At 43.5% G+C, this 144,179-nt stretch overlaps 1 protein-coding gene across 1 annotated transcript; it reads left to right on the top strand.

The window, feature by feature from the left end:
• Positions 1 to 32,942: 32,942 nt before the first annotated feature.
• Stk33 (serine/threonine kinase 33) lies at positions 32,943 to 98,029 on the top strand. Its single transcript, XM_051149371.1, has 14 exons — positions 32,943 to 33,310; positions 34,247 to 34,360; positions 36,842 to 36,955; positions 39,313 to 39,417; positions 45,426 to 45,564; positions 47,487 to 47,575; positions 49,273 to 49,360; positions 51,823 to 51,898; positions 56,007 to 56,119; positions 56,738 to 56,823; positions 69,917 to 70,152; positions 89,807 to 89,908; positions 96,454 to 96,532; positions 96,798 to 98,029. Exons 1-14 carry the CDS (start codon positions 33,098 to 33,100, stop codon positions 96,987 to 96,989), a joined length of 1,746 nt encoding a protein of 581 aa, XP_051005328.1. The 5' UTR covers positions 32,943 to 33,097; the 3' UTR covers positions 96,990 to 98,029.
• The last annotated feature ends 46,150 nt before the right edge of the window (positions 98,030 to 144,179 follow it).

The raw sequence follows: 144,179 nt of genomic DNA, 5'->3' as shown, positions 1-144,179 counted from the left end.
CTTAATGTGCTAGGGTGGATTGGTACCCATGGAGGCCTTTCCCCTTTTCTGAGGATGGGAGAGGAGAATGGGGAGGTGTGCAAGGTTAGGGGGCTAGGAGGAGATGGGAGCTCTGAAACCAGGGTGTAAAGTGAATAAGTAAATTTTTAAAAAGAGGAGCGTGTTTACCCAAATACATTCTGATTTGGCCTATAGCTAGATTTTCAGTATGGATATCGTGTGTATGTGTGGGGTGTGTGTGTGTGTGTGTGTGTGTGTGTGTGTGTGTTGTGTTTTCAGGTGTTATTAGAAGGTAAAAGAGAGAGTCATCTGCCCTGCAGCTGGAGTTACAGGTAGTTATGAGCGTCTTCCAAACCTGGCTGCTGGGAGCCATACTCAAATCATTTGAAAGAGTAGCAAGCTTTTTTAACTGCTAAGCTACCTGTCCGCGTCTGAATTGGGGTCCATTTAAGACTACTCCACTGGAACTAGTTATTCCTAAATTTAAGGGATTGACATTGAACCTGCACACCCCACCCTTTCTTCTCTGTCTTTACCACATGACTCATAAAGAATCTTTGCTGGGGCATTTTTTGAGGAGTCTGATTATGGTTTAGTCCTGTACCTGCCTCAATTTAAAAAAATAAAATAATGGATCTAGGGTAAATTATGTTGACAGATGTAAGAACATGCTGCAGTAAAGGTCCCAAGGGAGCCTGTGGTTGTCAGAATATTGGTTCTTCAAAGATGTTCAGGCTGAAATTCCTGGAACCTGTTTATGTTGTAGAACAAAGGGGATATAGAGCTGATCAAATGGGATGGGGAGAACTTCCTAGATTGTTTAGGTGGGTCCAATCTACTCACACACGTTCTTAAAACTGGAGTGCCTTTTCTATTGGTGGAGAATCTGGCAAAGAAACAGATGCTTGCCTAAAGCCTACAGAAAGTAACTTAGCCCTGCCAATGGCTTTAGTTTATCTCAGTGAGACTTTAGGTTTCCAGCCCACAGACCTGCAAAGTCACACTTGCACCATCCAATGGTTTAGTACAGCAGGAACAGAAAATGTGAAGATGTGTATATATATATATATATATATATATATATGAATTTTATTCAGCCACAAAGAAAAAAATGGAATTATAGGCCAGTGAGATGGCTCAGCAGGTAAAGAAAGACACTGGCTACTAACCCTGACTACCTGAGTTTGATGCTCAAGACTCATGTGGTGGCACATGCCTGTAATGCCAGCACTCAGGGAGGCAGAGGCAGGCAGATCTCTGTGAGTTTGAGTTCAAGGCCAGCCTGGTCTACAAAGCAAGTCCAGGACAACTAAGGCTACATAGAAAAATAAACTCTGTCTCCAAAAACCAACACCAAGCAAACAAAAAAGACTCACATCTTGAGAACAACCTCTGATAAGTTATCCTCTGATCTCCATATTTGCCTGTAGCACCATCCTCACTGAATAAAAATAAATAAATTTAATATAAATTTAAAGACAAATAAAAATGAAATCACGATAATTTCAGGAAGATGGATTGGAAATTATTATTTTAGGTAAAATGTGCCAGATGGAAACACACACTGCTTGCTCTCTCTCATATGTGGATCCCAGATTGCAGTGGGATTGGAGCATAAAACTAGAGTAAAGACTATGGCAGGGGAAGAAAGGGATGTGTGAGAGGAGGGTGGAAGGAGGGCCTTTTAGGGAGGGGTAAGGGATCAGCAAGAGTAGGTCAGCTCGAGGGGAGGGGAGGGGAGGGGGGGAGGGGAAGGGGGAAGGGAGATGAGTAAGAACAAGGTATCCAAGAAACTGCCATAGTGAAATTCATTATATTGCATGCTAACTTAAAAAAACTAATACTAAGATAAAACTAATTTCTTAGCTGGGAGGTGATAGAATGTGCCTTTAATCTCAGCACTTAGGAAGGCAGAGGCAAGTGAATTTCTGTGAGTTCGAGGCTGGCCTAGTCTACAGAATGAGTTTCAAAACAGCCAAGGCTACACAGAGAACCCTGTCTTGAACCACCCTCCAAAAAGAGAACTACTTTTTTTAGAGATCTTTTGATAGGCCTACAATTTAAATAATTTTATTCCTGTCCCTTAGGGACATACAGGCAACTACAAAGCATTGCTTGAGTTTTCACTGAAATTAATGTTGCATTTGGTTGCCAGTTGCACATGTACATCTTTCTTTGCATTAGCATATTTCATTATTGATTAAAGCTTTGTTAAATAGAGAGAATTTAAGAGAGAAGCCCTTTGTTCCCCTTGCTTTGTTTGAATAAACAGTATATCTTTTTTGCATTATATTTTTTAACTAATTCATTCATATTACATCTCAATTGTTATCCCATCCCCATGTATCCTCCGATTCCTCCCTCCCTCCTCTTGCTTTCATCTTGTTCCCTCCCCTATGACTGTGACTGAGGGGGACCTCTTCCCCCTGAATATGATCCTAGGGTATCAAGACTCTTTTTGATAGTCTGTTATCCTTCCTCTGAGTGCCACCAGGCCTCCCCATCCAGGGAATGTAGTCAAATATGGGGCACCAGAGTTCGTGTGACCCTCAGTCCTCACTCTCCACTCAACTGTGGAGAATGTCCTGTCCCTTGGCTAGATCTGGGTAGGGATTTGATGCTCACTGCACATATTGTCCTTGGTTGGTGCCATAGTTTGAGCAGAACCCCTGGGCCCAGATCCGCCCATCATAGTGTTCTTCTTGTAGGTTTCTAGGACCCTCTGGATCTTTCTATTTCCCCATTCTCCCATGCTTCTCTTACCTAGAGTCCCAATAGGATGTCCTCACCTCTATCCCACTTTCCTGGTAAGTGAGGGTTTTCATGGGACATGCCTCTTGGGCTAGTGTCTAGTTATAAGTTATGAGTCTCTCTGCTTCTGGGTTAACTCACTCATTATGATCGTTTCTAATTCAATCCATTTGTCCACAAATTTTGGAAATTCCTTGTTTTTAATAGCTGAGTAGTATTCCATAGTGAAAATATACCACAGTTTCTTTATCCATTCTTCTACTGAGGGACACTTAGGCTGTTTCCAGGTTCTGGCTATTATGAATAAGGCTGCTATGAACATGGTTAAGCATATGCCCTTGATGTGTGCTGGAGCATCTTTATAAACAGTATATCTTTAAAAATGCTTTATTCCACAGATTGAAAAAATTACTAAAATAAACTTAACCACTTCCTATAGGTAGAAATTTAATTAGTTCCTACTCTCAGGTGTTACAATTTGAAACAATAGTTCAGTAAATGTCTGCGTTTGAGTATTTCTGTAGTCCTACCAGTGGAAGTACTGGCTATAGGAGATGAACACATATAATCTATACAGAACTTTCCATTTTTTTCTTCACAAATATAACTTTCCTTCTACAAGTAGTGAAATGTCATCATCATTTTAATACAGGCAGAAACTGAGACTACATTTATTGTTTACCCTGCCTAGAATTGATTTCCCTTTCACTGTTAGTAGTTTCTGATTTCCTTTAGGGGATCCACCTTTCCCTGTGTAAGACTCTCCTTGGAAGTAGAACATGTAGTTCAACATTGAATACTGGATCTTACTTATCAAAGTGATCAGTTGGGAGCTAGGAAATGACAAAGTCTTGACAAATTGGGTATTTCCTTCATTTTGCTTGAGTGACAGTTTCAGGAAAGCTTGGAAACCCAACTTGATTCCATTAAGATGAATCCAGAGACTTCTCAGTTACACTAGAAAGTGAACATAGGAGGAGGTGGATCCAAGGAATACCCTGGCCTTAAGTGAAATGTTTGTTTCCATCTTTTCTTCCACTTGTATTCATACTCCCCTTACTTCCTTCTTTGTGTCTTGACAAGTCACCGTTTCTGCTAACCAGTGCTCACTTTATGGATGGGCACAATTCCTTAAGCAAAAAGCTTTCCATCAGTGTGCTGCATGGCTCTTGTTCTGTTCCTTCCTTTAATGCCAGTCTGCTCGAGAGGTATCTCCCACTGTATCCCTGTCCCATCCCAACCCTCACCACTTTGCTTATGTTAATCTTGGTGGATTTTTAGAAACACCTTAATTTAAAAAATTTAGGTAGAACTTATACATCATATACTTTACCATTTTGAGCATGCAATTGTGTGGTTGTGTTGATACAGATATCACTATGTTCTAACAAATGACGTTTCTGTCCGCCTCCAAAGCAGCCTTGAACCCATTAACAGTCACTTCCCTTCTGTCAAGCCCTGACATCTACTACTCCCCTTATACCTTGCAGGAGTAGCTTCAGGGAGCAGAGTGGGGATGCCACAGTGTTATGTTATAGCCCTTTATCAACTTTATGTCCTTGTGGATTCGCCTACTTATGCATGTAGACTCATATTGTATGTGGCTGTTTGGAAGTTTAGTTCATGTTGGACCTGGCTAAATAATATTGTTATATTGACTTATATTGCATTAATCTATTCATCAGTTGGTAGACACTGGAGATCTGCCCAACTTTTCTGGAAGTTACAAACACTGCTACTATAAACATTCCTGTTTAAGTATTTGTGTGAATAAGGTTTTCCATGTCATTATTAGGCACGGAACTGCTGAGCCATATGCAAGTCTAGACCCTAATTCACTGTATGATTTATGAATATCTCTTCCAATTCTGTGAGTTTGTTTCTCACTTTCTGGATAGTGCTTTTTAGAGCGCAGATTTTTAAAATTTTGATAAAATCCATTTATCTATTTCCCCCTCTGATTGCTTATGTTTTAAGTGTCATATCTAAAAACGGTTGACTAGTAAAGTTATAAAGATTTACCTGTGAGGCTGGGACTATGGCTCTGTTGGTAAAGAGCTTGCTCGCAAGAACCTGAGTTTAATCCCCAGCACCTGTGTGTAGTTACGCATGCCTATAAACCCACCCCTGGGGAAGTTGAGGCTTGAGGATCCCTAGCGTTCAGTGGCCAGACAGTCTAGCTGAATTAGAAAGTTCCAGTTTCAAAGTAAGATCATATCTTAAATTTAAAAGGTGGAGAGCAATTGTGGAAGACATCCAGTGTCAGCCTCTGGCCTCCATATTTATACACATACACACACGTGTGCACATGCACACATGACACAAAAATACATGCACACACATGTGCACATGCAGATATGCATACACACAGACAAGATTTGTCTCCACAGTTCTTCTAAAGTTGTGGTTATTACACTAGGTTTTTGACATGTTTGTCATTGTAAGTGTGGCTTAAGATTGAGATCCATATCTTCATGGAATTGGTACTGAGTTGAAAGTTAATTCACTATGGATGTGTAGGTGCATTCCTGGAACTTTAGTTCTATTCTTTCGCTTACATGTCTGCCTGTGCCAGGATGAGTACCACACCACTGTTTGAATTACTAGGCTACTCTTTTTTTTTTTTTTTTGAAGAAGTGAGCACTATTGATTCTTTGACCTTAGCCTCGCAGTAAGTGGGATTGTAGGTGTGTATCACTGTGTCCAGTTTAATTATTGTAGTTATGACATCATAAAGCATGGGTCCACAAATTCATTTTTAGAAGAACATCTCATTATGTAGCCCAGGTTAGTGCTAAACTTACCCTGCCATTTTATCCTGTTTATTTTTAAGATTTGTGTGGCTATTCTGTTTTTTTAAAAAAATATTTTCTATGATTTTATGATAATTTCATCAATTTCTGCAAAAAGCAAGTTGAATATTTGGGGTGGATCACATTTAATTGATAGGTCAATTTGGGAAATACCAAAAATTTCGATATACGAGAAAAAAACCCCATTTTTTTTTTCTTCAAAATTTTTGGCAAAGTTTATAGTTTTCAGCATTCAAGAGTTAGATTTATTTGGTCATTCTTGCTTTTTAATAGTGTTGGATTAAGTTGTGTTTCTAACTTCATTTTCTTGTTTATTGCCAGTATATAGAAATATGAGTGTTTTTTATATTGACCTTCTGACCTGTAACCTAATGCCGTTCATTAGCTTGTGTATGTGTCTTCCTTGGGTACTTCTACATATCATGTCATTTTAAAAAATAGGGATGACCCTTTGCTTATTTCTTTGTAATCTAGATGATTTTTATTTTGTTGGTGAGTTGCCCCATGCTATAGATCTTAGCACAATGCAAATAGAAGTGGTGAGGGCAGATAGGCTTGTCTCATTCCTTCCTGTAAGGGAAGAGGCTGGCGTTTTAGCACTGAGCTCATTAGCAGTGAGGTGTACAGCTGCCTCTGTCAGTCTGAGGAAGTACCCTTCTGTTACTAGTTTGTTGAGTGTTTTTGCCATGAGAGGATATTGGTTTATCAAGTGTTTTCCTGCATGTGTCATGGTGGCCATGTTCATTTTACATGTTTATTTAATATCGTTGTTACATTGAATTTTAGTGTTGAATCAGCTCTGTACCCCCAAATAAACCTCACTCATCACAGCATACAATCACTTTAAACCCTTGCTCCATTCACTTGATATTATTTCCTTGAGTTTTTTTTGTTATGGAAGATGTGTGCACATGGGTGCATGAACATGTGCGATGTGTTGACTGCTGCTGGTAGACTAGCAATGCTTCATTTTTGAGTGAGAATTGCATTTAGAATTCTTTGTTGACAAATTTCTTTGTTTTTTCCTTTCAGAACTTTTAATATGTCACCTCATTTCCTTTTGACCTTTGTGATTTCTATTGAGAATCTTAACAGGATATTGAGAAGCCCTGGCATATGACAAGTTGCTTCTCTCCTGCTGCTTTAAATTTTCTTCTTCGTTTTTGACAGTTTGCTTTATATGTTTGTAGAAGTGATCTATTTTTCTTTTAATGTTTATAGTTTAAATAGAATTATATCACTCTCCGCCCCTTTCCTCCCTTAAGGTCCTCCCAGCAACTTTCCCTCAAATCCTTCCCATGCCTCCCTACTCTCAAGTTGATAACCTCTTTTTCTTTGATTATGTTTGTCACACACACACACACACACACACACACACACACACACGCACACGCACACGCACACACACACACACGCGCACACACACACGTACATACATAGGTAAATACAGCTTGCTGAGTCAATTTTGTTGTTTGTGTGTACATAGTTTAAAGGCTATCCACTCTGCATTAGACTGCCTGTAAGGGGGCTCATCCCCGGGAGATGCTAATTTTTCTTCTTTAGGCAGTCAATAGTTGCCTGTAGTCATCCAGGGATGGGACTCCAGCACATGAGACCCATGTTACCTGTCCATTGATATTTCTATTGTTCTGGTTTTGTTTAAACAGCCATTTCTAGGGGAGACTGTCTCACAGTAGACTTCTTAGTATTCTGTCTGGCTCTTAGCCTTGGGAAGTGTTTTTGTTTGTTTGGTTGCTTTTATTATTGTTTGTTTTTTAACTTATGCTACTTAGAGTTAGGAGTTAAGTACAGTTTAATTCTTTCATTAAATTAGAAAGTTTTGCATATTTCTTGTTTTGTTCCCCCTTATTTCTCTTTCCTCTTTTAGGACCCCTCCCCGTGGTGCATATATTCGGGTACTTTATTGTATCTGCTAGTTACTTTTCTCATTACTGTGACAAAATAACCTGACAGAGACAACACCAGGGAGGAGGCTGGCTTAGGCTCATGGTTCCAGAGAGATTTCTACTGAGGTTGGGGAAGATGAAGCGAGTGTCTCGGTGGCCATGCTCCTCCCATGGCAGCAGGGAAGGCTCTTTACCATCTCATGATGCTAGGTGTGTTCAGTTCAACTCTCAGAGTCTGCATAGCCCAAAAGTTCCAGACACTGAACCTAAATGTACAAAGCCCAAAGTTTTTTCTGAGACTCGAGGCTGGTGAACCCTTGTAAAAACAAACAGAAAATGGTTTACTTCCAACAAACAACTGCAGAGAGTAAACATTCTCATTCTAAAATGGAGAAATGGACTTAGCAAGAAAATATTGGACCAAAGCAGGACGTAATCCCTCAGGGCAGTCATTAAATTCTGCAACTCTGTGTCATGTGTAGGGCATATCTCACAGGCTCCTCCAGGCCCTGTTAAGGAATTTGGCTTAGTATTGGTGGGTCCACCCAAGTGGTTTTGGTGGGAGTAAAGGAACTATCAGCTTTGCATTTCAGCAAGAGTTTCCTAGTTAGAACATGAGAAGCTCTTTGATATGAGGCCTGAGCCAGAGTCAAGATGACTTGTTAGACAGCTCTTGCCAAGAGCTACCAGATGGCAGTGATATGGCCCAGGACATAACATTCAGAATAGAAACAACAAAACAAAACAAAACAAAAAAAACACAAACAACCAACTAGTAGGTTTGAGAAGCATTTGAAAATAGAATGGATCTATCTTGAATGTGGAGACTGAATGAGAGAGAAATTATTTGCCTTATTCTATATATTAAGCTATATTGGCAGCTATCTATTTAGTTCTGTATATATCAGTGACAAGAAAGTAGATGATATTTTGTAGTTTTGTCTTTGGGTGTTTTTTTTTTTTTTTTTTTTTTTTTTTTTTTTTTTTGTCGTTTGTTTTGGTTTTTTTGAGACAGTTTTGTTATGCAGTCCTGGCCTAGATTTGCCATGTAGAACAGGCTGGAACTGGACTCACAGTGATCCACTTGTCTGCCTCTGCCGCCTGATGATTGGGATCAAAGGTGTGCTCTACTATGCCCAGCCCTGCAGTTTCCTTTTTAAAAAGAATCTATGCCAAAGCTCCACCTAAGCTTCCTTAAACAACACTGTTCTTTGGGAAAAGCTACAGATGTAGGCCTACTGCTCCCTCAAGATCCTTTGAGTCTGAAGAGCTGGTTCAAAGCTTAGCATTACATCATCAACATGTGAGGAGCATATGGCTGGACATTTAAAAAAATTTTTTTTATTAATTTATTCTTGTTACATCTCAATGTTTATCCCATCCCTTGTATCCTCCCATTCCTCCCTCCCTCCCATTTTCCCATTATTCCCCTCCCCTATGACTGTTTCTGAGGGGGATTACCTCCCCTGTATATGCTCATAGGGTATCAAGTCTCTTCTTGGCAACCTGCTGTCCTTCCTCTGAGTGCCACCAGGTCTCCCCCTCCAGGGGACATGGTCACATGTGAGGCACCAGAGTACGTGAGGAAGTCATATCCCACTCTCCACTCAACTGTGGAGAATGTTCTGACCATTGCCTAGATCTGGGTAGGGTTTAAAGTTTACCGCCTGTATTGTCCTTGGCTGGTGCCTTAGTTTGAGCGTGACACCTGGGCCCAAATCTGCCTATCATATTGTTCTACTTGTAGGTTTCTAGGACCCTCTGTATCCTTTTATTTTGCTATTCTCCCATGCGTCTCTCATTTAGAGTCCCAATAGGATACCCTCCCCTCTGTCCCAGTTTCCTGGTAAGTGAAGGCTTTCATGGGACATGCCCCTTGGGCTAGCATGCAGATATAAGTGAGTACATACCATTTGATTCTTTCTGCTTCTGGGTTAACTCATTCATTATGATAATTTCTAGCTCAATCCATTTATCCACAAATTTCGGGAATTCCTTGTTTTTAATAGCTGAGTAGTATTCCATAGTGTATATGTACCACAGTTTCTTTATCCACTCTTCTACTGAGGGACACTTAGGCTGTTTCCATGTTCTGGCTATTATGAATAAGGCTGCTATGAACATGGTTGAGCAAATTTTCTTGTGTGCTGGAGCATCTTCTGGGTATATTCCAAGGAGTGGAATAGCTGGGTCTTGAGGAAGCCCTATTCCCATTTTTCTGAGATAGCACCAGATAGATTTCCAAAGTGGCTGTACTAGTTTGCATTCCCACCAGCAATGAAGGAGTGTTCCTCTCTCCCCACATCCTCGCCAGCATGTGGTGTCACTTGAGTTTTTGATCTTAGCCATTCTGATGGGTGTAAGGTGGAATCTCAGAGTTGTTTTGATTTGCATTTCCCTGATGACTAAGGAGGTTGAGCATTTCTTTAAGTGTTTCTCAAAGATTTATTTATTTATATATTATGTATACAGTACTCAGGCCACAAGAGGGCACCAGATCACATTATAGATGGGTGTGAGCCACCATGTGGTTGCTGGGAATTGAACTCAGGACCTCTGGAAGAGCAGACGGTGCTCGTAACCTCTGAGCCATCTCTCCAGCTCCCCTGGCTGGACATTTTTTGAGGAGAGATTTGGGAGCTCAGATTTTTGGATTTTGTATTAATTTGCATGAGCTTTTGAAAATAAATCTATAATCATTCTTCCCTAAACAATTATTATATTTGTTGAAAAGGATATAAAATTAGATAAAGATCTGTCAAACGAAAGGGGCTTTCAGCTTTACTTTTAATCAGGATTCTCTTTTCTTTCTCTTTGTTTTTCTTTTCTCTTTTTTTCTTTGAGATAGGGTCTTGTTGTGTTGATACCTTCCTCAAACTCCTGGCTCAAATGATCCTCCTGATTCAGCCTCCTAGACAGCAGGGACTACAGACAGTTGTCAGGTTGCTTGATAATTATCTTAGGAAGTAAAACAAAGTTTAATATAAATATTAGTCTCCAAGTGTTACAGAAGATATTTGAATCACTACAATAAAAAGGATAATAATTATTTTCATTTAACTGAAGGGAAAAATTCTTTGTCTCCAAAAGAGAAAACCTCTCTATTTTCAGTTGCCTTTAAAAATTGTGAAGCTCTGGAAGCCCTAGAAAAAAAAGAAGCAGAAACACCCAAGAGGAGTAGACGCCTGGAAATAATCAAACTCAGGGCTGAAATTAACAAATTAGAAACTAAGAAAACAGTCCAAAGAATCAACAAAACCAAAAGCTGGTTCTTTGAGAAAATCAACAAGATAGACAGACTGTTAGCCAAACTAACTAAAAGGCAGAGAGACAGTATTGAAATCAACAAAATCAGAAATGAAAAGGGAGACATAACAACAGACACTGAAGAAATTCAAAGAATCATAAGATCCTACTTTGAAGGCATATACGCCACAAAATTTGAAAATCTAAGGGAAATGGACGATTTTCTTGATCAATTTCACTTGCCAAAGTTGAATGAAGAACAGATAAACAAGCTAAATAGTCCCATTTCCCCTACAGAAATAGAAGCAATCATCGATAGTCTCCCAACCAAAAAAAAGCCCAGGGCCAGATGGTTTCAGTGCAGAATTCTACCAGACCTTCAAGGGCGAGCTAATACCGATACTCTTCAAGCTACTCCAAAAGATAGAAATGGATGGAAAATTACCAAATTCATTCTATGAGGCCATAGTCTCATTGATACCTAAACCTCACAAAGACTCAACAAAGAAAGAGAATTTCAGACCAATTTCTCTTATGAACATAGAGGCAAAAATACTAAATAAAATACTTGCAAAACGAATACAGGAACACATCAAAGATATCATTCATCATGACCAAGTAGGCTTCATTCCAGGCATGCAGGGATGGTTTAAGATACGGAAATCCATCAATGTAATCCACCATATAAACAAACTGAAAATAAAAAACCACATGATCATCTCCTTGGATGCAGAGAAAGCATTTGATAAAATTCAACACCCATTCATGTTTAAAGTTTTAGAGAGATCGGGGATACAAGGCACTTTCCTCAACATAATAAAGGCTATATACAGCAAGCCAATAGCCAAAATCAAAGTAAATGGTGAGATACTCAAGGAAATTCCTCTAAAATCGGGAACAAGGCAAGGCTGCCCACTCTCTCCATATCTCTTCAATATAGTACTCGAAGTTCTAGCCAGAGCAATAAGACAACAAAAGGAGATCAAGGGGATCCAAATGGGAAAGGAGGAAGTCAAATTATCCCTCTTTGCAGATGATATGATAGTGTACATAAGTGACCCTCAAAACTCCACCAGAGAACTCCTAAAGCTGATAAACACCTTCAGCAAATTGGCTGGATACAAAATTAACTCAAAAAAGTCAGTAGCCTTCCTATACACAAATGACAAGCTTGCAGAGGAAGAAATTAGGAAAACCACACCCTTCACATTAGCCGCAAGCAATATAAAATATCTAGGAGTTACCCTAACTAAGCAAGTGAAGGACTTGTATGAAAAAAATTTCAAAACTCTGAAGAAAGAGATTGAAGATGACCTGATGGTCATGATCTTCCTTGCTCATGGATTGGGAGAATTAACATAGTAAAAATGGCCATCCTACCAAAAGTAATCTACAGATTCAATGCAATCCCTATCAAAATACCTATACAGTTTTTTAAAGACATTGAAAGTTCAATTCTGAACTTCATATGGAAAAACAAAAAACCCAGAATAGCTAAAACAATCTTGTACAATAAAAGGTGCACCGGAGGAATCTCCATACCTGATCTCAAACTGTACTATAAAGCAATAGTAATTAAAACAGCATGGTACTGGCACAGCAACAGGCTGGTTGATCAGTGGAATCGAATCGAAGACCCAGATATGAATCCACACACATATGGTCACTTGATTTTTGACAAAGAAGCCAAATCCATTCAATGGAAAAAGGATAGCATCTTCAACAAATGGTGCTGGTGTAACTGGAGGTCTATATGTAAAAAAATGAAACTGGACCCATATTTGTCACCTTGCACAAAACTCAAATCCAAGTGGATTAAAGACCTCAACATAAAACCAGAGACACTAAGTCACTTAGAAGAAAAAGTGGGGAAGAGCCTGGAACATATTGGCACAGGACACAACTTCCTGAACAGAACACCAACGGCCCAGGCCTTAATGTCAACCATTAATAAATGGGACCTCATGAGGCTGAGAAGCTTCTGTAAGGCAGGAGACACTGTCAAGAGAACAAAGCGACAGCCTACAGACTGGGAAAAAATCTTCACCAACCCTACATCTGACAAAGGTCTAATATCCAAAATATATAAAGAACTCAAGAAATTAAACACCACCAAACCGAATAACCCAATTGAGAAATGGGGCTTGGAACTAAACAGAGAATTCTCAACCGAGGAGTATCAAATGGCTGAGAAACACTTAAAGAAATGCTCAACCTCCTTAGTCATCAGGGAAATGCAAATCAAAACAACTCTGAGATTCCATCTTACACCCATCAGAATGGCTAAGATCAAAAACTCAAGTGACACCACATGCTGGCGAGGATGTGGGGAGAGAGGAACACTCCTTCATTGCTGGTGGGAATGCAAACTAGTACAGCCACTTTGGAAATCTATCTGGTGCTATCTCAGAAAAATGGGAATAGGGCTTCCTCAAGACCCAGCTATTCCACTCCTTGGAATATACCCAGAAGATGCTCCAGCACACAAGAAAATTTGCTCAACCATGTTCATAGCAGCCTTATTCATAATAGCCAGAACATGGAAACAGCCTAAGTGTCCCTCAGTAGAAGAGTGGATAAAGAAACTGTGGTACATATACACTATGGAATACTACTCAGCTATTAAAAACAAGGAATTCCCGAAATTTGTGGATAAATGGATTGAGCTAGAAATTATCATAATGAATGAGTTAACCCAGAAGCAGAAAGAATCAAATGGTATGTACTCACTTATATCTGCATGCTAGCCCAAGGGGCATGTCCCATGAAAGCCTTCACTTACCAGGAAACTGGGACAGAGGGGAGGGTATCCTATTGGGACTCTAAATGAGAGACGCATGGGAGAATAGCAAAATAAAAGGATACAGAGGGTCCTAGAAACCTACAAGTAGAACAATATGATAGGCAGATTTGGGCCCAGGGGTCCCGCTCAAACTAAGGCACCAGCCAAGGACAATACAGGCGGTAAACTTTAAACCCTACCCAGATCTAGGCAATGGTCAGAATATTCTCCACAGTTGAGTGGAGAGTGTGATACGACTTCCTCACGTACTCTGGTGCCTCACATTTGACCATGTCCCCTGGAGGGGGAGACCTGGTGGCACTCAGAGGAAGGACAGCAGGTTACCAAGAAGAGACTTGATACCCTATGAGAATATACAGGGGGAGGAAATCCCCCTCAGGAACAGTCATAGGGGAGGGGAATAATGGGAAAATGGGGGGGGGGGAGGAATGGGAGGATACAAGGGATGGGATGAACATTGAGATGTAACAAGAATAAATTAATTTTTAAAAAAAGTAAAAAAAAAATTGTGAAGCTGTCAGTAAAATCATATACTCTATTAACAGAGTGCCCAAGGCTTATTGCCTTTCTTTGGGCAACAGTGTCTGCAAATGGTGTGCTCTATGGATTTCAACCACATGCTTTTCAGTACCATTGCAGGGCTTCAGAAACTCATCAGATGAATAAATCTGTAGAATGTTGGCTTCTGCCCTCCAAGCCCATCCATTTGCATCGTACTCCTCAACTAGTGGCTAAGTTACAATATATACTAGCAACATTTTTATTTAATAATCTGTGGTTTTAGCTAAGCTAAAATGTTACCCTTCCTATTGAACATTTACATATTTAAAAATTAAAATTCTTATACATGTGATGTTTGAGTGCCTTGTACATTTTTAATTTAGGATAAGAGAAGTTGCTTGTGGGTTAATTCATCAAACCATTTCCTCTGCAGCTTAGCTGCACACAGCCAGATCAGACTCCCCTAAGGTGGTATTCTAAACTTGCAATGAGCTCATTACATGCTGGTTTGTATCCCAGAATCTGTGCAGTGCGGAGCATAGACTTAGAGATTAAAGATGGTACAATGTTTTTCTGCTGCTAGTATCTGTTGGGTTTTGGTAGAGATACATGATAATACTAAATACCTCCATTTATTGAGAGTGCAAACCGTGTCAGGATCTTACCTGCATTATGCTTTTTGACAGTTCTGCCATGCAGGTACACAGGCCCTACCTGGATATGTGGCATGTGAGAGCTGACAGCAAGAGGCTTAGGGCCCATGAGCAGTCTGAGTCTTGGTCAGGCTAGTGTTGAAGCTTGGTTTCTTCTTCCTTTAACAGCAGCAAACGCTCTTCAGATTCTGTGCATGTGACATGGTGTTATTGTCTCTGACAACTTCTGGTATTTAGTGCTCAGATTTTGTGTAAGAATTGGGGGGTTTCCACTCCCAAATGACAGCACATTGCTAAGGACTGATATGTCTTTATTGACGATGGTGCTGAATTGAACTAGGGGTGTGTATAAAACGAGTAAATATTTTACCATGCAGGTTACGGTGGAATTCTTCCTTTGGTATTTTTTTTTTGTTGTTGTTATTTTGACACAAATCAGAAATAAGCCATATATTTTATGGAACTGAAACATAGGCTTCAGTGAACTTGTCACGGAATAATAATGTGTTCATATGACAACAGATCTGAAGTGATGGTGCTAGCTGCAGCCTAGTCTCAACACTTTTGAATGCCTGTATTTTCAGCAGGCACTCTACTGCTGAGCTTCTGTTTGCTGAAAGTTACTGTAGGCAATTTGCAGCCACTCTCTTCACTCAAGTCTGACTGATTAGTGTCAGGGCTGGACATGCTGCCTAAAGATTAGGCTCTTGCAGCCATTTTTTCATGGCAGTTCTCTCAGAACAAGAGCCTTACATGCAGTACTGCTGTTAACAGTGGTTGGCATCTGGGCTGAGTGTTTGCAAGTTCTTGGCATCTAATTCAAAGAATTAAAATAAAAGTGCACACAAACTACAAAGTAGCAAGGAAACTTTTTTCAAAAGCAAAGAGATGGTACTGATCAGATATGTTGTCAAGAGTGATATCTGGCCAGTTGAACAAGAGATTATGCAAAGCCTGGAGATTATTGCACAAGTCTTTTAAAGGGTCTAAAAGAAGGATACATTTGGTTGTTAAGAGGTATTTTGGTTGACAGTTCTGTGTTTTTGTTGACAGATTTGGGTGACATACACTTTTGCTTTCTGTTTATGTCCTTTCCATATGTGCCTGATTTTAGTCATATGCATAGCCAAATATGCATAGGCTTATGATGATAAATAGGGGATTGTCTTTAAAATTTATTCAGAGGACATAGATTACCTTATTGTGCATGCATCCAAAACTAGTATAGGTTGGATTGGACTCCTTACGCTTATGCCCAGACATATCTAGAATGCATTTGAATAGAAACTGTCCACAAAAGGGGCCATTTTTTGGCAGTTGTTAGGGGAAAGAGGATTTTATTCCATTATTCAGAGTTGAGATCCTATATTGGTAGATGCATTGTTAGGAGATGGGTGTGTGCATAGCCCAAGTCAAGTGGAGTCCCAGGCGGCTAAGCTATTCCCTATACTTGCCTGCCTCACCATCATATCCTCCTTTTGTGCCTGGTAGAGTTTTTCTCAGTGAAGACATCATTGTTTAACCTTTCCTAGAAATGCTTCTTGCTTTTTATTTCAACCAAGACATAGATTTTTCTCTTCTTTTGATCTTGCTTTCAAATGAGAACTGTTTTCTTTTAACTCTGGGGGCACAGGCCCTGCGCTTGTTTGCTCTGGTGTCTCACTGGGGAGCCTCTCCTTGATTTGTTCACCATGTGAACTCTAACCCATGCTTTGAAGATGTGCCTCATGGGAATTGGGATATCAACCCAGTCACAAAACTCCTGACAAAACATCTTGGCATGCCTGTAAGATATGCCAGGACTGGAGCCTAGAATAATTGTTGTCAGAGAGACTTCAAGTCAGACATTAGGTGGAGCTTGAGGAGTCCTGTGGAGGATGGAGAAGAAGGGTTAGAGGAACCAGTGAGATCAAGGACAGCACAAGATCAGGGCCCATAGAATCAATGGACTGAACCCAGACCCAGAAAGGGGCACATGGCATATACTCACTTATAATCGGACACTAGACCAACAGTGATATCCCATGAAAGTCTTCACTTAGCCAGCAATTGAGATGGATACTGGGACTTCCTATTGGGACTCTAGATGAGAGAGGTAAGGAAGAATGGGGAAATAGAAGGATCCAGAGGGTCCTAGAAACCTACAAGAAGACCATTAAGGCTAGCGGATCTGGACCTAGGTGGGTCAGCTCAAACTACAGTACCAACCAAGGACAATGCGTGCAGTAAACCTAGAACCCCTATCCAGATCTAGCAATGGACAGCACATTCTCTACAGTTGTGTGGAGAGCAGGGACTGACTCAGACATGAATTCTGGTGCTCCCTAATAGACTACTTCCCCTTGGTGGGGAGACCTGGTGACACTCAGAGGAAGAAGAAGCCGGCTACCAGGAAGAGACCTGACAGGCTGTGATCTTATAGTGGGGCACAAGGTCCCCTTCTGTCACAGACCTAGGGGAGAGGAGTAGGATGAAAGAGAGAGGGAGGGGGAATGGGAAGATACAAGTGAGGGAATAACAAATAAGATGTAATCTTAATAAATTACTTAAATTTTAAAAAAGAATCTACCGACTGTGGCACAAGTGGACTCACAAAGATCAGTGAGACGATATGGGTCCTCTGCATATATGTTATAGTTGTGTAGCTCGGTGTTCTTTTGGGATTCCTAATAGTGGAGGAAGAGGTCATCTCTGACTCTTTTGCCTGCCTCTGGGACCCTTTTCCTCCTACTGGTTGCCTCATTCAGCCTTGACGTGAGAATATGTGCTTGTCTTATTGTGGCTTGTTATGCTGTATTTGATTGATGTCCCCGTAAGGGCTGCTCTTTTTTGAGGGGGAGGTGAAGGGGGGTTGGACCTGGAGGGGGCGAGGAAGGGAAGGTAGGGGAAGACACTATGGTGAAGGGAGGGAGGGGAAATACAGTCACGATGTAATATATGGGAGAAGAATAAATAAAAGGAAAAATGTTCTAAAAAAAAAGATTTGCCTCTTGAAACCTCCTGTGGGCAGAGTGGTGGTGATGCATACCTTTAATCCCAGAACTCAGGAGGCAGAGGCAGGCGGATCTCTATGAGCTTGAGGCCAGCCTGGTCTACAGAGTGAGTTCCAGGACAGCCAGGGCTACACAGAGAAATCCTGTCTCAAAACACAAACAACACAAAACAAGAAGAAACAACCTGTGGCAGTGCAATAAGTAATAATGATCTTTAAAACAGTAAAATGGTCAAAATATGAGGCATTTGCAGGCATTACTTAGTTAATCCTTACAGAAATTGCATAAACTGGTTCAGATTATTGTCCTCACTGTAAACAGTGACCTGAGCTGATGACAGAGGTTGAATTCAAAGCCCTGTCTCTCCTATTCTAGCAATTGATTCTTAGTCACTTTCTATCTTTTTTGTGTGCTTTGCAACACTTATGCTTATTATGTAAGTCATTCTTGGTAAGGCACATTTGAAATATTTTTATTCATTTTTATAGTTTTATATGTATATGCAATGTATCTTGATTATATCCAACCCCCTACTTCCTCCTCCCATCCTCTTGATCCCAAAAATTTGTCCCTCACACCTTCATGTCCTCATTTTTAAAAATAACCCACTGAGTCCAATTAGTGCTGCCTGTCTGAGCATGGATAATCCACTAGTGACTACATCGCTGAGGAAGAAGGACCCCCTCTCTCTCAGCAGCCATTAACTGCCAATCGCACCTCAGCTAGGGGCGGACCCTCATGAATTCCCCACGAATCCATGCTGGAATTATTAGCTAGCCTGATCTTGTGCATATCTTGAACAGATAACCATAGCTTCCGTGAGTTCATGAGTGCCACAACCTAGTCATGCCCAGGAGCATTTCACAGCAGTGCCCCGTCCTCTGCTTCTTGCGTGCTTTGCTTCTGTGATACTCCTGGGGACTTGTGGGGTCACTACAGATGTCTCCTTTGGGGATGAACACTTAATAATCACTTATTTTCAGTGCACACTCTGACCAGTTATAAGTCTTTATTGACTGCTAAAAACTGCAAAAACATTTTTCTTTGGTCAAGACTTAGAGAAGAACTAATCTAAAGTCAGAGAAAGACAGATGTAGAAGCCAGTTGATAACATGTCTGCTTAGCAAAAACAACAGTAGGCTCTATGCCTAAGGCTTATGACCTCTGTATCTGTATTCCTTGCTTTTATGTTGCTGTAACAAAATACTCTGACAAAAAGCAACTTTAGGAAGCAAAGGTTTTATTTGGCTTACAATTCAGAGGGGGTGTAGCCCATCATGGTGGAAAAAGCATGGCAGCAGGAGCATGAAGCCAGCTGGTGGTCAGGCAGCAGATTGGTCACATTTCATGATCACACAGGAAAAAGAGAACAGGAAGTGGGACCAGGCTATAAAACCTCAGACTCTTCCCCAAGGGACACAATTCCTCCAGCAAGGCTCTCCTCAAACAGCACCATCAACAGGGGACCAAGCATTCAAATATCTGAGCTCATGAAGATATTTCTCCTACAAGAAGAACCTCATAACAGGCGGATCAGGTCCCAGGGGGTCTGTTCAAACTATTCCACTAACCAAGGACATTACAAGTAGTAAACATTGAATCCCTACTCAGATCTAGCCAATGGACAGGACAGTCTTCACAGTTGGGTGGAGAGCAGGGACTGACTCCGAAATGAACTCTGGTGCCCCATATTTGATGACCTCCCCTTGGTGGGGAGGTCTGGTGGCACTCAAAGAAAGAATAAGCAGGTTACCAAGATGAGACTTGATAGCCTATGACCATATAGTGGGGGAGGAGGTCCCCCTTGATCTTAGACCTCGGGGAGGGGAATAGGGTGAAAGTGGGAGGGAGGGAGGAATGGGAGGATACAAGTGATGGGATAACAGTTGAGTTGTAATCTGAATAAATTAATTAAAATAAAAGATATTTCTCATTCAGATCATACCATCATCCATGAGCTTTGACAGGTTTAATATCAAGCTTGAATTGCTTCCTGTGGAGCAGACCTAAAATCCAATCAGAAGAAGTTGGACACCCCAACAGCCGTGCCGCTGTTGTGCCTGTGGACACACATATAAGCTCTACTTTTTTAGGTTTTATTCTTTTTGGTTGAATTTTTTCATTCACTATATTTTGATCATTTTCTCCTCTGCCAGTTCTTCCTAGATTCTCATCTTCTTACCTAACATTGTTTTCTCTCTTTCGTTCCAACAAACAAACAAACACACAAACAAAATATAAAAAGAGAACGATAAAAACAGGAAACATCACTGTCATGTTCTTCTAGATGCCTGAGCTTAACATAACTGTAAAAGTGTAGTGTGAGAGGAAACCTCAGAATCAGGTGGGAATTCAGCCTGATTGCAGCCTGGCTTCAGTAGGATTTGGGTTTTTTCCCTGGAATACTACCACAAAGTGAAGCAGAGGCTGGATTATGGTGCAGGGGTTTTGGTGAGGGCATTTCACAGGTTCTGACTTTGCCTGTTGTAAGGCAGTGTTATGTATATCATAATGTGTGCTGTGTTTGCCAGCTCTGAGCACGATTTCTACCAGTAAATCTCTGTCAATCATCTTTATTTAATGGGAAGCATCTTGCTGACCATAAGAAAAGCTCAAGAGGAAATGATTTCTGTCTTGGAGGGGCTGATAGTTCAGAGAAGCAGTGTCTTAGGGTTTCCATTGCTGTGAAGAGACACCATGACCACAGCAGCTCTTGTAAAGGGCATTTACTTGGCGCTGCCTTACAGTTTCAGAGGTTTAGTCCATTATCATCATGGTGGGAAGCATGGCAGCGTGCAGGCAGACATGGGGCTAGAGGAGCGGAGAGGTCTACATCTTGATCCACAGGTAGGAGGAGACTGGATTTTGTTTCACACTGAGTGTAGCTTGAGCATTTAAGACCTCAAAGCCCCACCTCCACAGTGACACCCTTCCTTTAACAAAGCCACACCTCCTCCAATAAGGCCACACTTCCTAATAGTGCTACTTTCTATAGGCCAAGCATTCAAACACATGAATAATATGGGAGCCAAACCTATTCAAACACCATTAGTAGGATTTTTTTTTCTTTCTCTAAAACTGGTTGCAGCATCTGTTGATATTTAGAAGGCAGTTAGGTGTTGCCAGGTTTGTGGAGTCTGACCCCTCTGACTACAGTTCTCATATTTGACCATGATATTGATCAAATGTATTTCTTACATCTGAGTTTGAGCCTTAATCACATATTTTCTTAGGCAACAAAGTAATTTCATCAAAAGTTGCTGCCTTTTGGAAGTTCCTCTCTTGTAGTGCTCCTGAGAGCAATCAAGATACAGATGATAGACAGCACAAAATTTTATATTGTATAAAATTGTATATTTATATTAATAGCCATCTATTTATTTATTTAACAGTCATATTTGGGCCTACTTTTTCACTTTTTATATTTTAAAATTATATTTATTGTATCTATATATACATGTATGTGTGGGTAGATGTGGGCATACCATAGCATGTATGTGGAGGTCAGGAGAAAACTTTCAGGAGTGGGTTCTTGTCTTCCACCATGTAGGTCCTGGGTTCAAACTCAGGTCGTCACTTGGCAGCAAGTGCTTTCACTCACTGAGCTACTGTTTTACTTTCAAACCTATTGTTCTTTGATTGAGAAGGAAAAATGGGTTTATTTGCTTTTCCTTACAGTTTCTTCACTCTTTCACCCGTTCGTTTCTAGCACCGTCACTTGTCAGCACATCCAGCTTTCAGTTCATCTCCTTTCTCCTTTTTACCTCCCAGTCCACACGGGAATTGTAAAGCTACTGCTTTCTTACAAGTGAGTTCAGACTGGCTGAGGTAAACTTTAGGGCTCGTAACTGGCTTTGGCTGTGGTAGGATAGTCAGATCTCCACTGTAGTGGAGTTGTGCAGTAGAGGCGAGCTTCGCTGCTATCCAGTCTTTTACACTGCTTGCTACATTGCAGTGACTCACAGAAGAAATAGCTCATTTCCACAGATTTTAGGAATAGAAGGAGCCTCAAGATGTTCTAGTCTTGATCCCCTTTATAGCCTCCCAACCAGTTGGCCTTCCTCCCTCTGTTCTACATTTCCATTGATTGAGACATGCTACTTGGCATGGCTGACAGCTATGAATGTTAGGGAGCCCTTTGTAGGAAGTGGATGCTGCTCATATGTTCTCCCTAATAAACCGAGAGCCCTAGTCCTCTTTACCCAATCTTCTTCAAGCCCAAGAGGAAGCCCTCAACATTTGCTTTGAGAAGCTTTGACCCTATACAGCCCTCTGTTTTTCTTGAGGGCTTTTGCTGTATTTTTTTTTTTTTTTTTTTTTTTTTACAAAGATGATTTTCACATGAAATTCACACTTAGGTTTTCACTGAGTGTGTGCAAGGAAGGGCCTGTGTGCATATGAAGTTTCCCAATATTGGTGATAAAGGTTGAAAAGACACTAGATAATGGGGCACACAGAGAGACAGAAACAGAGACAGAGAGACAGAGGGACAGACAGACAGACAGGTTTATGATTTTATTCAACGTCAAGCCAAGCTTTCTTTTTTTAAAAAAAAATATAAAAGCTTTAAGATTTATTTCTTTTTAACTGTGTCTGTATATATAAAGTCCATGTCTGAACTCAGGCTCTCACAGAGTCTAGAGGAAGGTGTCGAACCCTCGAAGCTCGAGTTGGAGGTGCTTGCGGACTGTCTGACAGAGATGCTGTAAATTGACCTTGGAGTCTCTGAAAAAAACAGCATGAGCCATCGCTCTAGCCCCACTAAGCTACCTCTAACAACACTTGTGTTCTTTACCTGTCCACCAGGGACCACATTTGAGACTGTCTGTCATTTCTCAGCTTAATCAGTGAGGTATGTTGTGTTGCTCAAATACAAGACACAACAATAGCCCACACCACCTATTTAAAATTTAAAAATGATTTATGTGTATCTGTGTGTGCCTCAGTGCAGGTGTGTGTACCATGTACATACAGATGCCTGCAGTGTTCAGAAGAGGGCCTTGGATCTCCTCAAACTAGAGTTACAGGTATGTGTGCTGCCTGATGTGGGTGCTGGGAACTGAACCAGGTCCTCTGGAAGAACAGCAAGTGCTCCTACCTGTAGCACCATCGCTCCAGCCCTCCATTAAGTATTTTTTTTAATCACTGAAATAATGCAAACTTTAAATATACTATCAAGGGATGGGATAACCATTGAGATGTAACAAGGATAAATTAATAAAAAATTAAAAAAATAAATAAATATACTATAAATAACTTGTAGGACGATATAATTTTTGTAGCTATGTCCTCAGTCAGGTGGTGGCCAAGCTGGTATCTGCAGATATGAGAACGTGTTCTGGAAAGCTCATCTGATTCCTTCCTTGGTGTGAGAACATGCTGGAAGGCACAGAGCCAACAGCTGGTGTCCAGTCAGCTGCTCTGCATAAGGTCGGGTAGCCTAGAAGTCTTCCTGACTGGAAGAGGACATATTTTTGACTGAATTGACTGACTGTTTAGATTTCTTGTAGACACAGTCTTAGCAAAGAAAACTGAAAAATTGCTTTAGGCAAAGAAAATTGCAGCTAGTTATATCTCATAAAACCATTCTTGTGTTCATTTTCTTGAGGAAATTGCAGTAAGTGTATTTTTTAGGGCCAATATGTAAGAAACCTTTTTATGATTAAATAAAAACTCAGAGAATTTTAGTATCAGAAATGTTTCATTGACTTGGCTTGGTTCTGAAAATGAAGGGAAAATCTTTAGCAAAAGCAAAGCTCTTACATTACTTAAATGTTGACAAGATTTGAACTTATTTTCTTTTCTTTATTTTGTTCTTGCATATGTCCAGTCTTTGAGGACACAAACAAACATTATCTCAGAAGCATCTTTGACTTCTAATATGTCTTTTGATATTTATCTTCATTTGACCATAATTTCATGAATCTGTAGGAAAGATATATTAGTCTTCCTGTTTACATAAAGAAAGGTTTGTAATGTTTAATTTTATGCTGCTAAAATGTGAATGACATCTGACTGACCAGACTATAGATTCACTGTGTTAATAAATCTGTTAGATCAGTTTATAAATGAGAAAGAAATGCATGTGAGGAAATGTTTGTCCTATGTGGACTTTAGTTAAGCTAATACATTTAGAATTAAACACCCTTCCAAGTTAACTTTGAAACCTAGTTCTTGTCCACGACTTCTGCTTGTTGCTCTTCAGTCTATTGTTGCAGAATTACTGTGGTAAGAAGTCGAATATTACTTTGGCTGTTAGGTTGAACAGCAGAAACAATGCTCCTGCGCGACTTACAGAAACTCCTCTGCTTCCTGGATGCAGCCACTGGATACCTCTATGCAACATGGAAATAGACCCAGGGGAAGGGAATAGGGTGAAAGCGGGAGGGAAGGAGGAATGGGAGGATACAAGAGATGGGATAACAATCGAGTTGTAATCTGAATAAATTAATAAAATTTTAAAAAAAGAAGCTGAAAGTACTCCGAAGCTGACATCAGTGTGTGTGACACTGTGATGCTGACTTACTGAGGACTGGGGACATGTAAAAGAAATGCTGTCTGAACAAAACTAGAAGAACAACTGCTGTTAGATACTCCACACCCATCCTAAAATGGGAAATTATTCACTTACTTATTTAACATATTATTGTGTATATTTGAGGATAACAACATAATGATAGGGAATATGTATATATTTATATAAAAGCTTACTTTTATATAACATATATTTACCGTAGTGAAGTATATTCACATACTTATCATCTTATGTTGTTTTTGTGAAAGGAGCAACTAAAAGTGACTTATTTTTAACAGAATTCCCTAATACAACACAGTTTTATTACCTTTGGATCCCATTGTGTATTAGATCTATAGACTTGTTTATTCTGCACATCTGCTTCGTATCCTTTAACTTTATTTGCTCATTTTCTCTCTCCTGGCACTGTGTTGATCAACACTTTAGTCTGTCTGTATATTTTTGCTTTTCTCTCCATGTACACAGGGAGTATTTGTGTTTGGCTTATTTCATCTAGTATACCATCTTCTAGATCCATCCATGTTGTGGCAAATTGGGGGATTTCCTTCTTTTTCTTTTAATTTAAAACTTATTTGTTTATTTACTTTATATCCCAGCGGAAGTTCCCCTCCTCTTTCTCCTCCTAGGCCTTCCCCTATCTCTCCTCTCCCCATGCGCTCTCCCTCCCTTTCTCTTTAGGAAAGAGAAGACCTCCTGTGGATATCAACCAGCCTTAGCATATCAAGTTGCAGTAAGACTAGGAGCATCTTTTCCTCTTGAGGCTAGAGGAGGCAGCCCAGTTAGGGGAAAGGGCCTCAGAGGCAGGCAATGAAGTCAGAGACAGCCCCTGCTTCTGCTGTTAGGACCATATGAAGACCAAGCTATACAACTGTTGGGTATGTACAGAGGCCAGTCCCATCCTGTTGGTTGGTGGTTCAGTCTCTGTGAGCCCCTATTGGCCCAGATTTGTTGATTCTGTAGGTTTTCTTGTAGTGTCCTGTAGTCCTTCCTCTCTCATTTCTGCAGGATTCCTCAAGCTCTACCTAATGTTTGCCTGTGGGTTTCCATCAGTTGCTGGGTGAAGTCTCTCTGATGATAGTTATTCTAGGTTCCTGTCTGCAAGTATAGCAGAATATCATCACTGTGTCAGGGGTGTCTCCTTCTCATGGCATGGGTCTCAAGTGGGAGCAATCATTAGTTGGCTATTCCCTCAATTTCTGCTCCATCTTTACCCTTGCACATCTTGTAGGCAGGACAAATTGTAGGTCAAAAGTTTTGTGCTTGAGTTGGTGTCCCATTCCCGCTATTGGAAGTCTGGCCTGGTCACAGGAGATGGCCAGTTCAGGCTCTATATTCCCCATTGCTAGGAGTCTTATCTAGGATCACCCTCATAGATTCCTGGGATTTTCCATTTCCCTAGGTTTCTAGCTTGTCCCAGAGATGCCCCCTTCCATTCTAGTTGTCTCTACCAAGTACTTTTTTCTCTGTCTTCCCTCCAACACTCTTCACAATAGCCACAAATAATATAATATATCTTGATGTAACTCTAAAAAAGCAAGTAAAAGACCTATATGACAAGAACTTCAGTTCTTTGAAGAAAGAAATTGATAAAGATATCAGAAGATGGAAAGATCATGCATGGTTATGGATCGGTAGGATTGACATAGTAAAAATGGCCATCTTACCAAAGCAATCTGTATTTGACAAAGAAGCCAAAACCATACAATGGAAAAAAGATAGCATCTTCAGCAAATGGTGCTGTTCTAACTGGTGTCTGCATGTAGAAGAATGCAAATAGATCTACATCTACCACCGGGCATAACACTAAAGTCCAAATGGGTCAAAGACCTCAACATAAAACCAGGTACACTAACCCTGCTAGGAGGATTTCCTTCTGAAAAGCTAAATTATATCCATATGTCACATTTCCTTATTCTCTTGTCTATCAACAGGCATTTAGGCTTTGTCACTTGTTGGCGATTGTGAACACTGCAAGTCAGTAGGAATCATCAGGAGCTGATGACCTCCCCTCCTGTGTGTTTCTGCCCAGAGGGGAGATTGCTGGCTTGTGTGGTGTAGTTTTAATTTCTTTAGAAACTTCATACCACATTCCTTGTCATACAGTGTGTATCAGCCTACATCTCCACCTATGGTACACTAGCCTTCACTCCTCTGTTCATCCTCAGCAGAATTTCTTACTGCTTGCCTTACAGAAATACACATAGGTATACGCATGTGTACATTTTTCTATATGTGGGTGTACATTTATATGTGTATTTATATAAATGCAGAGGCCAGAAGACAATATCAGCTGCGATTCTTGGGAACACCATCCCTTTTCTTTTAGATAGGTCTTTCAATGGCCTGGACCTCACCCAGTTAGTCTAGACTGGCTGGCCAGTGAGCCCTAGGGGGTCCTCTTGTCTCTGCCTCCCCAGCACTGTGATTACAAGCCTGCACTATGTCTAGCATTTTTACTTGGATTCTGTGGACTGAACTCTAGTGCCTAATTCATGTTTACCAACTGAGACATTTCCTTATCCAGCCTTTTGAAGTTTTTGTTTGTTTTAAGTAATGGTTTTCTTTATGGATTGTATTAGTTAGCTTTGTATTGCTATGACCAACATATCTGGCAGAACAACTTTGAAAAAGAAACATCTCAGTTCGTGGTTTCAGAGGGATTGTTCCATATTTTTTGTCTCCATGTGTTTGGGCAAAACCATCATGTTATGGAAGACAGCTGTGTACATCATAGCAGACAGACAGCCAAGAATGAGGCAGGAAGCAACCAGGACCCATTCTCTTATGACCTTCTTCTCTCAGTTCCTTCTTATACATTTTCTCAACTACCCAAATGGTACCACTTGGAGACCATGTATGAGAAAACTGTAGGAGACATTACGTGTTCAAACTATTGTATTTCACATAGGTGTAGAATGATAGCTTGTTGCGTTTTTATTTCTATTTCTCTTTCAATTACTGGCATTGAATATCTTTTCATATTCTTGTTGACAATTTTTATGTCTTTTTAAAAGTCTTTTACTCATTTTTAAATTGGGTTAAAATAAAGGGAGTCAACATAATTAAAAACCTTTCTAAAATATAAGCCCAAAATAAGAAACCTTCATACCTAAATTCTACTGAACACTGAAAAAAATCATTGCCAATGGTTTTTTATATAAACATTTATATATATTTTGATGTTTCCCTCACCCAGCTTCTCTCCTTTTCAAAAGATCCCACAATCCTACAAAAATAAAAAGCAAAGCAAACAAGCAAAAGGACCAACATGACAAAACAAAGCAGCGTGGGGCGTCCCCTAGAATGCACTTTATATACCCAGCGGCGCTCCGTTGAAGAAAACTGATTTGCCTTTTGTCAGCGGGTATCAGTTGCAGAAAGCTTCTTGCTTATGGGTGGGCTCCATGCCTACCTCCCCACCTCAGTGCTGGAACCCATTTGATTTCTAGTGTTTCTTAAACTCTTAAAAAAATCAATACATTTAAGTACATATATTTTTCTCTTAATTTTTATTTTTATACTTTATTTACATTACATCCCTTTTGTAAGCCCCTCCCTCGTCTCCTCCTGTTCCCACCCTTCCTCTCTCTTCCCCCATCCCCTTCCCCAACCTTTAAGTATACAAGACTAAGATCACCTTCATACCTAAGCTCAACAAAAATACTATAAGAAAACTATAAGCCACTGTCTATGACGCAAAATTGATACTGATGCAAAAATTCCCACTAAAACATTAGCAACTGAATTTAACAAAACATGCACATGATGACCAAGTGAGAGTCCCTTCGGCATAAAAGGGTGGCTCACCATTTTCCAGCCAGTCACTATGACAGACGAAAGTTAAAAACCACGTCATCTTCTCCATTGAAATAGAAAACGCATTAGGCAAAACTTCACCATTCTTTCAGGTCAGGCGGGAAGGAAGGCTTTTCAATATAGGAAAGGCGTGAAAACGCGCAGCTACTGTAGTCAACGTGAAGCCACAGTGCATTCCCATTACAGTGAAGTACAAGGTAGCCATGTTTATTCTTACTGTATTTTTAAATTAAGTTTATTTTATTAGTCTCTCTCTCTCTCTCTCTCTCTTTCTCTCTCTCTCTCTCTGTGTGTGTGTGTGTGTGTGTGTGAGAGAGAGAGAGAAAGAGAGGTGTAAATATTTGGGGTACACATGTTCTTTCACCTTCACATGGATCCTGGGAAGCAAACTCCAGTCACCAGGATTTACTGCTGAGCCATCTCTCACCATTTCTGTTCAACACAGTACTGGAAGTACTCATAAGCGCCAAATGTTTAAAAAAGCAGAAGCCCCCCATCTGTATGTGCATGTGTGTGTTACACATGGTATATTTCTGACTATGTGAGTATGTTCACCTGTGCTGCACACGTGGAGGCCAGAGGCCAGAGGTTGATTTGGAGTATTTTCCTCAGTTGTCTTGCACTTTTATGCTTTGAGAACCCAAGTAAGCTATTACTCCCTGGGCTAGACTGTGGGGCCAATGAGCTCTGGGATGCACCAGTCTCTTCCCCCCACAGCACAGCATTACAGATGCATGGCACTGAACCTGGCCTTGGGTGCTGAGGACCTGAGCTCACGTCCTCATGCCTGCACAACAAGCACTTTACCCACGAAGCCATCTCAGCATCCTTTGTAAACATGTGTTTAGGAGGAGTGTTTGTAGAGAAGAAACCCAGCCACTAGGCCTTTACATTATGAATACATCTTACAGATTTTTATAAAAAACCCTGCTTTTCACTATTAAAAGCAAAAAATCCACTATAGCATCATTATTATTAACCATCCTTAGAGTGATGCCTTATGTATTTGACATGGGACATTTCTATACCTACCAGGAAGAAGCACCAATTGCCCTGAACATAAAGGTGTCATTTGGGGTTACGGGATTTATATTTATCATGTAATGCAAAGCCTGAAGTTAACTCATTTCATAACTGTGTATGGGAACATTCCAAAGTGTCTTTGTCTTGCTTCAAGTCAAACATTTGTAGCCCTCCCCACAATGTGTTGAGGACAGGGGCGCACTGGGGCACAAGTGAACCTGTGTGGAGGCTTGTGGTTAACCATGGGTGTTTGCTCTTGGGAGCCATCTAGTTTTTGTTTAGCTTTTTTGAGACATCGTCCCTCCCTGGGCCTTGGGTCCCTCTGATTAGCCTAGACTATCTGCCTCCTCAGAGCTGGGACTATGATCCTGCACCAGCTCCCATGGGTTTTTATCTGAGTGCTGGGATTGGGCTCTGGCCCTCATGCTTGTGCAATAGCTCGCCTGAGGGTGCTCTTTATGTTCCTCACACTTGCCATTAGGAGTGTAAACAACAAAAGTTGATTCCTCACTGCTTTGATGAAAGGCCACACTTACTGGACCGAGTGCTTATTATTCTAAATAATTTTAGAATATGTAGTACATATTACACGGTGTGAAACCAAGTATAGCACTTAAAGTTATGTTGCTTTCATTCACAAATGATATTGACCAATAGAATCCCTTCCCCCTTCTGGGGGATATTGCCATGGTAAGAGTTTGGTTGTGTAAACTGAACAGAATGGCGCAAAATGGCTAAACCTTGCTCTGAAAGTTGGTAGGAATGAACTCTACTGTGACAGTCCCTGAAGGGGATGATTGGTGCTTTGAAGAAGTTAAAGTGAGGTGAGGGGCTGAGGGGACAGGCCTCTGTCTCAGTGAGGTGAGGGGCTGAGGGAACAGGCCTCTGTCTCAGTGAGGTGAGGGGCTGAGGGGACAGGCCTCTGTCTCAGTGAGGTGAGGGGCTGAGGGGACAGGCCTCTGTCTCAGTGAGGTGAGGGGCTGAGGGGACAGGCCTCTGTCTCAGTGAGGTGAGGGGCTGAGGGGACAGGCCTCTGTTTCAGTGAGGTGAGGGGGCCCGAGAGGACAGGCCTCTGTCTCAGTGAGGTGAGGGGCTGAGGGGACAGGCCTCTGTTTCAGTGAGGTGAGGGGGCCCGAGGGGACAGGCCTCTGTCTCAGTGAGGTGAGGGGCTGAGGGGACAGGCCTCTGTTTCAGTGAGGTGAGGGGCTGAGGGGACAGGCCTCTGTTTCAGTGAGGTGAGGGGCTGAGGGGACAGGCCTCTGTTTCAGTGAGGTGAGGGGCTGAGGGGACAGGCCTCTGTTTCAGTGAGGTGGATAGGAAGGTCCCTCAAATGAACAGAAGCCACAGTGAAGCAGGTGACAGTTTGAAAAAGGAGCATACTCTCCCAGGAAGCAGCAGGAAGTCCTGAGTGTAGTCAGGAGCAGCAAAGTGCTACAAGTAGCCAGCCTGAGAGCTGCTAATGGGGCTGTTTATTTGATTCGACGGATCTTAAATTTTGCTCTTTTGATCAAGGTTTTCTGTCTTTTAAAGAATTTGACTGCTTGCTTAGTACATTCTTTTTCTGGTTTTCATGAAGCTTTAGAACATAGCTTCTTTTCTTTTTAAATGCTTGTGTGTCTGTGTACCCGTTTTGTGTGTTAGTGCAGGCACACATGCCTACAGTGCGTGTGTGGAAGTCAGCAGCTTTCCGTCTTAGTTATGATGGTTGCTTGTTCACTGTGACCTATGCTAGACTAGCTGGCCCTTGTGGCTGCTCAGCATCTCCTGCCTCCACTTCCCATGTTGCTGTAACGACTGGGGTTATAGGTGGGCATTGCCATGTCTGGATTTATGTGGGTTCTTGAGATCTAAATGCCGATATTTATACCTGCACAGCAAGTGCTTTACCTACTAAGCCGTCTCTTCCATCTGCAGAACATGCATCTCTTCTTGAGAGCAGTGGTGACTGTATTGTACAAGTTACATGACTATCCCTAAGGCCAAGAAATGTATATAAGATGTGACGGAGCACACTGCTACCTCCAACAAAAGCAGACTTCTGTTAGTAAGGAAGAATGGGAGACTAGATATTGAATAAAGAGCTAGCAGTACCTTTCCTACAATCCTGTGGGTCCTATGACGCCAATGCTACACAGAGTGTTGTCAAGCACAGCAAAATGGAAAATTTCACAATATATTTTATGAAGTGAGCCAGCATGTTGTCTTAAAAACTAATAGACATATGTGAAGGGGGAAAAAAAAAACAAGTTAACTCATGAATGCAACTGAAAACTCAAAATATAGACCATGTCATCTTTCAAGTACCCTAAAAGAATAATTCATCAGGATCACACTAGGGTCCATAGTATAAAAAACAGAAATGCTTTAATATTGGGAAGATTTAAATATAAATATAAATATAATACGACACATCAAAGGCCCAGTAAGAAAAAAATATGGCAAGCAAAATAGAAGAGTTGATGAAAGTCAGCACTTAGTTCTCTAAACCTCTGTTCATGCCCATAGACAAAAGCTCCCATCAACGTAACCCAAGTCCAAGGTACTGCAGATAAGTGACAGTTGGGGGCCCAGCCTTAAATAATGTTCATGGAACATTGCAGAGGGGACTGTGTAAATAGGATGTAAGAGCTGAAAGACAGGACCAAGGAGTCGTGAGTGCTCCTCTAGACTCCGTGCAACCATTGCAACCTTCCGGTCACAACTGCAGTTAACCTGCAGGTGACCAGAGCTAACACACACTCCAAACTCATGGCCATCCAGACAACCTTGGTTAAACTCAGCAATGGAGAGGGCCATAGAGCAAAGCGAATAGGTGTGAACATGAAAAAGAACTCTGTAGGGAGGGAGGGGCAGGTTGTAGGAAGAGGGAGAGGTAGGGGTTAGCATGTTCATGTATTTTGTACATGTATGAAATTGTCAAAGAACAAATATAATTAATAAAAATAAACAACTAGTCCTAGGCATCAAAGACTAGAAATACAGTTCTTTAGTAAAATCAGAATATTTAATTTCCTATGCTAGCAAGTTTATACCACTTCAAAGGATAAAACTATATTCTCTTCCTCCAAAGCCAGGTCTATGAAATATACTTTAAAAGAATATCTAGGGCCTGGAGGGATGGCTCAGTGGTTAAGAACACTGATTGTTCTTCCAGAGGATCTGGGTTCAAATCCAAGCACCCACATGATAGCTGACAACTGTGTGTAACTTCAAGATGTCACACACACACACACACACACACACACACACACACACACGTAGGCAAAACACCAGTGTACATAAAAATAAATTAATTTAAAAAAGAGTATCTGAGCTAGGATGACACAGAGCCACAGCCACATGGCCCTTGTTGCTCTGCACGCTTCCCAGGGCATTCTCTAGGGGGTATCATGGAGCACACTCTTCCCCGTCAGCTCATATCTTTCCAGCTCGCTTCCATGCAAGTAGTGAACCCAGTTTGGTATAATTCTGTACATACCAATACTAAACTCAAAAAAAGAAACTTGTACCCATTTATTCACCTCTAAAAGTAAGGCTACTTTTAATATCGCCTTTGAACTTTTACAATTAGAGAGCTTTATAAAATAAAATTAATCTTTTTTTTAGTGAAGTGTATAAGAGATATTTGCTCTAAGGCCAGTAGCTAGGAGGATAAAACTTTAAATTATGAAAACAATGTGTTCTACACTAATATTTTTGGAGTTTTAGAAATAGTTCACATTAGAAATACTAAGCTAGGCCTGTTGTTGCTGGGTAACCATGTTATGGTCTAGTTTGGTTTAAAGTAGGAACTTTTCTTAGTGGAATATTTTGCTTATAGTTGCTGGGTTTCCTATGATTGTCAGGAGGGTGACAGGGTAGGGGTTTGCTAAATGGTGCTTCCTTTTCTTCTCACAGGTCTTATGCATGAAGCATGGTGCCTCATTAACCCAAGGACCTCACTAACCGGAAGCTGCAGTTTTCACCAGCAATCCATCACATCCCTTTTGATCTGGTTTTCTTTTTTAAAAAGTGAAAACATCTCTTTCAAATTATTTTTTTTACACATTTAAGCAAATGGCTGACCATGGCTTGGATGAAATACCTACAAAGTGCCCCCACTGTGCATCTTCTCAGGCCGGGCTACTTTGCCTGTGTTCAGCAGGCAACCCTTCAGTTTTGGTGGTGGAAATGTCACAGACATCAAGTATTGGTAGTATAGAAAACTGTACTCCACAAGAGAGAAAAAAAGAAAGAAATGTCAGCAGAGAATCTTCTATAAAGGATTTGGTAAATATTGAAGATTATACAGCACAAATTGACAGCCCATTTGCTATTCCCATCCCTAAGTTCTCCTATGAACCCTTGTAAGCTCATTCATGGCCTTCTTTATGTTCTTATTTATTTTTGTTTTTTTTTTTTCAAGATAGGGTTTCTCTTTGTAGTCTGGACTCACTTTGTAGACAAGGCTAGAATTCACAGAGATCCACCTGCCTCTCTGCCTCTGTGAGTGCTAGGAATTCAGGTGTGCGCCACTGCGCCAGGCTCTTCTTAAAGTTCTTAAAGAACTATTTGTTTTCCACAGCAGAGATGAGCAAAGCTGGCTAGTTAACATGTTTTGTGATATTTTCAGCCACTATTCAAAATTATTTCTTATGATCCCAAACAGTTCACATTATTATACCAGCTCTTAAAAGCTGTTTATACAGGAAAAACGTCTTTTCCAAGTTTAACTGAATAGGACTTTTTGATCATTTTCTTCAACTGATACAGAGTGAGTCATGACAAAGGTTAAAGCAAGGCTGTAGCTTCATCATCTAAGAGGAAGTTGTAGTTGTTTATCTAGAATATAACATACACTTTACTTGGTTCGCATGATTTTTAAGTCATGTGTGGCTTCCCAATCAAACTGATTTGGCTGTGGTCATCTGTGTGAAGAGCACAGTGGAAGACTAGTTAACACAGTACAATTTTGATGACAAGGAACAGTGAGTTTAGGAAAAGTCAGGCCCTTGCTCTTCACCGGAACCTTTTGACACTTGTACATTCACCTGAAGATCTTCCGTAGCCAATGACTTGTACTGTATTCTAGAATGAAAAAGATAGTAAACTACTTTGTATACAGTAAATACTGTGGCACCCATTAAAGCCTATCACACTTTGAATCATCATTAAAAGAATATTACATCTTAAGAGTTATTTTTCAAAAATCTCTTTTGGTCCTAGTCCACAAAAACTTCAAATGTGGAGAGAAAAAGTTCTCAGCCACAGTGGAGTCGGAGCAATGTCACAGAAGGAAAAATCCCACATATAAGAATGGAGAATGGAACTGATATCGAGGTATGCAGGAAGCAAGCTAAAGCTACTAAAGAGGTTCAGATTTCTTCTTCTTAACATTTTGTTTCTTCTTTTAAATAAAAATTTTAATTAAAAAATTCACAGTATATTTTGATCGTATTTCCCCTCTCCCAGCTCCTCCTCACCTCTTACTCACCCAACTTTATCTTCTCTCTCCCTCTCCCAACAAAACCAAACTCCCACAAAACACAAAAACCAAAAATATATAAGCAAAGGCCAAAAAGGCAAAAATGCCAAAAACAAAACTCAAACTAAGGAGTCCATTTTGTGTTGGTCAAGTGCTCCTGGGCATGGGACCTGCCCTGGAGTGTGGCTGATAAACTCAGTGACACTCCATTGGAGAAAACGGATTTTCCCCTTGCCAGCAGATATCAAGGGCAAATAGCTTCTTGGTAGGGGTGGACTATATGTCCACTTACCCCTCTAGTGCTGGGACCTGTCTGGCTTGAGCCTGTGAAGGAAGGTCTTATGAGTGGTGCCACAGACTTAAGACTAGATAGGTCATGGGCCGTATGGAAAAGCCGAATACCGCTATTGTGCCAAAGGAACATAGCAATAAAATGATGTGATACCCACAAACGAGTGTCTTGCTCAACCCTCGTCAGGGAAGCTTCTTGCAGTAGATGGGAATTAACAGAGACCCGTGACTGGACAGTGTGTTGAGATACTTTGGAGCACGTAGTTCTAATGTGATGTCTTCATTAAATCCATCCCCTTTAAGGCTCAACGAGCTATGTGAGGAAGAGGAAGCCGAAGGATTGTAAGAGCCAGAGGTGATGGATAGCTTCAAGGAGAAAGATACCCCAGACATGAACTTGCAGGTTTCCTCTAAGACAATGGTTTGTGACAGAGACAATTGAGAAGTCAGCCTCTGAGGAAAGGAAGTAAAAACCACAGCAAAAACTTCAAGCACATTAAAGTTTTTACTGAAGGCAATGCACACTATTTCCAGCTCATGGAGGGCCAAGGGTCTTATAAAGTGGGGGTGTTTGGACTAAGAATATTCTCCTAAAAGCACTAGTATACTCTTTGTTCAGACTTTCGATGATTCAGCGGCTAGATAATTTTTACATAGCTCATCTGCTCACTGCTTTGGTGACCTCTCCACTTCTCCAGTTTAGATAAGTATCCTTACCACTTTTAAGGGTTCTAATTAATATAAAAACATGAATTAATGGCTGCAGAGATGCCCATTCAGTAAAGTGCTTGCAGGAGAAGCATGAGGATCCCAGCACCCATGTAGGAAGTGGGGTGCAGTGGACCTGTAACCCCAGCGCTGTGGAAGGGGAAGACCAGGGCTAACAGCAGGGAATGTGAGCAGTGCAGCCAGCTGTCTCACTGTGAAGGGGACCACTACAGCAGAGCTGGCGTGGGGGCTGTTGTCTCATGTGTTAGTGCCTGTTCATGGCGGGTTTAGAAACTCACCTGCCCTCTGCTGATGGTATCCGCATCACAGAAACAGACTGCTTCTGCCAATCCTCAGGGAGTGAAAACAGTGAGGCATGTGGGTTTTATTTTGCACTGTGAACCAGAACACTGCTTTGGCCAAACCAGTTCATTCTCTCTTTGTAAACAAAAGTTAAATGATAAATCAGAAAGAGTCTTGTTTTAGATAAGTGGTTGTCAACCTGTGGGTTGCAACCCTTTTTGGGGTCACATATCAGATATTTATATTACAGTTCATAATAGTAGTAAAATTATAGTTATGAAAAATAGCAATGAAAATTTTATGGCTGGGGGCCACCAAAACATGAGGAATTTTATTAAAGAGTCACAGCATTAGGAAAATTGAAAGCTACTGGTTTAGACAGTGGTATTATGGATAGTGTATATTTTATTCTTGCTTCTGATTTTTATCAAATTTTCTTTTCTAAAATAAAGTGAATAAGGTAAGAAAACTAACACAGAGATAAAGGAAATAAACATCACTTGTAGTTAAAGAAGGAGACATTGTTTTAGGATCAAACCAGGGCCCTGTGCAAGACAGACAAGTGTTCAACCATCAAGCTACCTCCCCAACCTGTCTGGTAGTAATTAGTGTTGATTTCATAACGTGAGTCTCAGAGTTTTGGGGTGAAAATTTTATGAATGTATTGTTTATGCATCAAGCTCATATGTATATTAATATTTCACATCTTTTCCTTATAAAATATTTCATTTTTATGAAATTCTATGTTAGTATTACTTTATAATGTATAGATTGAAAGAAATCAATTTCTATCATTTTGAACTTGTCCACATTTTGCCATTAGAAAATCAGACAATTAACAAAAGTCATTGAAACTTGACTGTGGCTAGTTAAGATGTATTTGTTACTGCTGAAGCAAATGCACAGTGTCTCCATTTGATCTTACCCTAGAACAGAGCTCCTCCTCCCCTGGCGGATATCTTTCAATGTTGTGTGTTCATTCCTAATACCTGATGAATGCCACAGAGACAGAGGAACTCTTGTTTTGTCTCCAGGAATTCTATACCTTCAGAAGAATCCTGGGACAGGGGAGCTTTGGAATGGTCAGTGAAGCTATAGACAGAGAAACAGGAGCTAAGTGGGCAATTAAGAAAGTGAATAAAGAAAAGGTAAGGCTTCCCAGTGCGGCATTTCCAGGGTACAGGTCAGGGTGGGGTAGGGTGGGCAGTGCAGCTTTCCACACTAACCCGAGCTGTGTCTTCCCTTGAGGGCCAGGGCTGGACTAACTGATGGAGAGGTGTGGGAACTACTCTAGTCTCCTGTGAAGGGACTAGTTCCTACTCAGGCAGACAGGTGCTGTCTGGAAAATTCAAAAGCATCAACATCACTAATATTACCAAATATGTAAACTTTATGAGCGAAGTCATATTTACTGTATGCATAGGGCTGTAAGCATCGATGTCTTAGCTGGAAATAAATCCTCTTGCCCTCCTGGTTGTTTGGTATACTTTTCTTCTATTTTCTCATTTAATCCTATTTTCTTACTGTTGACCAATCCCCCTTCCAATCTAGTCTACTGTCCCTTGAATCTGCTGACTCTCTGCGTTACTTGTTGGCAGAGCACTTGGCTTCTCCTTAAGGTAAAATCAGCTCATTACAAACTGTTAACATTTCTCTGTCTGGATAAAGAAGCAAAAATAACACCATTGTGATGTTTTCTTCTTGGGTTTGTAATAATATGTATTGGAGCTATAAAACTGAGTAGTAACTATTTTTTAATTGTAGCAAATTCTTGGGTATAATGAGATGACATATCAACTTTAATAAAGCAGTTAAGAGCCTTTTTAGCATCTTCGCAAAAAGATGGCATACCAAAGTTGGCATCCTGAAAGGGCCCCTTGGCATGCTGTTTCTTTGCTTTTTTTGTTGTCAGTTAGGGCTAAAGGTTCAGTTTGGGGATTATATTTGCAACTTGAAGAATTACTTTCTCACCCATGTACTGATATTATTGGGAGGACAGTACACTTGAGCAACGAGATAAAGCGACACTGTCAACACAGGAACTGGACATACACATCATTGCAGCACAGACAGGCCAAGCCATTTGGGGAAAGAGGTGGGAGCAGAATTGAGATGAGCAGCAGGAGAAAATTGTGCTAACTTTTCAGATCTGTTCTTCACAGGAACTCATCCTCATGGTCACTATTTCTCTGAGCCTTTAGGCTAAGCTTTAAAATATGCTTCATCTTACATGGCTGGATGTAGCAGAGTGGTCATGATCAGCATCCTCTCCCCCACCCCCAAAGACGGCGAAAGTTGAACAGGAAATGAAATTGCAATCAAGAATGCCCCTAAGTAAAATATGTAGAATATGTTTTCTTTATCATCAGTCCACTTCCTAAACTCAGGCTAAAAGTGTGTGCGGAAATAGGTCCTTTGTTACCTCCTTTAAGAATAGTTTTATGTCAGAAAAAGATCCATAAAGGAGGAGAATATTTATTCCCAGATAATGGCAATTTTAGTATCAGGGAGACAATGATCTGGGCTAGAATTGGAGAAAGTAGAGAGAGCACGCTTGAATTTTCTTTTCCTTTTTTCTTTTTCTTTCTTTCTTTTCTTTTCTTTTTTCTTTTCTTTTTCTTGTGAGACAGGGTTTCTCTGTGTAGCCTTGACTATCCTGGACTTGCTTTGTAGACCAGGCTGGCCTCAAACTCACAGAGATCTGCCTGCTTCTGCCTCCCGAGTGCTGGGATTAAAGGCATGGGCCACCACCACCTGGCACCCTGGAATTTTCTAGATGATTTAGACAGTCTTGCCTACACCTGAAGGACATCCATGTATGCTCCCTGGAGATCCCTTCATTTTATCTTTTGACCCAGGCATGGTAAGGCTTAGATATTAGCAGACACAGCTGAATTGGTTTAGTTTGAAGGCAAGATCTCTAGCTCTCTTTTTCTGCTCAGTTAATCAGAGACACCAAGAGGTGACATAAATAAAAAATTAATTGTATATATAATATAATGTATATTATATTATTTATCACATATGTATTATACATATCAACTAAATCAAAACAAAACAACAACAAAGGAAAATTTTTCTGTTGTTAAGCCATCTCTGATTGATAACCCTAGAAGCAATTTTTATGTTAATGCAAAAGGATCACTGTGATTGAAGGAAATATCAAAAAGATATGCTAAAATGGGAATAAAGGGTCAGAAGCTATGTTCAGCTAGTTTATGGAAACAGTTCAAGAGATTGATTGAAGCCAAATGAAATACAACTAGAAAATGGACAAAGAAATGAAGGGCATAATTTGATTTGGTTATGGAGCAAGAGACCCACTGCTCCTCCATTTCCCTTCAGAAAAGAGCAGCCAAGTGCATGTGCCACAGCAAGTTCTCGTCTTGTCTCTCCAGTGCGTTTTAAGAAAAGTACCACTCAAAACTGTAGGAAAAGGTATGAAATAGCTAACTTTCATATTGAGTGGCATTCCCACTAGCCATCTGTCTCTTCATTGATTAAGGCTGGAAGCTCAGCGATGAAGTTACTTGAACGGGAGGTGAACATCCTAAAGATCGTCAAACATAAACACATCATCCACCTGGAGCAAGTGTTCGAGACACCGCAGGTAACGCTCGGCCAGGTGCTGCAGTCTGGAGGTTGCTATTATTACAAAATGAATATAGTTCCATTCCGAAGTAGCCCTCTGGACCACAGTTGCTCACGTCCTTGGCAAAAGTCTGTCACTAGAGATTGATAAGAGCACTCTGAAGGACTTTTATTATTGGTTGTATAATTAGGTGTATAGTGATTACACTGATGTCTTACATTGCAGGTTCTGGCTGGTCCATTAGAAACAAATGTTTAAGATTAGAATAACAAGTAGAGCTTCCTCAGAGATGGCATCTGTTTGCATTTGCTCTTTGTCTTCTACTAGAAACCATTTGATTTGCCATGATCTTTGCAAGGTTAGCATCATGAATGAATTGACAAGGCTTACTTGGCATGGTATAGAAATATGTTTTTCTTCTTTTCTTCTTTTTTATACAACAGATCCTGACTGCAGTTTCCCCGCCCTCCACTCCTCCCTGTTTCCCACCTTCCCTTTTCCCCAGATTTGCTGCTGCTCAGTTTCCCTTCAGAAAAGAGCAGCTTCCCAGGAATATCAACTGAATATGGCATAACAAGTTCTTTTCTCGGTCTTTCCAATGTGTTTTGTGTTTCTTCTTTCCTAGATATTGTTATTCTCTCACCTCAGCTGCCTGAAGGTTTTTGTTTTGTTTGTTTTGTTTTAGTGCGTGAACTTGGGCATCACTTCCACTGCCTGGAAGCAATATACTGTGTGGCTAGGCATGTGGACAGATGACCTGTTTCTTTAAATCCTGATTCCGTTACTTGTTAGCCATGAGAACATGGCCAAGTTATTCAACTTCTCTCTGTGTAACTGTCTCACCTGTGAAGTGCTGACTCAACTGGTTATTGAAGGAATACAGATGAATGGGACTGTAGCTATGATGTACTCATCTCATCAGATCTGGCTATTGTTTTTCATGCTCTTTGCCAGACTAAGAAGTAGCTACTAATAGTCAATTTGGGTTATGCATTACATTTTATTAACTACAAGCACTTGGCAACAGAACCACAGTTGCCCTTTTTTCGGTGATCGTGAAAGTCAACCCCCTGGCCTTGTACATGTCAGTAATGCTCTACTCCTGCCACTGAGCTAGACCTCCATCCCTGAATTGTGATTTCTTTCATATCCAAATATTCTTTCTATAAATTTGTTCTCTATTATCACTTTTAAAAATTTATTTATGAGCACGAATGTTTTATCTGTGTATGTCTGTGTTCTTGTGCATGCCTTGTACTCATGGAGGTCAGAAGAGAGCCGCAGAGTGCCTGGATCTAGGGAAGACCCTTAGGAGCCACTACATGGGAGCTAGTAATTAAAGCCAGGCCGCCTGCCACACGAACAAGTGCTCTTACCCATGCAGCCATCTTCCTAGCCTCTTTGTCATCAGTTTTACACAGTTGGATTTTGATGAATCTTGATAAAGTTCTTTTCATGTTTCTTGAACTTGGGGTTCATAGAATTTCTTGGGTCTGTGAGTTTGATTTTCATCTCATTTAGGAATATTTTTTGTAATTATTCCAAGTATTGTTTTTCTGTTTTCTTTCCCCACTCTGGAGGACTCAGTACATAGGCTAGATAAGTTTATATGCTCACTGTTATCTGCTCATTTCCCAGTATTTTTCTGTGTTCACTTTGTATAATTTGTATTTTACTGTGACTTCAGATTCACTAATTTTTAAAATCACATTTAATGTTTTACCATCTTGTCTAGTTGGAAATTCAATTTCCTTCATGTGTATATTCAACATATGACATTAACATACTCAATGTTCCCCTGCTTCATGAATACAGTGATAAGAGCTAATTATGTAAAGTCCTTTTCCTACTAACGGTATTGTGTATGCCACTGCTAGTTCAGTTTTAATGGGCCTTCTCTTCTTCATTCTGGGCTTTAGTCTCCTGCTTTGTATATGTTACTTACATCTTTTCTTTCTTTCTTTCTTTCTTTCTTTCTTTCTTTCTTTCTTTCTGTCTGTCTGTCTGTCTGTCTGTCTTTTAATACAAGGTCTTACCATATAAACCAGGAGGGTCTGGAAGTTCCTACATAGCCAAGGCTAGCTTGGAACTTCTGAAACCTCCTACCCATCTCTCAAATGTTTTGTTTTGTTGGTTTTTTTTGTTTTGTTTTGTTTGTTTCTTTGGTGGTCCTTTTGGTTTTTCAAGACAGCGTTTCTCTGTGTAGCCTTGGCTTTCCTAGACTCGCTTTGTAGGCCAGGCTGGTCCTTAACTCCCAGCGATCTGCCTGCCTCTGCCTCCCCAAGTACTAGAATTACAGGTGTACTCCACCACGCCCGGTGCCAATTAATTTTTAATTGGCTGCCAGATATAAATACATAAATTTTTTAAAAATTACCATTTTGGGTGCTACATGTTATATATTATTATAACTATTTTGAGGAGAGATGATAATGGTCTCACTAGCTAGCCCTGAACTTAGTGAACCTTCTGCTCAGCTTCCAGAGGCTGAGATGACAGGCATGTGCCACCATACCTGTGATGAGTCTTGAACTTTATTTTATGATGTAGTAAGTAATTTGAAAGCAGTTCAGTGCCTTTAGTGCTTGGTTTATTCTTTGAGAGAGGCAACAGAGTATCCTCTCTAGGACTAGGTTTCCCTTTCTACTGAGGGGCTGCCTTCTGAATGCTCACATTGTCTGTCTCCTGTGCAACATGAATTATGAGATGTCTCACTCTGGCTAACGGAAACACAAAGCATGTATGCCCTCCAGTGACTGTCTCTCAAGCCTTTCACATGGATACTTCCCTAGCTTTAGACAAAGCACATGCTATTACTCTGCTGTCTCTCTCTCACTCTGCTGAAGATTTGAGGAAGAGTCTCTCTCTCTGTCTCTGTCTTTGTCTCTCTCTTCTCTCTCTCTCTCTCTCTCTCTCTCTCTCTCTCTCTCTCTCTCTCTCTCTCTCTCTCTCTGTGTGTGTGTGTGTGTGTGTACGTACAGATTTTCCCTCTTTGATATTCTTTCCTGGAGACTTTAGTTATCTTGACCTTTCTGGACTCGCATTTCCTGAGTTCATGGAGGCTAGTGGGTCTGCAAGTTCTCCAGCATGTACTCCAGTAGGCCTCACACTTGGCCTTTGCAGTTCTGAGCGCTTTCTCTCCTCCTACCACTGCTGCTGTGCTCTTCAGGCCTATGATGCCATCTAATCCCACAGACACCCTTCGCGTGCCATCATTTCTGATTGATACCTCTTCTTGCCCTGGGATGTGGCAAATGGTCAGTGGCTAGGATAGTCAGGGGCTTGCTGCATGGGCTGCTGCTCTCTCTTAGAAAATACAACTTGGTATTGACTAATGTCTAATGTCTGGAAATTTGTAAAATTTTCCAGTTCTTATCTTATTTAAGCAGGGAGCAAAGTAATCTGTTGCTCTGCCTTGTATACAAGTAGGAGCCCAAATATACGAGAGTTTGAAAGCAAAGGAAAGGTCATCTGTGGTTGTCTTTTTCTGTATTGCTTGAGTTTCATTCACATGAGCTAGATCTGCCCATAAACACACATATGTCTAGACTTTGCACTGGAGCTATTCTGAGGAACTGGCTATCTAATTGATAGCACGCTGCTGATGAACCACTCAAACTGCAATGGTTTCCTATAAGTCTAACTGTGCTCTAGATCTGTACAGTTGTTTCTAATAACTGTTAAAAAAACTCGAGTAATATACTTTATTACTATAACTTGGATCAACATGCATTTAACATTTAAAAAATATTTATTTTTATTTTATGTATCTGTGTACTTACTACATGTGTGTAGCACCCTCAGAGGCCAGAAGAGGGCAATGGATTAATCTAGAACTGGAGTTACAGGTGCCTGTGAGCTGTCACATGGGTGTTGGGAATGGAACCCTGTCTTCTGGAAGAGCAGCCAGTGCTCTTAAGAACTGAGCCATCTGGTCAGCCCCTCATCATTTTAAAAATTGGTGCCAATTTATATTATAACTACTGCTAATGCGACTTTCCCTTCTAAATGGCTCACTCACCCTTTCACATTCCGAGCCACCCTGTAGCGCCATCAGTGGAAGAATATGACCAAGTTCAAAAGCTTATTTGTCAGATGTTTCAGACACTTTAAAATCCTAAACCAGCCTGAAATTCAGTGAATCAGAATTGCGGCTTGAAGAAGAAAGATATTTACCCTTTTTCCTGCTTTAATGCATACTGACTGAACACAGAAGTTGGATTAGCAGCTGTTACAAGAATAGAATCAGACCCCCAAATCTTCAGAGCAGCAAAACTCTAGACTCTATGTTAGACTGGAAACATGGAGGGTAATTGTGTCTGATGGCAGTGCCTATGGAAAAGGCTTGCTTCTTAGTTGAACAGAAATCTTTGACTCAGTAAGTGGCTTTGCTGTGGGATCTCTAAAGACATCTTTATATGCCTCAAAAAGTGACAGACACAAAAGAGGCATTTCCTCCTTGCTTCCTTGTCACTTGTACCCACTTAGTCACTGAGTCGCACTGTCTCTTTTTTGGTACATCTTATATATTTTTCTTTACCCTGTGATGGTTAATGTTATAAGCTAGCATCATCTAGGAGACAAATCTCTAGGCACACTTGTGAGGGTTTATCTAGGTTAAATGAGCCTTTTAATTGAAGTGGGAAGACTCATCCACTATGGGCAACACTATTCTATGGGCTGGGGTCCCAGACCAAATAGAAAGGAAAAAGTGGGGCTATCGGGAAGGCTTGGCGGGCAAAGGTGCTTGCTTCCAAGTCTAATGACATGAGTTGAATCTATATGGCCGAAGAGAACCAACAAGTTGTCCTTTGATATACATAGGTGTGCTGGTAATACAAGAATTCACATGAATGCACACATGACACGAAAATGTCAATTTTAAGCTTTTAAAATCATTTTAAAAAGGAGAAAGCAAGCTGAGTGCTAGCTTTCATTTACTCTGCTTCTTGACTATGGATGCAATGTGGTCGGCCATGTCAAGCTTCTGATATGGTGGCTTTTCCATCATAATAGACTGTGCCTGAACTGTGAGCTAGAATACACCCTTTCTCCCCTAAGTTACCTTTGCCAGGTTAGTTTGCCACAACAGGAAAAGCAGGTAAGAACTTATCCTTTCTTGTGTCCAGCCTGTGCCTCATAGATGCCTCTGTTAACACATGCAAACTCTGAGCTCAGTCTGGCCTACTTACTGTTTCTATAGGGCTCATAAGATAATATTTTTACACTTCCAAATAAATGACAAAATTTATAAGACTAATATTTCATAACATTACAATTACAGCAAACTCAGATTTCTGAGTACAGCATTGTGTTGTTTATGGCTGATGCCAAGACAGCTGCTGAGCTGTACGGCTGTAAAGAGACTATGTCACCCACAGAGAGTGTAAATGTTGACTCTTGGGCTGTTGTAGTATTCACCTAGAAATGTACAATTCACATTATACAGCTTCCACCTCGAGATTCTGACTTAAACGCCTCCAATGCCTTGTTTCATAAGGGGCTTGGGGAGTCCATAGTTGTGAGCGTGCTCTCCGAGCTCTCTACAGACTTGTTCCAACTTTCCCTGTTAGCTTTGCCCTTCACCATCTCCCTGTTCTCCATCCCAGAGCTTCCAGTACTGTTAGCATAGATCTACCTGTTATTTTGACTGCCTTCTTACAGGCCTTAGGGGCTTCGCGCACTGGCCGCCAGCCTCCTGGTGTTCCTCCACCTTCCCTGCCCAGAAGTTACTGTTCACACATCCAGTCTGTTCTTGGTGAACATTCTTTATGCAGAGGCTACCTGTCTTCTACAGCCGGATGTGGCTGTTAGTACATCTTACATGCTATTGTAACGCTGCTGAGCTTCCTGAGGTCAGCACTATGTCCCCTGCCCCTTTGCTCCTTTTGTATTCAGTACATAGCAGTATATAGTAGATAAGGCATTTTCACGTGAATAAGTTAATACTGTGATCATACTTGTGATGTATAACACATATAACTTCATAACTCTCTTGTTCTGCCTTTTAAATCTGTAAATGTCAGAAAATGTACCTTGTGATGGAGCTTTGTGAGGATGGAGAACTCAAAGAAGTTCTGGAAAGAAAAGGGTACTTCTCGGAGAATGAGACAAGGCTGATAATTCAAAGTCTTGCATCAGCTATTGCGTATCTTCATAACAAGGGTAAGACAAGGACTACACACCTCACCACCTCCATAAACAAGTGTAGCGCTGCTGTTTAAGTGGGGCGGTCCTTAGGACTCACAATCACATTGGTAGAACTTGACAATGTAAGCAGACAGCAAGTACATTTTCCATTTGAATTGTATTTGTAGACATTTTAATTAGCAACAATGCAGGCATATAATTACTGTCCATGAAAAGCAAACAGTCATGATTATTCTTATTTTAGAAGTTTAAAACTGGCTAATATGATAAAAACTAAAGTAGATAAATAAAAATGAATTTTCTTAAAATATCTGAATACTAATATCATTAAAATGTATATGTTCTATCCTTGTAAAATAATAGGCTTCAGTTTTAGACCAGCTTGGGCTCAAAGCAGAAGGAACAGAAGCTTCCAGTGGACACCCTGGTGCCACATGGGGCACATTATGGTCCCCTGAACTGTGTAGTTTTCATTAGGATTTGTTGTTGGTATTTTTCATTCTATACATATTTCACACTATACATATTGACAAACATATAATAATATTATCTACTAAGGTATCATATAGAGTAATTTGCCAATACTTAAAAAAAACTCATTTAAAAAGAATTCTTCTCATTCTAACAGCTTTGCTGTCTCCAGTGTTAGGGCTGCACTTGTCCTCAGCTTCTCTTTTCTTTGAGGTTTTTAGGTGTGACTGTAGAGTGTTCTCATGTTACAGATGAGAAAATACTTGTTCCACAAAGGTCATTGGCAGGCTTTGGGATCTCAGTGTCCTCACCACCTACTGTAGTGTGTTCAGCCCCAGAGTTACAAAGATGAAGAATTAAGGTTCCTGCACCTCCGGTGGCTTAGGCTAGTGGGAGATGGAGAATGGAAAACAGCTTGCAATCCGGTGAGGCAGTTTCTTAATGGAGAGCTGTGCAAAGAGCAGGGAGCACAAAAGTGTGTCAGTATTAGAGTTGAGGAATACAGAATCAAACAAGAGAATGATTTCAGGTGAGGAAAGGCTTTCAGAGACTGACTGCCTCCTTTGTCAGTTTTCCTTTGTCAAGTGATACTTTTGTCTCCCAGTATATTTCTATAAAACTCTAACAATATTTTGCGCATGAGATCTTAAAGATTATTGTTAAAAGGGTGAGAAAAATGCCCCATTAAAGATAAAACATATCATAAAAATACATTAATTAAAATGTTGTGGTATTTATGTAAGTAGAAACTTGTAGAGTAAACAGAATCAGTAAGACTTCCAAAGCCAACGCCGGGGCTTATATATAAGATCTGCAAGTGATCAGCTGCACTTGCCCGTCCAGGTCTAGGCCACAGCTGCATTTCCTTAGATGTTATACACTTAACTTTCTACAACTTGAGAAATGGTGTGAACTCAGTCAGTTATTTCAGAGGAAGGTTTGATCTATGATTTTAATGCACGTAGAAATCTCACTTCAACCCTGACCTGTTTAACTAGAGATTTGTGTTTTTTATTTTAGCCTGTGAGCAGTAGGAAAAGGTATGCTGATATTTTAGAAAAATACACTGAAATACAGCTTAGGCACATGTAGTCACATTACAATGCATTAAAACGTTTATGCTGACAGTAACATTATACAAGGCATAATCCCATATTTAGAGTCCTGACGATACAGAAAGCCTTGCTGGGCCTGTGTTGTTACCCAGACTGTCTTCATTCTCCCAGGAGGACACAGCCTCGCACAGATCCCTTTCTGCACTCACCAGGCTGAGACACCAGGTTGGCACAATAGGGAACATGCCAAGATGAGAAAATGGCTTCTGATAGATGTGGAGAGGAGGGGCATAGGGAAAAACAGACCAGGGAAGCCTCATCCTCCGCCTTCCCTCACACTTTATTTATCTGTCCTGTTTGTGTCCTCTTGATCCTTCTGTTATTTACTTTGCTTGTCTGTTTTCTTGGTAGATATAGTGCACAGAGACCTAAAGCTGGAAAACATAATGGTTAAAAGCAGCTTTCTGGATGACAACAACGAAATGAACTTAAACATAAAAGTAAGAGCCTAGAGACACTGCTCAATATTTTCCTGCAAACAACCAGCAACAAAGTACTACAGACAGCTTAGGCATATTTTGGTGACTTTTGAATCCAAGCCGTTTATGCTAAGAAGTTAAAAATTTCACAAAAGAAGTTGTAACTGATGAAAATGATTTTTACAAGCTACGTGATGGTGCTGAACGTGTTTTCCAAAGTGCATATTCCTTTGGATAATTCTAAATCATTAGTTAATAGCAAGCAAACAGATGCTCTGAATTCTAATTAATTTCAAAATTATGTCTAGTAATTTGATGTAAATGTGTTACAGATTTAGAGAAAAACACACCTCTTGGCTGTGCTTTTGATACTAAATTAATGCTACAGTCTGTATTTCTCTTTGAAATTTTTTTCTGGGTATTAATATTTATGTCTTAACGACAATTAATGTGCCAAGTGTTTATTCTTGAAGATTTTATTCCAAGTAAGCGTTCCTTAATGTCAAATAAATGATAGAATACATTATTTATTACTTAGCACTTTAATAGTGGCTGCTTTCAAAATGTGTGCAAGCATTAACTTTAGAATCAAATGTGTCTGTAAGTTGCTGTTGCACAAGCTAAATCCGTATGCGGTATAAACAGACTCAGCAACACTGCCGGTGTCCCTCGGTGACGCAGACAGGAACTTCCGCCATTTTATTCCTTGCTGGATTGTGGAGGGGTGCCTGAGACAGAATAGCCCAGTTGACCTTTGGTAAACAAGAGACTCAGTGCTTTCCAAATAATGGAATTAGATCATGACGGCTTTAATATATTTTGTATCTGTAGAGATGTTGTGCTCCAGGTGGGATATTTATGTGCACCCGGAGTAATGGATTCAAGGCATGCTGATACACACTTGTAGTCTCATCACATGAGAGGCCGAACAGGAGCATTGCCATGAGTTTAGGGAAGCCTGGCTTAGGTCTTAGGTCTGCCTGGGCCCAGAGTGAGACCCTGTCTCAAAGAAGAATAGAGAGATGAATAGGTTGTGATTTCAAAATCTCACATATTAATTAAGAACATTTCCTTATACTTTGTAAGGTCCTGACAGCTTTGCATTTAGTGGGAACAAAGAAAGTGTGCTTTACCTGTTTAACCCATAAATATGCCTGTGTTTCTGCTTTAGGTCCAAGGGTTTTCCATTTTGAGGTATAACCAAGGGCACAGGCCAAATAGTAACTGAAGGTGCAGTTACCAAGATTTAGAGCGGAGCAGGAGACTCAAGTTGTAGCAAGAAGCTTTCAGCCCATCGCGGCCAGGCTGTGTGGGAGTGGACCTTTTTCTCCTTGCTAATTTGCTTCATTTTAAGTAGTGTAGTAATGCTTTAACATGCATACTTTATACCCACAAAAGAAATAATAGTAATGAAAACAAGTATCTACTAGTTACCAATATTAACAAGTCTTAGTGATTATTGATAAGGATGGCTATTTGCATTTAAACACTGCTTTCAATGGACCATAACTCCAGTATCAAAGAGTTAACAAAAGGCATGAATAGTTAACATCGTGGGTTCTCTCTGTTAAGCTTTCTCCGCACCTAGGGTGTGCAGAGGGGAAAAGTGAAGTCTTTATTGGTAATATAAGATAAAGCCCATCCCCAGGAAGTGAGGACTCATTGCAGTTATGGTGGGCGGAGTCACTAGGTGACTGAGCCTGTATATCTGCTCTTAGGTGACTGATTTTGGCTTGGCGGTGAAGAAGCATGGCTCTAGGAGCGAAGCCATGATGCAGACCACGTGTGGCACTCCTATATATATGGGTAAGTGAGGAGACTTGAAAAAGGTAGAACACCTGAAGGGTGTGGCAGCCAACACCGTTCAGGATGCTGAGGCAGGAGCATTGCCATAGACTACATGGAGGACTCTGAGTCCTATAACCACTATGCCAGTGAGTCCTTAGCACTTTTATTATCCTGTCTCTTTCCATCAATTCTCCTCTCACGTCCCAGTAATTACCAGTGCTTCCTGTCACCAAACTTAGTTGTGCTTGAATCATATACAGTGTGTACTCATTTGTGTCTTCTGTTCCACAGAACGATTTTGCTATTTTATGCATGCTGTTGTATCAGTAGTTTATCTGTTTTTATTGCTGAAAAGTATACTTCGTTCATTGCTTTTCTTGCCTACTTGATGCATAAAGTTTTTAAATTGTTTTATCTTACTTGAGAAAGGCTACTTTAGATTCTGTTCATATCCTCCCATTGGCAAAAGACATCTGGTCTGTAGTTACATGGGGAAAATATATCCAAGCACCCTGAGTTTTATGCCTGCTTATTAGTTGTCTACACTGATAACAAGTGAGAAAACAAGAGGGAAGACAGATGGTTTGTGGAGCTTTGCTGACTTCCTAAATGGCTCCTTGGCACAGATATTCTGGCTTCTGCCTCCCTGAGGGCTGGGATGACAGTGCAAGTAGAAATGCCCCTGATAATTAGGAAGACTCTGAAAGAGTGGAGGCCAGGAGTCCTCGGTCCCTGCTGCACTGTGCAGCAGTACAGCAGCCTTCATGGAATCTCACCTCAAAATTTGTCTTCATGATAGACACATGGCCATGGAACAACTTGCATTTTGCTGGTTCTGTATTTAAAGCTTTACTCTCAGTTAAAGACTGCAACACACACACACACACACACACACACACACACACACTGAATGCTAAAAGAGGAATACTGTAAATTTTCAATTTGAAGACAAGTTGTTTAACTTGTAAACAATTATAGTTTAGTCTTTTCTCGTTCTCTTGTGTATGGTTTGGCTTCTTTTTGCTGTTTTCTGTTCCTTTAATCATAGACAGGGGGAAGATTAAAATTCTATTAGTGTTTACTAGTTGTTATAAAAGTGTGTGTGTGTGTGTGTGTGTGTGTGTGTGTGTGTGTGTGTGATGGGCGGTGGTAGTGCATGCCTTTAATCCCAGCACTTGGGAGGCAGAAGCAGGTGGATCTCTGAGTTTGGGGCCAGCCTGATCTACAGAAAGAGAGAGAGAGAGAGAGAGAGAGAGAGAGAGAGAGAGGAGAGAGAGAGAGAGAGAGAGAGAGAGAGAGAGAGAGGAGAGAGAGAGAGAGAGAGAGAGAGAGAGAGTTCTAGGACAGCCAGGGCTATACAGAGAAACCCTGTCATGAGAAAAAAAAGGGAAGTGTGTGTGTGTGCGCGCATGTGCAGGCATGCAAGCACATGGCCAGAGTGTTAGTGGAGAAGACTAGGAGTGCTTTGTTAATAAGCACACAGCTTTCCAATAGGAAACACTCAGTAGCGTGCAAATGCAGTCAAATCTTAATGTTTTCCACCTCCACTGACAGAGGGCATCAAATGCCTGCACGGCTGGCTCAGGGAAACAATTATTATGTAAAACGCTTTATAAATTTTTATGTTCTTTTGTTATCTACACATTTGTGTCTGTTTTCTTTTTCTTTACAGAAAGATATCCATATGTAAAAGTAAAATAGACCTATTCCTCAGTATCATACTGACTTTTAAAAATGCTACCAATTATAAAGCAAAACCCTACAATCTCATCTCTAAAGCAAGTGCCATATTAAGGTTAAAGGTGCAGTTTTGAGAGGCTGTTTGAAGGGAGCCTGTTGTACAAACCTTGGTTAAGCAGAGAGCACAGAATTGAGTTACACATATTTAGAGCCTCATCCTGCACTGGCACTCAGTGGTGTTTTGCCCTAGTCTTATGTAAGCATACTTTCTATTTCAGTTATATTACTTAGAAAATGTGGGAAAGAATATATATATTCTATTGTTACAGTTCTGTGGTATTATAATCATTATCATAATTATTTTTGCTGAAGTGAATTATAACAATATTAACTTTTTCTTTGAGTTCAGATTTGTACATCTTGGCATTGATTTAAATAATATTTACTAAAGTTTTCTGTCTCCTTTTATTTAGGGAGAGTCTAGGATATTATTGTCTTTTATTATAACTACACAACCTTTGTAACACCACTTAATTATTTCACAGAAATAAAGAACTGCACATCTAGTAATTCAGTTTATGCCATTGTCTCATTAGGAGCTAATTGATAGGAGTGGTGATTTGGTGACATCAGTTGGAAGGCCTGTACATTATTCATTTAGCATCTGCTGTTGGCTTCTTTTTGTCCTCTCTGGAGGAATAAATTACAACACATCAGCACATTTTTCATGCTTTGTGTTTAAGCATTTAAGAGTAATTTATTGTATTATTAATATTATTTTATTTGTCCTTATTTGGCAGCACCAGAGGTTATCAATGCCCATGACTACAGCCAGCAGTGTGACATTTGGAGCATAGGTGTCATAATGTACATTTTGTAAGTAGTTTACTGAATGTCCAGTGTAAATAAAAGGGAAGTCTCTGTGTAGATTGACATAGATTTTTAAATTAAAACTAAGCAATATATTTTTAAAGGAGTCATTTAAAATCCACTCAAGATGCCATCCTAAGTGGTGCCCTCTCACTAGTTTGGAGGATCACCTCCTAAGTATTTGTTTAATGTTGTACTTTTACAATGTTTAGTTTTGCTTTGCACTGACCTGCAGATGCAGCAGTGTCCCACATGGTCCAAGCTAAGTGAAAATCTGTTCTCCCTGGTCCCTTGCTGCAGTTTAGCCCTTCACCTGCTGCCAGTCACAATGGGGAGGTTGGGCCACCTGGCCCTAGAGTTGCTGGCACAGTGGGGAGTGGGCACAGTTAGGGGGAGGTAGGGAGTGTTTTGAGTTCCTCAGTTCCCTTACACCAGGAAAGCCTCAGTGATTCTCACTCTTCCTTCCCTCTTCCTCTCATGATTCAGTCAATCCTAAGGCCTGAAGCGTTTGCCTGTGATGTGTTCTTACCTGTGCATGGTGAGGACATAAGCATCTCTCTTCGGCCCTATGATTTCATCTTTCTGGCTGCTGCCTTTCCTGCTTCTGTTTTATGCTCCCCTTCATCTCCTGCTTACACTGCTCTCAAGGTTGTCTGTCTGCATCATACTCTTTCTGGACTAAAGCCCTCTGATGGTTATTCCTTGCTCTAGGTATTTCACATGCTGTGACTTAGCAAATGGTTACAACTCAACTCTAGCTTGCTTTCCAGTCTTGGGTTGTGTGCGTGCTTTCATGTGCCTACCTTTTTCTGTGATGACCCTAGGCTTCTCTTTATTACCCGCACTCTGCATTCCATGGCGTGTGTGTGTGTGTGTGTGTGTGTGTGTGTGTGTGTGTGTGTGTGTGGGCGCACGCACGCACATGTGTGCGCCATGAGTGTTTATTCTTTCCTTCTTTTTGAACTTTCTCCTAGATGGACCAATCATTGAAATTTTCTATTTTCCTTACTCCTACCTTATCACAGCAGATATACATTTATTAGTGTATAAACTTTTCTATATTCCACAGAGGATTTAAGGCATCATTCAAAAATAATGTAAAATAGTTACACTAAAAAATATGGCTTGAATGCTAGTTCAGTTGGTGCAGAGCCTGCCCAGCATCCAGGAATTCCTGGTTTCATCCCAGCACTGTATATACCAAGTTTGGTGGTTCATGCCTGCAATTTCAGCACTAGGGAAATGGAGGCAGAAGGATTAGAAGTTCAGGGTCACCCTTGGCTACACAGCCTGCTCCAGGCTAGCCTTGACCACATGAGACCCTGTCTCTATGTAACAATAACAATACTAATATAGAAGTATTATAAAAAACATTTAAGCAGTAAGGTTTGTTTGCACGTGTTTATCTTTGATAGCACATTTTGAAACCAAATTACATGGTAATATCACAATTTTCTATCATATCTGTGTTCCTTGTTTCTGTGAAAGACAGTTCAAATTATTCATTTTTGCATCTCTAGCATCTGATACAATAGCCCATATTCAGTGTTAAATTGAATTAAGTGAGTTGTCTAAGAGGTGTTCTGAAAAGTTAGTGACCACTGTTCTGTCTTTCAGTGATTCTGAACACTTTAATGTTGATGCAACATTAGTTTTATGGTCATGTTGTAGATTTCGCTGTGCACCACCTCTTTCATGTCCTGTCTAAATACTAACATCACTGTAGCTGCATTTCCACAGTTGTGTGAAATGGAAGACACAGGCAGTAGAAGGCAGATGATGTGATTATAGTTGTGACTGGGTTGGTCCACATGCATCGCTGTGTAGACAGCGTGAAGTATGGATGGATTCATAAAGCTTTGATCGCTGTTCTGTGCTGATTAGAATCATGGTGCAAAAATTCAGAGTTTAACCCTTAATTAAAATGTAACTAAATAAAAATTTCAAACTCTTAAGACTGTCTGCACAACAAAAGTCCAAATTAATCTGTATAATGAGTCGTCACACAATCTGTATGGTGTTTGCTGCTTTTTGAACTTGCCGTTAGGAAAGCAAGTATATTACATACCTTTCATTTTCCCCTCTTTCTTAAATATCTAATTTGAATATTTCTGGCTGCACATCATAGTAATGACATCATATTTTCTTCACAGAAGATCCTCACTTAGTTCACCGGTGCCTACTCATTACTTTGTTTGAGCCTGATGGCACTGTAGATAATTCTTCACCCTGAGCACAGCACGTCACTGTCTCTACAAGGACCACGTCCTTGTTCATCAGTTAGCTTGGATTCATTTATACTTAATTGGACAATGATAACATACTTTTTCCAGGAGAAATTAACATAAATAAATAATCTTTATAGTTCCTATCCTCTGCTGACCTGATTCCTATGAATGCAACAGAAAATAATAGAAAGCTTTAAGAGGCATTCATTTTTCACGTCTTCGACTCTCTTTTCTGGATGTGCTAGGAAATTGCTGTCATAAAGTTCCATATGCTGCTGATTGACCAACCATTAGATACATTTTGCGTAAATAAAATTGCAAAGGATGGGGAAAAAGTAGAAAATTTAAAATGTAGCCCTTAAGCTATAGTTGCATGCCCAGGCCACTAAGAAATTGGGGGCCATGCATATCACTGCTTGATAACAGGCTCAATGAGCTGGGCCTTTGCTGGCCTGTGCTTGTTATAATAGATAGTAATTGTCCATACGGCCATTGCTCTGGTTATTTCCTTTTTGTGTTCTATGGCTTTTAAAATTCCATTTCAAAACTAAGCCACAATAAAGCAAGTTAGAAGGAAGAACTGTCAGAATGAGCTTGAGAAATAAAAAGTATTAAAGTAAGAATTTGTACTACAGCGTGACGTCTGCTGATCCCCTAACAGGAAGCTCCTGCAGGGAAAGCTCCCTGCTCCAGCCTGAGTCCCTCACTGCTTGCAAGGTTCATTGTCATGAAAAATACCAAAACTTAGCTTGCTCAGAAAATGTTCACAATTGGCTTTTTCGACTAAAGGTTGGAAAACACGACTAAAGAAAGTCAGTAAAGACAGGAAGTGTAAAAGACTCCGGCTTTATTAAACTGAGAATAGACCGCCTTAACAGATATAATGGAGTAATGCCGTTTTGTCTTTTAGTGAAGGTACAAGATCTGTGCCTGAGAGTTGAATCCTTGACATGCCAGGTGCCTTTGCTGTGTCACCTTTTGCCAGGGTGTCCCGGGGATACATGGTTGTCCTTAGATGATGACTATGATGGCATTTACTAAGAATATACTCTGAGGCACTGCACTCAGCTGGGAAGTATACTGTTAGAGTTCTGGCCTACATCAGCTAATGGAATCAGCTTGGTTGGCCTGCCCCAAGCTCTGTTAAAAAGAAGCTAACAAAATAGTCCCTGTGTTATAGATGTAAACAGGCCATGCTTGCTTCATCCGCAGTGGTTGGGCTGTCCTGGTGCTGGCTTGTGTTTACCCAGCATCCACCCTTTCTCTCTGGTGATTTTCATCCTGACTTTCTTTTTTTTAATACTATTGTTGAAGACTTGTGCCTGGTTTAATCGTTTTCAGCTTTGGCTCAGAATCTATAGGAATTTCCAAGGTTATCCTTTGATTTTATTTTATTGTTACCATTACTAACACTTGAGATAGTATTTACTGGACAAAGCTCTTGCCTAGGCATTAAACTCTGATGAGTTTTGGCAGTCTCTGATCCCACCCCCATTCTTCCATAGTTTGGTGTGCAGCATGGACGGTTAGTGACGGCCTCTCCTTGCTTGTGCCACTTTACTGTGCACTCGTCCTCACCCAGTTTCTTGCATCATAACCCTTTAATTCCACGTCTTCCCCACCTACAGAAGCCTCGGGCATGTGCAGATCTGAGGTGTCAGTGCATAGGCACATCGTCTCTCTATTGTGTCATTTCTCTCAGCACTGAGATGAGCCCAGACTGAGCTGGGATGGCCCCCTTGCTGGCACACTCCAGCCAGAGAGGCAGCCCTCTCTTCTCCGCTCTGTTGCTTACCTAAAGCATCACTGCTCCACCTCCTGCAAAAAGTTACTTGTTAATAGTCTTATGTTGAAATCATTTGAACAAAATGACTGCCTTTGTTTAGACTGTGTGGAGAGCCACCATTTTTGGCAAATTCAGAAGAAAAGCTCTTTGAATTAATAAGGAAGGGAGAGCTGCGATTTGAAAATCCAATCTGGGAGTCCATAAGTGATTCTGGTGAGTATTGTTACTATTTACCAAAGCAAACTGTTACTGTAAGGAAATTTGCCACCAATAAAACTGTTGTAAATCTGGGTAGTCTACTATTAAAATCTACGTTAGAATTAAACAATATTTGCTTGTGTGAATAATGATATCTTCGCTGTGATTGTTTATGGTCAAAACTTTAAGAAAACCAAAAGAAAAGAAAAATATCAATTACAAAATTAAAGCGGAAACTTGCTGCTGTGTGTTTTCACTACAGATCATTAATCCAGGTAGTCATTCAGCAATAAAAGACATTCAACCTTATTTATTAGGGCCTTTGTGTTAATGGTACTTGGCATCTTTTTCATTATGCAATCATAACCCAAGTAAATGGGAAGACATATAACATTTTTGCCTTATTTTTGTTAGTGGTGTTGGGGGTGTGTCTCTCTCTGAGTTGTCTCTTTTTGTTTGTTTGTTTGTTTGTTTTGGCTCACTTCAAAATTTTGGACTCAAAATAGTTCTTCTGTCTCAGCCTCTCAAGTAGATGGGCTTACCAGCCTGTGTCACCATGGCCAACTGATGTGTATGACATTTAACTGAGGTTAAGAAAAGTAAGATTTCAAGTTGTTTCCCCTTTATTTGCAGCAAAAAGTGTTTTGAAACAGCTTTTGAAAGTAGATCCTGCTCACAGAATCACAGCTAAGGAACTTCTAGATAACCAGTGGTTGACAGTAAGTTAAGACACTTCTTTTTAAAAAACTTTTTCTGACATCACTCATTTTACAGTCTTGTAGTCTTAAAACCGTCAATTAGTTCCATCTTCTGACAAGTTTAAAAGGAGTAGCGAGTCTTGACACATTTCTGAAATGGGCATTTCCAAATGGCTGTGACTGTCACCACAGTTGCTCGTGTGTATTTATAGACATTCAAATGAACTTTGTTTGTTCTTTGTCATGGAGGCGTCATGTCCAGTAGAACAGAACTGAGGAAGGTCCTATGATGCGGAGTGAGGCAGGAGGGACAGGTCCCATATGTCAAGCTCTAAGACCAGTTGTAGCTCACTCAACTCCGGGGACCTTAGAAAACATGTCTCCAAGTGGTCTTTGTTACCTGGACCGACATATCTAGTCTTCATTTATTTGCATGTTGCTCTCCACCATTATACTGCAAACCTTGGGTAAAAACCCTTTGGCCTCTACATTCCTGTACAGAACAGGGCCAGGCAGAGCCAGAGCTTGGGTGAGGCTGCGCGGCATCTTTAGCTGGAAACATTGCCATCCAATTGTGTTTCTCTGTTTCCCAGTTTGCTGTGTTAGTCACCACTGACACCCAATGAGATGTGAAGGAGTGTACAGTCTCCTCCTAAGTGGAGTAGGCACGGCGTTCTTCCTGCCTTTCCTCTTTCCTGGTAAACTAGGATGTGATGACTGGTGATTGAGTAGCCATGCTGGACAACAAAGTGGAGCTACAAACTGGGGTTGGTAAAGAACATTAAAATACAGGGTATCAGGCTCCTAGCTCACAGATCACCATGCCAACCATTCCAGACTGGTTCTATGTTAGCAGAGAGAAAACTTCTTTTATCTTTAGGACACTGAAATATGTAAGCTAGCATAATCCCAGTCATTACAACTATCAATAAATAATGAATTACTGAGAGATTTCTTTTCAGTGAACAATTCACTAAGTCATTATGTTCATAGAGATCTCAGGAAAAGTTTGAGACTTGATACTAGAAGTTACTAGAAGTTACTAGCTCTAAATGAGGTAGTTGTTGACAGTATTCACTAAAAACACTAAGTATATATTTAGCTAGACACTGTTTTAGGTCCCAAGGACACAAATACAATTATATTTGAAATGAAAATTATTGTGTAGTTATAGTCTTAAAAAGTCATTCCAGCCATTAGATAGGATAGATAATTTGGTAACTATTGAGGAACCATTCTGAGAGGTGGTGACAGTTTAGATAGTGTAGTAACAACAGAAACAGAGAAAAATACACGTGAGATACACGTTTTAGAATGTGAATGAAAGGTCTATGGCTCTAGCTCAGCAGTAGGGTACTTGAATAGTGTGCAAAGCCCGGGGTTTGATCTTGAGCTTGAAGAAAAAGAGAGAGATGGGGGGGGGGGGCAGTGAGAAAATGTGAACCATAGAATTTGATGACAGATTGCATGAATAAAGATATGAGAGGAATATTGAATGAAATCTAGATTTTGCTCTAACAGCTGGTTGAACAGTGATTCCATTTATTGAGATACAGACATCTATGGAAGAGTTTCTTCCTGTAGGCCATGGGTGGCGAGCCAAGAGCTCTGAATTAGGTATGATAAGTTTGAAACACTATGTGATAGGCAAGTTTATGTTAAGTAGATCAACAGATATAGGTCTAGAACTGGAGTTACAAACTGGAGAATCATGAGTATGTAGGTGCCATGTAAAAACCCCTGGGCTAAAGAGATATATTAGTTAGGAAACAAGCCATCACAGAAGAGGCCTCACAGTATGCTTTTAATGCTCACAACATCCAGAAGAGGTCCAGATATGCTTAGACATCATAAGTATATTGTGGTATCAGTTTTTATATTCTCTAATTTTCCGTTGACAATTTTGAATTATTTCTTTGAATAACAATTCTTTTTCTTTGAGGCAAAAACATAGTTTTTAACCAAGAATGTATTATATCTGCCCTCTTTTGTAACTATTTTCATCTCTTCTGGGATTCTGAGTTGTAATTATTTCTGGCCTAAAGTAATTGTGTAAATGAGTTAGCAGTGAGATCATTGTAAAAATGTATGGAGTAGATTTGTAGTACAGGAAAATAAAAAGTTGTAAAACAGATGGTATGCCTTTGAAATTTATCTCTTTTCAGCATCACACAACATTCGGGTTTGGCCGTTTAATTATTTGTTTTCTAATTAGTACAGCTTTATTTCTGGCTTTGGTCATTTTTCCAGAAGTCTCCATTTTCAAGCCTCTAACATTTGTCTCTCTGAAGTCTTTGCCAAATGGATAAAAAGTGACAGATATTGTGTACTATATTGGACTCTCCTAAGTTCAGTGTATGAAATTTAGAATGCTGGCATTTTACAAGCTTCTGAAAGGCATGACTCGTTTCTTCCGAACACTTGGAGTCTTCCCTGCTGTAATTCATGTCCTCTGCTTGAAACAGTCTAAAGCAAGACGGTTCCCTCAGAGCCTGACTGCTCCATATCAGAGCATGTTTTTCTCAGTACCTAATGCTTGGCAACATCTCTTTTTCAAAGAGCCTTCCTGGACAAAAAGGGTCTGTAGTTTAGCCTATGTATTGTGCATCTTGAAGCGTGGTTCATATCTTAAAAGTATTTCAAGAAAAAAGAATTATTTTTCTATATACATTTAAGTGAACAGAATTTCAAATAAATTCTAAGTGCCAGCCTGGTTTCAAAAGCTCAATGGTACATGTGAAGAAAAGCAGGCGAGATGACCATGCAGCAGGGGTGGGGCTTGAAGAGCCCTCCCCTGCCTGGGGGGTGCATGGTTATTTTCTGTGTCAGCTGCTTCTCCCTTCCTCTTTTCCATCCCCATCAGATCATGAGGTGGTTGCTTATTACTTGACCATTTTAGTGGCCTCTCATTTCAAGTCCCTAGGTCACAGGTTAACACCAAGAATTTAAAATTTAAAACCACTGATATAAATTAGTAGAATTATTTTTCTTCTGTGGCTTGTAAAAAGATAGCTCCCAGTTCTGGGCCATCTATCATGGTAAATCCTTCAACATGTTTTAATGTATGCTGTAGGCTGCAGACCCCTAGCAGCCTCTCTCTCCTCTAGAAGCTAAAAGTCCAGCTCCCCCTGTGTCTCTTGCTCTCTTGCTCCCTCTCTGGAATACAGAATGCTGTGCTATGGCCTTGCAGTCTCCCCCTCTGGCAGCTACAGGATAAGTTTGTGATCCTACCTGGTCCTACCTCTGTGCCTGCCCTTGACTTATAGGCCAGGCCGGTCTAGATCATGTGGTATGAAGCTTGCCTGCCTCCCTAACCCCTGAAAATAGATGGGCCGGAAGCTCTCTTTGTTCTTTGGAACTGAAGGATGTGCCTGTCCCTCCAGGAACCCTGTCACGTGACACATGGTATTGTTTCCCCTAATGTAGCTCCTCTAGGGATTTGAAGAGAAGACTCCATTTTCAGGCCGCATCATGCTGCCTGTAGCCTGGTGCTCTGTCTTGTCTGATGTTCTCCCACACAAAACTGGACCATGGGTGTCAATGGGTATGAGGCCCTCTCTCCTGCAAAAGTTTATCCTCATGGGTCATGCATTATGTGTCAGCTCCTTACTACAAATTTATTATTCTTTCTTTGCTGCTTAACACCCACCATATGCCAGGCCCTGTGCTATAATAAAATGTAGTAAATACATAGCAGGCATGTTCTCTGTCTAACATATGGACTTATAACGTAGTAAAGAAGAAAGGCCATATATAACATGCAATGCAAGAAAGAAGACACAGGGAATCTCTACATGACCAGAGGGGAAAGGACAGGTGTTCTGAACCCTGGAAGGTCAATCTGACATGCAGATAAGATGCTGAAGGGAATGAATGGGCAAGGAAACCAAGAAAGGAAAGATAGCCAGCTGTGAAGGGAGTAACTCCCAGGCCGAAAGGTTTTACCTGCATTCCACTGTGAAGAAAAATTGTGGGTGAGGCCAACGTGCAAGGTGGCTTATTTTAAATGAGGCAACATCCATTTAAATATTGACCCTGCCAAGGTGTTTAATTTCTTGAGTTCTTCATATATTTTAGATATTAGCCCTTTGTTGCATGCAGGGTTGATGGACATCTTTTCCCAGTCTGTAGGCTGTTGCTTTGTTTTGTTGACAGTGCGTGTCCTTTGCTTTACAGAAGTTTCTCGGCCTCATGAGGTCCCATTTATTAATTGTTGATCTTAGGTCCTGAGCTGTTGGTGTTCTGTTCAAGAAGTTGTCTCCTGTGCTAATGAGTTCTAGGCTCTTTCCCACTTTTCTTCTAACAGATTTAGTGTGTCTGGTTTTATGTTGAAGTCTTTAATCCACTTAGACTTTTCTTTGTACAGGCTGATAAATATAGTTCTATTTGCATTTTTCCTTACAAGTAGACATCCAAACTCTACCAAGACAGGGTAAGCAAGTTGTCAATAGTTTCTGCCTTACAAATATGTATGTCACATATTCTGGGCCAGAAGGCTGAAGATGATGCTACAACTTTTTCTTCTTTAAAATAAATTTTTTTTGTTAATTTATTCTTGTTACATCTGATTGGTTATCCCATCCCTTGTATCCTCCCATCCCTCCCTCCCTCCCATTTTCCCCTTATTCCCCTCCCCTATGACTGTTCCTGTGGGGGATTTCCTCCCCCTGTATATGCTCATAGGGTATCAAGTCTCTTCTTGGTAACCTGCTATCCTTCCTCTGAGTGCCACCAGGTCTCCCCCTCCAGGGGACATGGTCAAATATGAGGCACCAGAGTTCATGTGAAAGTCATATCCCACTCTCCACTCAACTGTGGAGAATGTCCTGTCCATTGGCTAGATCTGGGTAGGGGTTTAAAGTTTACTGCCTGTATTGTCCTTGGCTGGTGCCTTAGTTTGAGCAGGACTCCTGGGCCCAAATCTGCCTATCATAATGTTCTACTTGTAGGTTTCTAGGACCCTCTGGATCCTTCTCCTTTGCTATTCTCCTCTGCTTCTCGATGCTACAACTTTTATAGAGAATTTTGGGTGACTGTTCAGGCAGCAAACTGTCTGTCATTTTTTTTTTTTTCATTTTTGAAGCTCCTAACCTGCACTTCCTGTTTACTCGGGTAATTAATTTTATTCTTTCTCAATACTGTGATGGGGTTGAAGACCAAATAGTTTAGTTTCACAATTAAGCTTAGTTGTTTAGGGGTTAAGATGTTTTTAGGTCTAGATAGATGTTGTAAGTTGATAGAGATGAGATATGATAGATATTGATTTACATTCAGAATTTTAGACTACCAAGATAGGAAAATGTTTTCTTTAAGGTTGCCAAATACAAACAGCCAAAACACTATGAATGTAACATTAATATAATTCCTGATTGTTTTATGGTTCTTCTTGCTGTATGTAGTTTATTTTATGTATGTGTAATAATGTAAATGTATATGTAAAAATATTATTAAAAATAAATATTGACCCTGACCTCAACAAGTATCATTTTATTTTACATATTCAGGCACTGTCAGGATATAAAGATGAACAACATAATATCTTCTACAAGCCATTTCCCATGAGTTGAAGTGTGCACTTTGTTCTATGGCCACATTCTGCAGAGGCACTGGGGACCACAGTCCAGGGCCACATTCTGCAGAGGCGCTGGGGACCACAGTCCAGGCCCACATTCTGCAGAGGCGCTGGGGACCACAGTCCAGGCCCACATTCTGCAGAGGCGCTGGGGACCACAGTCCAGGCCCACATTCTGCAGAGGCGCTGGGGACCACAGTCCAGGCCCACATTCTGCAGAGGCGCTGTGGACCACAGTCCAGGACCCAGTTCAAGGATAGTCTCTCCCGCTGTGTAAACAAAGGCTTTACTCATTAATTTATAAATTTTTATTCAAGTTTTAGCCATTAGCTTTTGACCTTTAGCTTTGACAGACACACCCATACTAGAATGGAAATGTTATGATGCCTAACTAGTTGGGGGCTATTTTTTCCTCCTATATATTTTCATCCTACACACTTTAAAATTTCTTCTTCCATTCTACAACATAGTTTCTCATTTCTAATTATCTTATCTATATATATATACATATACACACATATAAGAATATGTCATTGCATCCCTAATTAATGAATCTTTCAATAAAATTATGTTTGGAAAAGACTCATGAACTAGGATTTAGTCAGTATTCAGTTATTGATATATACTAAAAAATGAAACATATTTGTTGAGTAACTGCTATGTACTGAAGGGGACCTGAGGACCAGTCTGGTATAGTCAGTCAGTCCTAAACAGTCTAGTAAGGCTTTAAAGCAAAGCACAGGTAGATCTTGTAAGAAAGACTCACATATCCTATAGTTCAGCAGTATGCAATTTGGGAATAACTGGAGTAATATTTTAAGTTTATCAAAAGAAAAATAACTTTAAACCTAAAATTTTATATCCATACAGGTAGTCATTAACATGAAAATAAAAAAATGAAAGTATTTTCAAATATGTGAGGCCTCAGAAAGTCCTGCATGGAGACCCATACTTAACTCACTTGGTGGAAATGTTAAGAGGAGCTAGGTGCACAGGAGTCTTTACATATCTGGTATAAGGGCTATTGGTTTCTTAAATGAAGCAAGAAACAATACCAAAGAAGAGAAAATAAGCTCATAATAATCCAGAAGTATACATTCAGATAATATTGATATTATTTCAACATTTGGAGTAAGGGAGTAAGGGAGTAAGAAAATGGACTCCTGAAAAGATAAAAAAGGAGACTAATAGATATCAGAGTTTGAAGTACTGAAAGATTAAAAAAAGATAGATATCTTATTTTAATCTTTTAATATGCATATTACTATAATGTCTTATGTATTATTGACTATTTTAATTGTTCTACCATATGTATATGCATTCTACTATCTTATCCATATATATGCATGCACGTGTTGTATCTTTAATGAATCTTGCAAAAATTATGAAAAGAAAAGGCTTATGAACTATGATACATGTATACACATATATGTACACAATTTAAATAGTCAATAATATATATTATATATGTTATATATATATTTGTAGTTTTCTATGTGCTCTGAATATGATCCCTTTGTCATTTATATATAAGCACATACATGAATGAATATATATGCAGATAATTTCCTCCTACTTTATAGTGTATCTTTTACATTTCTTAGCTCTGTCTTTGGTAAACATTTATAACTTTGGTAACCTTTCCATGTGTTATTTTTTCTTGTACACTTAATAGTCTTTGTGTCCTGCCTAATAATTTTTTTACCCAGTTCAGGTCCCTAAGATGATCTCCCAAGTTTCCTCCAGAAGCTTTTCTAGTTTTAGCCTTACGTTTGTATTTCGCTATATCGTGATGTTTTCATGTGTGTTGTGATATAGGAATCAAGGTCCACGATTCCCTAGAACAGGGTATTTAGTGGTCTTGGCAATGTAATTTTGAATGAAAAAAAAATCCTAAGGTCTGATGCTCATCTTATCAAGTTAAATCAGCCAAAGAAACATTTCACTTTGAATACACATAGGTATGATTAAAATATAAACAAGACAACAAGGAAATGACAATCCCCCTGGGAAGGCAGGGTAATGGAAAACCAAGTAGATAACGCAAGTTAGTGTCCATTTTCCACTTGTATAGTCACACCCCTAAAATGCGTCACATTATGACTGAGTGAGTAAATGAAAGTAAATCTTTGGATGGATTAATGATGAAAATACATTTTGAGCAGCAAAAATATAAATGCAGTTCCAGTGTACTCAAAGCCCAAGGAAAGGTATTTAGATCCATATAAAAATAATTTTGAGTTTAAATGCTCTACCTTCTAATAATTTAATTAGTTCTTCAATTTTCAATGGAAGCAAAGACACAAAGCATTTCATTTCTAAAAGATTTTCCACCAAGTCATTATGCTCATTTGTTTCCTGAACACAAAGGCAGAGATTTTGAATTGTCATTGGTACTACAGAGATTAAATATGTACATATGCATATTATATATGGTAAAATTGAAGATGGATGCAGACTATGCCTTCTTTTTCTTGTAAAGTAGAAGAGGCTGACGTAGGGGGAAAGCACAGAGAGGATTACTGCAAGTCCTTGCTCAAGCAGACTGAGGGTCCTGAAACTGATTCCTCATGCCATCTCTGCTGATATGTCCCCTGAAAGGTCCCCTGTACAGCCAGGTGTGTGCACACCCCAGTTGGAAGACTATTGGTTTGAAATCTATTGAGTTTAAAGGCTCAGCTTTACCCCTAACAAGAAATTCTCCACTGGCAGTTGGAGACGCACCTCTGTACAGTAGTTTCCTAGGCTCCTTCCTCCTGAGGACCAGGAGGACCAATACTAGCCTCATCCACTCAATCCCTGCTACACTTGTGAGAGATCAATGGGTTGACTGTTTTCAACATGAAGCGGCTGCTTATCTTAGTGGTTGCTGTTCCCATCCAGGCATCAGGGTGATTGATCAGTGTTTGTGTAGCTCTCTGCACATGCTTTTTCCTGATGCTTACATTGCTCATCAGTCATACGAAGTCCATGGGATTGCTGATGGTAAATTCTTTAAATGGTGAACAAAATAGGAAAAATAATATTCTACCCCTTCCCTCTCAATAAAGATAATTACCATTAAGTATCCTATGTGTGCTTTTATGTATACATTACACAAACAGATTCATATCTTATAAACTGCTCTTTTTCATTTAATAATTGGGAAAGTTTCCTTATTTTAAAAAAATCACAATATTAGACCTCAAACTATGGAAGTTTTATTATTTTATAAATTATTCTTATGAATATAGAACATGTAAATTGTTTTAGATCTTTCTTGTTATAATCAGTGGCTCAACAAATGTTCTCATAAGTAGCATATCTATAGAATAAATTCTGTATGATAAATTACTGGTCAGAGAGACTATACACTATACGTTTTGATAGGTTACTGATAATTTGCATGCTGAAGTAAGAAAGGGAGGGAGGAAGGGAGGAAGGAAGGGAGGGAGGAGGGAAGGAAGGAAGGGAGGAAGGAAGACTCCTTGAGTCTAGAGAGAGGACATTAGTTAAGAGCACTCATTCAGCTTCTGTAGAAGACATGGCTTGGCTCCCAGCACCCACAGTGGGCAGCTCACAACCACCTGCAATTCTAGCTCCAGGACCTCCACTACCCTCTCCTGGACACTGCTGGATTCTGGAAACCAGCACAAACACACACCCACACACACACATACACACCCCTAAAAATGAATCTTTAAAGAAAGAAATAAGGTTTGACTACACCCCATGATGCAGGTTATTATCACATTTTAATTTATTCACATTGTAATGTAAAACTCAACATATCATTGTTTGGATCGAGCTTTATTATATGATTTTAATAAAGTTCATTTCTTGTTGAAAAATGTATTCCTACTAACATCACCAATGCAAGTATACTAGCTGTTTACAGAAGTAGAACCTGATGATATGGTAAAGTTCCAGAGTATTCTCCAGCTTTGTCATTTTATTTTCCAGATCACACATCTAATTTGTAAAAAACAAACAAACAAACAAAAAACAACAACCAAATATTTATTAATCATGTATTATTTACAAAACAATGTCACTCCTTGAAAGTCAGACTTGTTTTTAGCACTCCACCATTGCTTCTCCTGAGTACACACCCCCACCTAATTTTTCAAACTAAAATGTATCAGCCTTATCTATATGTTGGCTACACAAATGGAAATGTTGTAACTAAGAAGGTCTCTACTTGGGGCAAGCCTCCAGTGAAATGGTCCCTCCAGCCTCAGAAGTGAGGATTTCGGTGTCTGACCTAGATCCAGCCAGTAAAGGAAGTTCAGGAGCTAGGACTCCTGTGCAGAAGTGACATGCCATCTAGTGCCTGCTGGCAGTTCCAGCCCATCATTGTGGTGTTTGTTTAGTTGGTTGGTTTGTTTATAATTTCTGTTAGGCTGAAAGGCTCAAATATATGGGCTATTATTGGTTAGTCCAAGTGTCTGATGGAATCTCTTTTTCAAATGCTAACAGGCAAGAAGGAGGGAGCCTGTGAATGGGCTTTAGACAGAGACAGCGTGCACTCCACTTCTGGGTGTCCAGAGTCCAGGCTTGCTAGCACAAGTGAGTACAGGAGGCAGCGAGTTAACTTTCTAAGTGGTGGAGTGCTTGTGACGATGATCCTATTTTAGATCTCTTTCTCTTCCTTGCAATCTCTTTGGATTGAGAAATAGGGTGGTTTCTTTGAGTACAAAGGAATTCTCACCATATAGTGTTAGCCTCTAAGCTCTTGGGCGTGCATATAGGTGATCCCGACACTTGAAGGCTTGCCAGAGATATGGACATAAGGTAACATAGGCAAGCGTTACTCTACATGATAACACCGGAATGTAAAATGACAACACAGGGTGAAACTGCAAAATTATCTTAATAACTGAGAAAAATCTACGTCCAACCTCTCTGCCAAACCCCTAAATGTAAAAATTCTCTGCTCATTGCAGATAGACATAAAGGTGAAATAAATTCAGGCCAATGTTCACTCAGTACGTTAAAGAATATTAGAGATCTTCTAGCCAGGTTGTTGGTAGTGTGGCTGTTGTAAGCCTTCACCAAGACTGGCTTATGTCATCCTGCCTTTTTGCCTAGCAGTGAACTGACGGAGTGAAAGTCAGTGTTGTGTCTGGAAAATTCTTCTACTGCTTGCTACATTTTGATCTGCTGCCAGCATTGTATTCATGTTCTTTCTGTGCCGTGGAACACCTCTGAGAGATCTCTGTAGGCATCTTTTCTCAGCAGCATTTCCATTCTTTCTGGAACAACCCCTTCACTTGTCAAATTTACCTTCACTACTTCCTTTGGCTGTATGCAAATCAGGGAGTGTCCCCATCCCAAGCTCTTCTTCTATTATTCCACCTTCTGTTTGATTCCAATTTTACTCCTAGTGTTAGCATTTCTTTCCTTTGCTGCACTTTTACCTTTGTTGACTGATTCCCTGGAGACAAGGAGACCCACGGATGAACTGCCCAGCAGACACCTAGTACCTAGGAATAAGTACGCTTTAAAGGAGAGACCCAATTAGCCACTGACTGTGATGGGCTCCTGTCTGGTGTGGGCTACGAAGCCAGTGGTGAGGTTTACAATTTATATAATGATACTTTAATATACCAAGGCTAGTGAAGGCTGAGCTGTGTTCTTGAGGCACTGACTAATGCTGTTAGTTAAATCATGATAATTGAATATATGCTCATGAAGACTTAGAAAGCAAAGGTTGCTGAAATAAACTGCTGTCATGTTGTGCAGATCACATATGATTATCACAAACTGTGATTATCTTTTGGTTGGGCATGGTCATGTGTAGACAGGTCCGTCTTCCTAAGGCTTCTTAGAGGTGACTTGCAGGTGCATGCATTTGCTTTGTTCTTCCTATCAGGATATGTTCTGTGGGAAAGAATGACTTCTAAGTTCCAGTGCTTGGTAACTTCCATTGCAAATTGCCTGGCAGGAGTCTGGATGCTTTGTTCTCAGTCAGGGCTCTGGCTAAGAGAGGCTCCAGATCTTTGTATGTACGAAGTAGGAACGGACGCATCATGAACTATGTTCTATCTCCCAAAATGTATCACCTCAAAGTTATAATTTTGACAAAGTCACAGAATCCTATTCAAAGAGGGTAGGAAGTGAAATTCACAATATCTAAAGGAGTTAACCTGGGGAACATCTATTTGAACAGGACTGAGGTTACAGATAGATATGTCTCCTTGCTAATGAGAGTATCAAATCGAGCCCAAGATGTGTATATTTAAAGCCTAGGAGCCTGAGTACTATGAATTCTGACAGAAGGTTGGGAGGAAGATAAGAAGTTACAAGCTCTGGGGATCAGAACTCAGTCTGATGAGAGCTCTGAGGCAATCTGGCATTGTAGATGGCTCTAGCCCTCCATGGCTGCTGCCTTAGCCCTGTGTGTGCTCCCAGTTCTGGGACACATATTAGAGATGACTTTTAACCTGGGCCTTGAAGGCAGTGTAGTCCATATTCTCAGAAAGGGATGATAAAACTAGGGGGATAGAGGAGAAATGAGTACAGCCAGTGTAAAGAGTACTCAGATGCTAGGAAAAGGTAAGACTCTAACCTTCGAGGAGGGCTGAACAGGCAAGCCATGGGACTAGGTCTCCTGAGGATCTCTTCTCATTATTACCACTCTGTTCTTGAAGCTAACCTACTTTTAACCATGAGTATATTAAACTCAATAAATCCTCCACAGTGTGTTCAGATGGCTGTCTTTAATGTGCCCTGCATTATGGTTTTCTGTGTCATTACTATATAACGCTTAAATCTACCTACATACAAAGGCTCCTTAGAATTTCTACGTATCTGTGCCCACACTTGAAGCTCTCATTTTAACCTGACAGTGATCCAAACATCCTGTCCAAGTGTTCTTTAGCAGTTGGAGTTGGAATTTTAAAAAGAAACTAAGTCAAGCAGGGGGCATTTGAGCCTACATGTGTGTGTGTCTCAGCACATTAGATGGGTTTTTGGGAAATAGAATTAGTGTGAAATGACCAGTTTTGGTTTGCTAAGGTCATAGCTGGGATAGGAACAGCACAGAATCAGTTATAGCCAAATGGCTACATTACATAGAAGTATTCCAGGCAAGAGTTTCCAAATCAATTATTTATATTCTCAGACATATTGCTTACCTAATCGACTGAGTGTGGATGTTTTTCCTTAGACATTTGGTGTTGGGTAGAGTCAACTTTAGCATTGAACCTACTAGCTTTTGGGCAGTGTCTTACCAGTTTCCTAAAAACAGTGCTAAAAGGGTCTTGGCTGCCACAGAATTGCCATGCCATGCTGCCTCCTTGGCACAGACAGGCTACATTTACTCCTTCGTGACTTGTCAATGGTTTCCCTTTAACATTGTTCCATCAGAAGTGATGGCATGTGGCACTTGGCCACTGTGGGTCAGGGCTTGTGCTCCAACAGATGCCCAAAGTTTTGCTACTTACTCAGTACTATAATTTTTCCATGTGACTGTTGCTGACTTGGGGAGAATATATTAGTAAGATATTTAATAATCTTTTTGAACCTTTATAACACAAACATTTATTTTTTTAATCTTAGGGCAATGCACTTTCTTCAGTGAGACCAACCAATGTATTAGAAATGATGAAAGAATGGAAAAATAACCCGGAAAGCGACGAGGACACCAAGAAAGATGAAACCAATCAGCCCACTAAAGAAAAATTGAAAAGCAACCAAACCACAGGAAATGTCCTTAATGTAAATGATGACAGTCCATCAGCAAAGACAGAAAAACAGGTAGGCAGAACCACTGTGGCAGGGCTCCAGACTGCTCAGCAATTTCACTCACTGGAGACTTTGTTTTGTTTTGTTTTTTTTGTTTGTTTGTTTGTTTTTTTACAGCTCCATTATTTCACTGTTAGTTGTTAACAAAGGCCTTCATCAGTCAGCAGATGATGTCCTCCTGCCTTCTAAGCCATGAGACTTAGCAGCAGTGGGGCCTCATATTTAGGGCCAGAGGCTATTCAGATTAGGGCTGCCAGACCCTTCTCTGTGAGAGACTGCAAACAGATTGAGCATCCCTAATCTGAACGTCCAGCAGTTTCAGATGAAGGGCACTCAAACTGTAGTAAGCGCTGTAGGCTTCAGGGCCCTATTAGCCTCTGTCTTAACTGCTTGTCCTGATACTGCTGCCTGGACACTGCCACAGCCAGCAAATGAGTAAACATGACTGTGTTCCAGCTAAGCCTTTCCTGATGAGACAGATGGTATGCCAGATCTGACCCATGGCTCCTTATATACTACCCAGCCACAGAATTTAGAATTGGTTTATATATTATATGCAAAAGGTAATTATTATATTATCCATTATGTACACATAATATATTGTGTATTACTTCATAGACATCCAAACTACGTAGATTTGTCATTTACCTGACTAGATCTGAGCAGCATCATGTCTGTGGTATAGTGTTGTTAACATTTTGATCCCAGGTTGTAGTCTATTAACTGGATATCCTGATGTTTTGCCCAAGCAACCCCTTCCCTATTTTTTTTTTATAAATATCAGTATAAGATTTTTCCTCTTTGGGCTTTCTTTCCTTGGTCTTGTTTCCTAGCTCTTATCTAAGCTCCGCATCCTGTCCTCAGGACAGTCCAGATTTCTTCATTTGTTGTTGCTTTCCAATTCCCTGTAGCCAGCAGGTAGGCAGAGCACAAGGGGGAACTGGCCGGGTGAGCCCTGACACATGCCCAGGAATGTGCAGGAGTGTTGGCCCCACTCCAGCCAAGATCCTTGTCAGAACCTTGCAGAAGGGGCCTGGGGGAGTGACCTGCTGGCCTGGGAAGTTCTGTGTCTTAGCCTAGTGACTTAGACTGTGTGAAAGAATCACACTTTTACCAGATTGTAAACAAGCTTATTGAATTCTCTTCTACAAATTTCAGCAGCTTCCAGAGTGCCTGCTGCTCAGTCTTATTATTCTTATTATCATATTTATTTCACATACTAACCACAATTTCACCAAAACTTACAGGATATACCAAAAACAAGAGGGACAGTTGTTGCAATAAGCACACACAAAAAGTGCAGATGTTAAGTAATAAACCTAACAGTGCATCTCAATGTGCTAAGAAAAGAACAAAGAAAGGAAAGAAATAGGAGACATCAGAATAGAAATCACAAAAGCAATATTAAATATCAGTGAAATAGTTATTGTATACCTCTAGCTAAAGTAAGAAGAAAAGAAAACTTGAACTCAGAGATGAAGTGGAGACATTCCAGCTCATACCACAGAACATTGGACTGAATATTTTGTTAGATGTCTAGCAAATACTCTAGACCTATAATGTAGGTTAGCTCTGGTATCAGCTTTTTCTGTCCCAGTGACCAATATACTGATGAGAGTGGGTAAGGAATTGTCTACTTTTGTTCTATCAGAGCCCCCCCCCCCTTCTCTCTCTCTAGGTCTAGTTGTGTTTGTTTTATGAAATTTGGTATGCAGATATTTTGTGCATATATACTTACAATCATCATATTCTCTTTAATAGATTGTTCCCTTTGTTAATATGTAATGGCTTTATTTGCTTCTTCTGACTGATTTTGGCCTGAAATAGTATCTGCATAGCCATGTATTTGCATAGCCATTCCTATTTGTTTTGATTTTTAATTTGCATGGAACATTGCTTTCTGTTCTTTAACTTTCAGTCAATACATGAAATGTCCCACAAAATGGGTTTCTTGCAGACAACAAATAGTTGATTCTTTCTTAATTCTTCTAATTTGCTTACCTATTGCTTCAATGAAATTTATTTTTGCCCATGTTCTCATAATGTGTGTATCTTCCTCTTCTATGTCTAATGTTCCAAAAGCGTCTTCTGCAATTCTGACTCAGTGGTCATGAATAGCTTTAGTTTATGCCTAGAAGGTATTTATTTCTCTTTGCATCTTGAAGGACAGTTTTGCCAGATATAATAAAAATAGGTTGAGTTATTATTTTTTTGTGGAGCTTGAAATACATTATGCTATACCTTACTGAACTTTAGAGTTTCTTCTCAGATATTTGCTGTCACTCTAGCATGTTTGCCTTTATGGGCATCCTTGCCATTCCCACCTCTTTCTTTGTATTCTTGGCATTCTAAACATAACATGGCACGAGAAGGTTCTTTTTCTGGCGTTATTAATGCTTTCTGTGTCTGATTATACATATGTTGCCCACAACTTGAAATTTTTTATGCGATCATTTTACTGAGCAGATTTTCTATGTCATTGTTCTGTATCTCTATATCTGAGTCTATGCCAAGATTCCTAAGTTTGTCTTTTAATCACATCCCAAAGTTCTTTCATGTTCTGCTTATGATTTATTTTCTTATAATATGGTCTGAATGTTCTAATTCATAAATCTTCCTTCATGCCTTGATATTCTACCCCTTGATCCAGTCACTGGTAAGGCTTTTAACTCAGCCTTTTATTTGATTTATTGAGCATTTTATTTCCAAGATTTCTACTTGATTTTTTCCATAACCCTTCTTTATTGAATTACTCTTTCATATACTAAATTGTCTTAATTCATTTAACCATCTACTTATATTCTCTGTGTATACATACATGTGAGTCCAAAGAACAACTTTGGGTGTTATTCCTTGGATGTTATCCATTTTTTCTTTCTCACCCTTTTCCTCATGCATTTTTTTTCTTTAAGATAAGGTCTCTTGTTGGCCTAGAACTTGCCAGGTAAGCTGGGCTGATTTTTATAGCAATTAAAGTTATAGCAATTACAGAAACTACACAAGCATGTGAAGACTGAACAACATACTTTGGAATGATAAATAGGCCATTGAAGAAATCACGGGGAAGATTAAAAATTCCTAGAATTGAATGAAAACAGGAACACAGTACACCAGAACCTTTAGGTTACAATGAAGACAATTCTAAGGGGGAAGTTTGTAGATGTGAGTGACTACATTTTTTTTTAAAAAATCTGAGACATATCAAATAAATAACCTAATGATCTATCTAAAGATCTTTGAAAAATGAAAGCAAGCTAAAGCCAAGCCAGTAGAAAAAAAAAGAATTGATAAAGATTAGCTCAGAAGCCAATGAACTGGAGACTAAAAGAACAGCACAAAGAACCAGTAAATAAAGAACAAACCCTTAGACAAACTCACCAAAAGAAAGAAGGTCCAGGTTAATACAATTAGGATGGAAGAAGAATTAATCCAACAGCTAGTGGGGCTGGAGAGATGGCTCAGTGGTTAAGAGCTCTTGCTGTTCTTCTGGAGAGCCAAAGTTCAATTCCCTGCACCAACATGGTGGCTCTCAACTGTCTGTAACTTCAGTTTCAGGGTGTCAGAAGCCCTATTCTAGCCTCCATTGATAAAGGCATGTACATGGTGCACAGATATACCAACATGCAGGCAAACCTTACCTACACATAAAATAAAAACTTAATTTAAAAATGCCACTGAAACTCAGAGGTCTGTTAGGGATTATTTTTAAAACATATTCCAATCAGCTGGAAAATCTAGATGAATTGAACAAATTTCTGGGTAAATATGATTCTCCAAGATCAAACCAAAAAGACATAACTCTATAGATCAGGAGCCAACAATGAGACTGAAGTAGTAAAGTCCTCCATCAGCAAGGAGGCCGGGACCAGTCCCTCAGAATACAATTAACACCATTGTTTTTAATGCTGTTTTATAGAGCAAGAAAGCAAAGATGCCAGAATATTCATATGGAGCAACTATTACTCTCATACCAAAACTGGATAAGGATGTAATAATAACAATAGCCATAATGAAAACCATAGACCATGATAAAGACTTTGATGAATATAGATTAAAACTATTTAATGAAATACTTGTTAACTAAATTTAACACTACATTAAAAAGATCATAGCCATGATGGAGTTGGTCTCATTCTAGAGATGTAAGGATTGTTCAACATGTACAAATCAACAGGTGTAATATGGCACATGAGCGGAACGGAGGGAATCGCATGATAATTCCCAAATATTTTTAAGAAATCCTTTGACAAAATTCAACATCCATTTATTATAAAAACCTTTGAAAAAGCTAGGAATTGAAAGATCGTACATCAATGAAATAAAGGCTGTATATGATAGATATATAGTCAACATTCTACTGCATAGAAGAAAACTGAAACTCTTTGTATGAAGTCAAAAGTAAGACTAGTGTTAACTTTTACCACTCTTGTTCAATATAATTTTTGCAATCTTTGCCAGAGCAGTAGGCGTGATAAAGCAATAACAGAGATACAAATAGGAAAGAGAATATTCAAACTGTCTGCATTTGTAGTTGATATACTCTTGTACCAAAAGACCCTAAAGGACTTAGATTTGATAAACAATTTCATCAAAGTAACAAAATATAAAATCACCATACAAAAAATCAGTAGCTTTTCTGTACGCCATAACAAACATTCTAAAAAAGGAATTAGGAACACAACCATGTCCACAATAGCCTAAATCTATATTATCTAGGAATAAACTTGGCCAAGGAGGTGGAAGACTTCTACAATCAAAAGTATACAACACTAAAAAAAGAAATCAAAGACACTAGAAAGATGTTCCATCTTCATGGATTGGAAAAGTTAATATTGTTAAATGATCTCAGTGTTGAAAGCAGTCTCTGAACTCTGTGCAGTCCCCAGCAACATGTCAGTAACATTCTCCATGGAACTAAAATGCAGTCCTAAAATTCTCATGGAAGCTAGAATAGCTAAAGTAATTCTAAACAAAAAGAATAAATGTTAGAATTACAATACTTAGTGATTTGATTACACTTCAAACCCATGCTGAATAAAACAGCATGTTCACAGCACAGAAATAGGTGTGTAGACAAATTGAATAGGTAAAGATTCCAGACACAAACCCATGCAGGTACAGCCACCTGGTTTCTAACAAAGGCTCTAAAATCACACTGGAGAAAAGACAGCCTCCAACAGCAGGGCTGGGAAAACTAAATATCCATATGTAGAAGAATGAAACAAGATCTGTGTCTCATCCTGTACAAATCAAACCAGTGTAAGGCTCGAAACTTGTAGTTGAAAACATAGGGAAACAAAGGTACAGGCATAAGTAGAACTGGGGATGTAGCTCAGTAGAGTGCCTTCCTTGAATGTAACAAGCCCTGTTTTCCTTCCCCAGCACCACATAAACTCAACATGGTAGCTTACATCTATGATTTTCAGTATTAGTTCAAGGCCATCCTTGGCTACACAGGGGGTTTGAAGCTACACTGACTTGAAAGACAGGCATGGACAAGGACTCATGGGCAGCACACAGTAGGCACATCTGTGCGTCAGTGTGCACTACAGCACTAGTCCCAAGAGGCAAGTACAGAGTCAGTGCAGGTGGCCTCCTGTGGGTGAATGGATAGGGGCAGCGTGGGATAAGATGTGCACAGTAGCAAGGCAGTGGTGGCTCATGCCTTTAGACGCAGCAGTTTAAAGACCAAAGCAGGTGGATCTCTGTGAGTTTGAGGCCAGCCTTTTCTACAGAGCAAGCTCCAGGACAGCCAGAGCTGCACAGAGAAGCCCTGTCTTGACCTCCCCACCAGAAAGGATTCATACAATAGAGCAGTGTTTGGGCATAAAGAAGAGTGAAATTCTGTGACTCTCAGAAATGTAGACTGAGTTGAAGATAATCATATTAGAAGAAACAAGCCAAACTCAGCAAGACACATATTAAAAATTTTACCTTAGTATGCAAAATATACAGAAACAATGTCATAAAAGAAAAAGCCATACTACTAAGAAAGAAAAACAGGGACTCAGAGGAATTGATGAGGATGGATGGATTGGATTATTGGGTGGTAACCATGATCGAAGAACATTATATAGGATATGTAGACCACACTTCAGGGCAGGCCCCATGCCCAGCAGTAAACGGCCAATACAAAATTAAATCATCAGTATTTCTATAGACTTTTGTCTCAAATTGCTTTGTTTGGCCAATTTGTTTGTATATTTTCATTTCTATTTTGGTGGGTTTGTGCATTTTGTGAGTGTTTCTTGTTTCTTTTTGTTTGGTTGGTTTGGTTTTCAAAGAGAAAGAAAGGGTGTAGAGGTAGGTGGGTTGGAGGATCTGGGATGAATTGTGGGAGAGGAACAGCTATGACCAGAATATATTATTTTAAAAATCACTTTAAAAATACTGTGCTTACTCAAGGTGAATGCTAAGGGACATGTTTCAGAAGACAGCTTCCTTGCTGTCTCAGTGGTAAGTTACAGGTTGCATTTGGGTGCTTTGTGCAGATGAGTTGAGGTCCTAGCACTCACTTTCAATTAGGACTCTTATATACAAGTTGAATTAGAAGCAAGCCAGGTGTGGTGGCACACACCTTTAATCCCAGCACTTGGGAGGCAGAGGCAGGCCTCAATTTGTGGGCAGTTCCATACCAGCGTCTGGGGACTGGTCTCCCATCCTCTGTGGGCTGTTGGTTGACCCAGGACCAGGCCCGCCTGTGGTCTGCACTGCGCGGGACCCCACTCACCTAGTGTTCTCCAGTTCTTGCAGTTTGTAGCTCCCTGTCAGGTCCCTGGTCTCTGTGTCATAGAACAGATACAGTGCGGGATAGGTGATGCCATCTTGGAGTCTCTCTCCTGACTATCTTGTTTTATGTCAACTTGACATACGCTAAAGTCATCTGAGTAAGATCAGGCAGTAGGTAGGTCTGTAAGGCACTTTCTTATTTACAATCAATGGGGGAGGGCCAGCCCACTTTAGGAGGTGCTATTCCTGGCCTTGGTCCTGGGTCCTATAAGAAAGCAGGCTGAGCAAGTCATGAGGAACAAGCCAGGAAGCAGCACTCCATGGCCTCTGCATCAGCTCCTGCCTCCAGGTTCCTGCCCTGTTTGAGTTCCTGTCCTGACCTCTTTCAGTGATGAGCAGCAATGAGGAAATGTAGCTGAATAAACCCTTTCCTATGTTGCTTTGGTCTGGAGTTTCATCACAGCAGTAGAAGCCTGAATAGGACAGTGTCCAATAAGAGAACCTGGCGTATCTTAATAATGAAATGTGCAGACGCTCCAATGGTGGCTACTGCGACTCAGAGCTGGTTTTACCACCTCCAGCATTTTGGTGTGGGGCATCTCTAGGCCTTCATGCTCTCATTTGTGAATAGTAGTAACATCCTCCACTCAGGCATGTAACACTCTTGACATGATGTTAGCCACAATTGCCTTACATATCATATTACTAGTTATTTTACATGGAATATTATCAGAATTTCATTTTACCTGATTATTTCAAGTTTCCTTTGACAGTATGTGGGTATTAGCTAGTATACCAAGAGATGTGAGGATAAAGCGATACTTCCGACCATTTGGGGTTTTGTGAATCCCATAAGGCTCTGCTATTGTTCTGATTCTTTCCATCCTCACCAGGAGGATGTCTCATTAGCACCCCTGCCTCTGTTGCTGTGGGCCCCCGAGGACCAGAGGATGCCCTTCCCTGCTGTCGTGCAGGTGCTTGTGTGATGTGTTTTAGCATGATGTAACATGCTTTCTGGGTTTCTGGCTACCTTCCACAGGAAGCCACAAATCCTCAAATTAGGAAGATCTTGAAACACATTTGAACTCTATCCACAGCCGTAAGTCTAGCCTAGCAAGGCCAAGCCCTGCGATTCATAAACAAAGCATATGTGTTGTAAGGAGGCAGGGCAGTTTTATAGTTGCTTGTTATATAGTAGAGTTAATATAGTGGGTCAGATGGCTACTTTATGTTTATTTCCTTTGGCTCCTGGAGATCAGATCCAGGGGCTCGTGCATGTAAGAGCTCTATTCCATATCTACGAAAGAAAGATAAAGGAAAAGAGAGCATCCTTAGCTGTTTAGTGGTTAAGATGTTTTTAAGTCTAGATAGTTGTTTTACATTGACAGAGATGAGATATGATAGACATTGATTCTCATTCAGAATTTTAGAATCACCAAGATAGGAAAGATGTTTTCTGTAAGGTTGCTAAATACAACTAGGCAAAACACCATGAATGTAACATTCATACAATCCCTGATTGCTTCATGGTTCTTTTTGCAGTATGTAATTTTTTATTTACATGTAATAAAAATAAATGTATATGCCAAAAATTAAATAAAATCTTTAAAAAAAGAGAGCTCTGTTCCTAATTTAAACTAGTGCCCTGGAAAGGCCTATTTGTGAGCTTTGTTCTTAGCTGATATTTGGGAACTTGGATTTTAGATGGTTGCTGTAATACTATTGTATTTAAATTATTTGTGGAAAAATTTTTTTATCCATGTGTGACCAGTCCATAGTGAAAACCCCAGGCTCTGTCTATAAAGCCTGCTGATAGATATTTCAGGCAGAGTCACAACTGACTTCCAGCAGACTGGATGACTGGAGGGGTAGAGGACATGAAGAAGTCCATGCCTTCTGTTGCCAGACTTCACTCCATGTCCTTTCCCCTTCCTTCCTTCCTTCCTTCCTTCCTTCCTTCCTTCCTTCCTTCTTTCTTTCTTTTTTAAAAAAGATTTATTTATTAATTATTTATACAGTATTCTACCCGCATGTATGCCTGCCCCACCACAAGAAGGCACCAGATCTCATTACAGATGGTTGTGAGCTACCATATGGTTGAACTTGGGACCTTTGGAAGAATAGATGGTGCTCTTAACCTCTGAGCCATCTCTCCAGCCCCCTTCCTTCTTTCTTTGTTGTTGTTTTGTTTTGAGAGAGGGACTAACTGTGTAGTCCTGCCTGGCCTCAAATTCACAGAAATCCTCCTGCCTCTGCCTCCTGAGCACTGGGGTTTCCAGGTGTGCACTGCCATGCCTGATGCACTTGCTCTTTTTCTGGGCATGCTTTGCATCTTTTCACTGTAATAGATGGTGGCCTTGTGAGTAAGCAGACTTAACCCCTGCTCACAGCAAGTCTTCTATTCCCAAGGAACCTTTGGTCCCCACTTCTACTCCCACTACCCCCACCACCACCACCACAAGCACTTTCTGTATGAGGCTAAGGCTTTACCAGCTAACCCACAGTCTTCTAGGAAAATGACATTGGAGAGCCCTTTGTTTCCTAGTCTCCCAGGCCCACCTTTTGCTCAGCTGCCCCCACAGCCCATGGCTGTTCAGCTATGCCACAGAAAGCTAACTAATGAGCAATGCTTCTCTTCCACACGTACTCTTTTGGTCTTTTCATCTCTTCCTTTATACTAAAACTGTTGCATGTATTTTATCTACACAATTATAAACTACACAGAAAATGTATCATTTTAACTTTAAACTGTCATGTCTATTTTCCAGAAATTAAGAGCAAAAATGTCCTTTCTATTTACCCAGCTATTTGCATTTGTGCTGTTCTTCTTTCCTTCCGAGGATCTGGGTTCCATCTGGCCTCATTTCCCTTGAGTTCCATGGGCTTCTTTGCATTCCCTATGCTGCTGCCTGCTGCTGAGCCCCCTCCATTTTCTTTCAGTTGGAAAATTTTGTCTTGCCTTAGATGCCTTAGGAGATTCTTTGTTTGTGGAACTCTAGGTCTGGCAGACTTTTGTCTGTTTACTTGGTTGGTTGGTCTACATTTTAAAGGTTGTTCCTGTTGTCTTCTGGCTGTCAGGTTTTCTTAGGAGTCTGCTAGATCAAACTGTTCTTTCCTGCCAGGCACAGTAGCACACGCCTGTATTTCCAGTACTTGGAGAGGCAGAGGCAGGTGGATCGCTGTGAGTTTGAGCCCAGCCTGGTCTACAAAGTGAGTCTAGGACAGCCAAAGCTACAGAGATAAACCCTATCTCAGGAAACAACAACAACAACAACAACAACAAAACCAAAAAAATATATTCTTGTTGTTGTTGTTTGTTTTTGTTTTTGTTTTTTTTTTTTTTTTGAGACAGGGTTTCTCTGTGTAATAGCCCTGGCTGTGCTGGGATTAAAGGTGCGGGTCACCACACCCGACCACTATTTTTTCTTTATGTGTACTATGTCACTTTTCTCTGGATTCTTTTAAGATTTCCTCTTTATCTTTGATACTATGATACTCCTAACCATGCTTTTCATATTTAGCTTGGTGTTGGCTGTACTTCATGAATGTGTAAGTTTGATCTTCAGCTGTTTATGGGAGGATTTACCATTCTTCTTCATTTTTCCCTGAGTTCCAGGTACTTATGTACCAGAGAGTTTGTGGTTGCTTTGACAGTTCCTTCAGGCCCCACTTAGGTTGTCTCCATCTGTTCTCAACCCTGGCTCCTATCAATCAGTGCCAGCATTACTGACTCACAAATGATGTCATCAACTAGAAAGGTCTTTTTTTTTTTTTTTTTAATTTTGGTTTTGAGGGATTTTGGAGAGGTGAGATCATTGAGACAGGCTGATCTAGAACATGCTACATAGAACAGACTAAGTCTTGAATTTGTAGTAATTCTCCTGCCTTTACCTGCAAATGCTGAGATTACAAATGTGAGCCACAAATCTAGGTTTTTTTGCTTTGTTTGGCTTGGTTTTGAAACAAATTTTCTCTGTGTAGCCCTGGATTTCCTGCAACTCATTCTGTAAACCACACTGGCCTTGAATTCACAGAGATCTGCCTGCCTCTGCCTCCCAAGTGCTGGGATTAGAGGCGTGTACCATCACGACCTAGGTTAGAAAATATAAGTGAAATCATCAATGCTTCTTTATAAACTACCAAAACAGATATGTAAAAATGGAAGACTTAAGTTGTTTTATACTTATTTGTAAATAAAATATTTAAGTTATAATCTTTTCTATAAATAATTTCATTCTCAAATTAATTTAATGACTAAATGTTTAATAAAGAAATGAAGAAATTCACATAAACCTTTAAGACTATTGCACAACAAATTTATAGGGTAAAAACATTAATATAAACATCATGGGATGTTATGAAAGAAGGAAACTATTAGCCAGTATCTCTCATTAACGCAGACACAGAAACCCTGAACAAAAACTTAGCATGGTCAGTATCTCTCATTAATGCAGATACAGAAACCCTGAACAAAAACCTAGCATGCCATCTGGAACACTATTACAAAGTAAAGTGATAAATATAACAAACTAGTCACAAAATATTCTTGAGCCAAGATGAGGAAAGCCGACCCATAAGGAGGGGTGCACCATGTTCATGGATGAGGAAAGCTGACCCATAAGGAGAGGTGCACCATGTTCATGGATGAGGAAAGCTGACCCATAAGGAGAGGTGCACCATGTTCATGGATGAGGAAAGCTGACCCATAAGGAGGGGTGCACCATGTTCATGGATGAGAAAAGCTGACCCATAAGGAGAGGTGCACCATGTTCATGGATGAGGAAAGCTGACCCATAAGGAGGGGTGCACCATGTTCATGGATGAGGAAAGCTGACCCATAAGGAGGGGTGCGCCATGTTCATGGATGAGGAAAGCTGACCCATAAGGAGGGGTGCACCATGTTCATGGGTGAGGAAAGCTGACCCATAAGGAGGGGTGCGCCATGTTCATGGATGAGGAAAGCTGACCCATAAGGACGGGTGCGCCATGTTCATGGATGAGGAAAGCTGACCCATAAGGAGGGGTGCGCCATGTTCATGGATGAGGAAAGTTGACCCATAAGGAGGGGTGCACCATGTTCATGGGTGAGGAAAGCTGACCCATAAGGAGAGGTGCACCATGTTCATGGATGAGGAAAGCTGACCCATAAGGAGGGGTGCACCATGTTCATGGATGAGGAAAGCTGACCCATAAGGAGGGGTGCGCCATGTTCATGGATGAGGAAAGCTGACCCATAAGGAGGGGTGCGCCATGTTCATGGATGAGGAAAGCTGACCCATAAGGAGGGGTGTACCATGTTCATGGATGAGAAAAGCTGACCCATAAGGAGGGGTGCGCCATGTTCATGGATGAGGAAAGCTGACCCATAAGGAGGGGTGCGCCATGTTCATGGATGAGGAAAGCTGACCCATAAGGAGGGGTGCGCCATGTTCATGGATTGAAAGAGTCAGCACTGTTAGCATGTCAGTTCTTCCCAAAGTGATCTATAACTTTAAACCAATCCCAGCTGAACTTGTCAACATATGGTTTTTCTGATTAAAATTAGAATACATTTTTCTAATTAAAATTTATTTATAAATACATTAAGAGCTGGATCAGCCAAACTATACTGAAAAGCCTACATTTTCTGGATTTACTTACATGTAACTGCAGTAGTCAATAGCATTTCGCATTTGTCTAAGGACAGACAAGTAGCTGAAAGAATAAAAGTATGTATACAGAAACAGAACCATACTTACATGACAAGTTGATTTAAAGTTCTTTAAAATAATCACTGGAAAAGAAATAGCCTTTTTTTTTCTTTTTCCTTAATCAATTTATTTAATCAATTTACAGGCTGATTGCAGCCCCTCTCTCCTCTGCTCCCAGTCCCCCCTTCCCCTCCCTTTCACCCAGCCCCCCTTCCCCTTCTCCTCAGAGAAAGGGAGGCCTCCATGGGTACCACCCCACCCTGGCACATCAAGTCACAGCAGGAATAAGCACATCCTCTTCCACTGAGGCCAGAGAAGGGAACCTAGTTATGGGAAAGGGACCCGAAGGCAGACAACAGAGCCAGAGACAGCCGCTGCTCCAGTCGTTAGGGGACCCACATGAATAACGAGCTGCTCATCTGCTACGTATGTGTAGGGGATCTAGATCCAGCCCATGTATATGCTCTTTGGTTGGTGGTTCAGTCTCTGTGAGCCCCCATGGACCCAGGTTATCTTACTCTCTCCGTTTTTAATAAATAGTGCTAAGAATGTTAGGCCATATATACAACCAAAAATGAAGTTTGATCTAACTGAAAATGAATATGAAAATTAGTTTGTGATAGATAGACATAAATCTGAAAGCTAAATTATAAAATTCCTAGGATAAATCCTGAGACTATTTTCATCCAACAAGTTGTCAAAGATTTCTTAGGACACAGAAAGCATTTTAAAGATGATTAAATGGGCTTCATAAAAAATAAGCATGCCTGCTCACTGAAAGCATATGAGGAAAGTAATGACCAAGCTGCAGAGAGAAAGGGCTTGTGTCCAAAATATGGCTGTTACTGTGGTGGTTTGAATGAAAATGGTCCCCTCAGCCTCATATAGTTGAGTGTCTAATCTCTAACTTGTGACTATTTAGGGAAGATTTAAGTGTGTCCTTGTTGGAGAAGGTGTGTTACTGAGAATGGGCTTTGAGGTTTCAAAAGCCCAAGCCTAGTCCAGTCTCTCTCTCTCTCTCTCTCTCTCTCTCTCTCTCTCTCTCTCTCTCTCCTTCCCCCCTTCTTTCTCTCTACCTCCCTGCTTGTTGAGCTGGATGTAAAGCTCTCAGCTACTGCTCCAGCACCATGCCTGACTGCTTCCCACCATGATGATAATGGACTGATCCTGTGAAGCTGTAAGCAAACCCTAATTAAATTCTTTCTTTTATAAGAGTTTCCTTGGTTATGCTGTCCCTTAATAACAACAGAATAACCAGGCAGTTATTATCACTAAACAATAATAAGGCAACTCAACTTTGAAAATGTTACAAGAGTTGAACAAAGAGTTCAGACGGGGCCAACAGCATCTCACAGATGCTTGTCCCCACAGCTGTAAGGAAAATGTAAGTGCTGCAACAAGCCATCACTACATACATAGTAGAATTAAAGACTAGCCACTCCAAATGTTGGCAAGGGCATGGAACAAGTGTATTTTTCCTATATTGCTATTAGAAATTCAGATGTACCATCTGAGGAATCCTTTCAAATACAAATTGTTATTACTTATAACGTTAAACATTCATTTGCCATTCACCCAATGATCTCAAATTTACAGAAAGATTTGCAAACTATCTGAAAAGATTTATAGAATATGTTTGTAACAAATTATTATATGGCCTAAGGGGAGGAGCAATCCAAATGTCCATTAATTGAAAATGAGGCAAACCTATAATTGTATGTTATTATAATGGAGTATAGCATGTGATTATAATAGAATATGACTTGGCTAGAAAAATGAATTGCCAATGCTTACATGAATATTTAAAACCTTAAAATAATATAAGAATCTGCAAATATATTAATAAAGAATTTAACTGGGATGGAGAAATAGTCCAGTGGGTAAAGTATTTGCTATGCATTTATATGCTGTAAAACCCCAAGTCCAGATCCCTAGCATGTATGTAGAGAACCAAGTGTAGTGGTGCATGCCTGTAGTCCTAGCACTGGGAGGCCGAGACAGGACATCCTAGGGGATTGCTGAAATACCAGCCTAGCCAATTGATAAGAAACCTTGTCTTAAAAAACAACATGGGACAGGCGGCTCCCACACTCCTGGTGGACTGAATGGAGGTCCTGAGCGAGAATGGGCAGAAGCCTATGCCAGCCAGCAGCTCCAAATTCTCAGGTGGACTGAACTGAAGTCCCATGGCCTGCAGAATGGGAGGAAACCTAAGCCAGTGGACAGCTCCTGCACTCTCGGCCAGAGGAACAAGGGACCCTGTGGCCAAGAGCAGGGTTTCCAAAGCCCAGCCAAAGGCAGATAGTACCTATACTATCTTGGACTGAATCTTGGGCTGCAGGGCACCAGCACTAGTCTCTGCTGGCCCAGTTGGGAGCCCAGGGTATGGAGCAAAGTCCTCCGGAGCGGAAATCAGGTCACCTGCCTGACCCAGGGAAGGGTTCCCTGATCCCCATAGGTGAGAGATCTTGACCTATAGACACTCACTAATGAACTGCTCTCAACAACCAGTGAAGGACATAAAAAACTACCTCCCAAAATCAGAAACAGCAAGATGACCAAAGGCCAGCATAAAAACACAAACAACAAAAGCCAGAATAATATGGCATCTCCAAAACCCAGTTATTCCAAAGAATTCAATCCTGTCAATCCTGGAAACTCAAACACAATTGAAGCACAAAAAACAAACAAACAAACAAACAAACAAAACAAAACAAAACAAAAAAAAACCAAAGACCTCAAATCCTTAGTAATGAAGATAATAATGGAGAAAACAAATAAAATTCATAAACAAATACAGGAAGAAGCAGTCAGATTGAGAACATTAGAAAGGCCATGGCAGAAGCCTATAGAGAGGAAATGAAAAAAAAAAAATCACTGGAAGAAATTCAGGAAAATGCAAACAATCAGATGAAGGAAATCAATAAAATGGTTCAATATCTGAAGATGAAAATGAAAATAATGACAAAAGTACAGACAGAAGAAAGCCAGGAATGAGAGAACTTAGAGAAGAAAACAGGAAATGCAGAGGTAAGCTTAGCCAACAGGATTCAAGAGATGGAGGAAAGAATCTTGAGTGTAGAAGACACAATAGAAGAATTTGATGGAATCAGAGAAAATGTTACATCTGAAAATTGCCTGACACAAAACATCCAAGAAATCAACAATACACTTCACGATAGCCACAAGTAATATAAAGTATCTAGGTGTGTAACTCTAACCAAGCAAGTGAAAGACTTGTATGAAAAAAACTTCAAGTCTCTGAAGAAAGAAATTGAAGATGATATAGATGGTAAGATTTCCCATGTTCATGGATTGGGAGAACTAACATAGTAAAAATGGCCATCTTACAAAAAGCAACTTACAAATTCAATGCAAGGGGCTGGAGAGGTGGCTCAGCAGTTAAGAGCACTGTCTGCTCTTCAGGAGGTCCTGAGTTCAGTTCCCAGCAACCACATGGTGGCTCACAGCCATCTGTGATGAGATCTGGTGCCCTCTTCTGGTATGCAGGCAGAACACTGTATATGTAATAAATAAATCTTAAAAACAAAAACAAAAACAAACAAACAAACAAACAAAAACAAATTCAATGCAATCTGTATTAAAATACCTACACAAGTTTTTAAAGAACTTGAAAGATCAATTCTCAACTTCATATGGAAAAACAAAAAACCCAGGATAGCTAAAACAATTCTGTACAATAAAAGATCCTCTGGAGGAATCTCCATTCCTGATCTAAAGCTGTACTATAGAGCAACAGTAATTAAAACTGTTTCTGGCATAGCAATAGGCTTGAATCAAATCAAAGACCCAGAATCAAATCAAAGACCCAGAAATAATCTCACACACCTATGGACACTTGATTTTTGACAAAGAAACCAAATCTATTCAATGGAAAAAAGATAGCATCTTCAACAAATGGTGCTGGTCTAACTGTATGTCTACATGTAGAAAAATACAAGTAGATCCATATTTATTACCATGCACAAAAATTAAGTCCAAGTGTATTAAAGACCTTAACATAAAACCAGACACACTACATCATTTAGAAGAAAAAGTGGGGAAGAGCCTGGAACTCATTGGTACAGGAGACAACTTCCTGAACAGAACACCAACAGCCCAGGCTCTAAGGTCGACAATTAATTAATGGGACCTCATGAGCCTGAGAAGTTTCTGTAAAGCAGAAGACACTGTCAACAGAACAAAGCAAAAGCCTACAGACTGGGAAAAGATCTTCACCAACACTACATCTGACAAAGGGCTAATATACAAAATACATTTTTAAAAAACTCATGAAATTAAACACTACCAAACCAAATAACCCAATTAAGAAATGGGGTTCAGAACTAAGCAGAGGATTCTCAACAGAGGAATGGCTGAGAAACGCTTAAAGAAATGCTCAGCATCCTTAGTCATCAGAGAAATGCAAATCAAAATGACTCTGAAATTCCATCTTCCACCCATCAGGATGGCTAAGATAAAAAACTCAGTTGACAGCACATGCTGGTGAGGATGTAGAGAAAGGGGAACACTCCTTCATTGCTGATGGGAGTGCAAACTTGTACAACCACTTTGGAAATCAATATGGTATTTTCTCAGAAATTTGGAACTAGGGCTACCTAAAATCCCAGCTATTCCACTCTTGGAATATACCTGAAAGATGCTCCACTACACAACAAGGACATTTACTCACTTATGTTCATAGCAGCCTTATTCATGATAGCTAGAATCTAAAAACAACGTAGGTGTCCCTCAGTCGAAGAATGGATAAAGAAACTGTGGTACATTTATACTATGGAAATCTTGAAGTTTGCAGGCAAATGGATGGAACTAGAAGTGAGCATCCTGAGTGAGTTAACCCAGACCCAGAAAGATACACATGGTATATACTCACTTATAATTGGATACTAGCCTAAGATGGGTGTCCTCTGAGAGCCTTCACTCAGCAGGGGATTGTGACAGATGCTGGGACTTGCTATTGGGACTCCAGGTGAGAGATATATGGGAGAATGGGGAAATAGAAGGACCCAGTATGTCCTGGAACCCAACATGGAGACCATCAAGGCTGGCAGATCTGGACCCAGGGGGCATACACAAAGTACTATAGCAACCAAGGACAGTACATTCTCTACAGTTGTGTGGAGAGCAGCGACTGATGCTGACATGAACTCTGGTGCCCCCTATTTGACCACTTCCCCTTGATGGGGAGATCTGGTGGCACTCAGAGGAAGGGGAAGCAGGCTGCTCAGATGAGACCTGTTAGGTTGTGAGGGGAGGGGTCCCCTTCTGTCACAGGCCTAGGGGAGGGGGATAGGGTGAAAGAGGGATGGAGGGGGGAATGGGAAGATACAAGTGAGGGGACAACAATTGAGATGTAATCTAAATAAATTATTTTTAAAAGGTAAAGGATCAATTCACAGTGCTTGCAAACTATACATTTTAAGTAAAATCTTGAGAGATGAAATATAGAAGAAATTTTATACCAATGAAAAAATGAAACATGATCTTAGGAGTGTAATGGTCTAGAGTCTTTATATACTGATTTTATTGTCCTGCAGTTATTATCAACCTTGTGTATTATTAAGTATTATTTTCTTCACTTAAAAACCTCATGCTTGAAGGTTATATAAGCATATCTCATATGGACATTAGTTACTTTTATTTTGCTCTAATATAATACTATGACCAAGGCAACTTACAGAAGACAGACAACAAGAAGCTGAGAGTTTATGTCCTCAATTGCAAGCACAAACCAGAGAGAACAGACTAGAAGCAGGGTGAAGATTTAAGCTCCCAAATTCTGTCCCCAGTAACATACTTCCTTCAATATGCAGCTCTCAAACCTCAGATGTGGCACAAACCACGGGCCAAGTATTTAAATGCCAGGACCTGTGAGGGGACACTTCCTATTTAAATCATCTCAATGTTCCATGAAAAACTTGATAAACTATTTGCTATAAGATACTTCTTCCCACCTTATGAATTAAGTTTTTCACACTAAGCCACTAATTGAGAATATTTTATCAGCTTTTATTTTTGTGTTCTGTATTAGAAAGCAAGAGGATAACTTTTCTTTTTAGATATCAAATTATTGTATCCAATATTGTCTTGTTTTTACCTGAATCATGTGCCATGTGCATCACCCCAGAGACTTTAATGTTTTTGAGGAATTCTCTATTAAACATTTATTCATTTAACTATCAAAAACAACAATAACAACATGGAAGGTGGACATGGCTCAGCAGTTAAGAACATTTGGCTGCTCTTTCAGAGGACCTGAGTTTTGTTCTCAGCACCAACATGGCAGTTTACAATTTCCTGTAACTTCAATTGCAGGGGATCTAATACTGTCTTCTGGCCTCTTTGGTTTCCTGTATATATGCGATGCACATATGTACATGCTCGCACCTCATGCATGTACATAAAATTTAAATTTATCTAAAGAATAAGGTGAATAGCAATAGAGAAAGACCTAAAGTCAACACTGGCCTTCATAGGCACGTGTGTGGATGCACAGACCTGCACTAATGTGGATAAACCACACACACACACACACACACACACACACACACAAACACAGAGAAAATTTAAAATTTTAAGATTTTTAAAATTAATTTTAAGGGTATGCATGTGTGAGTGTGCATGCATGACTCTGCGGGTAGGGTTGGTGGGGGATGTGAGTTGGGTATCCACAGAGACCAGAAGAAGGTATCTAATCCTCTGGAGCCACCTGACGTGAATGCTATGAACCAAACTCACATACACAAGAGCAGTGTGTACCCTTAATTGTGAAGCTATCTCCCTAGCCCCACAAAAGTTTTTAAAATTAAATTCCATCTAACATTTTAGGCAAAAAAAAAAAAAAAAAAAAAAAAAAAAAAAAAAAAAAAAGAAAAGAAAAGAAAGAAAGAAAGAAAAGAAAAAAAAAAAGAAAAGAAATTCAGACACAAAGGTTCACACATTGTACTCCTCTTTCCTTTATATGCTTTAAGAGTCAAAACTAGCCTGGTGCTGTGGGTGTGCCTACTGAGGGACCACGGGGTTCAAAAGATGAGGTCCTCAATGCATTCTGATTGTGTTCCAGAGCCACACAGAAATGTTCACTCCCAAGAGTGGCCTGATTGGGAGGAAACACTTAGTGCAATGTATTAGAAATACCCAAGCTGAGATCATCCAAGATTGGGCATCAATCGCACACTGTATCTGATCCACAGAAAAGCAATGACTGCACAGCCACCAAAGGACCATACTGAGAGATCCAAAACACAGTGCTGGTGTTTCCCAGAAAAAAGGAAATCCTGTCGTATAGATCGTCCATGCTCCCAGGGGCCCAGGCCACCACCGCTGGCACTGCTGCGGCTGCATTTCAGATTGCAGCCCTGGCACGGTACGGGCCAAGGAGATGGTGTTTGAGGAGGGGGTGCTGTTCAAGTCGAGCCTGATCGAGGACTGCACCACCCACACGACAGGCTTCACAGGCTGGGGCCATGCTCAGTGCCAAGAGCTGGATTGTGCAGAGGTGGATACTAGGGGCAGAACCGAGGCAAGGGGCCATGGTGGATGGAGCACACAATAGAGCCAGAGACTCAGGAGGCATGAATCATCAGAGCCACAAGTTCCCCTGGACAAGAAGCTGATCCAGGCCATCACCAATGGTTTCTGTAAGCAATGCAATGAAGACTTTGAGGGGCCTCTACTTGCCACCTGCTTGATGGCCCACAAGATCCAGTACCCACAGGAGTAGGAGACCATCCAGGCCTTGATGGCCAGCAACAATCTGGCGAATTGAACAGGAACAGGAGAGCTGGCCCTGAGGACACAAGAGCAAGAGAGCTATCCCCAAGGATGCAGAAGCAGGAGAGCTGGCCCTGAGGACACAAGAGCAGAAAAGCTGGACCTGAGGACACAAGAGCAGGAGAGCTGGACCTAAGGATGCGGGAGCAGGTAAGCCAGCCCTGGGGACATGGGCGCCAGAAAGTTGGCCCTGCCCTGAGGACACAGGAACAGGAGAGCTGGCCCTGCCATGATAACAGCTGGCCCTGCCATAATGACACGGGAGCACGAGAGCAGGCCCTACCCTGAGAACATGGGAGCAGGAGAGCGGGCCCTGCCCTGAGGACAAGGGAGCAGGACCTGATCCAGGGCTCTGAGTGGGCCTCACCCCAACATCTACCCCATGTATGACCTGCTGGAACACATGAAGGGGCCAAACCTGCAGATTCAAAGATTAAGAATCTCCTTGACACACAGCAACAATGGGATATCTGACAGCAGTTCCAGTGAAGATGCAATAACTATCGTGTAGGCATCAAACCAGACCCATGACTCATAGCAATGAACATTTGAAAGTAAACATATGTGGACAAAAGGCTATACTGCGTGATACACTACAGCTTCTGTGACAAGATTTTTGTTTGTTTTGTTTTACTGTGGGGAGGTTGCAGGGACAGAGGGCGGATATGAGGGGATGGGGAGAGGAGAGGGATTTTGGTACATGATGTGTAAATCATAGACATTCAATAAAAGTTAAAAAGAAAAAGTCAAAACCAATTATCTCTAAAAATATCAGAACACATGTGGCCCCAGAATAAAATAAGAGTATGGAGTGGAAACAGGGAATTAGTCTAAGGCTGGAGGTTGAGCCCAGGACTGGTGTACCCTACATACTCTCCTGCAGGGCACCTCCTCTCACCCTCAGTTGCTGAGTCTTTTCTGTGGTATCAGTTACCTGGATCTCTGTGTTTGTCAGGACTCCTCATAGCATACTTGTGATTTGTATATTCTACTGTATATAAATTATACCCTCACTGCAAAGAAATGAAAGCTATTTACATCTTTCTCTAATTTGCAAGTTAAATTGTACTTTCATTAACTCCAATGTGAGACCCAGATCTTTATGTGACTAGCCTTGTAAAAGAAAGTCTGTATATTTTCAAGTTGATTTCTCTCATTCTTCCTTTCCTTTCCTTTCCTTTCCTTATGTCTTCTGAAAACCACAGGAATAGGAGATAAGATGGGTGATCATTGTCAGCAAAACTATAGCAGAAAACTTGTATCCGAATTTTGTCATTTGGACCTTGTGCAGGACTATAATTTGAATGTGTGACTCTAGAAGTGGTTGCTATGGTGATAAACCACTTTACTTAAATAGCATGTATTTTACTCAAAATTCAGAGGAACGGTAACAGTTTCTAGTAATCACACTCTGGTATTAACTTGCAGGATGTGCTGAGAGCTCACAGGCTTTGCATCCATTATCACCAGATAGGTTCATCAGGTTGAGGTTACTCCAGTGAGCAGTAAAATGTGTGCATTCAGCCCAGTCTCCTGTTACATACCTTCCCTTACACACACGGACCCCTTTCATAACTAATAATACAAATGCAGAAATCAGGCCAAGGTGCTGAATTAGAAAAAGGCAAAACCGGGGGTAACTTGTAGGACCATCTTTCTGATCTCTCCGTATGCAGTCAGACCAGCTGCTCTCCAGCTGTCTCACCTGCTAAGAATCTGTCACAGATGAGCAGTTAAAACACTGCAGGGAGCAGCCCTGGCATGACCACCATGACCATGGCCTACAGAAGTGACATGTAGCTCCATAGTACTGGATCTACCCCTTCTTCATGCCATGCTGTAGTTTCTTTTTCTTTTTTATTAATTATTATTCTTGCGTACATATGTGATGTGCTATGGTATGCTGTGCTGTGGGGTGGGGTGGGGTGCTGTGCTGTGGGGTGGGGTGCTGTGGGGTGGAGTGGGGTGCTGTGCTGTGGGGTGGGGTGCTGTGGGGTGGAGTGGGGTGCTCTGCTGTGCTGTGGGGTGGGGTGGGGTGGGGTGCTCTGCTGTGCTGTGGGGTGGAGTGGGGTGCTGTGCTGTGCTGTGGGGTGGGGTGGGGTGGGGTGCTGTGCTGTGGGGTGGAGTGGGGTGCTGTGCTGTGGGGTGGGGTGGGGTGCTGTGCTGTGGTGTGCTGTGGTGTGGGGTGGGGCGGGGTGCTGTGGGGTGGGGTGGGGTGCTGTGGGGTGGAGTGGGGTGCTGTGCTGTGGGGTGGGGTGCTGTGGGGTGGAGTGGGGTGCTGTGCTGTGGGGTGGGGTGGGGTGCTGTGCTGTGGTGTGCTGTGGGGTGGGGTGGGGCGGGGTGCTGTGGGGTGGGGTGGGGTGCTGTGGGGTGGAGTGGTGTGCTGTGCTGTGGTGTGCTGTGCTGTGCTGTGCTGTGCTGTGCTGTGCTGTGGTGTGGGGTGCTGTGCTGTGATATGTGGGGTGGGGTGCTGTGGTGTGGGGTGGGGTGGGGTGGTGAGCTGTGCTGTGGCGTGGCGTGGTGTGCCGTAAGGTGGTGTGGTGTGATGTGGGGTGGTGTGCCATGGTGTGGTGTGGTTGGCGTGGTGTGGCATGTTGTGGAATGGTGTGATGTGGTGTGGCGTGGCGTGTGTGTTCCCATATGTGTATATGCAGAGGCATGGGGGGGGTGAAGTTAATATCAAGTGCCTTCCTTGGTCATGTTCAACTCTCCTGGTGAGCCCATAGCTTGCCAATCACAGCAAATTTATCTAGCCAGCTTTCTCCAGGAATCCCTTGAAGCTGCCTCCCGAGTGTCATGATTATAGATGGCTTTCAACTGTTACATGGCTCCTAGGAGTCTGAACATTGGTTCTCAAACTTGTGCAGTAATCTCTTCAGCCCCAAGCTTTGTTCCCCCCCCCCCTTTTCTTTCCCTCTCTCCCTCTTCTTATATAATCTTTTCTGTATCTTAGGCTGAAGAATCTCTAAAGACACCCCTGCCTGCCATCATATTAGTAGCCCGTTGGTAAAATGAGTCTGGTCCCTTCTGTCTTTGCGGGCTGCTATGGCCTCGCCATGGTTTCCTACTGATTCTGCAGATGTTTTCTTGTGGCAGCAGGGTTTCTTGGCCACTGCTTTGCATGCACTATCTACAGTGCACAGTTGGCGGTGCTTTCCCAGTCCTCTCATGGACTGCTGAGTAGATGGCGGCAGTCTCATGAAGTCATCTAGAAGCTTTGCCCTGGAAATGATAAGGGATTCCTCTGCCATCTTTCTCCTGCTCTGTGCAAGCTTCCAGGAGCACTTCTTCTGTGTCATAGCCTTGACAATTTTGCTTTTCATTTCTCTGTCCTACTACTTTAAAAAACTGTAAAATTGCTTCAGTGACAACAAAGATCCCTGAGAGAACTCCAGCAGCTATGAGCAAAGAAAAGAAGCCCTAGATTTAGTTGGTCTAGCCTAACCAAAGAAATCGCCGAAAAATTAAGATTGGCACAATTCTAGAAAAACCCTGGGAGCTGGTATTTGCCTTGGCCATTTATATTCCAAGGAGAGAAGAGGTTCCTTGTGAACCTCTTCCTTGTGAAGGGAGTCTGCCCAAGGGGGCATCCTGGGGCTTCTGCACCCGTGATGTACTATCATCAGAGATGGTTCCAGAAAGGAGGCAGAACAAAGGCTCAGACTCTAGAAAACCCTTAGGATTCTGCTTCCTAAACAATTGCCTGCCAACCTGATGCAACTGCAATGAGTAAAGAGAAGTGGCAAGGACACACAGTATCCCTCCCACAGTCACAGAAGCTTCCATGCAGTAAATATTTGCATAAAGTATGTTTGCATCGATGCTAACAGGGAGTGAAGGAACAGATACCATGATTTCAGTGCAACTGGTTGCTGGCAAATTCTGAGACGTACTTAAAATATGGCTATAGGGACTGGAGAGACAGCTCATCAGTTAAGAGACCTTGCTGCTCCTCCATGGGACTTGGGCTGGGTTCCCAGCACCCTTGTGGCTCACAGAGCACTGTAACTTTAGTTTCAGTGGATCTAGTGATCTCTTCTAGCTCTGTGAGTCCCTCACACATGCAACATACCCTTACACGCATATACACATAAATAAAAACACATTTTTATCTTTGCCTATACCAACTTTAATATACATGAGCACAAACCTGACAAAGAAAGCAGACTCTGTGTGCCTGAGGGGGAGGGCATGAATTGGTACAACTGCCTTAGAATTGTACTTTTCAGCACTGTTAATACTAGAAAAGACAAGAGACAACTGCAATATCCTCTGTGAAGGGTCTGGCCCAGACTGAGACATTTACTGTCCAACCTGAAGAATGAACAAGCAAACTGTGTGAATTTAGACAGAGTGGCCTGTAAGATAACCACCAGTTTATTAAGAAGACTTCAGGGTGTGAAGGAATGTTTGCAGTATACCACTACTTATGTGAAAGGGTAAAATAAAGCTGGGGAGGAATTAGGCTGAGCCGTGGGAGATTCTCACCCGCTTCTCATGGGCCTGACAAGTGAACGGCAGCGATTCATTCGGTTGTGCACGGTTGCGTGTTGGTACATGAGCCCCCTGGAGAAGATGTGCACTGTGAATCGACGGCATTGGCTGTGTTTTATGATGCTGGGTTCGAATTAACTAGGAGGCAAGAAAGAGATTTTTTTTTATTAAACCATGAATATATTTTTTAAGATCACTAAAATTGTAAATAAATACATGTGGCTGAGGGATGTAATTTTCCTCAACTTCCTACATAAAGAAACAGAAATATCATGTTCCAACATCAATTACAACTAGACATTTGGGTTGTTTTATTTTTCCTCTCATATTTTTTTTTTTCACAAAATTTCAAAAACTACTTTGAGATACTGTATTCAAGAAGAACGTTCTAGAGCATATAGAATTGAGGGGGGAGAAGTCAACATTGCTATCTGAGCATGTGGAGGTGTAGTATTTCTTCATGGTGACTGGCCTCTGGTTCTAGTACACTAACAGCTGTCCAGGGGCCAATTAGATGGCTCAGCTGGTAAAGCTCTTCCTGCCAAATATGGTTGACCTGAGTTTCATCTCTGGAACTCACGTGGTTCCAGAAGGAGAGAACTGATTTCTACAAGTTGTCCTCTGACCTTCACACATGCACCATGGCACATGCACACACAACCCCCACAATCGATCACTTAATCAAACTAAATAAATAAGTAAATGAATTAATCAATAAGTACATGTAAATTAGAAAACTCACAGATGAAGAATGGAACATTCAACCAGACATGAATATACATGTAAAAACCATTGGCTGAACCTCTGCTCTATTTCGCAGAGTGCTAGTTGTAGTGGACACATTGTAACACATTTCCTTAACTACTAAGTGTCCAAGTTGGACTGTCCAATGCGACAGGGTTTGCTCCATCAGGCACTAGGGATGGTCTAAGGAAGTGCTAAGCACTGGCTGGCACACCTTCTCTTTTATGAAATATAGGTACCAGAGTGAAGATGTCTTAAAATTTTGCTGCAGCTCTGGGAACTTCTATTCATTGAACAAATATATAAGTGCAAATTTTTATATCTCAAAAGCCAAGGAGATCAAGAAAACACCTGAGCAATTTGTCCAGTGTCCTGTGTGATCTTTTCCCACTCTTTGAAACAGTACTCAGCTATCTTAAATGTTGCAAGCATGCCCGTTCCTGTGTCATTGTGTGTAGGTGAAAGCTTGCTCTGACCTGCTTTGCAGGTCTCCTGGGACAGTCGCTGCTCTTTAGAACTCTATGCTCAGCTTCACTTAATTAAAATGATCACTCTTTAAATGAACCTAAGGTCAAAGTGAACCCTGTCCCCCTGTGGCTGCAGGATTCTAGGCTGCTGCTTCCTGTCCTGCATGGAGGCATGACCTGAGAGCACAAGGTCACCTCGGACTGGTGTTTTCCTGCTGTAAACGCCATGCAGTCCTCTCAGCCACTTCCTCAGCGCACTCCCCATCACCCCTTGACGAGAACATTCAAATGCTGTTTTACCCCCTTTGCCAGTGAGGAGTTGAGACTGAAAGGTGCCCGCTTGACGTAAAAGAAGCCTATTCCTGGAACGAATGCAGAAGAGGGGCTGAGAGTATGAACCAGGGCAATTGTTGCAACTTTGTGCCCATCTTAGGAAGAGTAATCACACTGCAGATGTCTGTGAGTCTGAAGAAATGGAAGGTGACTGTGTTTGTGTCCAAGTGGATGGCCCTGTATGGAGGGGCCTTTAGTGAGCTGCCCATGCCAGCTTTAAACAGCCTTATGGTTTCACACAACAAGCTCTAAATGCCTTGCTTCTCTTGACAGTGGTGAAGACGCTTCTGGAGCTTTTGGAGTGATAGTTTAAGAGATTTTTCCAGTATTTCCACATGCCTATGCCTCACAGTCACTGAACTCTGTTATCTCCTGCCCCCTTCAGTTACTGCACATGCTTTTTTGTACCTGAGAGTTAATTTAAGCTTTTTCTTTCATTCATAGCCCACCGATACAGCCAAGAAGCCTGATGTAGATGGTGTTGACATGAGCAGTTCAAACTCAATGTCCAGCAAAGTCTTTTCTTCTGAACTGAAGTCAGAACCAGAGAAAAGCTCCGGCAGTGTAAGCCAGGCAGTAGTGGCTAAAAGCACGCTGAAACACTCTACCTTGTTGCGGGGCAAGAAAAAACTCTAAGTTCTGTCCAGTGGCGAGCAGTGCAAGAACAGAGCGCTCCTCCAACACTGAAGGAAGGGCACAGGAGGGAACAGCACGGCACTGAGCTCTTAGCCTTTGGCTCCGCTGAGCCCAGCATGTGTTTACACCAGTTTAAAATTGAACCTAGTTACCTCCAAGCAGCACAGCCTGCACTGGGCATGAAAGGGCAGCAGTGGGCAGACTTGGGGCTGGCTGCTGCTCTCACCAAGTCAAGGCATTACAGACTTGTTTAAGGGACAAGTGCTCTCAGTGCAAGGCTGGGGCCATACCTGCTCAGTTCCACTCAAATTCTTATATTTAGGCACAGTTATTTATAAGGGAACACAAGAAGCCAAATATAGTGATGGAGGTTCTAAATAATTATGTGCACTTTGCACTAGGAGACTTTGTTAGATGATTACTAATAAAATGCCCACAGGCATTGTGGCAGAAGCGATGCAGTTCCTCATGTGTCCTTGTGATTCTAATTCTTACAGATTATTTAAGGCAACTTATTTTAAACATGTAAAAGTAAGACATTTTGTAATTATTTGCATTGACTTGCTGCTGTATTCCCATCATATTGATTAAATCAATAAACCCAGATGCTTCCATGCATGTCCATTTTATGTTAAGGAGAGGTGACTTTAGCAAGTCCTCTGAGTGTTTCCTAGACAGCTAATGCTGGGCTGTTGTCTCTGAGGAAGGACTGAGACTGGACAGGAATCAGAACATCATGAGTCAGTGTTGGAGAGTTCTCTTTCCTCCAAAGTTAACAGCTCTGTCATTGCTCATTAAGCAGGGTGAGCAGACACCTATCTCAGCTTTCCAAACATTAAAAAAATTAAATTTGTTTTTATCTTTATAAAGTAATAACCTAGTTTCATTCCAAACCCCATGGTATTGTCAGTTTCTCTCCAGAATGAAGCATACCTGTAAGCTGACTCAGAAGCTAACAGGTATGTGGACCTCTTGTTACTAGTTCACAAGGTACCACTTTGGTCAATCAGGTCAGAGGTCACACTGGCATATACTCTTCATCTTAGTTCCTTTTCTATTGCTGTAAAAAAACATCATGGCGGTGCATGCCTATAATCCCAGCACTCTGAGAGGTAGAGGCAGAGGCAAGTGGATCTCTGTGAGTTCAAGGCCAGCCTGGTCTACACAGTGAGTTCCAGGACAGCCAGACCTATATAGAAACCCTGTTTCAAACAAACAAAAACAGAAAAATAAAATAAAATGAAAACCAACAAACAAAGTAGAGAACAATTGAAAACGACACCCAGTGCCAACCTCAGGTCTACACATGCACACATGTGCAAGTGTACCAGCACACAGTAAATACCACACACCCTAACATTCACAGAAAAAGAAAAGCTAAATTGGGAGTTGACTCAGCATCCTCAAGGGTATTTGCTTGGGGGTTACATTTGAAGTCCTCTAGGAGCCCATATGCCATGTCTTGAACTTGATGCATCCTTGAAGGGTTTGGTGAGGCAGCCTTGGAGGGACAGACTATGTCCACCAGTGCAGGACCCTGGCTCTCAGGGGAAAGCTCTCTTCCCAGGGAGGGAGAGGGTGATGCTGAACACTTCACCCCGATGGGAAGAGCAGGGATGGGAGATCTCTGAAGGGCCATCTATGGGTCTCCCTGTAGGAAAGGCAGCAACTTTGATTCTGCCCAGTGTGGTTGCATCTTTCCCCACCACGTCACAGACATGTCTAGTGTCCTTCTGTCATAACATACATTTCGTTAGCCCTCTAACAATAGAAGAGAGCCTATCATATGCCTTCATCCAACTCACATGGAGCAATAAGATACAATTTAGCTCACTTGAGAAAGAATGTCCATATTAACGTTATTTTCATGGACGCCACAAAGAACAGACTGTCTCTGATCTTTGTTTCCAACTGATGCACCGGTTTGGTGTCTGAGCTCCATGGCCTTTCTGTTTGCTGCATTTGCCTCCACAGCTGTGGAAAAGCAGTTCCTTCATGTCATACAGGCTTTCTGTGACCAGTGGGCCACCTCTCAGGTTCCACATCAATCTCTGTGACACCTCCTGGGCCCCATGGCATGGAGACTTGAAGTTGGCTGTTACCTAGGGGGACACCCTCTACCTGGAACAGTACGGAGCAAGTGTGACTTCCAAGGAGAGCAAACACTGAACACTCCCAGCTGGATAGCAGGCCAGGGACAGGATAGCAAGTGGAGAAGAACGTAGGCCAGGGGCTGGGGATCCCTGCAGCTGACAGTGGGCGTCTCGCCACAGAAAAGACCTCAGGCAAGGAAAGAGAGAGAAAGCATGCAGCCTATGAAACCAGATGCCAGCACATGGCTGTGTCAAGCCCAGAAGCAGATGTCAGAGGTAGGAATACTGCTCAAAGACAGTGTGTCCTCTGGGCCAGGTTACATCAGATGAGCCCCCTCCACAATCTGTTTAAAGCAAAACCAAAGAGACAAAGACCAGGCAAATAGAAGCTGAGAAAAACTGGGATTTTAAGAGCTGGCTACAAAACAGGCCTCCATTTCTTATTAGAAATGTTGGGGAGGGGGAAGCAGATTATTAAAAAAAAAAAAAAAAGCACTGTGTGCTTATCATAGAAATACTTTGTTTAAATAATTCTATTTGACTCTAAAATGTAAGTTCCAGGTTGGACAGACCAAAGCCAGTCAGTCTTGAAAATGAAGCTTTTTAAATTCTGGCCCTGCTGTTGGAACAGACAATAAAGGCTTTGTTCAAACAGGTATTCCCAGCAGGAAGCGTGGCTTTGAAATTGGCCAGAGAAGTTGTGTCTTATAAAGGCTGCACTTGGCTGGAGGCCAAGAAGCTGTGGCCTCTGGGAAATGACCCTGGGCTGGTGCTGTGGTTTGAATATGAAATATCCCACAAGTGACAAGTGTTTGAACATTTGGTCCTCAGCTGGCAGCACTGTTTGTTGTAGCAGCTTTAAGGGGTCCTGTAGCCTTGCTGGAGGAAGTGAGCCACTCAGGGCAAGTCTTGAAGTTTTATAACCTGCCTCCACTTCCTGTTCGCTCTCTGCTTCCTCACTGCAGATGCAGTGTGTCCAGCCAGCTCCCCTTCCCTGCCCTGTGACTTCGTTTGTTTGGGGGGTGTGTCTCTTTTTAAGCTGTAAGCCAGACGCCAGAATAAACTTTCCTCCTTTTATTACCAGGTATTTTGTCAGAGCAAGGAGGACAGTCACTAAGATAGCTGGATGTTCCCCACCTGTCCTTCTAAATATCCTCCCTGCTCTGCCATCTCTACCGTCTCTGACCTTTGTGGACAGTGGTGTTGGGCTCCCCTGGTCCCTGCACTGCTTGGGATTCTTTCAGTAGAGGTATCAACAGGAGGACAGAGGTGATTGGAGAGCCAGGCATTGGCGCCTCCCCCACCCCTGCCTGTGCCCCTCCTGCTGGGCTTTGTGTTTGTCTGTTTTGATGGTCTAGGCCTTCCCTGGCACCTTCTTACAGGCCCTGGCCTGGGAACAGCCACTTCCTCGGCCCCTTTATAAACCAGCTCTTCCTCCAGCATTCTCCCTCCCATTCTAGGGAGGGACAGACTTCTGTGATCCAACACAAGCCAGGCCCAGCCCTGGCTTACCCCTCCGTAGTCTTGACCTGGGACAGTTTGTCCTTGGTTGCCAGGCTCCTACCAAATTACAGGAAAGTGAGAAACACAAAGCCTTAATGAGTTCTTCCTAAAGACACAACGTACTCACAGGGCCTGGAAGAGGGATGGACACAGGGGTGCTATCGCTGGGGTGGGAGCCAGACCAGTGAATCTGAGGTCTAAAACGTCCTAGATGCTAGCTTCCGTATTTATGTGCACACGCACACTCACACATCATGCACACATCACACACACACACACACACACACACACACACACACACAGAGAGAGGAGAAAGAGAGACAGAGAGAGGAGAGGAAAGGAGAGAGAGAGAGAGAGAGAGAGAGAGAGAGAGAGAGAGAGAGAGAGAGAGAGAGAGAGAGAGAGACAGAGAGACAGAGAGACAGAGAGAGAGACAGAGAGCCCATGGATGTTCACTGCTTACAGGGAGGCTCCAGGGCAGCAGCAGTGAGACAGAAGCCTGGGCTGGGCTTCACCACCTCTCCCTTTCTCTGAGCACTAAAATCCCCTTACAAAAGCCCTTTACACTAAAACACCACCATTCAAAGGCCTCACATAATTCAGCTTTCCCCTTCAGAATCATATTTTTCCAGCGAGCCAGTTTTGAACTGATTTTGATTTCCGGGCCGTGTATTGTTACCACTTAATTCTCGTTGGTGAGCCAATTTTCTTTGCTTTTGTTCTTCAAAGGAAAGCCACATTGAGTGGCTGTCTTGCATTTGTGTGTGCCTCACTATGCCAGTCCTCAGCATTTCCCTAAGTTACCCAGTGCATCCCTCCAGGGGCACAGGCATGCTGGGTCCTCCCACCTCTGCCCAGTGGTCAGCCTCACTTTAAGCAGCAGTACAGAGCAGATGTGGGATACTAGGAAGACAAACAGTGCCATTTCCCAGGCTCCTTCCCTGACACCATGCTGCCCAGGGCTATACCAAACATATGAGCGACACTCTGGGGAAAAGGGAGAAGTCCCCAGAGGTCCCCCTCCCCCAAAGACAGCATCAGGCCCTGTGGAAGCAACATAAATGATGGATGATATTTACTAAGTGAAGCTGAATTGCTGGGAGGCAAGTAGAAGGACCTGAGTTCAGATCCCCAGTGCCCATGTGAAAGCTGTGCATGGCGCTATCCGTCTACAACCCCAGTGTTGGGCAGGCAGGACAGGTGGATTCCCAGATCTCGCTGGCCCAGCCAGTCTAGCCAGTCAGTGAGTGACCTCTGGGCTCAGTGAGAGAACCTATGTCAATCCTGGCCTAAACATGCAGGTGCACACATGTGCACATACACATACATGCATACCCAATACACTATATATACACAAAAAGTAAAATAAACCAGAAGATAGTTATCTTTTATCCACCAAGGACTAACTATCCTATGACTTGCTTCCTGGGATGGGAGCTGCGTCTCTAGAGGCAGATGGATTCTACTCTGGAAACATACAGGTGAGCAGATCCTTCACCTTCCTTGACCTCTGGGGCTATGTAGAAGCTGCCACACAGCCTCCAACATATGACAGTAATGACATCTCTGCACCCTCTCCTCCCCAGTCACCCTTGCTCTCTCAACCTCTCCCTCAGACATTTTTTTTTCAGCCTTCCCATATATGTCTGTCTCCAGTACTCTATTCACCATGTCTCTGTTGACTTGGCCCCTTGTAATCCCGCCAACAAGGATCTGTGGCAACCAGGCTTACTGACAACACACTCATCCCTGGAGCACGCCCATCTTCCATATCAGTGTCCTTGGGGCGGACTCTCTGTGGCCACTAAAGGGCCTTTTCGCAGTGTGGTGTCTTGTGTGAGTGTTGACCTTCCTGGGTTGGATCTGAGTCACAGAGCTCTGAGATTACCCTGGAAGACAGGCTCATTTTCCTTAAGTGTCTGTCTTGCTAATTATGCGAGGAGATGTATGGGAGAGAAGGCACAAGCAGAATTAATAGACGGCTTGCCAGAGAACACATTAGCAGCCCTGTTGCTGTGGAGGGCTGGTCAGAAACAGTAAAAGCCTGAAAGCTCCAAGGGCACCAGTCCTGAGTCCTCGGCAGAACAAACAGGGCGCCCTCTGTACATGGACATCCTCATCTGTAGACACTGGGGTGGAGGGGGGCACTTGGTGTCTGTGTCTGAGTTTGGTGACCCTGAGCCCTCCTCCTCCCTTGTTACGAGTGGGAGTCCAGCCTTTAAGTGGAGAGCCCTGAGCTCTACCCGGATTGTTCAGAGATTCCTATATGACCTCGCATCTGCTCACCTGCTGTGCTGGCCTTTGCCTTCAGGGGAGGTTCAAGTGTGACCCTCTAAACAAAGTGTAGTTCCTGATGTCCTTGTTCCTCATTTTTGCTACCAGGGCTTCAGCTTTCTAAGCTACTGTGCAGGCTCTGGTGGGCTAGGAACCACAGCGGCCAAGGTTCGAAGCCAACATGTGTTCAAAGTGATGAGAGCCGGGCCCCATCCAACATGGCGTAATGCAGTAGCACGGGCCCGCAGACTCCCTCTTATCCTTTCCGGCAGAGTCCCTCACATGGATTGTCCATGTGAAGCAGGGTGTGTGTGGACGGTGAGGGAAAGCTTAGGTGCATGGGGGTGTCCAGTGTGGGTTGGAGTACACAGGCAGGGGTGTCTTAAGCGACTTGACTGGGAGAGGCCCTCAGAAATTGCTCAGGCTTTCACACCTTTACTTCTTGGTTGCCAAAGGTCCACCAGTAGTTTGGAAATGCAATAGGTCAGCTTCCTTCCTATTGACAGCCCAAAGCGCAGAAACCTGCAGGCTCTATATACAAATCCCCAGGAACACAGTAGACATGGCATCTTCCTGAGATGGCTAGCTCATTTAGGGACATGCAAAATCTTTCAAAAGACAGATCCTATAAGGGAAATAAGTAAGGTGCATTTAGAGATATGGATGAGTGACAGTGGTGTGCACCCCATACAGCAAGGCCCAGGAGAGGAGGTACTTATGGGGTTCAACGCTGACTGGGATTAGTAGCCAGGCAAGGAGCAAGAATGGAAGGGCTAATAGGTGCCAGGGGAGTCTCTTGAGGTTCACCATTCAGCAGGTCCCCTGAGGACTGGTCTTCTGCACCCCTACACAGAGTGAAGGCATGTACTGGCTCCTGTAGCCTAGTCTTCCACACCCCAGCAGCCGGCCCCACCCATTCTTTGCACCAGCAGGGGAAACCCTAACCCTCAGCCACCAGGAAGGAGACCTCTCTGTCTTGAGACTGACAGAACTTCAGCTGTTGGGTGGCACTGGGGCTGGGAGGAGCGGGTGCTGGAAGCCAAAAGGTGCCATCTTGCTTATGCAAAAGAAATGCAGAAACAAAGCCCAGCTTCCTGCAACTCTTCTCCACTTGCCAAGATCCGAGCCCCACACAGTTCTGAGGACTGCCATGTGGCCCCAGTTTCCTGCCTTCTAGCTCTGGCTGGAGGTACTAGCAGTCGTTATCCACCAAATGCATTCCTGAGCCCGTGCTTGTGCAGTTGCCGACCATCACTGCTCCGGGGGACAGATTGGAGCTTAGACATCCAAGAACTCTTATCCTCCCCAGGATACAGTTTCTGTGGCTCCTCTGAGATTTCTGTTCCCTAGAGCCCTGTCCTGCTAGGACTGGCTCAGTTCCTGGGTTGGAGGCGCAGCTCCACAAGCCCACTCCATGGGCCTCTTTGGGATATTTCCTAGGCATCTGGCTCAGGACAGAAGGAAGCAAACGCTGCATCCACTCTGGGGTCTGGGAATCTGTAAGTGGCTCAAGTGCAGCACTTAGTTCTCCCACCTCTGCTGACAGTGACCTCCCCAGCCAAGGCTCCCACATCTGCTTCTGCTTCTCAGAACAAAGAATTTGCAAAGAAATAAGCTGTGCACAATTTGCTGCGGGCAGTGGTACAAGCTTCCTTGGATCGTATTAAAGAATAGAAGCTTAAACACATTATAAAGCAATTTTCTGTGAACTTGAAAATCATCTGGTAGTTCTATTATTTTTACCTTGATGATGTATTGTTAGTTCCTTAAGTAACACAGATTCAGAGTCTATCACTGATAATGTTTTGTATAAGCAGTGGGGGAGGGAGTGGGGAGGACTGTGTACCTCAGAGCCACCTTAGGACATGAAAACCTACCTTCAATGCTCATGGTTGCCAAAGTACACCCTGGGAACTCTGTTGTTGCATAGCACTACTGGGTGTCGTGGGGTTAACTGACAAACAACAAAATGGATAAAGATAAAGCTAAATTAATAGTAGTCTTTAATTAAAAGGCACAACAGCAACAGCAGCTAATTAAAACCACTACCACTCAGGATAGTAACCCTTCAGTCCCCACAAGTGGGCATTTGTGGAGTGCCCCCCCAGTACCCGAGTGCTACCAGATATCTTTGGAAGGCTTGGCATCACAAATCTCCACAGCCTCCGGAAATACAGGGCATCCAGTCCATTTTATAGGATGGAGATGTTATTTCTCAAAACTCTTTCTAGAGTTCCACAGAAACCTAAAACTAGATCTCCCAGATGCCCCGGCTGTACCACTCTTGGGTATTTATGCAAAGAACTCCAACCCATTGCATCCCAGAGCTACTGGTACACCGGTGTCCTTTACAGCTCCATTCACAATTGTGGAACCAACCTAGGTGCCCATCAGCAAAGGATGGGCGAAGACAGTGTAGCATAGATACACAATAGAAATTTTCCACCAGAAGGAAGAATGAAGCTGTATCATTTACAAGAAAATGGATGAAACTGGAGACTATCATATTAAGCTAATTAAGCCAGACTCAGAAAGACAAATATTGCATGTTTTCTCTCATTTGTGGATCCTAGATTTTATATAGATATGTAAAGCCATGCATGTACATATGGCATGACAGAGAAAGGAAACTGTGTAGGGGAACAGAGGGGACTAAGGGGGGGGGTGTGCTGAAGAAAAAGGTGGGGGCAGGCATGGGGAATACGCTTAAAGTAAATTGTATTCTTATATGAAAATGTCCTTATATAACCCAATGTCTGCACAATTAAAAAACAATTAAAAATAATAAACAACAAAAAAACCTTCTAGAAAAGAACCATACTTCTTGCAAAATACCATAGATAGATCCCTAAGCTCAGCAGGCTGGGATCAGGCTGCAGCTGCTGAGGGAGGTGAGGGAGTGCAGTCATGAGCTGGGGGATAGAGTGTCCACTGTGCTGAGAGAGGAAGCAGAGAGGAACTAGAGGTGTTTGAAGCCTCCCCTCGACTGAGGCCTCTGCGTTAAGATCCGATAGAGGTTAAATGTTTATGTCCCTACAAATATCTTTGTTGGAGCCTCACCCCTCAGTGCCTGGAAGTGGGCGGATTACAGAGCTCATTACGTTTAAGTGAGGTCAGAAGTATGAGGTCCTGATCCAACAGGAGAGGAGATGCCAGGACCAGTGACATGGCTCAGCTAGTGAAGGCACAAGCCTGATGACCTGAGGTCAATCCTGTGGTACCCATGCAACACACACACACACACACACACACACACACACACACACACACACACACACACACATGCCCTAAATGCTTTTAAAAGAAGTGACACAGGAGAAAGGATTCTCCTGTGTGCTTGTGGGCTCCCCATCCATACCACAAGAAGGCAGCTGTCTGCCAACCAGGAAGAGGCCCCAGAGAAACAAGAGCCGTGGGCACTAGACCTTGGACTTCCAGACTGAGAGAAAATGGATGCATATGGCCGCCCATGTGGTATTCCATTTCGGCTACTGAGCTGGTGAAGACAGTTCCCTGCATCTAACCAACTGCCACCTCCTGCCTCATGAAGGACCCAGGTTCAAAGGGTTTGTGGAGAAAGCACAGAAGGGCTGTGCGGAGGGAGGTGGCTTTGATAGCACCCTGGGCAGTTTAGGAAGCCCCTCCCCACAAGGCAGGTGACAGGTGGGTAAGCCCACTTGGAGTGAAACACAGAAAGCCAGTCCTGAAACTCCAAAACCAGCAAAGCTCTGGAGCACCATAGGTTGTCTGACAGTGGCACTGGCATGGCAGCAAAGGGCCTTGGTGGACAGTCAGAGACACAAGGACTCTGCTCATGAGAGCCTCTTACAGTCATGTGACTGGGTGTTTGGAAAGAAACCCCATAGGAAGAGACAGGCTTGTGACTGTAGCTAAGGGCTGAGGCGTATGAGATAAGGGTGGGGTGTTTGGGTCCCCAAAGTAAAGCCATAATCCTCTCTTCAGGAGCCACTTTCTGGGAGGCCACAGTTAATCATATTCTTTGGGAGTCTCTATGGTCTTCAGCCCTCATCTTGGGTCTCAGATACCAGGACAATTCCTGTGAGAGAGTTTGCTTATGACGGAGTCTATCCTAGTGGCAGCAGAACCAGACACCTATGATGCAGCTGAGGCCCCCGCCCACTCGGCCTTACTTTACTTTCACCATAGTCTTCCTGACTGTGCCACCCTCGTGGCCTTCACACTGCCACCCTTCCGCCATCTTCCGTCTTCACAGGCCACCTTTAACCCAGGACCTACCAGAAAGTGTGGAGGACCATGTAACATCAGAAAGGCATAGTTCTCTGTCTAGGTGAGGCTTAGACACTCCTCTCAGCAAGCGCTGGACCAGGCTTCCGACCTGGAGGGCTGTGGCTGAGACATGCTCCACTTCTGAGCCTAAGCCTACAGAGGCCTCCCGTATCGCGGTTCTGTCTTATAGCGAGAACAAGCCAGGTACATCTTTTAAGAGCCCAGTGGTCCCCTCCATGTCCAAGGAGGCTCAGGATGTGTGGAAAGAACCTAGCCAGGTCACCAGGCTCCAACACTCCTGAGGATTTGTGTCCTCAGAGAAGGGGCTTTGATCTCAGCAGCCACCAGAAGTACCCAGGTCACCTTAGGTACTGGAGTCCTGCACTCTCCTCCTGGTGCTACTGTTGCAGCCCTCAGTAAGTATGCGCACACTGTGGAAGACACAATGTTTGCATGACTTTTAAACACCCATTACCAGTGCTTTCTTTCCCTCTCAGAGAACATGACTTTGGGTTGTGTCACATTATAAATATATATTAGTAACCTACAGTTTCACCCAAACCACACAGAAGCTATTCTCCTGTATCAATACACATCTTTCTTCCCCACTATTCTGGGGGCTGCGTGATAAGGTACGGTTGCCATGACTTTTGCTGTGATAATCCACTGAGGCTCAAATCTTCTGCATGATGCTCCTGTGGGTGAATAGCTCTTCTCCATGGGCTCCTGCCCTTGAAGAATCTTTCTCATCACCTTCAGTGTCAAAGAGTGTCCATCTTTCTCATCACCTTTTGACTTTTATATGTCTCGGGCTGGCCGGGCCCTGTTTGGGGCCAGGAAATCTCCTCTGGTCCTAAGATGGGTGGGAAGGGACTTGCAAGCAGGAAAGCAGGGTCAGCTAGCCTGCAGCTCTTGAAGGGCAGTGCCAGTCTTCAGGACTGGATGGGTTAATTAAAGCTCGATTGAGAAATCTATAAACACCCAGAAATGACTGGCATGTGCTAATTTCTTCTTTAGTATTCACAATGGCGTCCTGTTAATTAAGAAGTGCTAGAGCCCAGGGGAGGCAGCGGGCCAGGCGTTCTGCCACTGGCAGGCCTGGCGAGCTGCCTATCCTGAGCTTTCTGGGGGCACCAGGGTACAGTGTGACCTTGATGGCACAGGCTAGGGACAGCCTGGCCCTCAGGGAGCCTCCCTATCCAGGAACAGACAGTAGCTAAATTCAGGCTTCCTTTCTGTGACTACTGATGGCTCCCAGCCCTCTCTGAAACTGCACACACATGAGGCCTACCTAGTGAGAGAACCTAGGGCCTTCGGTTTCCAGAGTACCCAGCACAAACCTGTCTAAGAGGAAGAGAACAGCATTACTCTCCCAGAGTAGATGGAGCTATGGAGGCTGAGCTGAGGGCACCCAAGTCTGGCCACTTACTGAGTGTGGTAGGTAGGGGCGGGGTACGCCCTTTGCTTCTAAGGAAGGATTTCAAGATGCTCCAGCCCCTCTAGATACTGCCTTCTGTCTCTGTACATGTTTACTTTTCTATCCACACTATTCCAAAGAAACTAGGGCTGTGCTTGGGTGTTGTCCTACAGTGCTCTGAGCAGATGAAGACACCAGAGTCAGCCTTTGTGTAGAAGGGTGTGTATTCTTTGTCTGGGTCAAGCCTATGCTCACTGTCTGCACACGTGGAGTACATACCATTGGGTGTGCGCAAGGGCGTGCCTGTGAGGTTGTGTGGATGCCAATACCCTTTTCAGGCTGTTGGTTGTTGGATAAGGCACTCACATCTCTGTAATACATCTCCCTCATCTGTACAGTGGGAGCACTGATTGGAAACACTTCACAGCAGTGAAGACACTTGCAGGGATTCATCTAGCACAGAGAAGCACCTACCATTATTTGTTGCTTGAACAGTATCTAGACCCTGGGCTGCCTTCCCTGCTGTTTGACCACATTTGCTTGGTAAACTCCTATTCACCCCGCAAGACCCAGATGAAGCCTGGGCAGCATCAAGTCCATGCCACTGCACACAGAGGTCTCTTTTTAAGTTCTGAGCTCCATGGCAGGATCCTGGAATGTAAAGAAGCAGAGAGGAGCCCCATAGTACAGGGGAACACATGGATGTGGGCTTACACACACCTGTGCAACAATGTATGTGGACAAGATGGGCAGCCAGGTACCATTCACTTGTAGCCTTGATCGTCAGCATTCATAGACACAGGACGGCTTTTGTACACACGTGTTGCACACGAACATAATCCCTTCACTGTGAACAAATAAATATTAGAGGTAAATTTGTATATGCACATGCTATGGGCACATGTATACAGAATTTATACTCTGGACACAAACACTGTATATGTACCATGCACACAGACTGGACATACAGCACTTGTTTACATATGTATATAGAATTTATACTTTGGATACAAACATTGCATAATGCAGTCATACTTAGAACACATGTGTGTACACACATGACATGTCTATTAATTGTACTACAGGCAAGGCAAGATAGTACATGGTTTGTGGGCACATCATATAACCCCTAAGGCAAGGCCCCAGCTCACAGCTTTCACCAGCCACACATGTCCACCCTGGGGAAACTCACCCTGAGAGAGTCCCCTCTCTTTAACCTTCAGCGCTGAAGGCTGCGTTGGACCCACAGATGGAGAATTAATTGGTGTCATTAACATGTGGCAGTGATAATGACTTCCATCGATCCCTGTGGCAGATGTATGGCCCAAGCTGGGAGCTCCAGATCTGGTTCCAGGCTTCCCTTGCTGCGCCCTGACCTTTGGTTCCTCTGCATACATCAGGGTGGGTCCACTCTGCAGTCGGAGCCCAGATGGGAGATGAAAATGTAAAGTCGGGGCAGTGAGCAACTTACTCATGCTCACGGGGCTGCCAGAGACTGGGTCTCACTGGCTAGGCAGGACACAGCACCGCCCATTTGAGCCTCCTTCTCCTCCTCTTCCTTTTCCTGGCCTTTCTCTCTCTTCCCCTTTTCCCCTCTCTGCCCCTCCCTTTTCTCCTCTCCCCCTCACCCCATCCTACTCCCCATTCTGGTCTCCAGTCCAGTCCCTTTACCTTCTGTGGAAAAAGATCAATTCCTTCTCGCCGCCCAGGCCCTAACCGACTCCCTGGCTCTGATCCCAGTCTCTGCTCTCTGCCTTCAACAGGCTGAGACCACAAGGTGGAGGGTCTGGCCTGCAGGAGAGGGATGAAGACAAAGGTGTCCCCAGGACGACAGATAGTGAGCTCCTGCCCCTTCCAAGTGCAGCCTTCCTTCCAAGCAGTCCCTCCTCTGATGCCCAAAGGACTGCTTCCTCCCCAGCCTCCTTCACCACTGAGCCACAGCGCTTTGTGGACAGACTTTGCCTAGCTGACCATTGTAGCTATTTCACCCTTAAGCCAGGGCAAACAAGTGCTACCACCTAATGTACAATGCACACATGGAGAGAGACTGAGACAGACAGACAGCTGGAGAGGAAGAACCCAGAGTGGGCCGATCAAATGCCCAGAAGTCGGAGGATGACCGAGGGGCACAAGAACTACAGGGGCTTGCTTGGCGTCCACATTTGGGAGTCTGGGTTCTCTGGCCCTCTCAAGGCTTTGGGGTCCCCTTGCCTTTTTTGAAGCCAGATCTCCCATTTCATCTGGTCCTCCCAGGAAGAGAGCTGAGAACCCTGGGCTAGAACGGCCCATAGGGGTAAGGAGGGTCTTTTATGATGTTCACAAGATAGGATTTGAGCTCTGAGGATCCGGCCAGTGGCCCCCAGCAGAGCCTAGTCCCAGCTGCCCCTGAAGCCCAGCCTGAGTCTGGCCTCCAGGGGACGCCCCCAGACTGCCTGGATACACTGAATTTGTTACTGTCACCACAGTTCCAGGGCTTCTAATGAGCTGGTAATGAGCTGTCAGCTAATTATGAGAATTAAATAGGGCAGCCGGCCTGGGCTAGGGATGGGCCTGAGCTGGGCCTTTGCTGAAAGCTTCTGGGCTAGCAGGGGAAGGAAATGCCCTGGCTTCTCACTTCACATCTGATTTGGCCTCTGCCCTCACATGAGTTAGGGAGCATATCTCCCTTGAAGAAAGATAAAAAGTCACAGGCCCATCACTAAAGAACAAGGCAAGGTCCCATCGCACAACTGGAGGCCTCAGGAAGGAAACAGTGGCTGAAGAGATGCTGAGCCTGAGTGTGGGACCTGGTGCAGCTCCCTCTGCATCTAGAGTCTGTCTTCCTATCTGTGAAGTGGGTCCAGAGAAAAAATCATGGCCTCTTAGGCTCTCGCTCCCATCTCAATGCAACCACATATCCCTTCACACAGGTGGCTCTAGTGCCCCCAGTTCTTTGAGGGTGCAGTTTACTTAGGGTCACGTGAAATACCTGGAGAACTCAGGCAGGGAAATTTTCAGCCACCAGAAATGAGTGTGTATTGCTGAGAAAAGGTCAAAGCAGCATCACTCACGACAGAATCAAACCGGAAATTACGTCGATATACCACAAGATGGGACGAGGCAATTGTGGCACCGCACACTCATCTTCCTGCCTCAACCTCTCGAGTGCTGAGAGCATAAAAAGCCTATCCCTGTATCTGTTTTACACAGTGCTAGGAATCGAACTCAGGCTAGGCAAACACTGAGCTATATCAGCAACCCAGCCTGGGGCATCGTTAACTGTGAGCAATGATATAAAGCCCACATTTTCACTCGAGTCCACAGCAGGTACGGACTGTGGACTGCGCTGGGTCATGTCACATCTCTTAGTGTCTGTGACTGGACAGTGGGTATCCACGGTTCACTTCATGTGTGGACACTGAAGTGTGAGGCTGTGTTGCCTCCTTCTTTCCAGAAACTCGTGTGATATTTTACAAAACTTGTTAGGAGAGAGAAGAATTGAAGTTAACAGTGATTAAAGGGCAACAAAGGAATGAAAGTCACTAACGCTATAAGTGACAGAGGAGTTAGAGGTCAATGGAATTATGGGAGAAGTGGCAGAACATTGCTGCCGCCACCATTTGACTGGAGATGTTTGAGGAAACTTCCAACATATACAAGGAGTGTAGTCGTGACAAAAAAGATGAAGATGTCTCAGGGGAAGGTAACATTTGACTTTCAGAAATACGTCACAACATGGAAGACTCTTAGACTTAAATATTGGAAATGAGGGTGGGAGTGGGGAGATAGCTCAGCAAGTAAGGAGCTTGTCTTGAACGTGATTTGATATCCAGAAGCCATGTAAACAAACAAACAAACAAACAAAACACAGGAGACGCTGTGCCAGAGCAGTGACTCAGCAGTTCCGAGTTAGGCAGGAAGCCCCTTACTGCTCTTGCAAATGTCCGGGGTTCAGTTCTGAGCACCCATATGGCAGCTCCCATGTCTGTAACTCCAGTCTCAGAGTGTCCAATAACTGCTGCTGAACCCTGTAGGCATGAAGCACGCATGTAATGTATAGACAGACGTGCACGTAAAATACTCAGACATATGAAAATAAATAAATATTGTTTTTCTAAAGCTAAGTATGGCGGCCTCTTGTCATCCCGGAACTGGCGAGGCAGCCACAGTGATCCCTGGTGCTCACTGGCCAACCAGCACCGCCTAACCGGTGAGCCTCAGGGTCCAGTGAGAGATCATGTCTTAAAAATAAAACAACAATAACAACAAACAAACAAACAAACGAAACCCAAGGCCAGTGAGATGGTTTTTGCCACTAAGCCTGCTAGCCTGAGTTTGATCCCTGGGGTTCACATTGTGGGAAAAGAACCAACACTGAGCTGAAGAGAGGACCCAGTGGTTAAGAGCACGTGCACGTGCGCGCATGTGCATGCACGCGCACTCACACACACACACACACACACACACACACACACACACACACATACCCGCAAGACTCCCAACTACCTATGATTTCTTCCAATCCCTCGTTCTGGCCACCATGGACCAAAATGCACACACGTGATGCACATACACACATGCAAACATATGGTGCATATACACACATGCAAACACATGGTGCACATACACACATGCAAACACATGGTGCACATGCACACATGCAAACACTCACACATACATGTTAAATAAACAATTTATTTTTAAGAGAAAACTGGAAAAAGAGAGTGCGTGAGAGAGAGCTGACTCCTAAAGTTGTTCTCTGATTTATACACACATGCTATGACTCGTGTGTGCACATTAATAAATACATGTTTCAAATTGTTAAAAAGAAAAAGTCCAATGATAGCCCCTGAAGAATACACTTGAGGCTGACCTCTGGCCTCCACACACACCTGCACACACAGGAACACATGTGCATATACACATATGCACATATCCCCCTTTCCCCCACACATACCTGCACATACATGTACACCTGCACACACAGGAACACATGTGCACATACCGTCTTTCCTCCACAAGGTTAAAAACATTTAAAAAACAATAGTTTCCAAAAAAAAAGTTTCAAAAACAATATGATGGGTTGCCAAGGCATGCACAACTCCTGCACAACGAAAGCTACACACTTGGAGTTCATGCTGTTCTTGGCAAGTCTTCTATGAGGAAATAAAGCACTTTAATTCTTAATGTCGCTAATGCCCTTAGTTGCAATGCACTAAATAAATTGTGTAGTTTCAAAATGCCATTGTACATTTCTAACCAAATGCTTTTTTTCTGTTTTGATGAAAGCTTTTAAAGATTGCAAAAATAAATCCTATATCCTCCATCTCACCCTACCTCCCCAGCCACACACTGACCATGAACATTACTCTGTGCAGTTTCAATCTTTGGAGTCACTGCATAGTCCCTGCCCTTGGCATGCCAAGCCAGGCTAGCTGGCACACAGTGGTGCAGACAGACAAAGCTGATACAGTTTGGTGAGAGAAAATAAATCAGATGCCCAAATGCACATCCTTATAAATTCAGAGGCAAACTATACCAGTCTGTGGCCTGTGAGCCAAAATATGGCTGCCTGGGGGAGGCAGGGATTGATGAGGGGTGTTGGTTTATTCTAGACCTTGATTCATGTGGTGATTTCCAGCACTTGAGTTTTCTGTACTTTCCTGTACATAAGTTCTGTAGCTTTAGGGATAATTCCCAAGTAAAACTCTCTCTCTCTCTCTCTCTCTCTCTCTCTCTCTCTCTCTCTCTCTCTCTCTCTCTCTCTCTCTCTCTCCCTCTCTCTCTCTCTCTCTCTCCCCCCTCTGTGTGTGTGTGTGTGTGTGTGTGAGATGCTGAGGATAAAATCCAGAGTCTCAAGTGTGGTAGACCAGGGCTCTACCACTGCGCTAGAGCATCTGCCCCGTTTGTATTTTCCATGTGTGGGTGTTTTGCCTGCACATGACTCTGTGCACCACTCTCATGTCTAGTGCCCACAAAACCAGCCAAGGGAGCCAGATAATCCTGGGCTGGAGCTGCAGATCATTGTGAGTTGCCACATAGGTGCTGGGAATCCAACCCAGGTCCTCAGGGAGAGCAGCCAGGGCTCTTCTGAGCTCTCTCTCTCCAGGCACTAGTATTTTTTTTTTTAAGTGGGGACACTCTAGAGTGCCATGGGGATTCATATGGCCCGTTCTGTTAGATAATAGACATGGTTGGCATTCTCTTTCTTCTAGATTTTTCTTTGTCTTGTTCTATTTTCCCTCGTGTTGCACTGGCTGCTCCTCAGTTTCACTTTCTCGCCCCCTCACTGGTCCCCTGCTGAACTTGCCTTCTCTGATGATGCCCTTGCTCTAGGCCTCCAGCCCCTCTGCCTGGCTCTGTCTGCAGGGGGCCTGTGGTTTGACAGGGCTGGGGGCTGGGTGGGGGAGTAGAAGACAGGGTAGGGGAGAGGAGAGAAGACACAGGAGGAAGGGAGGAGACGAGAGAATGAGGACAGGGGGAGGGAGGAGGGGAAAGAAGGAAAGATCAAGGTAGGAAGAAGGGAAGGAGGGAAGGCAAGAGAGAAGGAGGAAGTTCTAACTCCAGGGAGAACGAGGCAGCTTGGACTCAAGTCATTCGAGGGAGTAGGATCTCAGGGAGGATTTCGGCCTGATCCCAGCTCTAGAGAAGTGACACCCTATTAAGGCCTTCCCAGCCACCCTGCGTCTCCCTGACGGAGTCTGGAACTCCACACTATTAGCCACAAATGGCATTTTGAAATGACTTTTTTTTTTCTTTTTTGGGCGAACCCCAAAGACATTGCTAAGATTTACATTTTCAAATATATGCTGACCTTTTTTTCCTCTTTCTTTGAGTTCATTTGTCATCAGTGTATAATTGAATCAATATATTTCCCGATCAGCCCCAAGATTGAATAAGGTCACGGGGAGCCGTGTGTGGGCATTAGACGTCATTATTTCACTCAGAATGAGCGGCCATGGCACGGAGCAGTCCGGGCGCCAAATGAAATTCTATTAGATTCTATTACACTTTTACAATTATAGAGGCGTTCCAATATTACAAGGGGAAATGAAGTCATAATAAAAAAGCCCAGAGGTGTATTACAGAGAAATGGGCACACTATTTTTCTAGTTAAAAACTTGATGGAGGGAGCTTGGCTGGTTTCAGTTGCTGAGATGTGACCTTGTTCCTGAAGCCCCTCGGCTGCTGTCGCCTTCCCTGCCTATTCCTGTGCTGCCAGAGGATCCACAGGGGGTATCTGGACGAGCCAGCAATCTGCAGCCCCAGGGCTATCGGAGGAGTAGACTGTTCTGACAAGATGTTACTGTCACTCTCTGAGCCATTATAAGTGCAGTATGGTGGAGGCAACCACACCTCAATAGAGATCGGACAGGGCCCTGGACCGGGCGAGGGGCGGGGCGCGGGGCGCGGGGGTGGGGCGGAGCCTGCGAGACAGGATTGGCTGAAGGGTCAAGGCCCACTAAGAACCCCCCCACCCCCCCCACCCCCGGCAGCTAGGGAAGATCTGAAGACACAAATAGGAGAAATGATCCCCAAAGCCACGGCCTAGGGTGTAATAGGCCTGCAGGGTAGGCATCCAATGCTTTGAAATAATCTGAAATAAGTGTGTCAAGGGCAGACCAAGATGCTGGAAAGAAGGCCGTGGGGTGGGGCAGGAGGAAGATGCCTTTTATGTTCTAGCACAGGGTTGGGCAGAGTGCCGTGGAACATCTGAGGGCAGGAGGCAGAGTCTAGTCTGGCCTGGATAAGATGAGATGTCTTAGTCTCTTTCAAGTGCTGTGATAAAATGTCCTGATAAGAGCAACAAAGGGGGGAAAAAAGGTTTTCCTGGGTTTAAAGTGCTAGGAAGATACGGCCCACTGTGGTGGAGGACATGACGTCAGGCAGCGAAGGCATTCTGGCTGCTTTTATGTAATTTGACACACGTAGAGTCATTTGGGAAGAGGACATACATTGAGAAAATGTCCTCACAAGATTGGCCTGTGAACAAGCCCGTAGGACATTTTATTCACTAGTGATTGACATGGAAGGGCCAAGCCCATTGTGGGTGCAGCCACTCCTGGGGAGGAGGTGGGTCCCGGGTGTGTATAAGAAAGCAAACTGAGCAAGCCAGGAAACAGCAACCCACCATGGTCTCTGCTTCAGTTCCTGCCTCTAGGTTCCTGCCTTGAGTTTCTGCCTCTATTTCCCATCATGATGGACTGTGATCAGGACATGTAAGTCGAAATCAACCTTTTCCTCCCCAGGTGCTTTTGGTCATGTCTATCACAGCAATAGAAATCCTAACTAAGACAGAGGCATTGCATCCATTCTCAGTGAGCAGGAAGTGAGGCCTCGCTATAAAATCTCAAGGCCCACCCCCAGTGAGCCACTTCCTTCAACAAGGCTCCACCTCCTGAAGGTCGCCCAATGGGTCCAAACAGCACCACCATCTGGAGAACAAGTGTCCAAAAGCTTGAGCCTCTGGGGGACAGTCCACATTCACACAGCCGCAGGAGACTTGACATGAGCTGAAGGAAAGGCTGGACAGTTGGTCCACAATAAGAAAGGACAGAAGCCCAAGGAAGAAGGCTCAGGAGAGCCTCTGGGGCTGGGATAGAAGTCAGACACCAGGATAGAGTCTCCGACAGATGCCTGGAACCCTCTGCCTCTCTTGGGTCCTGGCCAAAAACTGCTGGCTACTGAATGCATCTTCAGGTATCCTAGGGCCTTGGGATGGATAAAGCAATATGTACATCTGTCCATGTCCATTTTCCTTGGGAATGTAGTATGTTTTCCTACCCACAGACACTTCCCCAAGATTGCTGACTCCTGCTTAGCCAATGAAACCCTAATCTGTATATAGGGATTTTAGGATCACAACTGAAGTCACATCATGCCAGTTGACCTTAAAAATGCGGAGAAATACAAATATCCTTGACTTGAGCCATTAGGTGAGCCCAGCCCTACAAGATGGAAGCCTTTCCTTTTATTAGAAGAAAAAAAAGTAAGAAAGATTTAAAGTACACTGAAAAAAATTTTTGCACTATAATTAACTTAAAGATATGGAGGCTACGAGAGTAAGGAATGAGGACCAGCCTCTAGAAGTTGACCTGGATGACAGCTAGCAGAGGCACAGGGATCTCAGTCTTGCAGGGTCATGGATACTAAAGTACCAGCAATGAAGTTAGTTGAGGAGTCCCCATCCCCAATTAGACACAGCTGGTAGATACCTTACTCTAGCCTAGGCAGAGAGCTATAGCTTCTGTAGAGGGTGCATTCGCATATGGACAGGGCTTTAAGCCACCAAGTTGATGGTGATGCTGTGAAGGAAGGAAGACTAATATGCACTGAGGTTTCTTTTTTTCCTTTTTTTTATTATTAATTTATTCAAATTACATCTCAGTTGTTAGCCCATCCCTTGTATCCTCCCATTCCTCCCTCCCTCCCGCTTCCCCCCCTATTCCCCTCCCCTATGTCTGTGACTGAGGGGGACCTCCTCCTCCTGTATATGCTCATAGGGTATCGAGTCTCTTCTTGATGACCTATTATCCTTCCCCTGAGTGCCACCAGGCGTCCCCATCCAAGGGACATGGTCAAATATGGGGCACCAGAGTTTGTTGTGAAAGTCAGATCTCCTTCTCCATTTAACGGTGGAGGAGAATATCCTGCCCATCGGCTAGTCTGGGTAGGGGTTCGAAGTTTACTGCCTATATTTTCCTTGGTTGGTGCCATAGTTTGAGGAGGACCCCAGGGCCCAGACCCGCCTGTAGTTTTCCAGGACCCTCTGGATCCTTCTATTTCTCACTGAGGTTTCTTGTGGACAGACAATAGCAGAATGAGCTCTGGTCAAGGCATTGTGTAATTTTGCACAGCCTCTTCTGGCATGTGATGGTCTGAGGGCCTCATACCCAGGGAGTAATGGTCCTTTGCTGGGCTGGAGGGGCAGCCTTGAACCCAGCAAACCCCTGCAGCCATACCAAGCCAACCTGTGTGCTGAGGAGGAATTCCCCCAGGTATCTAGAGCTTTGGGAGCAGAATCAACGCTCTGTCTCTCCAGGCAGGGATTCTAGGGTGGTTGGCCACACAGTAATGCTGCAGCAATTAGTGACTTTCCTAGACACCTTCGTGCAAGCAGCAGGCAGCAGCAGGTGGAGGCAGTGGGGGGGGGGGGCTGCTAGGAGACCTTACATAGATCCTTCTGGGAGACCTTCATCTAGTGCCATCTCCTGAAGTCACAACCCATGCTGCCAACAGCCTCCTTGTGGGGTTCTTTCAAGACACTTCGAGTTCTGTGGCTTTTGCCTTGCATCCAGGAACAAACTTATCGCCCCCAGGGCAAATTCCGCTGGCCCAGGGTAGAGGCTTCTTTTCTCTAGGCAGCCCAGGCTGTGCTTGGCCTCTGGCCATGTCATTTGGTGCCTGTCCCTAAACACAGAGGAGCCAGGTCACACCCCCTCAAACCCCCTCTCCCAGCCTAAGGTAGGCCTGATGACACATGCTTGCTGTCCCAGCACTCAATAGGCAGAAGCAGAGGGCATATGAGACCAACCTGGGCTACACAGCAGGACCTATGTCAAAAAGCCAAGAGAGAAAAAAAGGAAAAGAGAGAAGAAATATGAAAGAAAAGTATAAACCAACCAACCATAGCAACAAAACCCTGCTTGACAGGAAACATTCGTCATATCCCGGTAGAGTTGAAGAAGAGACACCAGAGGAATCCTCACTCATAAGACCTGCCCTTGGCCTTGTCCCTTACCACCTGGAGGCAAATGCCTAGGTAAGTGGCCCAAGGCTAGAGTGGCTCCTTAGGATTTGGGCGTCTAGGTCTCTGTTTCCTGACTGTTAAGCCTCAGCTCAGACCAAGACCAATCAATCCCTGACATTCTACAATTTACTCTGCAACAATCTGAACTTTAAAGTGGCAGGCTAATGCACATAACTGTTTTCACCTGAGTCACTTGACAATAAGATGGCTGCACTATGCCCCTGTCACCCCCACCCCCACCCGTCAGTGCCTTAGCACATCATCTTTCAGTGCAGCTGGCAAGATCTGCATGTTGGTACTGAGTCCCGTCAGGTTGTCCTAGTTGTCCCACTAACGGCCTCTGTAATGAAGAGAACCTGGTATGCGTCACGCGTCTCAATGGCCTGTCCTGATTCTTCATCTTTCAGTGCAGAGCAGTTCCTTGGCCTTTCCTGGCTTTTCACTTGAGGAGGCTGGCTGGGTATCTGGTAGAATGCACCCAAATTCAGGTTCCAAACTTTTCTTAAGATCTTACTTGGGCTCTGTTGGGTAGCTTGACAGTAGGCTCTTCTAACAGGCGCTCCATTTGGGCCATGTGTCTGGAATGCTGTCTGCCTGGCTGCTCTCCTGTTAAAGTATTCCTCATCCTTTGCAATTAATAACTGTGCACGGAGGCCTTCAGGTTCATGTAACCATCCCGTTTCTTGTTAAGTTGTCAACTTACTCATTCGACTCAGCACAGAATCAGTTTTGTTTTTGTTTTTGTTTTTTTAAATGAGAGGTTCTAAACCTCCTTTCAAGCCAGTGCCTATATCCAGTGTCCTTCCTTTCAAGGCAACATGGCTCTACTTTCCTACCCCTACTCTGAAGGCAGCCCCCAAATGCTCTGGCTCATTTTACAGTGTACGTATGTTCAGAAACCAATACTGAGTACAGGGTCTGCTGTTTGGTAGTGGGGTGTCACTGTTCTGGGTCCTCTCAGTGGACGATGCTGAGGAACATATCAGAACAGGCTCACTGATCCAAACCTCATGTTACATCTCTGTGTTTGTTCTTTCACCTGAGCTAGATCTATAGCGGCTCCTCAACTCGTTAAATATAGCTTAAATGGATATGCCACTGGAGGGAAATGTAGTTAGCACACCCGACCTCCAAACCTGCTCCTTAGCAACATAGTGCACAGTAGAAGACCGATCTTTGCTCTCCAGATCACAGGACTGCCACTGCTCAGCCCAGCTCCAGCCTGAGGAAAGGGCTGTGCTCTACTTTACTGCCCTACAAGAAGCAACAGATGGAAAGGAGAGGTTTGTTTTGGCGTACAGTTCAAGGGGCCACAGCCTAGCCTGGTGGGGAGAACGGCTGCAGCATAGAGAGGCTGTCTGTTTCATATAGCCTTTGTCAGGGAGGAGAGAGCAGACAGGAAGTGAGGCTGTGTTATAAAATGTCTAGGCCCACGCCCCAGTGACCCACTTCCTCCAGAAAGTACTTCCTAAAGGTTCCACTGCCTTCCTGAACAGCACTAGCTGGTGTCCAGCCGTCCAGATACATGAGCTTTTGGATCAAAAGCCAGACCTCAGAGTGGCCACCTGTCAAGCAGGACCAAGTGCTAGCATTCTGGCTTCAGTTCCCATGAGTCTGTACACAGTTCCCAGCGCCTCTCAGCCCGCAGCACCAAGTACAGGCTTCCAGCTTTCAGGAGCATTGTATTTGGCCAAAGGTGACCCAAGAAGCAGGGGCCACCGGAAGGCTGCATTCTCAGTAACTCCTGAAGTGTTTCTGAAAGGGATTCTGCCCTCCTCTTCTCCTCTAGAGGGCTTTAAGGCTGGGAGGGCCCCGGGGTGTTTAGCCTTCCCTGCAGGCAGCCCCTGCGCTCCTGGGTCCTGAGCCCAGGCTCTGGCTGTGCAGAGGCTTGGAGCTCGAGGCTAATTGTGAATTAGGAGCCCAATTATGCCCTGCACAATTGGCTCTGCACTACCTCCTCTTCCCGACAGACATGTATATTAATAGTTGGCACTTATTGAACCAAATATGAATATTCATCTTCATTTATATTTCAAGGCTTTTCCTCCTGGAGGCCCGCAGGGCTGCGACCAGCTCCAGCCCCATCACGGAGCTGACAGCTCACACTCCTGGGCCCTGACTCCTGGTCCGTGGGCAGCGGACTGGGCTCCCAGCTGTCCACAAACACTCATTAGGGGGGCCGGACCCAGCGAGCTGCAGAGAATGTGTAATCGCGCCGCGCGCTGCTAATTAGGGAACTGATGGGGCATTGAGGGCGAGAGGACGAATTCTTTAAACAGAGGACGGGAAACTTGAAGAGCTGTAATTACTTGGAGCAGAGTTCATCTCAGAACTTCGGAGCCAATGAGTCTGATGACAGCCGGGCTGGGAGGAGGGCAGGGAGGAGGCTGAGCATCTGGGACTCGTACCCGGCCTCTAGGGGACACTGTGGAGCAACTTTTCTGTCGTCCTGGGGCCACCCAGCTGTGTAAGCCCCTCCCCGCCCAGAGGCTACTTCCTCAGTCTCCCCAGTTAACCCAGGCTCTTGCTCAGTTCCAAAGGGCTCCCCTAGCACAATGGATCAAGCCAGTCATCCCCAAGACAACTCAGAAGAGCACACAAGAACACCCCAACAGGGTGTTAGGATTCTTGCTAATGGGGACTGTACAATCTCTGAAGTGTATCACCTACACCTTCCATCCATTTTCAGGGTCTATAACCTTTCATATTGCAACTTGCATGATGTCATTTACAAATGTGTTGGCATGCTGATGACTATACCCTGGGACACTTACAGCCTGTGACCTCCTAGACAGGCCTCCTAGAGGAACTGGGGCCCTACTACTCTTCTCCTTTGAACCCACCTTCCTGTCTCTCACATGCACCCCTCTACCACCCACTCCTATAACTGTTCGCACTCCTACCCCTCTAAGGAAAACCTCTGGCCTTCCCTCAACAGTCAGTGTTTTTGAGCCTCTTCCTTCCCTCCTCTTGTTTGGTTGGTGGAGAGACAGGGTTAGAGCGCAGCTATGGCGTTCTTCATAGTGTCTATCAACTGGGCAGCAGCTGTGGGTCCCAGGAGGCATTTAGACAGCTTTGCTCACTTCTGCCGAGAGCTATGCTGCCCACTTCATAGCTACTGACCCTGCGGGGGTAATTAGCTGAATTAAATCAACTTGCAAGCTTGCTTCGTCATTCTCACCAGCTGCGTTTCCATGTTCAATGGTCACATATAGAATATCAGCCTCTGCGGCGATCAACTCCTACTGAGCCTGTGCGGGCCTCCCAGTGTCTGGCAGAACTTCGAGTCCAAACCCTTTAAGGATCTTTTAGTGGGTATCCAGAGGACCTCTGAGCAGTAACTTCGTGATGGGGGTAGTGACAGAGATGCTCTTGGAAGTCAATGGTCAGAGTCACCCTCATACCAGCCTCGCAGTTGGACTCCAGGAGCTGCAATCAACAGGGAACATCCCTGTCCAACCATTGGCACCAGCTCTTTTCAGCAACATGGCCCCTGTGCTGCAAGAAGAGGTTAGAAACAAGCACTCGGGCGGGGCCTAGCTGTTGCAGGAAGCCTTGCCTGGTCCTGCTAGATGTGGCTTCTGACTGAGGTAAGAGGCTTCAGCTGGGAGAGGTGGATGCCTGGCCAGAATCCCGCCTACCTCCCCCCTGCTGATGAGCTTCTAAGAGACTAGGAGGTCTTTCTCGGCATTCCTCTAGGCTCCATGAGCCCAGTTATTGCGCTAGTGAGTCCCCGCAAAGTCAAAAACCATCTGGACGCGAGTGGTTCTGTGTTTACAGCATCCAGAATTTCATCATGCCCTGGCCCAGAATGCCGGGACAGAATGCTGGAGTCCCCAGGGCTCCCTGTACAGGTGCCTGAGCTGGGCTAAGCAAAATGCGGGTACCTGAGAGGGCATGCGCCAAATGAGGTTTCACAGACATGTTCTGGAGTGTTGGGCTGCTGGGGACCTCGGCCACCAGCCCCAGAGATAAGTGTGCGGGTTCAGATGCAAACACGAGGACTCCTTTATCCAGAGAAGCAAGGATTGGCATTGGTGGTAGGTAGGAGATCAGAGGGCGTGAGTAGAGGTGGAACTGGAGGTGGGAGATATCCCGGAGGCGGCTGGGACAGGCAAGGACGTCTCACCAGTGTAGCCTCTCCCTTAGAGATGATCCCCAGGTAGGAAGCAAGCCCAAGAAAGGGAGGAGAAACATGGTTGCACACGCCTCATCTTGGAATTCCTTCTATAGTTTGTTTGCAAAGAAGAGTCCTTTGGTTCTTTTTCACCACTCTGGTGGGCCAGTGGGCAGGACTGTCATTCCTGGTCCTAGGGTGTGGCACAGAGAGAGAGAGAGTCCAGATGTGACTCCAGCACTCTTACTCTCCAGCCTGGGCTATTATCACTGGCTGAGGTCTCAGCTGCAGTTAGAAAGGCCAGTGCCACAGAGGTCACATATGCTTCCAAATGACTTGGATTTGGGGTTGTGGTTTATATGGAGTTTAAAGAAACTGGTACAGATAAGAGAATGTGGTTGACTCAAATCAGCCTTGAAAATGACCCTAAGAGAATCCTATCAGGTTTCAAGGACAAAGAGCTACCTACCTTGAACACCTACTTCAAGAAAAGGCTTTTCTCTGAGACATCTGGGGGACGGGGGCAGAGAAGGGAGAATTTTGAATGTGGGTCAACACATAGAAGGGGAGTTCATTTTTAATTCCAGTTTCTCTGTAGAAAGTTAATGGTGGAATAAGGTGAGAGGTCAGATTCCAGGGCCTTTCCTAGTGCTGGGAAAGCACCTGTGGCTCTGCTGTCCATGGGGTTCATGGTGAGTCACATGGATGAATGAGCCAGGACAGCATTGCTGCTTGTTACTTGAGAGAGGTGAGAAGAAAGAAGGGGAGGATGGGAAATCTTGGTCCAAGCATCTGGATGCCCTTGAGACCGGTTAGAGTTCCGTTCCAGCCTGTTCGCTGGCTTCAGATACTAGGGAAAAACCTAACCCAGCTAGGAACGTAACTGTCTTCTGGGTTTGTCCCAGGACCAGAAGTCAGACATCCTGTGACGAGATCATTCCTTTTCCTATGTCACGTGTCATCTGCCTGCTGTCTTCCCAGCTCCATCCAAATGTGGCTTTGCTTTTAGATCTTCCTGGTGAGAACCCACAATGCTGTGCGGGCTACAGGCCCAGGCTTAGTGGGCATCCGCCTGGGTTCACAGCATCTTACTGACGCAGCTCTCCTCTGCTTACAGCTTTTGGTTCCGGGTTGGAAGGTGTCTTAGGGTTTCCATTGCAGTGAAGAGACTCCATGACCAAGGCGGCTGTTATAAAGGACAACATTTAATCGGAGCTGGCTTACGGTTTCAGAGGTTTAGTCCATTATCATCATGGTGGGAAGCATGGCAGCGTGCAGGCAGACGTGGCGCTGGAGAAGGAGCTGAGAGGTCTACATCTGGATCCGCAGGCAGCCAAAGGGGACTCTGGCTCACACTGGGCACAGCTTGAGCACATACAAGCTCAAAGCTGTCCTCCACAGGGACATGCTTCCTCCAACAAGGCCACACCTCCTAACAGTGCCTCTCCCTACAGGCCAGTCATCCAGGCACACGAGTCTGTGGGGGCCATTCCTGTTCAAACCACCACACTGGGAAAAGTGTTCCTGGAACCTCTCCTGGGGTTCTCATTTTTTTTTTAACCAGACTACTCTGGAGGGTGGTGGCTACAGCTAAGTGTGGGAGAGTGATGGGCACCAGCGAGGATCTTCAGGACACGGTACTCCATGTTCTGTGAGCTGGAGAATACTCTAGGAGGACACATCGGACATGCACCAGGCTATTAATAAAACAGAGGCCTGGTTTCCATCCTTTCAGTGCTCCCTCTGCTGCCCATGAAAAGTGTGGTGGGGGTGGGGGTGGGGCAGGATGCTGGGATTCCTGGGTCCCTAGCAGAAATAATCTCTAACAGCCCCCAAACCTCACCCTCAACCTAGAATGGTTATTAACATATTAATTAATATTTAAAAACTCATTATGCCTTGATGATGGCTTCCTTAATCTGCTTTTATATTAATCGCAGCCACCAAGGAGCAATAACCATACTTACGTGGGCAAAATGGAGTCATTCTACTTAATTACCGAGGAGGTTTTACAGGCAGTCTTCAAAGCTCGCAAACAATCAGAGGGTTGATGGGATGTCTTCCTTTTAGAGTCTCTGCTAAATTGGATGCTCTGAGAGGTGGAAGTTTTGTCTCCTATCGACACCTCGCCCACTCCCCCATTCCTCATTGTGCCAGCCTGGTCTCCTCAGTTAGGGCCTGAGGAGGTAGCCTGGATTTCTAACTCCCAACCTGCACCTTGGCCTGCTACCCCTGGGGGCAACACGAAGCAAGATCCTAGGCCCAGAGCCCCTCTCTTTTCTCTTCCTGAGTGGTTCTGCTCCTGAGCCTGGACCTGAAACTCTGGGGCTATCCTGGCAGCTTTAGTCTTGCAGGTGGGCTGGGCCTTCAGCCTGTTCAGTTAGCTGTGGGCTGGTCCTGCTGGCTGCAGAGCCTTGCTGCCTGTTACCTGCAGGCTTCTCCTACCTAGTTTCTTCCGCACAATGCCCAGCTCTAAGGGGGGGGGGGGGGGAGGTGTGACATAGTCTCTACCCACCAGCTCTGCCCACTGCCCTGGGGTCCTTCATAGAAGCAGAGGCAGCTCGAGCTCAGGCTATTGGGACCACTGTGATGAATCACACAAGCTTTCCTGTCCTGACAGGTCTCTTATCCGTGGTCCCTTGGAGGATTTAGGGCTTCTGTCACATGTAGAGGGGCAGCCAGCATGTGTGATGGCCCTGGTGGCCTTTGCCTCACCTGCCTCTTGCAGCTCCATGGATATTGGTGCTCACAGTGACTTTGAGGTCTCAGGTGAGTCAGGAGCATATGTTCAGGCCAGGGCCCAGTGGACCTAGTGTGTCACCTGTTCAGAAAGCCAGGCAAGTATGCATATTGAGAACCAGAAAGTGCTCACATTCCTGACCCTCCCTTCTGAGCCTGGCCACAGAGAAGCTTTTTTTTTTTTTTTTTTTTTAGCAGAAACAGAGTCAAATGGTGTCCAGAGATTAAATCAGCTTCCTGTGCCCTAGAAATTATGGTGAAGTGACAGGCCGGGAAATTGGTGACTCCCTCCCAGGGTGCTGATAACCCTGGAGCTCATTCATCACCCATGCAGGGATGGCCACAACCACTCAGAATGCCCACATCTCTAATGGGACCACACAGCCATCAGGGTGGGGCACAGAGAGCCATCAGCTGTCAGGTAGTGCTGTGAAACCTGGCTCTGGACAGCTGGCAGTTTCAGACTTGCATCAGGACCCAGGTCTCAAGGTGGATGTGATGACTAGTCTTCATTGATTTAGAATCACTATAGAAACACATCTCTGGACATATCTGTTTGGGTGTTTCCAGGAAGATTTAACTGAGGAAGGAAAAATAGAATGCCCCTGAATTAAGAAGGATAGAGGGGCTGAGGAGATGGCCCCATGGGGTAGGGAAGATGTTATCTTCTCCTGGGAATTATGTGTATAGCTGGGTGTGGGGCTCCTCAGTCAGGAGCCTGGATTAGAATGAGACCCCCCAGTGAAGCTCCTCCGTGCTGTAGCATTCCCAGGCATTACTCCAGGCAGCGGTCTAGAACCGATAAAAGAAGAGGTCAAGGCAAAGAGCCCAGGGCATTCTCACAACTGACTCAGGGTTCCCAGGCTTTGAAGAGGCCCTGGGGACAGTGATGGGAGATCCAAGGAGGTCAGGGCTAGGTCATCTATCAGAGGCTGCAGAACAGATATTAGTGTGCAGGTTGGGCTGTTATGTCATTGTATGTGCTTTTATTTGTTTTTGCCATGCCTGGCATAGAACCCAGAGCCTCATACATGTTAGCACCCTCTGCCATGACGCTGCGTCCCTAGCCCTGCTTGTTGGTGTCAGTAACAAGTGCACTCTTCTCCTAGCATACGACAAGACTGAGCTTCCTATTCCAGAGTGGGGCCACATGATAACCCCTGGCCAAGGCAGCACGAGCAGCAGCGCCATGGATCACTCCAGGTGGAGCATTTACTTTCTTACCTGGGGTCCTCCATGTGTCATGTTTGCTGCCTTCCCTTTGCTGTGGCCACTACCAATGTGGCAGATTAGGGCTGCTTCATCAGTCAGACCTGAGATAAAGACAGTAGTAGTATGGTCGACCCAAAGCTGACTCATGCTAATGCATAACCCGAGCAAGAACGCAGCCTCTGAATGATATGCCTGAGGGCTTGACATCATGGCATGACGTAGCTTATATGTGGCTGTCACCAGCTTTATAGCCAGAGAGGTGGACAGGGTTATGGCAGCATCTCTGTGGGCGTCAGGCTGTGAAGTACAAAGGGTAGCATGCAAGCCTGAGGCCTGTCCTGGGCACCATGAAGACCATGAGCTTCCACTGCAGGTGGCTGCCTTCTTAGAAAGAAGAAAGGAAGGTAAGAGAAAACCAAGGGCTGGGTAGATAGGTCAGCTGGTAAAATATTTTCTTTGCAAGCACAAAGACCTAAGTTCAATCCCTATACCTGAGAGAGAGAGAGAGAGAGAGAGAGAGAGAGAGAGAGAGAGAAGAGAGAGGGAGAGACATAGAGAGGAGAGACAGAGAGAGGAGAGAGATAAGAGAGAGGCAGAGCAGACAGACAGACAGAGAAAGGAGAGACAAAGAGAGAAGAAAGAGAGGCAGACAGAGAGACAGAGACCGACAGAGATACAGAGATAGACAGAGACAGACAGAGAGACAGAGAGAGCTAGCGTAGCACATGATTTTTAATCTCAGGGATGAGGAGGCAGAGACATAGATCTCTGGGGCTCACTGGCTAGCCTAGACTAGTTAGGAACATCTAAGCCAGTGACAGATTCCACCTCAAATAAATAAAAACATGGATGGCATTGTCTTCTGGTCTCCACATGCATATAGGCACATGAATACCTGCACATGCGCATGTGCATGCGTACACACACACACACACACACACACACACACACACACACACACACACACACACGAAGAAACAGTCCTCAAGGAAGAACTGAGTTCTGAAAGGTCGTATTCATGCACACAATGCTGAGTTAATCTGAAAGGGATGGTTCTGCACTAGGGAAGGCATCATGCTGCACCCTCTAACCGGGGAAGCTATGTTCCTTCAGAGTGCTTGCAGGAGCATGTGCCTAAGAGCAAGATGACGTGAATCATAAGAGAGAACCGCCCCTTACTAGGCCCAGATAGCTCATATCCACTCACATGTGGGGCCCATGGAGGGGGAACTCAAGAGATTTTGTGCCCGGTCCAGAAACATGACAGGAAAAGAGATGAGAGCTGGTCTAGGGGTAAGAAAGACAGAAAGAACCACTTTTATGTTCTGGAAATAGACACTGGGGAGAAATGAGGCAGCTCTTTAGAGCCATAGAGCCAGTGGGGGCCATGTGGAGCCTCAGGGTGGACACCAAGGCTTTCTGCTCAGCCCACCCTCCTTTCTCTTGGAATCTATATCAGATCACCACCCCGTCAGCTGCTACCACCTCCCATGTTGATGTCCAGGTCAGTCTTGACTTCCTTCACATCCAGGAACCAGGGAGTAGAATGTTCTGGGTAGTGCTTTTTCAGCATGTCAAGTCCCCAGGAGGCTAAAAGCACTGATGGCCTCCACGCTGCTGTTATTTTTCTCCCAGTTTAGCTTCCCACCCAACAAGGCCCCCATGGGCTCACCATGTTCCTAGCAGAAGGGCCACACATTTTTCTGTAGCACTAGCTGCTCCTTTCTTTGGTTCCCAGCTCCCCACTATTCCTAACCCCAGGGCACAATACTGACTGGTCCCACTGTAGTCACACCTGTGAAAACTGTCCAGGGACAAAATGCCTCACCTGGTACCTAGGAGGATACCATGTGCTTTCTGCCAGGATGGAACAGATACTGGCTCTCACAAAGAAATGCCTGCAAAGGAAGCTGATAGCTACTTTGAACTGAAAATCAGATGCTAGCACAGGAGTCACCGGATCCACAGAAGTTGCAGTCAGCGGCACCTCAGCTGCACAGGCTCCGGCACTGCTCTTCTTCTCCACCCTTACAGCCATTTCTGTTTTCCCTCAGCCCATCATCCCTGTCCTCCGGGCATCCCTGCCTTCTCCTCTGCAGAATGCACCTTTTGTGGGCTGAAACCCACATCCCTCAATTCCCTAGGAGCCTACCTGTGTAGAAAACCCTGGGGTGGGGGGGGGCAGATCTCCTCAGTAGCCCACAGGGCTCTGAGGACTCTCTACCCTGCCCTGCACAAGACTTCCTTGATTTCTCCTGTTGTGGTACCATGAGATACAGCCCGTGAGCTTCTCCTCAGCCTATGCTTTTCAAGTGGCTGCAGAGTAGACTTTCCTGACTGCCTCCCGCAGGCCACTAACCTGGTGGAGTCCACGATAGTGTCTTTTCAGCATTTTTTTTTCTTCATCAGAGGCCTTGGCACAAGTGTTCAGCACGTATCTGTGTAAGGAAGCAAGAGAGATGAAAGTAGAACAGCCTCTCCCCTGGGCCAGGCCCTAGGTACATTGTCTCTCATTTAGAGAAGGCTGCCTGGCCTTTAATAGGCCTGGCTACCGTAGATACAGCAGTTTCACGCCTGCTGTTAGGCAGAGTGAGTTACGAGGGATGTTAAGACTGGGAGACGGAGAAGGCCAACAGTGAGATTTTAAGCTGTAGATGATAGAGTGAAACTTGAGAGGTGGCAGGCCTCTCAGCCTCCTGCATTAGCCTGCCGGTAGATACTGGGATGTTTGCTCCAGGAACCACGCCCACATGGCCTTCTGCACTAAATAAGGAGCCCTGGCCTCTCCTGTTTAGGCTCATCTGCCCAGCCCAGAAACTTCTTCACCAGCCCCACAGGGGAAGACTGCATCTTAGCTCCACCAAGACTTAATCCACTCCCACGCTGTAAATGTCTCCACAGAAGGAGGAATTGTGGGCTGAGACCCTTAGCCTCACAGGAGAGATTATGGTGATGCCTACTCTCCTGCGCTCTTGCCGCATCCATTTCTTGCAGTTGACCATGGCATGGAACAGGGTGTGGAGGAGAAGCAGAGAAGGTGCAGAGAGAACAGTTACTTTGGGGACACTCTCTGCACGAGCCGTTCTGCCTGTACCTATCGGGAAGCTGTCAACCCACAGGGCTCTTGGCAGACAGGGAAGGCTGCTCCAGGGGCCTGTGAGAACCGAGATCCTCAGAGGAGGGCAGAAGTGATGCCTGGGGCGGGCCTTGACTTATAGGACGCTTCTCGTGAGGCAGCACCACCTTGGTGGTAGAATATCACAGATCCCGTTTCCAGGGTCATCGGTCAACTATGATATTTGATCCTACTGAGACAAGGTTCAAAGTTTCCTTTTCCAGACCATAGAAGGAAACAGGGCCATATTAATATCCAAACCTACAAATATGAAGTAGTACCCCACACCCATGAGGAATATGTCCTGAGACTCCCCAGCAGATACCCGAGACCTTGAATAATACTAAGCTTGTATACATGTGCTACTTTCCTCATGTGTCCCACAGTATGGCTGCAGAGTCCCAACGTTACTCTGTCCTTCCATGTTTGGTACCCTGGAGTCTCCTCTGCATCACTGCTATTGTGCTTATGGGTAAATAAGGGTCATTTCAACATAGACTTTTTGATAGCAGACAACCTATTAAGCAATACAGCTAGTAAATGGCTGAGGGGCAGGTAGTGTGCACCACGTTGAACAAAGAGATAATTCATGTCCTAGTTGGGACTGCAGAACGTTATGGATGGGTAATATCCACTGGCCTCTTGACTGGGTTGGAATGACTATGGAAGCATGCGTGTGTGTGTGTGTGTGTGTGTGTGTGTGTGTGTGTGTGTGTGTGTGTCTTTCTGTCTGTCTGTCTGTGTGGTGTGTTTCCAGAAAGGTTTAAGTGAGGAAGGAAGGAAGGAAGGGGAGGAAGGAGGGAGGGAGAGAGGGAGAGAGGGAGAGAGGGAGGGAGGGAGGGAGCGAGGGAGGGAGGGAGGGAGGAAGACCCACGCTGAGTGTAGCAGCACCGTACCAAGGATTGGGCCCCTGGACTGAACGGCACATACCTACTTCCTGATTGTGGACATGGTGTGAACAGTTGCCTGATGCCTCATGCTCCTGCTGCTGAAGATAAAGTAGCAGCAGCCACCTTCTCTGTCATGATATACGGTACCCACGGACCATAAGCCAAAACAAACAAACAAATAAACAAACGAACAAAAGATCCTTGACTAAGTTGCTCTTATCAACAATGTTGTCACAACCAAAGGAGACGTAACTAATAGAATGTGATTTCATGCTCGACTTAAAACAGCACGCAGCTTAAAACCTATGAACTGCAGCTGGAGAGGTGGCTCAGCAGTTAAGAGCAGTGACTGTTCTTCCTGAGAACCAAGGTTCAGTTCCCAGGACCCATGCGGTGGCTCACGGCCCTCTGCAGCTCTTGTTCCGGAAGATCCTCTGCCCTCTTCTGGCCTCTATGGACACTGAGTGGACACGGGGCAGTGCACAGACACGCATGTAAGCAAAACACCCAAACACAAAAGGGTTTGGTTTTGTTTTTGGTGGTGGGGGAAATCTATAAACTGTATTTCTGGAATACTCCATGTAATATTTTCTGACCGTGGGTACTAGAAACCGTGAGTGAAGGAGAATCTACTTGCACTGATTACAGCTCTGCAGTTATGCTTTCTGGGTCTGAGGGTCACCTGCACTCCTTAGAGGCTGCGTGCCCTGCCTGTACTTGACTTGTAAAATGGGGGCCCTGTGTGTGTGGTATGGCCACTACATCACAAAGCTGTAAAGGGTGAGAGGAGTTAAAGGTACGAAGCTTCTCCAACGAAGCTGCAAGATATTAAGTGCCGTAGAAATGAGTCCTTTTATTTTTATATGATTGCCTGAAAGCTCTAAAGAAGAAAGGGGATTGGTACGGGCTGCGCGGAAGAAGGAGCCATGCGCTGGGCCTTTGAAGGATTAATATAATTCCCCCGTGGAGGAGAAGAGAGAGAAGCATATTCAAAGCGGAGGGCACAGCAGGAGTGGGTAATTAGGCTGTCCTTTGGGGGACCGAGGAGGGGTGTGAGGTGACTGGTGCCAAGCCAGGAAGAGAAGTGCTGTGGCAGAGAAGACCAACCTGAGGTGCTGCCCTTGCGGTGTGACTAAGAAGCTTCCAGAAGACTGACGCCAGAGTCGAGGCATGGTTGGAACTCTGTGTGTGTGTGTGTGTGTGTGTGTGTGTGTGTGTGTGTGTGTATGTGTGTGTGTGAGGGAACGTGCAGGTGGTGATTTTTCAAATAAAAAGGAGGAGTAGACACATGGTGGCTAGCTAGGAGGCCAGCCTTAGGATCATAGAAGGCAGGAGTGTCCAGGGGGTGAGAAACAAACAGATTTCCAGCTGTAACAATGCTCTGGCCTGGCGCGCATTCTTTCTCCTCTTTGCCTGCCTCTTCTGCTTGGTCATTACCGGCTATGGTCCCACACTCTTCCTCTCATTCTGGGATTTCAGAGTGAGAAACCACGAGTCCCTGGGTTCTGGTCTCTGGTTTTGGCCAGAGCCCTATGGTCTAAGTTTAGTCTTTTCCCCAATGACCTTCTTGGGTCTTGGGTCAGTGAATACACATGCAGTGACCCCACAGTGCGTGCCAGAGGCAGCTCTGGCCTACCTCCGGTCCATCATGCACTACTTTCCCCCCCCACCCCACCCCCCACACCTTGCTTCCTTAATCCCTCAAATACCTGCTCTTCTTCTGTTCTCTAGGTGGTACAGGGAAAGTTAGATTTGCTTGGCTATTTTTTATTTTTCTTTCATGCTGGAATAGAACTCATACTGGACAGCTGTTCTGCCACTGAGCCATACCTCTAGCTCCTTAAAAGTCAGATTTGCATAGTAACTATACTGATATTTATTAGGCACTTACAGCGTGCCAGGCCCATTATATCTAATATAAGGAGGGGGTTACTGGCTGTGTGACCTTAAGCAAGTCACTTAATCTCTCTGTGTCTTATCCTCATTTTTCGAATGAAGAACTCATACTTACCTCACAGCATTTTTTGTGAGGATTGAATGAGTAGACAGAAAGGCTTCTAAAATCACACTTGGCATCTAGCAAATGTTAAAAATAACCATGCTCTCATTGGCACAACTTAAAAAAAATTATTGTTCATTCTATTTTCCAGGCATGGAAATGGGGAGTCACATCATTGATTACAGGAAAGAAAGAGGCAATAGCTGGGTCTCACTTCAGAACCCACTTTCCTAAGCCCAGACAAACTGCTTCACCCTGGGGCCCTTTCCTGATACAGCCTCCCAGAATCTGCCTCCTCTAAGGGAAATAGTTGCTGTTTCTTCCTGAGGTTGGCCTCCAATGGGACACTGAGGTTGTCAGCTGTTTTTCTTTCCCCATCCCTCAGGGGAAGCCAGAGTCATTGACTCCTGAAGGAGGCCATCAGATGGTATATGACACTGGACTTGGAGGGAATTGATCTGGGAACCCAAGGCAGGATCAAAGGCAGTTGGGAAGGGACACTGGGAGGGCATGTGGCCCACTTAGTTGGATGGGTGGAGGGCAATGAAATGGACCAGATTGTTAGGGTCACAACATACACCACAGGGGGTCCAAGTTCTTCAAAGCAGCCTTCAAATCCAAGGGGCGGAAGTCTAAGGGCCTCCAAAGGGTCCAAGGATGGTGATGAGTGACCAGCTTTGGCTCCTCTGTTGTGTGAATGCCTGAAACACAGACCCTCCAAGTTAGACCTGGGGCAAGATGGATTGGGAGCCTTGTTTCCTGAGGACTATAACATGGGATGCACAGCTCACCAGCTGATTTCTGAGGGCCCGCTCTCCACCCAGAGGGAAGCAAACGCGTGTTGGGAGGTAGTCTGGCCTAGAGCAAAGAGTCCTGGGAATTAGAACCCCAGCTTCCCACCCTGCTTTGACCTCTGACCTGCTCTGAAGCTGGAGCACTTCCCTGCATTTCTGGGGGACTTTAGTTTTGACAGTTGGAGAAGGATGAATGGTCCCAGGCAGGCGAAGGGCTTAGCAAACACCTGTGTGTGCTGAAGGACGGACGCCCACTGATGGGCATCTGGCTTGTCCAGAGATGGCTCTCAAGGAGTTTATTTGTGTCAAGGAGTGCTGCTGCCTGTCATCTCAGGGCAAGTCTGTGACTTGGCACATATCTGCACCGGAACAGGATGCAGCTTCAGCTAAGCCTTGCAGAGACAACTTCAGCTAATCACACACTCAGGGACCTTTGGGTATTCCTTAGCATGGAAGGAAAGTACCTTGATCTCCAGAGGAAACCCACTTGGAATCCTTTCACTTTCTTCCCTACAGCTTTTATAAATTCCTTGAAAAGAAGCAACCAGAGGCCATCCTGGTCCTCCCCCACCCCCACCCCAACCCCCTTGCTGTTGGAGGTGTTCATTTGCATATGGAAACACCCTTCTGTTCCTTAGAACAATTTTCCCTAATGCTCCCGCTGCTTAAGAAGGGGCTAGCTGCCCTGGTGGCCTTGTCTAAAGTCACAGGCAACACTGAGGAAGCCCAGACAGGGCCAGTGAGAGCAGCAAGGAGCACTAAGCAGCTGCAGGGATGGTCAAGGAGGGGAGAAGACTCCGGTGGAGAAATCTTCATCCCTGAGCAGGACGACTTAGGCCCATAACAAGTTCCTGCCCCTGGCCTTGCAGCGTCTCCTGCAAAGAAAGCCTGGCAGGCCTGTGGCTGTTCTCAGGTCTGCCTGCGAGGTTCCCACGGTCACCAGGGGGCGGCGCGCGGGTCCATCCTGGACCACCGCGCGGCTGCCCTCCGCCCTCAGAGCACACATCTTTCTAATGGGTTAAGGCGTCACACAGGTCAGGGAACAATTTATTATTCTGCTAGCTGGAGCCAAGTTTCTCTTTGAAAAATGGTTACTCCCGGAGTCGGCAATTACTTCAAAATAAATTTACCAAAGACAAAATTGTGCCTCTTGGGTCAGTAAACGACTTGCCTGTTTGGGGCTGAGCAGACAAGGTGTTTATTAAGGACCGCCTTCGTTTCCTGTGCAGGTTTTTCAGTTTGAATAATTGTCCAATTAAATATAATTTGGAAGTCGGTGCTAACCCAGTGGCTAGATTGCAAGAGGAAGAATCACTCGGAGGCGTGCATTAATAAATCCCGCGGAGCCCCATCGCTCCCCAAACCCCTCCTTTGGTTTAATTTTGAGATTTTTTTTTTGTCTTCCCGCAGCCTATAGCTTCCCGTTTGGAAATGAGCTTCTTTTCCCTTAAGGATTCCTAGGCCTTGCTTCCATCTGTCTGTCTTCTCCTCTCCAGCAAACATATGCACCGGGGTTTCCACAAAGGGTTTCTCCGGCTGGGACCTCACACTGATACTGGGACTAACAGCCCATTCTTTTATGGACTTCATACTTGTGGGTTCTTTCTTTTGTTCATCCATCCACTCAGTTAACAAACACCCATGAGCACATTTTTTCTCGGAGCCAGGCCTTGGACTGGATCAGGAGAAAAAGCAGATGCGGTCGCGTTCTGAAAGATGATTACACCCAGTGGGAGGACATATAAAAAGGTCATTGACCATCAGGCCCAGCCCTTCACTGTGGCACACAGGGACACTGGGGTGCTACAGGTAGAAAGAAAGTCATGTAGGGAGTAATTTAGGAGCAGGATTGTTTATACATTTGCTGGTACACATAACTCCCCACTTGCCTGGGTCGCTACAAGATTACTGCATCCTCTTGGGCATGGTTTACAGAGGGCAGCTAAGGGATAAGAACACTTCTGTGATGCTGTCCTGGCTAGCTAGCTGGGTCCCATGGGATGAAACATCATTACAGTGGCTCCTCACGGTTACACAGTGATCGGTGACACAGTCTTGGACTTAGAAGCCATCGTCCTAGTTGAAAATCAGTGACAGTCAATATCCAAGCCAAGCCTCAGGCCTAGGGAAGGGCCTGGACCTATTCTCTAGGAGGCGGAGTCTACTCTGGACAGTCTGTGGCACCCTCTGGCTAGAGGCTGGTGCACTGGAGTGACCAGTGTCCCTGGATTAGCCTGTCATAGACTGTCATTCATTAAACAGTTAATGGTGGGGCCCCTGCTGTTCTAAGTTCTGATGACAAAGGGCACACATCTCTGCTGATCTGTATGAAGGCTTTGTGTGTTTTCTGCATTTCTTGAGACAGGGTCTCACTCTATAGGCCAAGCCATTCCAAGTGGCCTATAGCTCATAGCAATCCTCCTGCTTCAGCCTCCCAAGTACTGAGATTATAAAGATTAGCCATCACACCAACCCAATATGGAGGGTTTTTTGTTGTTGTTTTGGTTTGGTTTTTTGGTTTTTGTTGTTGTTATTGTTGTTTTGTTTTTTGGTGAGAAAGACAGACAACACAAGCAAGAAAACACACAGTGTGTCATTTGTGATTAGAGCTATTCTGATTAACAAAGCCAAGTCCCTGAGGGAGTGTAGTGGCTGTGGGGAGAATTTAAGTGGGGTGGCTGGTGTTACTACCACTAAGTAGTTGACATTTGAGAGAAGACTTGAGACAGGAGAGAGAATGAGCCCAGGGACCATGCTGGAGGGGGGAGTGGGGGCTGGGGGGGGTGCTTTCTAGATCTGAAAACAGAGTTTTGTTTTCTGTTAGGTTCCTTAGGTGGGAGTATGCGTGTGTGTGTGTGTGTGTGTGTGTGTGTGTGTGTGCGCATGTGTGTGTGCATGTGTGTGTGTGCATGTATGTGTGTGCATGTGTGTGTGTGCATGTGTGTGTGTGCATGTGTGTGTGTGTATATGCCCGCACATGTGTGTGTGTGTTATTCACAAAGAGGTCACGGCTGGGAAGAGCAAGAAAAGTGTGAGGTCTGGTGCATCACAGAAGGGGGTAGATTATACACAGGAAGTGCATGAGAAGAGGCCACGTATAAGGACAACTTCTAGGTTCCTTTCTATGCTGCCTCAGGTCCCTGCAGCTCCATGTTCCCTAAACCTCTCTCTGCAGGTCCACAGTGACCTCCCCTGGCTCCTCTGAGGAAAGTGCTGGTTCCTTGGCAGCGCAACAGAATCCTGTGGGAAGGAGTCATGGAGCAGGTGGTGAGGAGGAGGCATGGGGTCCCCGCAGGCTGGGTCCCTCTGACTGCCCTTCCCCCATCCTTTCTCACCCTCACAGAGAAGGAAGGAACAGCACTTGGCCGCCCATATTCACAGCCATGGAGGTGATCCAGGTTGAAAGAAAATCAATAAGATGTGTCCATTTGTGTGGCACAAAGGAAGAAAGGCCTGCAGACAGAAATAGGCCGGGATTCACACGCAGGCAACTTAATAAGACTTTCCCCCCCAGTTTGAAGAGGACGGTAATTTAGATTTGCCTTTGAACGTCTCCTTTTTGTGCCTCAATAACTCTCAGGATCAGCCTGCTTAGGAAGCAAGGGAAGAGAGAGATTGGCCGCCTTCTTAGAAGACAAGCCCCGTTTGGGAAGGCCGCTGGCTCAGAGAAGTTCAAACACTGGGCCTTGAGAAAAGATGAAAGTGCCGAGTCAGCACATCCTCGGCCCATTGATCACGGTTGAGGCCTGGGCCTGCTGCATTTGGGCTGACACGGGACAATGAGAACAAGGCCAGGCTGCCAGGAGGCCTCTTATGAGCCTCTGTGGAGCAGGAGATGCTCATTACTGGCTGTGGGGCTTAGTGACCAGGCGGGGGCAAGAGGCAGCTAGGCCCGGCATGTAGAGTATGGGTCCATACACACACCAAGGCCCAGGAGGCAAGCAGGTCTCTTCTTCAGGCTGTGACCCACAGGACCCAGGCTGGCTCTCCCTTCCAAGCCTGGCCCATGACTAAACCCAGTTCATTTCTTTAGCCCAAGGATTTGTGCAAACACAGTACGTGTAGATTCACTGAGAACATAGGCAGCAAGTTCAAAAGGTGGAGGCTAGCCTAGCCAGACTTTGAGCTACCCATTTGGTGCTGCCTAAGGGACTCTTTCACCTGGGCTGTCCACCCTTATAGGAAATGCTAGAGTCCTGGACAAGTTTCAGAAAGCCAAGTGGGTCCCTAGTGCAGTAAAAGCCGCCTCAGGCAGATTCTTTATCTTTTTCCTCACACTCGACTCAAGTATCTCTATAGTCATTTTTCCATGAGAGATACAGTAGCACATGTCTGAAATCTCATATCTCAGCACTTAGCAAGTGGATCAGGAGTTCAAGATCATTCTCAGCTACATAGAGATTGAGGCCAGCCTGACCTACATGAGACCGTGCCCGACCTCCACCCTCGGTTTTAAATCCACAAATGAAAGAAATACCCTGGCCCCAGTAGCTGCTTTTCTGATCAGAGTCCTCTCAACACTGATATTTTGTTGACACACCCTCCAACTGCAAGCTCCGGTAGGCCCGGCACTGTGCCCATAGTATACACACAGAGCCTGGCACACAGCAGGGTCTGTTACCATTTTCCTGGGCTCATGGCATGAGGGTGAGGCCAGCCTGGGTCAGAGAGTTCCTAATCTGCAGATTCATATGTGTTTGGTGAGAACGAGGCCATTGATGTCACATGAGCTTCAGCTCAGGGCTCTTCTATCTATGGTGTCTCCGGCCCCATAAATGTCTTCCAGGGATGGGTAGGGCTGGAAGCTGGAGTTAGGAGTCTTTATCTCAAAGCCCAGTGCACTTTGTCTTCACTGTTCTCCTTCCTCTATGCCACATACACAAACAGAATGTATTATATTCTACTAAATAAAAGGAATGTCTCTGAATTAAATCCCCAGCAAGGCAAAAAGAATGTGTATGGATTATGTTATGACTTGGGCACCAGGCTGCTGGGTCACTCATGCAAGCAGTGTTCTGAGGGGAAGTCTTTAGGATGTGATTTATGATGTCATCACTATGACATCATCAGTGGGTCAGTCCCTTGACATGCCCCATGTCCCATCAATGACCTCATGACAGCATGACAGGTGCTATAGAAAGGAGGAGGTGATCCCATAAAACCAGATACACTAGATCTGAGAGAAGAAAAAGTGGAGAAGAGCCTTGAGCTCATTGGCACAGGAGACAACTTCCTGGCCAAAACACCAGCAGCTGGTACAGGTACTAAGATCAGCAGTTAATAAATGGGACCTCATGAAACTGAAAAGCTACTGTAAGGCAAAGAATACCATCAAAAGGACAAAACGGCAGTCTACAGAATGGGAAAAGATCTTCACTAATCCTACATCAGACAGAGGGCTGATATCCAAAACATATATTTTTTTAAAACTCAAGAAATTAGACAGCAACAACCCAAATAACACAATTGAAAATGAAGTACAGAGCTAAACAGAGAATTCTCAACAGAGGAATCTTTAATGGCCAAAAAGCACTTGAACTGTTCATCATCCTTACTCATCGGGGAAATGTAAATCAAAATGACTGAGATTCCATCTTACTAACTCTGAGGTTCCATCTTACCCCTGTCAGAACGGCTAAGATCAAACACTCAAGTGACAGCTCATGCTGGTGAGGATGTGGAGCAAGGGGAACACTCCTTCATTGTTGATGAGAGTGCAAACTTGTACAACCATTTTAGATACCAATGTGGTGGTTTTTTCAGAAAATTTGGAACAGCTTTGCCTCAAGACCCAGCTATACCACTCCTTGGCATATACTCAAAAGACACTCCACAATAATACAAGGACACCTGCTCAACTATATTCATAGCAGCTTTGTTTGTAATAGCCAGGAACTGAAAACAACGTAGATGTTCCTCAACTGAATGGATAAAGAAAATATGTTATATTTCCACAATGGAATATTATTCAGCTATTAAAAACCATGATATCATGAAAATTTCAGGCAAATGGATAGAACTAGAAAAGATCATCCTGAATGAAGTGACCCAGACCCAGAAAGACAAACACGGTATGTACTCGCTTATAAGGGGATGTTGGCCACGTAGTGCAGAATAACAATGCTACAATCCACAGACCCAAAGAAGCCAAGTACTACGGAGGGCCAAAGGGGGGATATTTTAATCACACTGAGAAGGGGAAATAGAATAGACATTGGAGATGGATGGAGGGAGAAAACTGGGTGGGAGCGGGAAGGGTGGGGAACAGGGGGGATCAGAGAAGAAGACAGAGGGACAGAGAACTGTAATCAGTGGGGGGGGTATCTCTGGGACAAGTTAGAAATCTAAGAAAATGGAAACTCTCAGGAATCTAGGAGGGTGACCCTAGCTAAGACTCCTAGCAGTAGAGGATGTGGGACATGAGACAGTCACCTCCTGTAACCAGGCAAGACTTCCAATGGAAGGATGGGGACACCATCCCAGGCACAAAACCTTCAACCCACAATTTTTCTTGCCTATAAGAGGATCAGGGATAAAGAGAGACAGAAAGTGGGGGGATACACAGCCAAAGACTGGCCCAGCTTGAGTCCCAGTGCCATGAGGGAGAACCCACCCCTGACACTATTAATAATATTCTGCTATACTTGCACACAGGATGCTAGCATAAGAGTCATCTGAGTAGCTCCACCTAGAATCTGATGGAAACAGATGCAGAGACCCACAGACAAACGTTAGGTGGATCTCGGGGAATCTTATGGAAGAGTTGAGGAGCGGGCAGAATCGAAAGAGCAAGAGAGGTCAAGGACACCACAAGAAAACCTACAGATTCAACTGATTTGGGCCGATAGGGGCTCACACACACTGAACCACCAATCAGAGAGCATGCATGGGATGGACCTCTGCACATATGTAATTGATGTATAGCTTGGTCCTCGTGTGGGACCCCTAACAACAGGAGCGGGAGCTGTCTCTGACTCTGTTGCCTGCCTTTGGACCACTTTCCTCTAGTTGGACAGCCTTGTCCAGCCTTGAGAGAAGAAGCTGTGCCCAGTCCTACTACAACTTAATATGCCAAGAGGGGTTGATATCCATAGTAGGTCTCCCTTTCACTGAGGAGAAAAGGAGGGAGGCACAAGGGGAGGGAAGTGAGAGGGAGGGACTGGAAGGAGAGGAGGGAGGGGAAGCTGTGACCGGGATGTAAATTAAATTAATTAATTAATTATTATAAATAAAATTTAAAGAAAAGGGGCTGGAGAGACGGCTCAGTGATTAAGAGCACTGACTGCTCTTCCATAGGTCCTGAGTTCAATTCCCAGCAACCACATGGTGGCTCCCAACCATCTACAGTGTAATCTGATGCCCTCTTCTGGCCTGTGAGTGTATATGCAGGCAGAGCACTGTATACATAATAAATAAATAAATAAATAAATAAATAAATAACTCTTTTAAAAAATTAAAGAAAAGAAAAAAAGTAGGAGGTGGGACCTTCTTATAGGAAGGGGCACTGGGAAACATTTGTCTTGTCTTAGGCTCCTTCCTTTTTTTCCCTCTCTCTCTCTTTGCTTCCTGGATGCCATGAGGTGAGCAGCTTTCTTCTTTTATGTCCTTCTTCATGACGCTGCTGCCTTGCCAAGGGCTAAAAACAGTGGAACCAGCCAAATGTGGACTAGAACCTTAGAAATTATGAGCCTTTTACACCTTCTTTCAGGTAATTGTCATAGTGAAAACAGAATCTAACACAAGTTATGTTAAAACGATATGGGTTTGAGGGTAAAAATATAATAGCTACAAAATAATGGGCTAAATAAGTGATCAAAAGTGATTTGATCTTTTTTAATATGACTGTGATCTCATGATATATTTTGTTTGGACATCTCTGGCTCCAAGGTCTCTAAGCATGAATGTCCGAGGCATCCTTGATGTATGTGATGGGTGTAAAAATACTTGGAATAGGACCAGTTTCACAGGGATGGTCCAAGCAGCTAAGAGAGAACATGCCTGCCTGAGGTATGGTCAATGCCTTAAGATAAGCCTTTTGCAAATATCCTTCAGTGTTTTCTAGTGTCAGGAGTGTGAGGTAACACTTTCAAAGGGTTTCTCTCCTTGGTGACAGAGGATGCCTCAGGTAAGAAGAGGGAAGTGACAGGTGCTTTTGTTTTCAATCTCTGCTATATATGTGATGACAAACAATGTCTACTTTTCCGTTGCTGTGATAAAATAACACAACCCAAGCCAACTTTTAAAAAGGGTTTAATTTAGGACATGGTTCTAGAAGGAGAGCCTCTGGGATTATGGTGAGGGGTGCATAGCATTATGTCGAGAACAGGAAGCTCCACACACAGGAAGCTGAGAGAAGGAACAGGAAGCAGGCAAGGTTACAAACCTTCAAGGCTCACCTCCAGCTTCTTCCAACAAGTCTGCATTTCTTAAACTTTCCACTATCTCCACAAACAGCACCACATGCTCAAATACACGAGCCTATGGGAACATTTCTTATTTAAACCACATACTGTTAGTAGACTAAGTAACCAGGGCCAACTGGTCTCCAGAAAAGGCCTGGCAACCCGTCTGAGGGCTAAAGAGGGAACACCAGAGTTGCCTCAGTCCATCCGTCCTCTCCACCTCCCCCCCCCCCCCCCCCCCCCCCCGGCTCACAAACTGGCATTGCCCTTTGGCTCACCTAGCAACTCCTGCCTGAGGCTGTGAGACCCAGATCCCTGGAACATCCTCAGGACCACCCTGTCCTGGAGCAGGACATCCCGGCCAACCCCAGCAAGAGCCAACAGAGGAGTTAGGGAACCTGGCGCAGGGGACAAGAAGCCCTGGATCAGAAACTTCAGAAAGGGAAAAGCTAGGAGCCAAGAGGGAGGGAGGGAGGAACAGTCTGTCTGGGGTCCAGCAGCTCCTAAGGACCTTGGAAGCTAGGGTCTGGAAGAGTAGGATACAATGAAAACAATGAAGAGCCCAGGTGATTCTTGTGAGAGGATGGGGAAACGAGTCACAGGGCAGGTTGGGGTGAAATAGTTCTACTAAGAGCCAGGAACAGGCTGTGGGTGGATGGCGGCTCAATGGGTATACACAGAGAGTCTGAAGGACTCCTAAATGTGTCCTCAGATAAAGCCCTGCCCTGGGCATGTGTTAGCAAGGCAACCTGACCCTATGCGCTGCCACTCAGCTGTCCCAGGACACCTGTGGACATCCCTTTACTCCCCTAAGCCTTGTGAGCAGAGTACAACACTGTGACCTTCAGACAAGCCACGCCAAGGGTGGACACCAGGCTTCCAGAGAAGCCCAAGGCCCCCTCCAAGCCTTGGCCTTCTCATTTGCACCATCCTTTGGGAGCGCTGTCCATTACCTATTAATCTGGGGGGGTGTCTGGACGATGGCGCAGCTTTTCCGCCTTGGTTGGGGTAGGGGCTCCAGCACCTTAGTCCCCAGGGCTGACTTCACAAGCTCCTGGCTTCTGTGTGGCCTGGGGGTGGGAGATGAAAGCTGCCTTTCCCCCACTTCTCTCCTCAGCCTCCAGGCCAAGTCTCTTCACCTCTTCCCTCTCTCCTTTGCAGCACTGTAAGAATTATTATTTTTTAAATCCTCATTGGAATGCTAATTTTGATTTTGAGTGTCTGTCATGGGCTCTTTGAAGTTTTTTCAGACAAAATAAGTATCTCCTTAACAGAGGGGATTAGTGCCTGCTTGTTTAGAACTCTCTGACTGAGAGTGACAAGCAATTTCAGAATCTGTGGGGTTTAGGGAGGCTGCAGGAAGAGGGGCTGCCTACCTCCCTGTGGTCAGCTTTCCATAAATGGCTTAATGGGGTTAGAGTTTAACCCCTCAAACAGGGATCAGCGCCCCCAGCTTGAAAGCCAATGAGCGGCAAGGCAGAGCTTGCTGTTTAAATCCAGCAGGGCTTGGTTAGAACTCTTTTATTCTCTTAAGTTTAAAGAAAACAAACCCATTTCCCTTGCAGGATTTAGGATCCACTTCAGCCATCTGCCCCTGTAGCCTCTGCCTCAAAAACGCAGCCCTTGGCTCTGCAGGTAATTCATAGCCCAGGCTCTGC

Source organism: Acomys russatus, chromosome 7 (assembly GCF_903995435.1).
Source record: "Acomys russatus chromosome 7, mAcoRus1.1, whole genome shotgun sequence".
Lineage (NCBI taxonomy): Eukaryota > Metazoa > Chordata > Mammalia > Rodentia > Muridae > Acomys > Acomys russatus.
This window is presented reverse-complemented; position numbering and strand designations above follow the sequence as displayed.

Excerpts from the sequence above, each read along its gene's own strand:
- Stk33 (XM_051149371.1), top strand. The coding sequence starts at position 33,098 with ATGGCTGACCATGGCTTGGATGAAATACCTACAAAGTGCCCCCACTGT. Across the intron at positions 47,576-49,272 it reads AAATGAACTTAAACATAAAA|GTGACTGATTTTGGCTTGGC; the intron begins GTAAGAGCCTAG and ends ATCTGCTCTTAG. Across the intron at positions 56,120-56,737 it reads GGAGTCCATAAGTGATTCTG|CAAAAAGTGTTTTGAAACAG; the intron begins GTGAGTATTGTT and ends CTTTATTTGCAG.